A 125,153-nucleotide genomic window follows, 5' to 3' on the forward strand; every position below is an offset into this window, starting at 1 on the left:
TGCTTAAACTCCACACAGAACTTAATCTGCTCACAGATCAAATGAGCAAAGTGCAGCACCCTCTATGGGTTATCATATAGATCAAGGTCTTGATTATTCATCAAATACTCTCTGCACTTGCTTTAACTCCACACACAGCTTATTCAGGTCAGAGACAGCCTACTGGTTGCAAAACTGATCAATTAACAGGAACGATACTAAGATAAATAAATTGTATCTTTGTATGTGTATCAATAGTGACCTCCTTCATGTATAGTGATGGTCTCACACATTATAACTAACAGCACCATATAACGTGCCTAACGGGTATGCCCAGGAATTTCTATAGCTTTCATCCTGGTACCCATGGTACCCATGTGCCAGATCGCGTGTCCTGTTGATTCAGCTACATTGTATCAGTAGCTCTCACTCGCTACAATTGGGAGTATGGTAAATACATACACAAGACAGGACAGATGACTACCTCAAATGTGATGAATATGCACACATATGTGATCATTCTTCCTGTAATTATACAGGTTAATAAGAATTTTAACCCAGGGAGTGTTAGGACCTGCTACGGTCATGCCTTGAAAGTGGCAGCAGGCTTAAGACACTTTGGCCAAAGGGTTAAACTAAATGACCCTTTTTTCAAGAGAATATATAGGTATTGCACTGTGAATTTTTGTCACATTGGAAGTAGCTTTGGGCATCTTTGTCTGTTTATTGTTGAATATGCACACATGCCAGAAAAACCTCCTCAATATTGAAAGAGATTTATACAATCAGTTCTAGGCGTCTTTGATTCTACCGGCATTCATCTCCCGTGGCTGACGTCATCCTTGAGGACGCCGCCGGAACCCGACGATCGTTTCGCTCAAAACACGGGCACTTCTTCAAGACCGAAATAAGCTGTGTGTGGAGTTTAAGCAAGTGCAGAGAGTATTTGATGAATAATCAAGACCTTGATCTATATGATAACCCATAGAGGGTGCTGCACTTTGCTAATTTGATCTGAAACCACACAGCTTCACTATGGTAACTGTGTAATTAGTGCACGTATAAGAACCACATTTGTGACACCTTCACAATTACCAAATCGGCATTCTATCGTGAGGTATTTTAACCATTTATTATTTTCATTCACATTATATGCACTTAGATGAGTTTATTAATAAAATGTTATTGTTTTTTGGATTTTACCCCTCTAGAAATAAATCCTGAATACTCAGCATTTGTTTGGACTATCCATGTTCATTATCATTATTATAGGCAGAGTGCAAGCATTTGGGGATTCTTTTCATGATCTCTCTTTAATATGTTTATATGTTAAGGATATGTGGATGAATTAGATACAAGGTAACCTTTAGGATCTAAACAGTCAAAGTGCTGTATATGCTGAGAAACATCCTACTGCCATCTAGTGGCTATGGTTGAATATGAACAACAAATGTTATCTTAAGATGTCCTGTCTCAGACCATCATTTCTACTATTAATTTGAGACCAACATGTTTGGAGAAAAAAATCTAATTTGAGATATCCAAATAATTATTACTATATACCCAATATTATATTGGAATGGAGGATATAGCAATTGAGAGAATTTATGAAAGATTCCTTAGCTTTATATGTGGACATTTAGAGTGTGTAACAGAGATACATATACATACACACACACAGAGCTGTAAAAGGATGGGTGTTTATGTCAAATGCTACATTGTGGAAAGTGGTGTATAGGAATAGATTTAGACAAATATCAAATATTCGCTTATAAAGGATTTTCAAACATTGGTAGTTCATTGATTAACACCTCACTGGAGACAAAAATATAGAAAACAGTATATAGGAATAAATAATTCCAATAATTACTTATGAATGTTTCAAATTGTGATGGTTTGTTGACGAACACCTCACTGGAGACAAGAGTGTATTCAAAGAAAGGATATTAGGTCGAAATCAATATTGTGTCCCAGAGGGGTCGATGTTGTTTTGAGTGAGTAAATCCAATAGGATTCACGTTGGGAATTGAAAAAAATAAAATCTCCCCCCCCCCCTCCAATTTGGTTTTACCAACTCAATGCCACAACAAGTTATATTATCTGGTTTGCAATGGTGTTTCTCTTTGTAGTGTTTAGAGACACTGTGTGTCTCTACACACTGCTCGATATTGCGAATATGTTCGCTGATGCGTACTTTTAGGGTTCTTTTTGTACGACCCACATACTGGGTTCCGCATTCGCATGATAGGAGGTATATGACAACTTTGCTGTTACAAGATATGGTTTCTTTTATGGTAAGCCCTTTGGCCCAGGTCACCTCGTGTTCCAAGAGGTTAAGGTTGCCGACTGCCAGTGGCAGCTTCCGGGTGGTGCTGAAGGCCATCCATTCATTGACCATGTCTTCTTCACCCAGACTGTGGGCAGCGCAGAGCTCTACCACTGGAAAGAGAGAGAGAAAGAGGTCATGCATCTCCCAAGTGAACCCAGGCTACCTATGACCCCTGACCGCGGCTCAACCTGCTTCTGACATATTTTAGCCCTACTAGCTACAACCCTGTGACCCCTGACACCTGTCCCATCCCTTGACCTCATGACTTCTCAGTCCCATCCCATGACCTACAGCTTGCCCTAAGCACACAACCGTTGCTCCCTTAGCCACATCACTATCCCCCTGTGACCTCTCTCCGACAACTCCTCATTCCTCACGTTTTTCAGGTACGTTCTCATCTTCAAACCCAACGCCGAAGACCATTAGCTCCTCAATGCTCTTCAGCGACACTGGCATAGCGCCACCAGAACAGACCCACAGAACCAGGGAACCCGACTCGCAGCACCAGGGACCAGAACTAAAGCCGAACCCCAGGACCAGAACCGAGTCACAGAACCAGAAACAAAAAGTGGGGCCGACCCACAGAACCAGGGACCTAAACAGATGCTAACGCAAAGAAACCGAAATGACTCATAGAACTAGGTCCAGAATTGAGACCGATCCCAGGACCTGAAAAAACTCCAACAGAACCAAGGACCCAAACCAGGCCACTTACTGAGAGAATTGCAACAAGACCAGGAGCGGCTGTCTGATCAGGAGCGAGAACCAACAGCATCTGTCAGAATTCTGCCAGGTCCTAAACTGTGTCAAAACCGGGCCCTGCCGTGAGGGTGCGATCTGAGGCCGCATCGCTCCCAGGGGACCCACCTGTGCGTCTTACCGTAATGAGAAGCTACTAAAAACAACACCCAAAAAATACACAGCTACATTAGCGGAATAACCAGAACCCATAATCATGCCTCCTCCAAAAGCTAAAAAACCGGACATCCCAGATATCTTTAAAAACAAACGAGTAGCCGCAAGAGCACAAATGGGTGAGGACCCCGTATCTGCACAACCGCAGTCACACCAGGAAGAAGACCTGGACCCAAGAATTTGCACCAAAAAAAAGACATACGGCAACTATGTGTGAACTTGACAAATGCTTTCCAAGCTGAGGTCCAAAAAGTTGAGAAAGAGCTGGAAGGAGATGTTGCAAGACTTGAGGAGCGTACCAATGATATGGAGACACACATGGTGGAGGCAGCAGCCGCACATGAGGACCTCGCCCAGGAACTGCTCCGAGCTAAGGAGAAGGTCGAGGAATTAACAGAACAGCAAGAAGATCAAGATAACAGGTCACGCAGGAATAATTTACGCTTGCGAGGAATACCAGAAACAATAACAGATCTCACAGAGTATGTGACCCGACTCTAGCTCCTATTGTGTCCTGATACCCCGCAAACCGCGGCTGCTTTGTGACAGGGTACACAGAGCCATACGTCCGAGACAGCACAACCCTGATGTCCCACGGGATGTAATCCTCAGACTGCATTATGTTGATGTCAATGAAGTCATCATGACAGCAGCCAGAAACAGAGAAGCAATAGAAATGGAGGAAAGCAGGATCCAAATCTTTACAGATTTAATCGCCAGCAACACTACAGAGACGCAGAAACCTCGAAGCAGTCACGGAAACCTTGCGTGAACACAAGGTCAAATACAAATGGGGTTTTCCTTTTCGTCTTATTGTGTCTCAAAAATGGTCAACAGCATGACATAAAAGAAATGGGGGAGGCAGACAAGCTGAAGAAGCTGGATATCCAGACTACAACATTTCAACGACCCTCTGACGAATCTGCGGAAGTGCCCTGGACAACAGCAGGCCCAAGAAATATAACAACAAGATCGGACGCTCGCCCAGAGTAAACATAACTTTGAGGTTGCTGTAATGAACAGAACTATCACGCTAGATGCAGTAACAGATATAATCACCGGAGATGATCCGGAACGTTGCTCAAAATACAGTATATGAGACTTCTAGATATATGGACCGTTGTGAGGTTAAGCGGGATTACAGTTTTTTCCGGGTTTAATGCTTAGTAGTCTATGCCTAGAGTGTAAGGTAATGTTTTGGGTAGATAAGAAAATAACCGGTGCGGATGAATGTGGAAACAACATAGCAAGCATACAGCAAACTAAACTAGACTGGATGGCTCTGCACCATAGGTATATAAGTTAATAAGAGGAATGTATATTTGGTGGGCCCCCATGGCAGCGGGAGTATCGTGCTGCTGAGTTGCCCCCCCCCCCCCTCCCGCATTTTGATTAAGTTTGTATAGCACGTTGCTATATCGATATATGCTACTGCTGCTGGACCACAGATATGGTGCCAGCAGACCCAGGCCCTCACGGATTTCCGGGTGCCCCCGGGGTGGTTAACGTATGTTATATTTCTTGTTATATGTTCTGTTTTTTCCCCATGTGTTCCCTCACCCAGTCCGCTATGAAGTACATCTCGGCGTCTGCTTGTGTTCCAGGTAGGGTTGCCAGGTGTCCGGTAGTGAACCGGGCAGGTATTTGGTTCCCCTGTCCGGTAAAATATGAGAGATAATACCGGACATGGGATAGAGCAGGGCTGCTGCTGCTAGGGGGCTGGGCAGCTTCTGATAGGCTGAATTACACAGCAGCAACTGCCACAGGAGGTGGGGCCAAAGAGCAGAGGAAAAGCATGCAGCAGAGAGGTGAGGCTGTGTGTGTGTCTCAGTGTCCTGCCTGTGCGTGCGTGTGTGTGTCTCAGTGTGTGTGTGTGTATGTCTCAGTGTGTGTGTGTATGTGTGTGTCTCAGTGTGTGGGTCTGTCTTTCTGTCTGTGTCCTGTGTCGTGCCTGTATGTGGTGTGTGAATGTCTCAGTGTTTGTGTGTATCTCAGTGTGAGTGTGTGTATGTCTCAGTGTGTGTATATGTCTCAGTGTGTGTGTGTATATGTCTCAGTCTATGTGTGTGTATATCTCTGTGTGTGTGTGTGTGTGTGTGTGTGTGTGTGTGTGTGTGTGTGTGTGTGTGTGTGTGTGTGTGTGTGTGTGTGTGTGTGTGTGTGTGTGGACAGACAGTACATACAGTACTAGCAACTTTGTTTAATTGCTCACTCCCCCTTACTTTTCTTTTACCATACTAATAGTCTACCCATTTTCAAGGCCTATTAAAAATAACCACCATTGTAAATTCTAACAGAGGCTCCATAACTCAGCTCTCATCACAGCAGCATTGCAATCTCTGCAGCACCCTTACTTACAGATCATCACAGCAGCATTGCAATCTCTGCAGCACCCTTACTTACAGATCATCACAGCAGCATTGCAATCTCTGCAGCACCCTTAGGCCTCGGTCCCGCTGCGCTCGTTGGCGCGGGCGGCCATGTCGCGAGTTCCCCACCAGCAGGGGAATCCTCGCGAGCCGGTCCCGGTCCCCCCTGGCGGCACAGCTGACTACACGCTGTGGCGCGTCAGCCGCTAGGAGACACAAGAGAATGGTGTTTCCTAGCGTTGACGCGTCACGTGGTGTGGCTGTGAGCCAATGGGGAGGGGAGGCTTCGGGAGGAGGAGAGGCTTCGGGGAGCGGGGAGGAGTGTGGAGTGAAAGCAGGTGAGTGCCTGTCTGTGTGTGTGTCTGAGTGCGTGCGTGCCTGTCTGAAAGTTTCTGAATGTCCCTCTGTTATCTCATCCTGGAAGGCCCTCTTTTGCCTTAAACTTAACATGGCAAAAACAGAGTTCCTCATACTGACCCTATTATCTCCTTCCACATTACTCTTGAATCTTCCATCCAGTAGCTCAAGCACGCTGCTTAGGGGTCATTCCCTCAAGTCCTCTCTCATATTCTCCTCTTTCATTCAAAACATTTCTATAACTGTCGCTTTTTCCTCCACAATATCACAAAGATACACCTGTTCCTCTGTTGCTCAACTGTTAAAAACTCTGATTCAGACCCTCATTCTCTCCCATCTTGATAACTGTAATCCCCTGCTATCCCAGCTTCCTGACTTTCACCTGTCTTCCCTACTATCTCTCCCAAATGCTGCTGCCAGAATCACTCTATTCTTTAAACTCTGATTCTGCGTTTCCCCTCCTGAAATTCCTCTCCTGGCTTCTAATCAAATCCTACTGTTTCTGTACACTTTCCCTACCTACCAATTAGATTGTAAGCTCCTCAGAGCAGGGACTTCTCTTCCTTAATGTTACTTTTATGTCTGGATCACTTATTCCATGACCTCTTACCTTTACCCTTTGCTACCTATATGATTACGACGTGCACCACTTCTGTGAAGCGCTGTGCATATTACTGGCGTTGTTTACATAAAAACATACAATACAATATATACTTCAAACAATGCTTATGAGCTTTTAACCCGCATTTTTAAACACAAAATATTCCCAAACATCTTAATCCTCTAGAAATAAAATTGAAATGTGTTTTTACTCGTTAAACACAATACAGAACACACACAATACAAAAAACTTCTCTCACACACAGCCACACAACATCACAAAAATAACAAACAAATAAAAGAAAAACATTTCTCCCCTATTACCCCACAATTTCACCCTGCAACTATATTAAAAATTCCCTTCTCTTTCTTTACTCTCATAAATAACCTGAATTTAAAACTACTCTGATGCTCCAGAGCTTTTTGAGTTAACTTTCGTATCTTAGCACATTCCTCGCGCTGGAGAAAAAGTGGGGGCACGCTCTGTGCTGCTGCGATTTTGATTCTCTTTCTTACAGACATTTGATTTCATTGTGAGCAAAAAATATTCATGTTTTCGTACGTACTTGCAAGTTTTTGGATGGTGATTTGTGCACACAGGTGATACTTAGCATGGTTTATCTTTCACACAGGTAATCATTCAGGAAAAATTCATTAGGGTATCAAATCCATCTAACCACTCTCCATTAAGGGCGCAACAATTTTACTTGCCGGCACCGAAACTTGAGTTTATATCAGGAAATGATTTATAACCACTTATTGCATGTGGGGAAATGGAAGGAAAAGCTTATACGTTCATAATTGATTTGTGCGGCGTCCGCCAGCCGGGCCTGCCATGCTTGACTTTTGCCACAAAAACCTCATAAAATCCAAAGATTTATACTACCACAGACACACAGGGATTACTGAAAGTTAAAAGGTTCCACTATGAGCCCTTGCGTTCGCATTCTTACGAATAAGAAAACCGGTGCGGCTGCTCATAGGTTCACACTTCCTTCTATAGTAATTTATTGCAAACAAACTCTTTTCATTGGGGTGGCATGTTTTTCACTGGGACTTGCATGTGTATTTTCATTGGCCAACAAAACATATTTATATTGTCGTCTCTTGTTCTCTGTATCCATTCCTTATTATTTTTGTCTGCAGACACACAACCTCTAACGGCAAATTTTTTGAACTTTGGTTTCCCATTATTCTCCTGTTACAGTAATCACATTTAATTGACCTGTACAATACACCTGATACAATAATCAGCGCAAGCTGATTACGTACAACTCTTTTGGCATGTTATTGTTCTGATTTTTTCACCATAACTATACCTAAGAAAACACTTGAATTACTTCAGCGGGTCCAACCCAGTCCTGATAAACCTTATACTTTTATAACATGGATACAGATAAGACCTTCTAAACAGATATCCATAAATAAACTCACATGGTATGTTAATGACAAGACAGAGCAAATGTACAATCAGGGACCCTTCCTGCTCAGACAACAAAAATATTTATCACAACCCAGGACAGTCTGAAAAACAATCCCTTAAGCATACAAACACTCACCTTCATCACCAAAACACCAAAAATTTTAACGGGACTCTCACCTTAATCCCAATAAAATTTAACATCTATAACACTTTAAAATGGATACAGGAACAGACAAATAAACTTATTTGACACTGCTAGGTTAACCCGTCAACACAGATTGAGACACCCTTCAAAACACATCTCTCTACACATCACTCAAAACAACTTTTTAAACTCAGGCTTTCCTCAAAAGGTGCCTTTTACCTTAATTCTTACGAGCGCTCAGATTTGAGTGACCGAGGAGTGGTTTTTCCAGGTGCTCAGCTTCCGGTATTTCTGGGTCCCTATTCGGGCGCCATCTGTTAAAGTGTGAATAAAAACACAAGTGTGAGGTTATATTTTGCAGAATGGCAAATAAGTTTATTGCTTGTGCGGTGCACACGCAGAGGAGAGTTTCAAAATAAAACCCTCCCAAAGACATGGTAGCATACAGGCATTATTTATACACAAAATACTAAACCCACGCCCCCTCTACAAGGTTGCGTGTCGTCACTACGTAAGCGTAAAAGGTAAACAAACTATGCACACGAACACATCGAGTTAATAATATTATTATGGGATGCATATTAGAAATGAAATGATTCAGCTATATTCCTTATACAAGCCGGTGACTTTTACTCTACATACAGAACACATTGCCCCCCCCCCCCTCGGACAGTGCCTATCTGTCTCGTATTTTAATAACATTGGCACTTAGCCCTCATTCTCAAGGTTTTGTCAGTTAGCTGCTTGGTTTATTCTCACTTGAAAGTTGAAAGCAAAAACCTCATTCAAAAACATCCATCTCATAACCCGTTCACTCAGACAAAACCTAAGATAGATGCTGACTTAAAATGGTTGCATAGATCCCAGTGCTGTTATGTCAGACCCCCCCTTACGTCATATTCTCACTTTGTCACCATGTACTATTTGTCATCTTAACTCTATGCCCAGGACATACTTGAAAACGAGAGGTAACTCTCAATGTACAGGCATACCCCGCTTTAAGGACACTCACTTTAAGTACACTCGCGAGTAAGTACATATCGCCCAATAGGCAAACGGCAGCTCACGCATGCGCCTGTCAGCATGTCCTGAACAGCAAAACCGGCTCCCTACTTGTACCAAAGCTGTGCGCAAGCGGGGAGACTATAGAGCCTGTTACAAATGCGTTATTTACATCAGTTATGCACGTATATGACGATTGCAGTACAGTACATGCATCAATAAGTGGAGAAAAGTTCATGCTTCACTTTAAGTACATTTTCGCTTTACATACATGCTCCGGTCCCATTGCGTACGTTAATGCGGGGTATGCCTGTATTACTTCCTGGTAAAATATTTTATAAATAAAATAATTAAATGCTGTGCAACTGGGTTCCAGCACTGTCAAAATTCTGAGTATTTTGTCTGGCCCACTCTCAGCCTGGAGGAAACGGGCCAGAACAGAACCAGAGTGTAAAAAACGGGAACCCGAGCGTAGAACACAGCAAGAAGACCAGAGATGAATGAACCCGGTACCGGACCTAACGAAACCGGCTCAAAGGCTTAACACCGCTGTGCGCGCGTACACTAAATAATACGGTAATTTCGGGGATTCGGTTCCGTCCGAATGAAATTTCCTGCGTTCTAACTGTCGCCAAATGCAGAGCTGCAGTGCGAGCAGTCGCAAGGACTCAACGGACCGCCAGGCAGCCAATAAGCGAGCGGTTGCTAAGGGATTCTGGGCGTGGCCAAGAAGGTTGGGCACCATCCCGACTCTTGCGTTCTGCTCAAGGATGTCTTCTCTCTACCCCCTTTGTATCTAAAGCCCTCTCCCGCCTTAAACCTTTCTCACTTACTGCCCCACACCTCTGGAATGCCCTTCCCCTCAATACCCGACTAGCACCCTCTCTATCCACCTTTAAGACCCACCTTAAGACACACATGCTTAAGGAAGCATATGAGTAGCTCGATTGCTGATAATTAACACCTCATACATAAAACTTGGCCCCTTGCAGACGCACTTACCAGAACACCCTCCTACTGCCTCTGCACGTTCTTCCTACCTACCAATTAGATTGTAAGCTCTTCGAAGCAGGGACTCCTTTTCCTAAATGTTACTTTTAAGTCTGAAGCACTTCTTCCCTTTGTGTTATTTATATCTTATTATTTATATGATTGTAACTATTACTACTGTGAAGCGCTATGTGCATTATTGGCGCTGTACAAATAAAGACATACATACATACATGTGGGTGGGTACAAAAGACGGGAGCTCAGTTGGCGCCTGAGCGCGGTGGGAGGAGGTGGCTGTGTTGCTGTGTCTTCCTCATGTAATGCGCTGTGTTACCGCGAGGGGGTTAAAAGGTTCATAAATATGTTAAAAGAAAAAATAGTTGTAATGATTGCACAGCGAAAATCACAGACTGTAGCGGCATCATTTAATACATCAGTTATTAAACGCGTTGGTTCATGAACTGTGGTCACAAGCAGCACGGGATAAGAGATTTATACAATATGCTATGACTCAAATACACTCACACAAACAGCTCTGCGGGGCAGGGAGTCACTGAGCGCTGTATACTAATTAGATTGTAAGCTCTGCGGGGCAGGGAGTCACTGAGCGCTGTATAGTAATTACATTGTAAACTCTGCGGAGCAGGGAATTATTGGGTGCCGTATACTAATTACATTGTAAGATCTGCAGGTCAAAGAATAACTGAGCGCTGTATACCTATTAGATTGTAAGCTCTGCAGGACAGGGAGTTAGGCTAAGGCCATACAGCCTTTGCCCGCGCAGAGATGTGCAAAGGCTGTGACGTCACCCGCGTGAAGCGGGAGTGTTATGTGTCCATGTTGGACGTGCCGTGAGGCGTGTGCCTAAGGGCATCACGGAGTTGGTTCGCCCTCATTGGGCGAACCGCACATGTTACCTGCCTGTCGCACCAAGAAATCAGTTTCAACTGATTTCTGAGCAACGCACACCCCCTCCTATGGCCGCCCGTGCGCGGTCTATGGGCGCGATCAATGCCTTTAGGCAATATGATCGCGCTCCGCATGGTCTGCGGCAGTATGGACCTGCCCGTACTGGGCGCTGTATATACCTATTAGATCATACGCTCTGCAGGGCAGGGAGTCATTGAGTGCTGTATACCTATTAGATTGTAAGTTCTGCAGGGCAGGGAATCACTGAGCACTCTATACCTATTACATTGTAAGCTCGGCAGGACAGGGAGTCACTGAGCGCTGTATACCTATTACATTGTAAGCTCGGCAGGACAGGGAGTCACTGAGCGCTGTATATACCTATTAGATTGCAAGCTCTGCAGGGCAGGGAGCCACTGAGCGCTGTATATAACTTTTAGATCATACGCTCTGCAGGGCAGGGAGTCACTGAGCACTGTATACCTATTAGATTGTAAGCTCTGCAGGGCAGGACGTCACTGAGCACTTTATACTTATTAGATTGTAAGCTCTGCAGGTCAGGGAGTCACTGAGGGCTGTATACCTATTAGATTGTAAGCTCTGCAGGGCAGGAAGTCACTGAGCGCTTTATACCTATTAGATTGTAAGCTCTCCGGGTCAGTGAGTCACTGAGTGCTGTATACCTATTAGATTGTAAGCTTTGCAGAGCAGGGAGTTACTGAGTTCTGTATATACCTATTAGATTGTAAGCTCTGCGAGTCAGGGAGTCACTGAATGCTGTATACCTACCTGTTAGATGGTAAGCTCTGCAGGGCAGGCAGTCACTGAGTGCTGTATATTCCTATTACTGTGTAAGCTTTGTAGGGCAGAGAGTTACTGTAGTTTTGTTGTGATAACTTGTTCTGCTTGGTGCACACTGGTAGTGTTATATTAAATGACATAATAAGAAATCCTTTGGCCTTTTCCCTACATGTGTAATCTCCCCGGACCGGGCCAAATGGTGATGTTTTAACCAGAACTGAAATTAAAGATTAGAGAGCGTGTGAGCAAATAGGATAAAAGGGAGTTTGTATGAGAAATCTGCCAATTCAAGACTTTGTACACTGTGCCAGCCTCACCCTCACGTATTGCCACACCTGCCATTTAGAAACAGCAGCACACACGCTGCCATACCTAACATTTTCATACATCACAAGTACAGTGTAGGCAGCAGCAGCTCTAGACCCTTCCTTCTTGTACCCACGTACATGGCCAAACTTAATATCTATGCATAGCCAAGTATGGCCACCTCGATCACTCAGCCACTGAACTAACTCCTGCCAACCTTTTCTGGACCAACAAGTCCGAAATTCCCAAATCATCCTGCCATGGGTTTCAATGACCTCCTGCAGAGTATTGGAGGCCTTGGCTGTTTCCAGGTACTCCATACCTCTATGCTGCTGCTGCCTATGTGCTTTATGGCCTGTCATAACTTCCTCCAAAACTTCACAGCTGCCATTCCCGCCCATCGCTGCCGACTGCCCTGGTTATACAACCAAACCATGACGTATGACCGAGGCCTTCTGCTGGCCTCCGTGCCTCTGGATGGGAATCAGAAGCCCGAGAGCTGCCAGCGTTATACAGAGGCTCAGTCTGCTGTCTGGTCTCTTAACAGCACATTATATAACAACACAGAGCCTTGTAAGGACGGCTGGGTCTATGATAAGAGTGTCTTCTCTTCCACCATTGTCACGGAGGTAAGGTACAGGGTGTATGGATTTGCAGAAAGCTCCATTGTTTTGCATTTTTTTTTTGAAAATCGTAAACTTTGGGAATGAAGTTTGGTTGCAAATCCCAACCCCAGCAAACGTAAAACAAGTGTGAAAAATCACAGACTTTCTCATCATCTGTGCTAGAAGGAAATTGGTAGGAGTTAAAAAAAAAAAAAGCAAAATGGGTTTATTAACAGTGAATTTTTTTTTCTTTTTTGGATTTGGTGCTATGTTTTTCACTAGTATTTCACTAGTAAAGCTGTGAGGCTGGGAAGAAAATTATCTTTCCTCCTCCGGTAATTTTGCCCCAAAAAGGCTGTCAGGAATTATCCTCCCTCCCCCCAATCATTTTGTAAAAACTTGTTGTCAAAGCGCATATACAATGCTAATTTCTAATTAAAACGAATGTAATCTCCCTTTCTTTCTCCGTTTCGCTCCTGTTTTCTTGCAGTGGGATCTGGTCTGTGACCTTCACAGAATGAGGCAGATGGCTCAGTCCATTTACATGGCGGGGTTGTTAGTGGGAGCGTTGCTGCTTGGAGGTCTGTCTGACAGGTACCACAAGTCTACTCAATCAAAGAGATATATACATAGGCGGGTGCGTGTTAGAAATTCCATTTATTATATTAAAATGTATGAATGAGGACTTGTATCAAGACAATTGCATGAAAATAAGTTCCATGACTTTGAATTTTTATGTAACAAAGGGAACTGAATCCTAAGTGAGGTTGGATGCATAGAAGATGTTGGGGGTTGGCTTGAGTATAGTCCTGGTAGGAAATTTGAGCCTGAAGTAGTTTAAAAGTTCTTTGTCCAAAGCACCACGAGGCAGAAAGGGGGCAAAGTTAGTGATCTATAACTACAGTTGCTCTCAGCAAGTTTTCCTCTTTGCTTTAACCCTCCTCAAGGACATACACTGGGTATATCATCTAAGTGGCAGAATGTGAGAGACAGGTTCCCTTGTTCCAATATTACAAACAGAAGCATAACTTTTCATCATTAACTAAACTTTCATCTATAAGTAACATTGTAAGAGTAAATTTACTTTCTCTGCTGAAAACCATCTTCTGAAGTATTGAATGTTTTGAACAATAAATAATAATAAGTGGAATATTATAATTTAACAGTACACTCCGAGAAATAGCAAGAGATACACTTAAAGGATAATAATTGATGAGATCTCTTCTATAGTCCTGTTTCTAGGACATTCAAGAAAGGTACAGGAGAAGAAAGAGAGAATCAAAAAAGACTACTCAGCATAGAAAGGAAGAGACATTAAAGATAGTAAGAGACAGGTATTGAGAACAATGCTTTTAAGCAAGCAAACACAGAAAAGAGAAACTAAGAGAGAGACGTTAAGGAAAGGATACTAATTGAGATCAGCTCAGGAGTTGAACCACAGAGAAAGATGCAAAAAAAAGGAAGAGACGGATAGAAAAGTTCAGAGGAGGAAACAGAAAAAGAGAGTGGAAGATATGCTCTCGGACATGTTGGGATACTCCAAACAGATTGAGGAGGCCTCTGTCTCTCACTTCTATTCCTCCACACAGATTTGGCAGAAGGGCTCTCCTGATTGGCTCGTACCTTGTGATGGCCGTGGCTGGTACCTGTGCTGCTTTCCTTCCTAGCTTCATGACTTACTGCTTCTTCCGTAGTCTCTGTGGGATGGCCTTTTCTGGGATTGTTCTGAACACCATCTCTCTAAGTATGTCTCTGCCCCAGTCCTAAAGCTTACAACTTCTGTATGTTTGCCGTAACCATTTTCTGTCAAGACCTGAATGCCAGGCTCTGTTTCCATTTACTCATGCACAGAGCCATGCAACCATAGAGATTCCAGCCTATGTATCCCTACACTCTGAGTGCCAGGCTCCAAATCTCGGTGTCTCTCCACAAATCCATCCATCCCTAGAATTGCCAGGCTCCATATTCCTATCCAACCAGCCCTAAAGATAACAAGCTCTGTATCTCTGCCCAACCATCTCAACTTGCAACCGACCCTTCGTAGAAGTGTCAGCATCCCTATACTTCTCCTGTAGTTCTGGAATGGACCCCGCCCAATGGACGAACCCTAGCTGGCACGCTCTTTGCTTACAGCTTTACCTTTGGGCAGCTGCTGCTAGCAGGACTGGCATATGGGATCCGGGACTGGCGCTGGCTGCAATTCACTGTCTCTGCCCCATACTACCTCTTCTTCCTGTACTCATGGTAAGGAGGAGGGAGTGAGAGGTATGTGTCCTTGATATTTTAGTGTGAGTGTTTGAGGGAGAGGGGTTACTGGCAAATACCTGTTCACTCTCTACCAATCAGGTTTGTCCCAGAGTCTGCCCGTTGGCTGATACTGAGAGGTAGGTCCCGCGAGGCTCTGAAATACCTGCAGAGAGTGGCCAGAATAAACGGGAAGAGAGAGGTGGGAGTGAAACTGTCTGAGGAGGTGAGATCCCAATATATACATTTTCCTTTGTCTGCCCATTCAACAGCTCCATGAGATCTCTTGCTATACTGTGCATTATTTTACTTACATGCCATACATACCTAAATCCCTCTCTGCCCAGGTGCTGATCTCCCACATGCAGTCAGAGATGAAGCATGTTAAAAGTTCCCAGTCTCCAGTGGAACTCTTCCGCACCCCGGGGATGCGCCGGGTGACTATTTGCCTTTTGCTGGTGTGGTAAGCAACTGCCACCTACTCTACCTTGCAAGGCAAAAAGAATTAAGGGGGGGAAATCAAACCCATCACTATACCCTCCCTGTCGGTGTTATTCTGTGACGAGTTACCCAGGGCTGGGAAAATAGCACTAAGATTCACCAGTCAAGGAAAAAGGGAACTCGTCCACCACAAGTTATACATTAATTAGTGGCGTCAACTTAAATAAGCAAAACCTCATTATCTCCATAATAAACAGTATATATCTAATGCAAACGACCAATAAAGATACAACTTACATTACAGGTAATACGTCTTTGATTTTTGGAACATCTGGATTTTTTGAAGGAAGGTTAAAAAAAGAACAAACTAATTATAGTAGCTGTAGTATCAAACCCTCATATGACCACACATATCCCATTTGTATAAACCACACAGAACCCACTCCCTCATATTACCCACACAGATGCCCCTTTATCCCCATCATATCCACACAGACCCCTCAAACCCACCCCAAATGTTAAAGACCCATGCCCTTACCTCTATCAATTGGGCGTGAATGGTCAAACTCAACTAACCTGCTTAAAGACACCAAACTGCAGGACATGTGCATGTTGCTTGACTGTCCCTCACTGCCGGAGCCTCCAATCTAGCACCCCACAATGCCTTGCATCGTTGGTCCGTGCAATTAAAGGTGGCATACTGCAGCGGCAGATGCAAGGCATGGTGGGGTACTAGTTTGATGGCTCCGGCAGGGAGTGTACCTGCGCGTGCCCTGCAGTTTGTCGCCTTTAAGTGCACAGTCCACTGACGACTCTGAAATCAGACAAACCTGAAAAACATAGAAAAGGAAGCCCTGAATTTCCACATGTCCCGCACAAGTGGACGAGTAGATTTTCCAGCCCTAATGCCAGTGTGTTATTGACAGCTGTTTATTCTTTATGTGTACCATGTAGTGTTGGTGAGACACTGTGGTCACTGAAGTTGTATATTCCTATGATTCCATTACAGGTTCTCCACCAGTTTTGGATTTTATGGAGTTGGTATGGACCTTCAAAAATTCAAATCCAGTATTTTTCTGCTACAGTTCTTCTTTGGAGCCATTGATATTCCTGCAAAGCTGATCTCTGCAATGTCAATGAGCTACATTGGACGCCGGGTGACACAGTCTGCATCACTGATATTGTCTGGGTTGACATTATTGGCTAATATGTTTGTCCCTCAAGGTGAGCTTATTACAGTCTCCTCACTCACGGAGATAAGGCTTAGATCTATATAGTGTCACCATTTCTGAATACTCTCATAGTATATAGCTTCAGACACCAAGCTTTGAGCTCATAGTTGTATAGTCTCACAGGAACACGCTTCTCACATCACAGTTTGCGCTCCCCCAGTGTTAAATACCTACAGAATCCCACTTCCAACACCATGTTCTGAGCTGAATATTATAGTTGTGTAGACTTTTTGTTGATAATTATTACTTATTAGCCCACTTAATCTCAATCTTGAACATACAGATTACCTAAAGCCAGAAACTGCATCAGGCATTTTAATTATGTAGGTATTGATTATCATAATTAATTTGCACCCTCGTCCACCTCCAGACATGATAATACTGCGTATAGCTCTTGCTGCTCTTGGGAAAGGATGTCTCGCATCTTCATTTGCCTGTGCCTACCTGTACTCAGGAGAACTCTTCCCAACTGTGGTCAGGTGTGTTCAGGGATACAAAACGTGGCTCCTCTATGGCTGGGGGCAATAGGCAGTGTGATGCAGAATCTGGTATATCAAGGGCTGCATGGCTCAGGGGATGGACACACAAATACAAAGACTGGCACATCTCCCCTTGTGTAATTTTCTCTTCCTCTCATACAGACAGACCGGGATGGGGGTTGTCACTATGAATGCCCGTGTGGGCTCCATGGTTGCCCCATTGGTGCTGATGCTGTGGGAGGTCTCGACAATCCTGCCCCCTGTGATTTATGGGTTGTCAGGCATACTATCTGGAAGTGCTGCCTTATTCCTGACTGAAACCCGCAACCGTCAGCTGCCCGATACTGTGGGACAGGTGGAAACCAGGTAATAGCTCGGTTCCCTCTGTGTGTCACTGTCTCATCCAGCGGTGGGAGGGTGAGACTGACTGATCATTATGTGTGTCCTTATATACTGAATGTATATGTGTGTCTGTGTATCCGAGTGTGAGACTGCCAGTTCACTCCTCTTCTTTTTTGCAGGTCTAAAAGTAAAGGATTTCCAAGGAACACCCCAAACGAGGAAGTGGCTCTTACCAAGCGTGAACCCACCTCTCCACAAAATCACCTGTTAGACACATTGTAACATTGAGGACGTTTCCTATAAATGACTTTAAGCCTCTCATTGCCTGTGTATGGCATGTGACACACTGCAGAGAGGGCAGGGCCGAATTAAGACCTTCAGAGGCCCTAAGCACTTAACTTTTATGGGGGGGCACCAACATTTTTTATCTCCAAAATTCTCGCCAAGGCCTTTAAAAACCTCCAAATTTGGAGAAACCCCCCCATCTGTGAACCCTGTACTGAGCGCCGCTGCACTCACTGTCAGTGGACGACTGAACGGGACAGCCGACATGACCAAGACAAGAACGATCATGTGAGCCTCGGGGGACCGTGTGGCAGTGTACCAGTTACCAGATTCTAATTTTGTTGTATTCCCAAGATTAATGTATATCATTAACCTCTATTATTACTATTTTATTATTATTTTTATTATTGTGTATATATATATATATATCATTTTTTCATTTATTGTGGGAGACCCTTTTTGTGGAACCTGGTTCAGCTGCACCATTTGCAGTTTTGCACCATATGGTCCATGGAAAATCCGGCAATGGAACATTTCTGTGGTACCCCCTTCCCTTAATGCCCTAAGCACGTGCTTATTTTGCTTAATGGTTAATCCAGCCCTGAGAAAGGGTAACCCCATGAGGATCCCTGGAATGACACAGACCCTCATTCAAGAAGAGGCTGTATCAATGTAAAAAGGAATATTTTTCTGGGACACTTAGAAGTTTAATTTCTAAAGTCTCTGGTAAAAAAGAAGAAATTGAAAAAAGAAATAAACAAAAACTGCTAAATGCTCTTTTGATTTCTTATTTAGGAGGGGTTTGCCAGTATAATTTTATTCCTACAAAGTTCTAACTACTAGGATTGCTCATATAATCTTGCCCTGTATCCCCTTCTTTTTCTCAATATAACCACTCCCCACAACTCCTCCTATACCTCCATATAAACTGCTCCACATACCTTATTTTATTGTTCCATATAACTGCACCTTGTAACACATCTAATCTCTCTATATAACTTCTCCATATAACTCCTCCATATAGTTCCATATAATCGTTCCCTATAACTGCTTGCCAACACCCCTCCTATTGCCTATATAACTGCTCTCTATATCTCCTATTGCTCCATATAACTCCTCATATTACTCTTTATAATTTCTCCCCATAACTCCTCCTAGTACTCCATATAACCGCTCCCTGTAACTCTTGCTATTGATCCATATAACCCCTCCATATAACTCCTCCTATTACCCCATATAACCCCTCCATATAACTCCTCCTATTGCCCCATATAACCGCTCCCTATAACTTCTCCTATTGCCCCATATAACCTCTCCCTATATCTTCTCCTATTGCCCCATATAATTGCTCCCTATAATTTCTCCTCTTGCCCTCTATAACTCCTATTACCCCATATAAGCCCTCCCTATATCTCCTCCCATTGCACCAAACAACAAGATGCATCCATTTGCAAAACACTCATTTGGGCTGCGTCTGGTACTGGATCGGCACTCCAGTTCTGAGATATGCCTCTACCTCACCCTGCAGACTTTTGTTGATGTCATCAATTGAAATCCTCACACCTTTTGTCATGCATAATCTCCAAAGAACCTCACACGTCCTTGTTAAGTTTTGCATCATTGTCACATAGTTACTGCAGTCGGGTCAGTTTTCTCCCGTATCATGCTGATTTTTACTGCTTGATTTAATGCTCACATTGGGTTCATGCTATCAGTTATTCAGCGGTAAAGCACTAACCGCCAGCACATGTTTTGCCTCCCAGACACGGATGCTTCTTCCAGCTCTCACAGAAAACATCCATACTTAATTTCTTCATTAAGCCTAACACATAGATCCCCCTGGCCTCCCCTGTAAGAGTAACCTAACCAGGTCCTCCTTCTTAAACCCTAAATGAACCTTTTCCAAACCCACACAGCACAATTCCCTCACAGAACCTCTGGGAAACAGATTAAAGTACCTCACTACACTACTTGTTTTAGCATTGTTCAATATATCATTTTTATGTCCCATACTTCTTCTCAACCCCCTTTTGGACCAGCTTGACCACTATTGTTAAATTAAGAACTATTTTTGTAAGGTTAATTTTCCACTGCTTATGTTAATGCTTTGAATTGGGCAGGATGGCTTTCAGAGTGGATGACATGGAAAAAGATTTAAGCATGGCTTTTAGTGGCTCGTCTGAGGGATTTCAAAATCAAAATGAAGGTTCCAACATGGCGTCTCTCTTTAAGAAGTTGTTAAATAATAATATTCCACTTATTATTTCTTGTTCAGACAGATTCCAATACAAGATGGTTTTCCACCAAAGTAAATTTATTATTACAGTGATACTTACAAATGAGAGTTCAATCAATGATGGCAAGCATGTGCTTCTCATGGTAATCATAGACCAAAGGAACCCTTTGTCTCTCACATGCTGCCACTTAGATGGCACATGCAGTGTGTGTGCTTGAAGAGTAGGGTGACCAGATTTTCAAAATGAAAAACCGTGACACAATAAAAAAAAATTATTTATAAAACAAATTACATCACGTGATGCACCCCGTTGCCATGACAACGAGACACTGACGTCAGGCGGTGACATGTTGCCATTACAATGTGGCATCACGTGATGCCTCGGCACCATAATGCGTCCCGTTGGTGGGGGCTGCAGTTTGTGTCTGTGTGTATAGGAGGTGGGCCCTGCAGTGTATTTATATAAATAATGAAGACATTAATTAAAATGAAAATAATTAACAAATTAAAATTAAATAAATAATTAATTGACAAATTAAAATGAAATAAAAAAAATTTAGGCACTAATTAAAATTTTAAAAAAAACGGCGCCTCCAAAATATAAAGATAAAATCTGACCAAATATAAAGTCCAACACGAATGGAGAGGAGTCCTGGGAGGAATCTTCAATGAAGTCTCAATGAGGATAAACAAACATGTAAGACAAAAACAGAAAAGACAAAAGAAAAAAGATCATAGTGTAAATCAAAGACAAACAAAAAGCACTGAAAAGATTGGCAAGAAAATAATTACAAATTTAATGCAAGTTTAAAATATAAATAAAACAACATACACATGTACTGTAAGTGGGCTAAAGACGCTAATGAAGCTGTAACATTCATTAGGAGTAAAATTGGAATCCTACTTACAGCAATGCTGAATGGTATAAGTTTTTATACCACAGAGCTCTCCTATACAGCTGCTATGCAGATGGACTTCCACCCCTCTTCCTAAAGGAAAACTTTCCCTTTTTCTTTGAAGCATATATACAGCAAAATCCACAGTAAAGAAAATGAGACGTGATATCGCCCGGGCTAGCTGAATAATTCAATGGGACGATCTTTCAAACAAGATTACTCCCCACTCACTCCAAAGGCCTGTGTGTGGCTCAGCAGTGGTCGCTCCGGCAGTGTGGATCCCTGGAGGATGCTGTTTCCTATCTCTGCAGAGGCTCCGGTCTGAATCTAAAGACAGTTGCTCTACGGGCTTATAGCATTCAGCATTGCTGTAAGTAGGATTCCAATTTTACTCCTGCTGGATGCTACAGCTTCATTAGCGTTAGAGGGGGGGGGGAAGAAATGGGTGAGAGTGGGGGGTAAGGAATGGGTGACTGGAGAGTGTGAGGTGGGGTGAGAGTGAGGTGTGTGAGAAGGGGGGGTTCTCGCAAGGCCGCCGAAACGTGGGTAGAGGGCCCCAGTAAAAACGTTCTTCCTGGGCCCCAGGAAAGCTGTCTGCAGCCCTGCATGGCAGTGATGTCACTGACTGCCACGAGGAGAGCAAGAGACCCTATTTTGCAAAGTGTAAGGTCAGGAAGGTCACATTTTTAAAAGTCTTAATTTTAATTAGTTAAAGAGGAAGAGCAGTGAAATCAGCGCTAATGTGGTGAATGTGAATAGTGACACAATATAGGTGACAATAGTATATACAATGCACTTTACACTTAAAGTGGGGGCTGCCTAAGTAAAAAGGTTAACACAAACCAATACAAATGATACAAAGAAATGTAATCTCCCACTCAGGGGAACTTGCTTGCTTGCAGTATGATTGTGACAAATCTAATACAGAGTGCTTTTCCTGGTAATGTACAGGTTAATAAAAGCTTCAATCGGACTTAGAACTATGCAACTAATTTTGACAGATTTATTATAAATCATTCTTCCTGGTAATGCACAGGTTATTAAGAATTTATATTAGTGTTAGGGACCCTTGAGATGTGGTCTGCCGTGTAGTGGCTCAGGGACTTACAACACTTTGGCCAAAATGTTAAACTAAAAGACCATTTTATTTCATAGATATCTATACATATATATTTAGGCACTGTACAAGTTTCACTGGATGTGCACTGAACTGTGTCTGTGTTTCATATTCTGTCTCTGGTTTTAAATATAAATCTCTTTCTACCAACTTCTCAATGGTAGTAATGTATGGTTCCCTTAAAACATTAGGACAAAAAGTCAACTTCTTCCTGAAATTGGTATGTTTATGACTAAAAAAATTTGGACAGAGGATCATCAGATGAGTCTGAGTCATAATTTTGTTCAGTCAAAAGGCCTTATATATCTGACAACGCACAATGTTCTCTAAAGGTCAGAGTGGAAACTCGTGGACAAGTCTCCACGTCCGCGTCACCCACAAAAAGTGGTGACAGCAAAGTAGGATCCGAAACCCTGTTATCTCTCATATGATCCTTATCTGCAAAGAATTTCTTTAGACATAATTTACGTGTAAAGCATTGTAAATCAATAATAGTGTCGAGGAGTTTGAAGTCACTTTGTGGAGTGAAATTTAAACCGTTATGAAGAAGGGATAATTGTCCTGGTGTCAAAATGTTATCAGAAATGTTAATGACATTATCTCCTGAAACATCTAGGAGTATTTTTTTATTTTCATTGCTCCTCTCGATTCCCCGTTCTTCCTCGATCTCCTCATCCTGCCGAGTTTTTTGACTCATAGTCCTTTTGTGACTGAAACCAATGACCCGATTGGCCCGATTGTCCAAGGGTTGTTGGTCCCTCTGATTATTCCTCGAATAACTTCTTGTCCTCCGTGTATCATCCACATTGTCAAAGCACACTGAGGTATTACGACTCGCTCCGTATGAAAGATCTGATTCAGAATTGGAAGTGTCTGTGAACCTTGTTTTAAGAATCTATTTTTTTGGGGGGGGTTCTATATGGACCTTCACCATCCCTCCGTGGAAAAAAATGGTTGTTTGGATCTACCCCTATTCATGTTGGGAATTGACCTTTTTTTTCCAAACATATATTTGGTTTTTGTCATAATCTTGTTTGTCCCATTCAAACTTATTCTGTTTTTTACTCATTATCTCTTTCTCCATAAGTTCTATATTTTTAGATAATACTTGATCATTGTTATAGAAATGTTCCATATCCTCAAAAGTGTTGAGCTTCGTTTGTAATATCTTGATGTCCTTTTCTAATAACAATTTATCTTTAGTTTTCTGCTGGATAATGATTTCAATAAGTTTAAATGAACAATCATCTAATGTCTTTAATCACCTGACTTGCAGGTGTGAGTTGGCGTGATTTTACCTCTGCACAGAGATGGCTATATAAATGGAGACTTTTAGAACATTGGTCACTCTTTGATAAAGCGCCGTTCAGGCGAGAAACGCGTCAGAGGATCCTTGCTGTTGATTTTTTTGCTATTTTGTACAAAAAATAGTTTTATTTTATCTGCCTCCAGCCCTACTTTTCTCTGCTGTGCTCAGAACTTTTTCCGACATGTTTTCTTTTATTATTGTACTTTGTGTAGCTTTATTATGTATTGTTTTTCAATTACTTGTATTATGTATTACAAAAAGAATGTATAGGCAGATAGATAAAAAAGTAACTAAAGGGGAAAAAATATTGGAAGAAGTGGTAAGAAGAAAATGACACTTGCCAAACAAGAATTCTTATCTTTAGAAGTTTTTTTCAACCATTGTCTTTATAAGGTTTGAATGTGATACAAATGATGTATGATTGTTTTAGAGTTTAAATATAATTCAGAGGGGATGTTAGAAATCCATTCATTATATTAAAATGTATGAAAGAGAACTTATATCAAGACAATTGCATGAGAATATGTTGAATGATTTAGAATTTCTTATTATCCAAAATGGAGCTGAATTCTAGTGAGGCTTTACTGCATAGCAGATGTTAGGGATTGGTTTAAGTATTGAAATTCATGACCTTACAGGAAATCTGAGCCTGAAGTACAGTAGTTTGGAGAGATTCTTTGTCTCTCAGCCATGAGGAAACAGGGGACGGAGTTAGTGATCTATAACTATGGTCCCTTCCCCATTTTCTTTCTCTTTGCTGGATCACTCTTCAAGCACACACACTGCATGTACCATCTAAGCGGCAGCATTTGAGAGACAAAGGGTTCCTTTGGTCTTTTATTACCATCAGAAGCACATGTTTGCTATCATTGATTGAACTCTCATTTGTAAGTATCACTGTAATAATAAATTTACTTTGTCTGCTGGAAAACCATGTTCTGAAGTATGCTTAAATATTTTTCCATTTCATCCACTCTGAAAGCCATCCTGCCCAATTCAAAGCATTAACATAAGCAGTGGAAAATTAACCTTACAGAAATAGTTCTTAATTTAACAATAGTGGTCAAGCTGGTCCAAAAGGGGGTTGAGAAGAAGTATGGGACATAAAAATTATATATTGAACAATGCTGAAACGGGTAGTGTATTGAGGTACTTTAATCTGGTTCCCAGAGGTTATTTTATGGAATTGTACTGTGTGGGTTTGGAAAAAGTTAATTTAGTGTCTAAGAAGGAGGACCTGGAGGAGTTATGGGGAGAAATTATAAAGAGTAATACGAGGAGTTATAAGGAGTGGTTATATGGAGCAATAGGAGGGGTGCTGGCCAGCAGTTATAGGGAACGATTATATTGAGCAATAGGAGGAGTTATATGGAGAAGTTATATAGAGAGATTGGATGTGTTACAAGGTGCAGTTATATGGAGCAATAAAAGAATGTATGTGGAGCACTTATATGGAGCGATAGGAAGCAGTTTATATGGAGGAATAGGAGGAGTTATAGAGAGCAGTTTATATGGAGGAATAGGAGGAGTTATGGGGAGTGGTTATATTGAGAAAAAGAAGGGGATACAGGACAAGATATGAGCAATCCTAGTAGTTAGTACTTTATAGGAATAAAATTATACCGGCAAACCACTCCTAAATAAGAAATCAAAAGAGCATTTAGGAGTTTTTGTTTATTTCTTTTTTCAATTTCTTCTTTTTAACCAGAGACTTTAGAAATTAAACTTTTAAGTGTCCCAGAAAAATATTCCTTTTTACATTGATACAGCCTCTTCTTGAATGAGAGTCTGTGTCATTCCAGGGATCCTCATGGGGTTACCCTCTCTCAGGGCTGGATTAACCATTAAGCAAAATAAGCATGTGCTTAGGGCATCAAGGGAAGGGGGTACCACAGAAATGTTCCATTGCCAGATTTACCATGGACCATATGGTGCAAAACTGCAAATGGTCCAGCTGAACCAGGTTCCACAAAAAGGGGCTCCCATAATAAATGAAAAAATGACATATATATATATATATGCACAATAATTAAAATAATAATAAAATAGTAATAATAGAGGTTAATGATATACATTAATCTTGGGAATACAACAAAATTAATATCTGGTAACTGGTACACTGCCACACGGTCCCCCGAGGCTCATGTGATCGTTCTTGTCTTGGTCATGTCGGCTGTCCCGTTCAGTGGTCCACTGACAGTGAGTGCAGCGGCGCTCAGTACAGGGTTCACAGATGGGGGGTTTCTCCAAATTTGGAGGTTTTTAAAGGCCTTAGCGAGAATTTTGGAGATAAAAAATGTTGGTGCCCCCCCCCCCCATTAAAAGTTAAGTGCTTAGGGCCTCTAAAGGTCTTAATTCGGCTCTGCCCTCTCTGCAGTGTGTCACATGCCGTACACAGGCAATGAGAGGCTTAAAGTCCTTTATAGGAAAAGTCCTCAATGTTACAATGTGTCTATCAGGTGATTTTGTGGAGAGGTGGGTTCACGCTTGGTAAGAGCCACTTCCTCTTTTGGGGTGTTCCTCGGAAATCCTTTACTTTTAGACCTGCAAAAAGGAAGAGGAGTGAACTGGCAGTCTCACACTCGGATACACAGACACACACATATACATACAGTATATAAGGACACACACAATGACCAGTCAGTCTCCCCCTCCCACCGCTGGATGAGACAGTGACACACAGAGGGAACCGAGCTATTACCTGGTCTCCACCTGTCCCACAGTATCGGGCAGCTGACGGTTGCGGGTTTCAGTCAGGAATAAGGCAGCACTCCCAGATAGTATGCCTGACAACCCATAAATCACAGGGGGCAGGATTGTCGAGACCTCCCACAGCATCAGCACCAATGGGGCAACCATGGATCCCACACGGCCATTCATAGTGACAACACCCATCCCGGTCTGTCTGTATGAGAGGAAGAGAAAATTACACAAGGGGAGATGTGCCAGCCTTTGTATTTGTGTGTCTATTCCCTGAGCCATGCAGTCCTTGATATACCAGATTCTGCATCACACTGCCTATTGCCCCCAGCCATAGAGGAGCCACGTTTTGTATCCCTGAACACACCTGACCACAGTTGGGAAGAGTTCTCCTGAGTACAGGTAGGCACAGGAAAATGAAGCTGCGAGACATCCTTTCCCAAGAGCAGCAAGAGCTATACGCAGGATAATCATGTCTGGAGGTGGACGAGGGTGCAAATGAATTATGATAATTAAAACCTACATAATTAAAATGTCTGCTGCAGTTTCTGGCTTTAGGTAATCTGTATGTTCAAGATTGAGATCAAGTGGGGTAATAAGTATCAGCAAAAAATCTACACAACTATAATATTCAGTTCAGAACATGGTGTTAAAAGTGGGATTCTGTAGGTATTTAACACTGGGGGAGCGCAAACTGTGATGTGAGAAGCGGGTTCCTGTGAGAATATACAACTATGAGCTCAAAGCTTGGTGTCTGAAGCTATATACTATGAGAGTATTCAGAAATGGTGACACTATATAGAGTAAGCCTTATCTCTGTGAGTGAGGAGACTGGAATAAGCTCACCTTGAGGGATAAACATATTAGCCAATAATGTCAATCCAGACAATATCAGTGATGCAGACAGTGTCACCCGGCGCCCAATGTAGCTCATTGACATTGCAGAGATCAGATGTGCAGGAATGTCAATGGCTCCAAAGAAGAACTGTAGCAGAAAAATGTTGGATTTGAATTTCTGAAGGTCCATACCAACTCCATAAAATCCCAAACTGGCGGAGAACCTGTAATGGAAGCATAGGAATATACAACTACAGTGACCACAGTGTGTCACCAACACTGCATGGTACACAAAGTATAAACAGCTGTCAATAACACACTAGCATTAGGGCTAGAAAAGCTACTCGTCCACTTGTGCGGGACATGTGGAAATTCAGGGCTTCCTTTTCTATGTTTTTCAGGTTTGCGTGATTTCAGATTCGTCAGTGGACTGTGCACTTAAAGGCGACAAACTGCAGGGCACGCGCAGGTACACTCCCTGCCGGAGCCATCAAACTAGTACCCCACCATGCCTTGCATCTGCCGCTGCAGTATGCCACCTTTAATTGCACGGACCAACGATGCAAGGCATTGTGGGGTGCTAGATTGGAGGCTCCGGCAGTGAGGGACAGTCAAGCAACCTGCACATGTCCTGCAGTTTGGGTTCTTTAAGCAGGTTAGTTGAGTTTGACCATTCACGCCCAATTGATAGAGGTAAGGGCATGGGTCTTTAACATTTGGAGTGGTTTGGAGGGGTCTGTGTGGATATGATGGGGATAAGGGGATCTGTGTGGGTAATATGAGGGAGTGGGTTCTGTGTGGGTTATACAAATGGGGTATGTGTGGTCATATGAGGGTTTGATACTACAGCTACTATAATTAGTTTGTTCTTTTTTTAACCTTCCTTCAAAAAATCCAGATGTTCCAAAAATCAAAGACGTATTACCTGTAATGTAAGTTGTATCTTTATTGGTCATTTGCATTAGATATATACTGTTTATTATGGAGATAATGAGGTTTTGCTTATTTAAGTTGACGCCACTAATTAATGTATAAGTTGTAGTGGACGAGTTCCCTTTTTCCTTGACTGGTGAATCTTAGTGCTATTTTCCCAGCCCTGGGTAACTCGTCACAGAATAACACCGACAGGGAGGGTATAGTGATGGGTTTGATTTCCCCCCCTTAATTCTTTTTGCCTTGCAAGGTAGAGTAGGTGGAAGTTGCTTACCACACCAGCAAAAGGCAAATAGTCACCCGGCGCATCCCCGGGGTGCGGAAGAGTTCCACTGGAGACTGGGAACTTTTAACATGCTTCATCTCTGACTGCATGTGGGAGATCAGCACCTGGGCAGAGAGGGATTTAGGTATGTATGGCATGTAAGTACAATAATGCACAGTATAGCAAGAGATCTCATGGAGCTGTTGAATGAGCAGACAAAGGAAAATGTATATATTGGGATCTCACCTCTTCAGACAGTTTCACTCCCACCTCTCTCTTCCCGTTTATTCTGGCCACTCTCTGCAGGTATTTCAGAGCCTCACGGGACCTACCTCTCAGTATCAGCCAACGGGCAGACTCTGGGACAAACCTGATTGGTAGAGAGTGAACAGGTAATTGCCATTAACCCCGCTCCCTCAAACATTCATACTAAAATATCAGGGACACATACCTCTCACTCCCTCCTCCTTACCATGAGTACAGGAAGAAGAGGTAGTATGGGGCAGAGACAGTGAATTGCAGCCAGCGCCAGTCCCGGATCCCATATGCCAGTCCTGCTAGCAGCAGCTGCCCAAAGGTAAAACTGTAAGCAAAGAGCGTGCCAGCCATGGTTCGTCCATTGGGCGGAGTCCATTCCAGAACTGCAGGAGAAGTATAGGGATGCTGGCACTTATCGGATGGGACGGTTGCAAGTTGAGATGGTTGGGCAGAGATACAGAGCTTGTTATCTTTAGGGCTGGTTGCATAGGAATATGGAGTCTGGCAATTCTAGGGATGGATCGATTTGTGGAGAGACACCGAGATTTGGAGCCTGGCACTCAGAGTGTAGGGATACAGAGGCTGGAATCGCTATGGTTGCATGGCTCTGTGCATGAGTAAATGGAAACAGAGCCTGGTATTCAGGACTTGACAGAAAATGGTTACGTCAAACATACAGAAGTTGTAAGCTTTAGGACTGGGGCAGAGACATACTTAGAGAGATGGTGTTCAGAGCAATCCCAGAAAAGGCCATCCCACAGAGACTTCGGAAGAAGCAGTAAGTCATGAAGCTAGGAAGGAAAGCAGCGCAGGTACCAGCCACGGCCATCACAAGGTACGAGCTAATCAGGAGAGCCCTTCTGCCAAATCTGTGTGGAGGAATAGAAGTGAGAGACAGAGGCCTCCTCAATCTGTTTGGAGTATCCCAACATGTCCGAGAGCATATCTTCCAGTCTCTTTTTCTGTTTCCTCCTCTGAACTTTTCTATCCGTCTCTTCCTTTTTTTTGCATCTTTCTCTGTGGTTCAACTCCTGAACTGGTCTCAATGAGTATCCTTTCCTTAACGTCTCTCTCTTTCGTTTCTCTTTTCTGCGTTTGCTTGCTTTAAAGCATTGTTCTCAATACCTGTGTCTCTTACTATCTTTAATGTCTCTTCATTTCTATGGTGAGTTGTCTTTCTTGATTCTCTCTTTCTTCTCCTGAGCCTTTCTACCTTTCTTGAATGTCCTAGACACAGGACTATAGAAGAGATCTCATCAATTATTATCCCTTAGGCCGAGCTCAGACTGGCTGCTACGTGCGCGCTTGCATGCGTGCCTCCTCCCACGCTCCTGCAGTCCAGCGATCTGTGCTCAAACTTCAGGAGTTGGGTCGCAGCGTTTGGGGCCGTGGCAGGGGCATGACAAACACATCACGCAGCTGGTTCGCCTTTATTGGCTGAACCAGCCCACGTGACGCGACTGCAGCCCAAATTTCAATTTGGGTTGTGGCGGCAAAATGACGCAGCATCAACGCTATAGTTTGCCGCCACAAGCAGTTTCTAGTGTGACAAATGTCATCCACTAGCCTTAAAGAGTGACGAACGTGCACACGCTAGTTCCTGTCTGACCTGGGCCTTAAGTGTATATCGTGCTATTTCTCGGAGCGTACTGTGAAATAATAATAATATTCCACTTATTATTATTTCTTGTTCAGAAAGATTCAATACTTCAGAAGATGGTTTTCCAGCAGACAAAGTCAATTTATTCTTACAATGTTACTTATAGAGGAAAGTTTAGTTAATGATGAAAATTGTGCTTCTGCTGGTAATTATGGAACAAGGGAACCTGTCTCTCACATTCTGCCGCTTAGATGATATACGCAGTGTGTGTCCTTGAGGACGGTCCAGGCAAAGAGGAAAACTTGCTGAGAGCAACTGTAGTTATAGGTCACTAACTCTGCCCCCTTTCTGCCTCGTGGTGCTTTGGACAAAGAACTTCTAAACTACTTCAGGCTCAAATTTCCTACCAGGACTATACTCAAGCCAACCCCCAACGTCTGCTATGCATCCAACCTCACTTAGGATTCAGTTCCCTTTGTTACATAAAAATTCAAAATCATAGAACATATTCTCATGCAATTGTCTTGATACAAGTCCTCATTCATACATTTTAATATAATAAATGGAATTTCTAACACGCTCCCGCCTATGTATATATCTCTTTGATTGAGTAGACTTGTGGTACCTGTCAGACAGACCTCCAAGCAGCAACGCTCCCACTAACAACCCCGCCATGTATACGGACTGAGCCATCTGCCTCATTCTGTGAAGGTCACAGACCAGATCCCACTGCAAGAAAACAGGAGCGAAACGGAGAAAGAAAGGGAGATTACATTCGTTTTAATTAGAAACTAGCATTGTATATGCGCTTTGACAACAAGTTTTTACAAAATGATTGGGGGGAGGGAGGATAATTCCTGACAGCCTTTTTGGGGCAACTTTATCGGAGGAGGAAAGATAATTTTCTTCCCAGCCTTACTAGTGAAATACTAGTGAAAAACATAGCACCAAATCCAAAAAAGAAAAACAAAACATATTTCACTGTTAATAAACCCATTTTGCTTCCAGGGACCTGTTTTTTTTTTTTTTTTTTTTAACTCCTACCAATTTCCTTCTAGCACAGATGATGAGAAAGTCTGTGATTTTTCACACTTGTTTTACGTTTGCTGGGGTTGGGATTTGCAACCAAACTTCATTCCCAAAGTTTCCGATTTTCAAAGGAGATTCAAAACAATGGAGCTTTCTGCAAATCCGTACACCCTGTACCTTACCTCCGTGACAATGGTGGAAGAGAAGACGCTCTTATCATAGACCCAGCCGTCCTTACAAGGCTCTGTGTTGTTATATAATGTGCTGTTAAGAGACCAGACAGCAGACTGAGCCTCTGTATAACGCTGGCAGCTCTCGGGCTTCTGATTCCCATCCAGAGGCACGGAGGCCAGCAGAAGGCCTCGGTCATACGTCATGGTTTGGTTGTCTAACCAGGGCAGTCGGCAGCGATGGGCGGGAATGGCAGCTGTGAAGTTTTGGAGGAAGTTATGACAGGCCATAAAGCACATAGGCAGCAGCAGCATAGAGGTATGGAGTACCTGGAAACAGCCAAGGCCTCCAATACTCTGCAGGAGGTCATTGAAACCCATGGCAGGATGATTTGGGAATTTCGGACTTGTTGGTCCAGAAAAGGTTGGCAGGAGTTAGTTCAGTGGCTGAGTGATCGAGGTGGCCATACTTGGCTATGCATAGATATTAAGTTTGGCCACGTACGTGGGTACAAGAAGGAAGGGACTGCTGCTGCCTACACTGTACTTGTGATGTATGAAAATGTTAGGTATGGCTGTGTGTGTGTTGCTGTTTCTAAATTTTCAGGTGTGGCAGTACGTGAGGGTGAGGCTGGAACTGTGTACAAAGTCTTGGATTGGCAGATTTCTCACACAAACTCCCTTTTATCCTATTTGCTCACACGCTCTCTAATCTTTAATTTCAGTTCTGGTTAAAACATCACAAGTTGGTCTGGGGAGATTGCACATGTAGGGAAAATGCCAAAGGATTTCTTATTATGTCATTTAATATAACACTACCAGTGTGCACCAAGCAGAACAAGTTAGTTATCCAATAAAACTACAGTGACTCCCTGCTCTGCATAGCGTAGAATCTAATAGGTATACAGTGCTCAGTGACTCCCTGCCCTGCAGAACTTACAATCTAATAGGTATACAGCGCTCAGTGACTCCCTGTCCTGCAGAGCTTACAATCTAATAGAGAAAAGAAAGCACAAGGCGCACCAAGGGTGAAATAATTGTAATAAACAATACAAATAAATGCAAATATCAACTTACATAATAAAAGTCTGTTGTCCAAAACATCCAATAAAGGTATATATATATATATATATATATATATATATATATATCTTTGTTGCCCTGCTCTGTGGGTGTCTGGCTCGGCGGTAGCTTGCTGAGACCTGCGTCCCCGCGCGCTGGGAACAGCGGAAACCTCACGTCTCACGTCTCACTGCCTCTCACAGCCACGTCCAGGTTCGCGCAAAGCAGCGTAGCCCGTATGTGGTGGCTAGATGTGCTGGCTCTAGCAAAGCCAGTAATCCAGCGACCCGCACTAAGCACTCACTGGCAGAATAACCCAACCGGCAAAGCACATGAGGTGCAACATGGGGCAGCAACAAGGAGAATAGAATAGCTCCACCACTACGCGTTTCGGTCACGCGTGACCTTCATCAGGTGGTAATAAGTAACCTCTACATCAGTCATAAATACCCTCTTAGTAGCAAAGGGGTGGAGATAAATTACTCATTAGCAATAGCAATGAATTAACCCTCTACAACATATATATCATAAAGTTAAAATGACAAGTGAAGTACATATTGGAATCTAGGGATAATAAGAATCCAATATAACTGCAGCATACACATAAATTAAAATTAGCAAACTGTGTTGCTTATCATAATAAAAGAGGGGGTATCCAAGATGTCTGATGTATTAAATACAGAAGTGTCCATTTAAAAGATAAAATACATAACAATACATAATTCCAGAGAACAAGTCCAAAAAGTGTTAAAACATAAGAAACAAAACAAGGAGGGGGGTTAGAAAAGAGAGGAAAAGGAGAGAAGTAATAAAAGAGGGAAAAGGGGTGAGGGGGAAATAAAGGGAGGGAAAGGGGAGGGAGGGGGGGAAAGGGTGAGGGAGGGTGGGAAAGGGTGAGGGAGGGGGGGGAAAGAGGGATGGGGGAAAGGGGGAGGGGGGAAGGGGGAGGGGGAAAGGGGGAGGGGGAAAGGGGGGGGGGCAAAGGGGGAGGAGGGGGGGGCAAAGGGGGAGGGGGGGGGCAAAGGGGGAGGAGGGGGGGGCAAAGGGGGAGAAGGGGGGGGCAAAGGGGGAGAAGGGGGGGGCAAAGGGGGAGGAGGGGGGGGGCAAAGGGGGAGGAGGGGGGGGCAAAGGGGGAGGAGGGGGGGGGGCAAAGGGGGAGGAGGGGGGGGGGGCAAAGGGGGAGGAGGGGGGGGGAGGAGGGGGGGGCAAAGGGGGAGGAGGGGGGGGGGGCAAAGGGGGAGGAGGGGGGGGGGCAAAGGGGGAGGAGGGGGGGGGGCAAAGGGGGAGGAGGGGGGGGCAAAGGGGGAGGAGGGGGGGGGCAAAGGGGGAGGAGGGGGGGGGCAAAGGGGAGGAGGGGAGGAGGGGGGGCAAAGGGGGAGGAGGGGGGGGGCAAAGGGGGAGGAGGGGGGGCAAAGGGGGAGGAGGGGGGGGCAAAGGGGGAGGAGGGGGGGGGCAAAGGGGGAGGAGGGGGGAGGAGGGGGGGGCAAAGGGGGAGGAGGGGGGGGCAAAGGGGGAGGAGGGGGGGGGGCAAAGTGGGAGGGGGGCAAAGGGGGAGGGGGGGCAAAGTGGGAGGGGGGGCAAAGGGGGAGGGGGGGCAAAGGGGGAGGAGGGGGGGGGCAAAGGGGGAGGAGGGGGGGGGGCAAAGGGGGAGGAGGGGGGGGGGGCAAAGGGGGAGGGGGGGCAAACGGGGAGGGAGGGGGAGAGTGGCACCAGTTCAAACAGAGAATAATCCCATTGCTATTTTAAGAATGAGCTCTATATAGTCATACAATCTAATAGGTATACAGCGCTCAGTGACTCCCTGCCCTGCAGAGCTTACAATCTAATAGGTATACAGCGCTCAGTGACTCCCTGCCCTGCAGAGCTTACAATCTAATAGGTATATACAGTGCTCAGTGACTCCCTGCCCTGCAGAGCTTACAATCTAATAGGTATATACAGCGCTCAGTGACTCCCTGCCCAGCTTACAATCTAATAGGTATACAGCGCTCAGTGACTCCTTTCCCTGCAGAGCGTATGATCTAATAGGTATACAGCATTCAGTGACTCCTTTCCCTGCAGAGCTTACAATCTAATAGGTATATACAGCGCTCAGTGACTCCCTGCCCTGCAGAGCTTACAATCTAATAGGTATATACAGCGCTCAGTGACTCCCTGCCCTGCAGAGTTTACAATCTAATAGGTATACAGCATTCAGTGACTCCTTTTCCTGCAGAGTTTACAATCTAATAGGTATACAGCGCTCAGAGACTCCCTGCCCTGCAGAGCTTACAATCTAATAGGTATACAGCGCTCAGTGACTCCCTGCCCTGCAGAGTTTACAATCTATTAGGTATATACAGCGCTCAGTGACTCCCTGCCCTGCAGAGCTTACAATCTAATAGGTATACAGCGCTCAGTGACTCCCTGCCCTGCAGAGCTTACTATCTAATAGGTATACAGCGCTCAGTGACTCCCTGCCCTGCAAAGCTTACAATCTAATAGGTATACAGCGCTCAGTGACTCCCTGTCCTGCAGAGCTTACAATCTAATAGGTATACAGCGCTCAGTGATTCCCTGTCCTGCAGAGCTTACAATCTAATAGGTATACAGCGTTCAGTGGCTCCCTGCCCTGCAGAGCTTGCAATCTAATAGGTATACAGCGTTCAGTGGCTCCCTGCCGTGCAGAGCTTGCAATCTAATAGGTATATACAGCGCTCAGTGACTCCCTGCCCTGCAGAGCGTATGATCTAATAGGTATACAGCGCTCAGTGGCTCCCTGCCCTGCAGAGCTTGCAATCTAATAGGTATAGAGCGTTCAGTGGCTCCCTGCCGTGCAGAGCTTGCAATCTAATAGGTATATACAGTAATCAGTGACTCCCTGCCCTGCAGAGCTTACAATCTAATAGGTATACAGCGCTCAGTGACTCCCTGCCCTGCAGAGCTTACAATCTAATAGGTATACAGCGCTCAGAGACTCCCGCAGAGTTTACAATCTAATAGGTATACAGCACTCAGTGACTCCCTGCCCTGCAGAGCTTACAATCTAATAGGTATACAGCGCTCAGAGACTCCAGCAGAGTTTACAATCTAATAGGTATACAGCGCTCAGTGACTCCCTGCCCTGCAGCGCTTCCAATCTAATAGGTATATACAGCGCTCAGAGACTCCCTGCCCTGCAGAGCTTACAATCTAATAGGTATATACAGTGCTCAGTGACTCCCTGCCGTGCAGCGCTTCCAATCTAATAGGTATATACAGCGCTCAGTGACTCCCTGCCCTGCAGAGCTTACAATCTAATAGGTATATACAGTGCTCAGTGACTCCCTGCCCTGCAGAGCTTACGATCTAATAGGTATACAGTGCTCAGTGACTCCCTGCCCTGCAGAGCTTACAATCTAATAGGTATACAGCATTCAGTGACTCCCTGCCCTGCAGATCTTACAATGTAATTACTATACAGCGCTCAGTGACTCCCTGCCCCGCAGAGCTTACGATCTAATAGGTATATACAGTGCTCAGTGACTCCCTGCCCTGCAGAGCTTACGATCTAATAGGTATACAGTGCTCAGTGACTCCCTGCCCCGCAGAGCTTACGATCTAATAGGTATACAGCGCTCAGTGACTCCCTGCCCCGCAGAGCTTACGATCTAATAGGTATATAATGCTCAGTGACTCCCTGCCCTGCAGCGCTTCCAATCTAATAGGTATATACAGTGCTCAGTGACTCCCTGCCCTGCAGAGCTTACGATCTAATAGGTATACAGTGCTCAGTGACTCTCTGCCCTGCAGATCTTACAATGTAATTACTATACAGCGCTCAGTGACTCCCTGCCCTGCAGAGCTTACGATCTAATAGGTATACAGCGCTCAGTGACTCCCTGCCCCGCAGAGCTTACGATCTAATAGGTATACAGTGCTCAGTGACTCCCTGCCCTGCAGAGCTTACGATCTAATAGGTATATACAGCATTCAGTGACTCCCTGCCCTGCAGATCTTACAATGTAATTACTATACAGCGCTCAGTGACTCCCTGCCCCGCAGAGCTTACGATCTAATAGGTATACAGCGCTCAGTGACTCCCTGCCCTGCAGATCTTACAATGTAATTACTATACAGCGCTCAGTGACTCCCTGCCCCGCAGAGCTGTTTGTGTGAGTGTATTTGAGTCATAGCATATTGTATAAATCTCTTATCCCGTGCTGCTTGTGACCACAGTTCATGAACCAACGCGTTTAATAACTGATGTATTAAATGATGCTGCTACAGTTTGTGATTTTCGCTGTGCAATCATTACAACTATTTTTTCTTTTAACATGTTTATGAAGCTTTTAACCCCCTCGCGGTAACACAGCGCATTACATGAGGAAGGCGCAGCAACACAGCCACTTCCTCCCACCGCGCTCAGGCGCCAACTGAGCTCCCGTCTTTTGTACCCACCCACATCCCTCTTGGCCACGCCCAGAATCCCTTAGCAACCGCTCGCTGATTGGCTGCCTGGCGTGTCTTTGAGCCTCGCGCCTGTTGACGCTGCAGCTCTGCACTTGGCGACAGTTAGAACGCGTGAAATTTCATTCGGACGGAACCGACTCCCCGTAATTACCGTATTATTTAGTGTACGCGCGCACAGCGGTGTTAAGCCTTTGAGCCGGTTTCGTTAGGTCCGGTACCGGGTTCATTCGTCTCTGGTCGTCTTGCTGTGCTCTACGCTCGGGTTCTAGTTTTTTACACGCTGGTTCTGTTCTGATCCGTTTCCTCGAGAGTGGGCCAGACAAAATACTCAGAATTGTGTCAGTGCTGGAACCCAGTTGCTCAGCATTGGTACCAGGCAGCTGTTCAGTTAGTGTTGGTAGTATATACTAGTTGTTGGGCCTTGGTTCTGGTTCAGGGCCCGGTTTTGACCTAGTTTAGGACCTGGCAGAATTCTGACAGATGCTGTTGGTTCTCGCTCCTGATCAGACAGCTGCTCCTGGTCTTGTTGCAATTCTGTCAGTAAGTGGCCTGGTTTGGGTCCTTGGTTCTGTTGGAGTTTTTTCAGGTCCCGGGGATCCGTCTCAATTCTGGACTGTAGTTCTGTGGGTCGTTTCGGTTTCTTTTCGTTAGTGTCAGTTTTGGTCCCCTGTCCTGTGAGTCGGCCCAACTTCTTGTTTCTGGTTCTGGTCCTGGGGTTTGGTTTTAGTTTTGGTCCCCTGTCCTGTGAGTCGGCCCCACTTCTTGTTTCTGGTCCTGGGGTTTGGTTTTAGTTCTGGTCCCTGGTGCTGCGAGTCGGGTTCCCCGGTTCTGGTGGCGCTATGCCAGTGTCGCTGAAGAGCATTGAGGAGAAGCTGATGGTCTTCGGCGTTGGGTTTGAAGATGAGGACGTACCTGAAAAAGGTGAGGAATGAGGAGCGGTCGGAGAGAGGTCACAGGGGGTCAGCGGTGTGGCTAAGGGAGCAAAGGTTGTGCGCTTAGGGCAAGCTGTAGGTCATGGGATGGGACTGAGAAGTCATGAGGTCAAGGGATGGGACAGGTGTCAGTGGTCACAGGGTTGTAGCTAGTAGGGCTAAAATATGTCAGAAGCAGGTTGAGCCGCGGTCAGGGGTCATAGGTAGCCTGGGTTCACTTGGGAGACGCATGACCTCTTTCTCTCTCACTTTCCAGTGGTAGAGCTCTGCGCTGCCCACAGTCTGAGTGAAGAAGACATGGTCAATGAATGGATGGCCTTCAGCACCACCCGGAAGCTGCCACTGGCAGTCGGCAACCTTAACCTCCTGGAACACGAGGTGAGTTGGGCCCAAGGGCTTACAATCTAATCTGTACTCCACACTCTGTGACCCTGCCATTAGTCCTACCTGGGACTGACCCTTTACCCATTAAACCATCCTGGTCATCTGACCACTTTGATCCTACGTGTACAATTTGAGATATATATATATACAGGCAGGCCTCGTTTTACAACGCTTCGCTTTACAACGAATGGCTTATCCAACACTATGCAATGCATACCTATGTTCATTTTTACAACGCCAAAATGGCTTATCCAACGCTCTTACGATGCTTTGCAACGTTGTGTATGTGTGTGTATATATACACATTCACATAAACAACGTAGCAAAGCGTCGTAAGAGCATATATATATATATATAATATTATACTATATAATATTATATTATACTATATAATATATGATTTATTATGTTATATTATATATATAATACAGTATATACACTATATAATTTATGTGTGTGCTGCATATCTTATTGTCTGCATAAAATATTTGGTGTATTTTAGTGTTAAAAATGCCTTCAGGAACGGAACCTTTCATTTAAACAGTGTTCCTATGGGAAAGCGTGTTTCGCTTTACAACGTTTCGCTTTACAACGCCATTTTGAGTAACGCATTGTGTCGGAAAACCGAGGACTGCCTGTATTTATATTAAAAGTGCACGCTCCATGGTGTAATAACAATTAAAAAGTTATTTAATGCATCCAAAGTGATGAGATATGCAATTACACAGAAATGTAGATAGAAAGCATTGGAGAGAAGAATAGCAGTTACCAACCAGAAACCACACAATAGGATATCCCAGAAAAGAGAGTCCACATGGGTCAATTGCCAAACTAGGCCGGCCTTAACGAAAGGGTAATGTGCAATTATCAGAACTTTATTTCCTGGCCGGAGGAGCAGGGCACGGTGGAACGCCCAATCTAAAAGTTATTCGCCCACTCGGTGAAACTCCGCTCAACTCCTTCCTATTCAGATGACGTCACTGGCGTTAAGTCACGTCTCTACCCTACGCGTTTCGTCGCTTCACAGAGCCACTTCCTCAGGGGGTTTGTTAATCCACTGAGTTTCACTGAGTGGGTGAATAACTTTTAGATTGGGCGTTCCACCTTGCCCTGTGAGGCCCTGCTTCTCCGGCCCGGAACAAACTTTCTGATAATTGCACATTACCCTTTTAAAAAGGAGCAGTCCAAGTTAAGTTTTTTTTTTTTTTTTATTTATTCATTTTTTTCCCATTTAATATGTGCATCAATAACAATCCACATAATGATAAATAATTAGCTAAGTGGCTGATCGATCCGTTCTCCTGTGATCGTTCAGCGATGATTCAGCTTGGGGGTTCACTAAATGGCTGTCAGTGCAGCAGAAGAGAAACAAAGATGCGAAGTTCTGTGTGGAAGATCATGTGACCAGGCAGTCACTAGATAGGGCATGGCTCAAAAAGGGGTGTGCCAGAGCCTGTTTCAGAAGAGATGGGGGGGGTGACTTTGTAAATGATTGCTATAGCAACAAAAAATGCTTGTTAAATTATAATACTTTAAAAATCTCATTCAGAGTTGTTTAAAAAATTGCTACAAGTATTTTCTCACAGTAGAAAACGGATTTATTAAAAAAAAAAAACCACGTATAGTATATTGCTTGGTCTGCAGCTTTAAGGCCGTCCTAGTGTGGCGATTGGCCCATGCAAGCTCTCTTTTCTGGGATATTCTATCGTGTGGTTCCTGGTTGGTAACTGTTATTCTTCCCTCCAATGCTTTCTATCTACCTTTCTATGTAAGTGCATATCTCACCACTTCGGGTGCATTAAATAACTTTTTAAACGTTATTACACCATGGAGCGTGCACTCTAATTTTCTGTAGATCTATTTGTGGATGTGGTACATTAAGGAAAAAGCTGCCAGAAGTCTCCACAAAGTATTCCATCTCTTCGTTACTTTGAAAATGGGACTTTTTTGATTTCTAAAGAGCCTGCATCTTCATCCACATACTCGCATATACTGTATATTCAATTTTTTATGGGTTTAGTAATATTTTATACTGGTTACACCTTTGTATAAGATGGAAGTGTGAATTGCACTTATTGTCATATTTCCATGACAATTCGGTTTTGCGGCATTATCCTCCTTTTTTCACTTGTCACATTTAGATTCGCGTGTCTATCGGGCACTGTGTGTGTGTGTGTGTGTGTGTGTGTGTGTGTGTGTGTGTGTGTGTGTGTCTGTCTCTGTCTCTGTCTGCAGGAAAAATTAATAAGTGATTAATACAGAGCCAGGCTAAAGAATAATACATTGAACGGCACCGTGACATTTCCCACTCAATCCCTCTAACCTAAAGCAAACAAAAACCAGGAGTTTAAATTCATCAGAGTTAATTTAAAATCTGAGAAATTCCATAAATTGCTATCTTAACAGAGAAACACGGATACAACCACCACGAAATAGATAGATTTATTTATTTATACACTTGCTGCTATATAAAACGAAAAGAAAAAAAGGGCGCAAAACTCATAGTGTATTATGTAAAGCTTAATGCTAAAAAATAACGGTTAAAAACACTTACAAAATGTAAGTAGATAAGAGGAACATCTGTGGTAGTTCATCCGCAAAGATGGTGCAGGTCCGGACCCGAAATGCTCCGTCTAGCTGGAAGATCTTGCACAAATACACTTTTATCAATTATTTAACGGAGTCCTCACAAGCGATATTGCAGCTTTCTTGACACAGCTGATAGTTATTTGCTTTGGCGAACATTTTATTAAACTGTTCCTATTGACTGCAAAAGTATTCTTAAACTCACGAGCAGCCCCTCAACGTGACCTGACGAAGCACGTAGTGCGAAACGCGTAGAGGTCACGAGGGGTTGCGACGTGAGCACTCATTGGTTGCCTAACTTATCCGGCATTAAGGTGGATCTTCCAGCTAGACGGAGCATTCCGGGTCTGGACCATCTGCACCATCTTTTGCGCCCGGCTGACATCCAGACCTCCCCGGTTAAACTCGCCATATAGAATAGCTGTAAGTTTATTGTTCTTGTCATGTATTTTAAATGTTTCTTTAGCCCTATTGTGGGTTCATTTTATTAAATCATACTGCTTCTCAGTGTGCCCCTTCCGCTTTTCTCTTTTCTGTGAACTCCCATTTGGGAGCTCACTATTTTCAGGAGTTTGTGGAGTTCTCCTAAGCGGGCGGCAGCAAGAGTGAAAGCACCCGTTTTTTCAATTAATTTTGTGTTGAGAAAAAATATATATATTTATTTATTTATTTACCAGATGGGCGTCCAGTAATGATGTCCATCTGGTAACTATCTCTACTTTATGCATATGGGATAAGCATCTGCTTTTTGCCTGGATATTTGTGTGCCAGCTGCTTCTCTTTGTGTGTGTGTATATTAATATAATGTAAAAGAAAAAGCAAATTGATTTTGTTAACTTGTATTCAAGTTAGATCAATCCCCGAGATTTACTGCAGCTCTATAAAAACAAAGGGAGCGGCTCAATATCACAATATTTTGCCCGTTCGATCACGTTTAGAATAATGGTCTGTGACGGTATTGTACAGATCTATCCGTGTCCCGTGCATTTGCTCGGGATGTAACTTTACTGACACACCTGCCATACAGGTGTGTAAAAGGGGGGAACATTAGGCAAATGTATTGGTACCCGGCAATTTTTCTGGGAAGTCCCCAATGTACAGTGGGACTGGGTGGAAATCAAATTGTAGGGCACCCAGCGCATGCCGGACAGACACTTGTTAATCACATACATCGGTATGAATGATTTTTATTTGAATTGTGTTTTTTGCATCTTTTGATTTCTAGGTGCTGAATAAAAAAGCCGCCCGATCTTTGCAGAGTTCAAAGAAAGATAAACATTATGGGGCCAGAGATTCCAACTCCATCAAAGAGCTGTATCTTTCTGATATCATAAACCCCAGTCCTGTTAGGGGGAGCACCCGCCCCTGTGGCACCTTTCCTTACATTACTTCCTACAATATGAAATATTCCAGGGGAGGCTTTGATTAGCGCACATACCACGCGCGCATGCAGCACACGCTGCTTTCATTCAAGGCTCGAGCTGTTCTTGGGGGCGACAAAGGAGTTTGGAAGGTCACAATGAGGAAGATGGAGGTTTGAAAGCGTGTCTTGCAGATATGGAGGCCATTTTTAAACTCTCCCAAAATGATCTTTCCATTTGTCTGAATAGGGAAATACAGCAGGATATCAAAATAAGGAGTGGAGGTTTGTGACAAAATACGGGAATCACCGTGGTGGGTGTATCATTCATTGAGAAATAGCCACAATTATATTTAAAGGAGCAATCCAAGCTGCCATTTTTTTTTCTTTTTAACATCGATTTGAAGTGGGGGGGTCTCCGGAGCTGAACCCCATTCATTTCAGCGCCAGGGACCCCCTGCTTCCCGAGACACAGACCTCCGAAGGGGGCGCCAGTATCTCCTGCAAGTTTACAGCTCTCGTGTCACGTGGGCCAATAAGAAGCGGCACTGGATGACATCACAGCTTCCTATTGGCCCACAGGGTGCGGGAGCTTTGAAAAGCAGCCATTACATGAACCCAGCTAGCTAGTAGAGCAGCTACTGGCACCCCCTACGGAGGGAAGTATCTTGGGAAGAAGGAGGACCCCGGAGCTGAAATTAACAGGGTCCAGCTCTGGGGACCCCCTGCTGGAAACATGAAGAGAGAAAACAGCCGCTTTGATTGCCGCTTTAAGATCAAGTGCAGATTTTAGTTACAAATCTTCGTTAGTATTTCATCACTCCAATACAAGGTGCCCAAAGCTAGATAATGTAACAGAGGGCTGCACTGGGATGAGATGTTTACAATAGAGCTTTGTGCAACATTATTACGAACTATAACAGGTACATTCGCCACATCGGTTCCACTGAGGTAACAGCCAGCGGATACTTTGTAACTAATTGTTGGAATAAAATAAACTAGCTAGTTCAGTGTCTGGGATATTTGGCTGCCTTTTGTGTAGGACTTTTTCTTTCACTGTATTATAATCGCACATGCAGCCTACAGGTTGGTTTTGTTCCCCTTTTTTTATTCTCCATATAGAGAGATAACAAATATTATTTGGTAAAATGGTTATCTACGTTCAACCTCAAGAAGTGACTTCTTTCCCACCCCTGATTTATGTGGGGTTTTGTATACAAAGAAATAATGCTAACATTGACATGGGGTCAGTGTGCATTTAATTACGGGGTCTCTCTTCCTCTATCTTGGTTTACCTACTACTTTTATTGTTCTGTGCATCAGCAATAACATTCTAATTCTCCCCCAAAAAGTGACCAAAACCGTGAATCTAAAACCCCCAGTGTATCTGCCCTTGGTAATGTCCCCAAATGCAAGATACAGAGAGCGCGGATCTCGTATAGACAGGCCCCAAATGCAAGATACAGAGAGCGCGGATCTCGTATAGACAGGCCCCAGAATGCAAGATTCAGAGAGCGCGGATCTCGTATAGACAGGCCCCAGAATGCAAGATACAGAGAGCGCGGATCTCGTATAGACAGGCCCCAGAATGCAAGATACAGAGAGCGCGGATCTCGTATAGACAGGCCCCAGAATGCAAGATACAGAGAGCGCGGATCTCGTATAGACAGGCCCCAGAATGCAAGATACAGAGAGCGCGGATCTCGTATAGACAGGCCCCAGAATGCAAGATACAGAGAGCGCGGATCTCGTATAGACAGGCCCCAGAATGCAAGATACAGAGAGTGCGGATCGCGATAGGTCCCAAAATGAAAGATACAGAGAGTGCAGATCTCTTATAGACAGGCCCCAGAATGCAAGATACAGAGAGTGCAGATTTCTTATAGCCAGGCCCCAGAATGCAAGATACAGAGAGCGCGGATCTCGTATAGACAGGCCCCAGAATGCAAGATACAGAGAGCGCGGATCTCGTATAGACAGGCCCCAGAATGCAAGATACAGAGAGCGTGGATCTCTTATAGACAGGCCCCAGAATGCAAGATACAGAGAGCGCGGATCTCGTATAGACAGGCCCCAGAATGCAAGATACAGAGAGCGTGGATCTCTTATAGACAGGCCTCAAATGCAAGACACAGAGAGAGCAGGATCACGATAGACAGATAAGCTGAAAGTAGTTGTAACCCGCAGAACCTGAGGTTTTGCGATTTCTTCCTGTGGTGCGTGTTGAAGGTTTCGTTTTTTCCGTGACTCCCTCTCTAAGCATCGAGGTGGAGACTGAAGAAGAGAATCTCCTGGATTCCTACACAACCCCTGCCAAAGTGAGTAAGGGATGGAGAGGAAGGCCAGCGGCTTAACGCATTACAGGCAGAACCGTGTGTGTGTGTAACGCTCATTATCAATAGATATGTTCAAATGAAGCTTTCTTTTCTATATCTGTTCAAATTAAACCTTTTTTTTCTATATTTATTGAGGTTTGCCCATTGAATACGTGAGTGCAGCTGTTCTATATGCTCTCTCTTTCTCTCACTCTCTTTCTCTCTCTTTTTCTCTCTCTCTCTCTTTTTTTCTCTCTCTCTTTTTTTTTCTCTCTCTCTCTACAAAACACTGACAATAGAAATAGGTTATATTGTAAGCTTTGCAGTCTGCTTGGTGTTAAAAGCCCAACAGAGAACAGACAGACTTGGGACAGACCTTGTATTTTTGCGCACACAGGGTTCACAGAAACGTAATTTGTCCACGCCGGAGAATCCTCAATCCAAACGCATCTCGTCTATAAATCGGAGCCCCCATGTCCTCTTCTCTCCCGCCAGCTTCTCACCCAGGTAACGGCCTTCACAGATCCCAAGCAACTTTTAGGGTTAAAGGGCATTTTTTTAAATGTGGCATTTCAATCGGAGCATGTTACATAGTCAAAGGCGCTTTAATAAACCTCATGTTTCATAACTGCAGAGTTTTACAATTGAAAGGCTGTTGTGACGATCATATTTCTGAGAATCCGTTCACTAGCAGAACGACTACACGTTTTTATGACTGTTACTGTAAGGGTCTCAAATGAAAGCACTTATTAAATACAAGATACCTTTACTGTAAAGTGTTTGGGGATTGAAACTCTCTTTATAAACATGATTAGTTGACATGTTTATAAAGCCAAAATGCTTCCCAATTCTAATTCTAATGAATCGGAAGTACTTCACAGACGGGTGGGTTTGTGGAATAGAGGTAGGGGGGTGGAATAAATGCTTGGGATAGGTATAGAGTTATCCTAAATATGAACGAAAGCCCAAGATTAAGTGGGGCCTGAGGTTCCTCGGCAGACAGGAGAACGGGCCAAGAATTCTATGTTTCTGTGTTTTATAAAGCAAATTTTAATTGGGAACCGCATTGGAATTTGCTTTATAAATCTGATGTATTAGAATTGCGAAACGCATTGGAATTTGCTTTAGAAATCTGATTTGCGATAACGAATAGCGTTGAGAAAATGAATACCCAATAAAATAATTTGCCCAACGCTATTCGTTACCATCGCAAAGCGTTTTGGAACAGGATTTCCTTTTAGAAACGTAAGATCTGCCCATTCTAATAACCGTGATCACAATGATTCATGTTCTAATGGAGAAGCGTCTCTTCCCCACCAGTGCCACTCCGTCCCAGAAGTACAGCTCCCGCGGGAACCGGGGCGAGGTGGTGACGTCGCACGGAGAGACGCAGGGGACGGCGTGGAGTGGGGGCGGCGGGAAAAGTGTCAGCGTCGGGCTCCACACCTCCCCCGAGGAATCTTTGACCAAAAGTTATAAGTTCATGTTCCAAAAGCTAACTGACGTCAGGGAAGGTGCGAGTCCGAGGGCGTCGCCATCTTGCAACTGCGATGTCACTGCCAATGTGGGAAGGCGGCCAGAGAGGCTGCAGCAGACAGTGCTGCGTAGATTCCTTACTAATATCAGGTTCCACTGTATCTGTGTAGGGGAGAAAATATATATTGAAATATTTTGTATATTTCTCATCATATCAAAATTCCATTGCACAGATATTATATAAATGTAATAACACACACAGGAAGAGCTTAAGGAAGCAGCCATCTTTAATATTCCCCCGATTTCCCCCCCTGCTGGCGTTCTGCATACACAGCAGGGACCTCCCCGCTCAGCGACTCCTCACTCCCATCTCTCCGTCCCCCTAGTGGTGAGCAGTAAGATTGAGGAGCTCGGTTACTCCCTGAAGAATCACTTCCACATCGATGAGTTTACAGCCGTCTCTTTTCCAGCCCAGGTAAGCCTGGCGGCCGGCACTGCCTGATACTCCCAGCAAGCCGTGCGCTATACAACCGCTACGTATACTGCAATATGGAAATGCAAGACATTGCTCCAAGGCAGAGGCGGACAACTCCAGTCATCAAGGGCCACCAACAGGTAAATAGGGCTATCAATGCTTCAGCACAGGTGGCGCAGCCATTCTGATTGAGCCATCTGTGCTGAAGCAGGGATAGCCTGAAAACCTGACCTGTTGGTGGCCCTTGAGGACTGGAGTTGGCCGCTCCTGCTCTAAGGTGTCGTAGAAAAGCACAGCTATCTCTTAAAAAAGAAATTCAATCTCTGTTGCTTGATCTTTTAGTTCCACTTTATCTTCCTTTTATAGAGCTCTGTCAAGTCTTACAGTTTGCACGGGTGTTGTGCAATCGGGCTCTGTCTTACAATCTCAGACAGTCCTAAACCCTGCCCCCTCGCATTGTAACACTCCCCCCCCCCCCCCCGCAGACCCTTTATTCCCTGCTCCCGGGCGCAAGAGGATCCCATGTGTGATGTCACTTCCTGTTTTTTGTTGTTGTGTTTACAACTGAGGTGGCCAACTTCAGTCCTCACAGGCCACCAACAGGCCAGGTTATAGGGATATCCCTGCTTCAGCACAGGTAGGTCTGTCAAAGATTGTTGGGACAGGGCAAGAGTGGCCAACTCCAGTCTTCAAGAGCCACTTTGACTGAGCCACTGATTAAGCCACCTGTGCTGAAGCAGGGATATCCTGAAAACCTGACCTGTTGGTGGTCCTTGATGACTGTAGTTAACCGCCCCTGGTGTACAACGTGTAATATACATCAAAAAAGCATGCAGTATATCCCACCTTAGATAATGATGGTTGTGGTCATTGCCCCCTCTCAGGAGACGGTGACCGTGCTGGGACAGATTGGCTGTGACAGTAACGGAAGATTAAACGCCAAATCTGCCATCCTGGAAGGTGACAGAGAGCACTCCGCGGGCATGCAAGTTCCCATCGACTTGTCAGAACTAAAGGAATATTCACTATTCCCCGGGCAGGTAACCGATCGCCCCTTTAAAGTAGGCTTAAAAATGTATATACTTTATTGTTTTAATAAATGCAGCATTTGATTACCTTTTAATGACCTAAGCTGCCGATCAGTGAATGTCCTGCTCTTGGGGCTAACGAAATGGCTGCCGCTGACTCCATGAAATGCAAGAGCTACTATTAATCTTCTTCTATTACGAAGGGTAACATTGTTCATTGTTACAGCTTTCACCTCAGATCCAGTCTCCTGCTGGGAACACTGCAACTCTTTGCTGTTTGTGATCATTTGTTGCAAAAGCTCTTTCCCTGCCGGGGAGAGGGCAGGGCTCGAAAAGAGAGAGCTTGCTATAGTAACCAAAGGAAAGGATGTTTTTATTTATTTTTTATTACCGGTTTGAAGCAAGGGGTCTCCAGGGTTTTAATTTCCGCTCCGGGGAACCCCTGCTTCTAGAGATACCTACCTAAGTAGCGGTATCTCGGCAGCCAGAGAAACGGTGTGCCTAACATAATGGCGGCTTTAAATGTCCTGCAGGCCAATAGGAAGCCGTGACGTCACCCGTTGCGGCTTCCCATTGGCCAGCGTCACCGGGACATTTAAACTTCACAGGGATACCGTCGCCCCCTACGGGAGGTCTGTTTCTCGGGAAGCAGGGGGTCCCCGGAGCTGAAATTAACACAGTTCAGCTCCGGAGGCCCCCTGCTTCAAGCCTGTAATTAAAATAAAGAAATAATCATTTTAAACGCAATGCAGCCTGTTCTTTTGCTTTAAAAAAAACCTAATTAAAAACGGCATTAAGAGCTGGAAAACAAACAACAAACGATAGTAAGTATTATTTACTATTATTATTATTATTATTTATTATATACTACAGAACTGATTTGTCAAAAGTACACGTGCTCTTTTTAGGGTCAGTCCCTCCTAGGACTGAAGTGTACTGATGGCAGTCACCGGTTCAGGAACACGGGTCCTAGTAAGGACTGGCCACTTAACCATGTCACTGCCATTAGCGCACTTTGATCGGAGGAGAGACTGTCCGTTTAGTTAAAGCGACAGATGTCCTCGCCCATCATACCACGGGCCGCCCTGCGTGCTCACACGTCTGTCCTGTGTTTTTCCTCCTAGGTGGTGGTCCTGGAAGGGACTAACAGCACAGGAAGGAAGCTCGTGGCGACCAAACTTTACGAGGTGAGACTTCGAGAGAAATGTCAAACCGCAGTCTGATATAAATCAAAGGATGTAGTCAAAAAGGCGGGCAAAACCGGGGCCAGAGGGAGCAAATAACAGCGCTGCACTTTCATTTCTTCCTTCAGTGATTCTTTTTATCTCGCTCAAATCCTCCAGTGGTTCCTGATTTCACGCAGGGGCGGCCAACTCCAATCCTCAAGGGCCACCAACAGGCCAGGTAATAGTGGTATCCCTGCTTCAGCACAAGTGGCTCAATCAGTTCCTGCTTCTGCACAGGCGGCTCAGTCTTTGATTGAGCCGCCTGTGGTAAAGCTGGGATATCCTGAAAACCCGGCCTGTTGGTGGCCCTTGAGGACTGGAGCCGAGAACCACTGATATAGTATATTCTGTAACGGCCATTTTCAAATCTTGCAACAATTAATAATAAAGTGGTTACATGGCAGATATATTCTCTCTCTCTCTCTCTCTCTCTTTAGGGCCTGGCACTTCCGTTTTACCAGCCAACTGAGGAAATTGAAGGCAAGTTATCCTATTTACATTGAATCGTACAGTACCGTAATTAGTACATATCACAGTACAAAATAACCCGACACTTTTACACCCCTGAGATGGCTGCACAATGTATAATGGTAATGGGCGCTGAAACCTGAAGGGCATTTCATGAAAACAAGATATTAATCCGTATTCCACCTCGGAGCGTGGCTGCACGTTGTATAAAAGTGCAGTGTCAATACAAGATATATTTCACGATTCCACCCCAGAGGTGGCTGCACGTTACATATTGTAACTGAGCGATGCTGAGTAATTGCAAGGTATTTCTGAGGATTCTACCCCTGAGGTGGCTGCATGCTGTATAACTGTAATAGAGAGGCACTGTATAAATACAATATATTACTCAAGATCCCACCCCAGAAGAGCTGTAAAAAATTTTTTTTTAAGGCTGTTATTCCAGATCCCACCCCAGAGGTGGTGGCGCAGTAAATTGAAATGCACAACATAAATCCAGGAAAGACCTATGAATGCTTCCGGTGCGTGACACGGCCGGCATGTCGCTGCTCACGTCTGCATTTGAATCTGGTCGTCGGTAAACGTTGCCTCCCGTGTTCCCGCAGACCGTCCGCAGCAGATGGTACTGACCGCATGCGGCCCCTTCACCACGTCGGACACCATCGCCTACGATGCCTTGAAGGATCTCATCGACGTCGTTAACCGAGACCGGCCGGACGTCTGCATCCTGGTTAGAAACCGCCAAACACATTAAAAACTGCGGTGCGCTTTGCCATGCGTTCCCTTATTCGTTCCCTCGCTTTTTCAGCTCGGACCCTTTCTGGATGCGAAGCACGAGCAGGTGGAGGTGAGTGAGGCTGTGTGTAAATTATAGCACGCGTGTTTTATTTTCAGTACATTCACTTATCACTATGCACTAATTATATTTGGCATCCAACACACAGCCCCTCCCCCTTGTAGATATGTTGGCTGGGATCCCGTGAATGCCGTATGCAGAGGAAGTAAGCAGACTCACAGGTCTTGTTCCAGGCCATTGTTACTTTATGTAAACATATCGCCGTTCACATACAAACCTTTGTCACGGAAGAACAGCACAGGTCCTGAGTGACCGGTAACGTCGATATGTTGATGATAATCACATGGAGCAAGATCCGTGACTGCCTGCTTACTCCAGAGAGCGGGAAATGAGACCTTTATCTGACACGTTGATCTCACGCTAATAAATTCATCCCACTGTTTAAAATTGAAATCGAGTGTGCCTAACTCCGTGTGTGTGTGTGTGTGTGTGTGTGTGTGTGTGTGTGTGTGTGTGTGTGTGTGTATCTCGATAAATTGTAAAAAGTGTCGCTCGCCAGAAGAAGAAAAAAAAGACATTTGCCCCCCGCCCCTCCCCCCAATGTAACCCGCTCCCGCTAAATGTAACCCCCTCCCGCTGTGCAGTGCTTACCGGTGGCGTGGTACGGCGTCTCCCAGCATTCTCCTGCAAGTCCTGTGTCTCCCTCTGTAAATCCTATGAACATGGCTGCGCGGCACCAAATTGTACACAGAATTGTGTGTGTATATATAAATAATCAAAAAATAAATAGATGATACCGTTCTGTGGCTAACGAAATGCTTTCGAGATACACTGATCTCTTCTTCCGGCGATGTTACAATGAATGAAGCAAGCAAAAGGTATACTTAACAACAGTGTCTATTGGAATGTTATCTGTGCTGGTCCTTCCCCCGGTGTGGGTGTGTTTTATGGCTGGAGGTGTCAAAAGGTTCCTGAAAGCAAGTGATGTAAGAGTGTGTATGTGTATCAGTGTGAATAAAAATGAATGGAGAGCCCACAGTATATACAGTGCTTTACAAAAGGTGTGTGTGGAGTGGGAGTGGATATAAATGGTGTGGGTGGGTGTGGAAATGTGAGAGTAAGTAGCACAACTAAAAGTGTGTGTAGATACTATGTGGTCCCTATTGGTATAAAGGGATGGAAAAACAAGGAGTATAAGTATGTGTGAGAGACAGCTGTGTGTGCACACTCCTTGTGTATACTCCTTGTTTTTCCATCCCTATACACCAATAGGGACCACATAGTATCCACACACACTTTTAGTTGTGCTACTTTCTCTCACATTTCCACACCCACCCACACCATTTATATCCACTCCCACTCCACACACACCTTTTGTAAAGCACTGTATATACTGTGGGCTCCATTCATTTTTATTCACACTGATACACATACACACTCTTTCATCACTTGCTTTCAGGAACCTTTTGACACCTCCAGCCATAAAACACATCCACACCGGGGGAAGGACCAGCACAGATAACATTCCAATAGACACTGTTTATAGTATACCCTTTGCTTGCTTCATTCATTGTAACATCGCCGGAAGAAGAGATCAGTGTATCTCGGAAGCTCGCACAAATAAAAGCATTTCGTTAGCCACAGAACGGTATCGTCTATTTATTTTTTGATTATTGAAGCTCGGCTAACACGGTACTGATACCTCTACATGTATATATATATATATAATCACACACACACAATTGTGTGTAAAATTTGGCGCTGCGCAGCCTGTTCATAGGATTTGCAGAGGAAGACACTATACAAGGAATTGTTAGTACTATTATTAAAGTGCATTTTAAACGTATGTAGAATATGTGCAAAGTAGCTGAAAGTGCACAAGTAGGTTGTAATCTGCCCAGGCCAGTGTTGCACAGATCCTACAATTCTTTTTCTTCCTTGCAGAACTTTCAGCTCACGGTGACATTTGAAGAAGTTTTTAAGTGCTGTTTAAAAATGATTATTGAAGGCACCCGTTCGTAAGTAAAGGAGAGGCGTGACCCAATGACAGGGGCGTGTTAAATGGGTTAAAGGGTCAGTCCCACGTAGGAGTAAAGTGACTTACTGAAAGTGACTGACTGGGTTAAAGCACCGATGGTCACAGGGACGGCCCGGCTAGCATTTTGCATTCAAGTTTTAATTGTAAAATGAATTGCATGCAGTATAAAAATACATAATTGGTGTCACAGACTGAGGGGGGCTATACCGTCCATCGCAGGGTGACACAGACTGAAGGGGGACATCCTGTCCATCGCAGGGTGTCACAGACTGAAGGGGGACATCCTGTCCATCGCAGGGTGACACAGACAGAAGGGGGACATCCTGTCCATCGCAGGGTTACACAGACTGAAGGGGGACATTCCGTCCATCGCAGGGTCACACAGACTGAAGGGGGACATTCTGTCCATCGCAGGGTCACACAGACTGAAGGGGGACATCCCGTCCATCGCAGGGTGACACAGACTGAAGGGGGACATCCCGTCCATCGCAGGGTCACACAGACTGAAGGGGGACATCCCGTCCATCGCAGGGTGACACAGACTGAAGGGGGACATCCTGTCCATCACAGGGTGACACAGACAGAAGGGGGACATCCTGTCCATCGCAGGGTGACACAGACTGAAGGGGGACATCCTGTCCATCGCAGGGTTACACAGACTGAAGGGGGACATTCCGTCCATCGCAGGGTCACACAGACTGAAGGGGGACATCCCGTCCATCGCAGGGTCACACAGACTGAAGGGGGACATCCCGTCCATCGCAGGGTCACACAGACTGAAGGGGGACATCCTGTCCATCGCAGGGTGACACAGACTGAAGGGGGACATCCCGTCCATCGCAGGGTCACACAGACTGAAGGGGGACATCCTGTCCATCGCAGGGTGTCACAGACTGAAGGGGGACATCCTGTCCATCGCAGGGTGACACAGACAGAAGGGGGACATCCTGTCCATCGCAGGGTTACACAGACTGAAGGGGGACATCCCGTCCATCGCAGGGTCACACAGACTGAAGGGGGACATCCTGTCCATCGCAGGGTCACACAGACTGAAGGGGGACATCCTGTCCATCGCAGGGTCACACAGACTGAAGGGGGACATCCTGTCCATCGCAGGGTGACACAGACAGAAGGGGGACATCCTGTCCATCGTAGGGTTACACAGACTGAAGGGGGACATTCCGTCCATCGCAGGGTCACACAGACTGAAGGGGGACATTCCGTCCATCGCAGGGTGACACAGACTGAAGGGGGACATCCCGTCCATCGCAGGGTCACACAGACTGAAGGGGGACATCCTGTCCATCGCAGGGTGACACAGACAGAAGGGGGACATCCCGTCCGTCGCAGGGTAACACAGACTGAAGGGAGACATCCTGTCCATCGCAGGGTTACACAGACTGAAGGGGGACATCCCGTCCATCGCAGGGTCACACAGACTGAAGGGGGACATCCCGTCCATCGCAGGGTGACACAGACTGATGGGGGACATCCCGTCCATCGCAGGGTCACACAGACTGAAGGGGGACATGGGGTCTGTGGCTCCCATCGCAGGGTGACAGTGACCCCTCTCCTTTCCTTTCCAGCTCGGGATCCCACCTGGTTTTCGTCCCCTCCCTCAGAGATGTTCATCATGAGCCCGTCTACCCCCAACCTCCCTTCTCCTGCTACCAACCTCCGAAAGAAGACAAGCAGGTAAACTCTTCTGTTACAAACCCACACACAGCGTCACGCAGCGCGCCACGTCCCACAGTCACATAATACACCGCACCACGTCCCGCACAGTCACATAACACAGCGCCACGACATAGGAAGCAGCGCCACGTCCCGCAGTCACATAACACAGCGCCACATCCCGCACAGTCACATAACACAGCGCCACGTCATAGCAAGCAGCGCCACGTCCCACAGTCACGTAACACAGCACAACATCACACACAGTCACATAACACAGCACCACGTCATAGCACACAGTGCCACGTCCCGCAGTCATAACACACAGCGACACATCCCACACAGTCACGTAACACAGCGCCACGTCATAACACACAGTGCCAGGTCCCGCAGTCATAACACACAGCGAAACAATGGAAAAAAAAACCTGGCGCTTACCTTAAGTTTAATATAAAGGGTGTGCTTACAGTGTGGCAGTCAGTTAAACCGCGGCTCTCTGACAGATGTTTTGAGCCAGCTTAAAATTCCCTTCTGCTTCAACCCCAGAAAAGGGTTAATCCAGAGCCCTTCCAAAGATACAGAAACAGACAAGCAATGGGGGAGCGTGGGATTAGAGAAGCATAAAAGAACAACAAAAGAACAATACAATTACAAAATTACTGTGGTTACAACAATGATGCTGGGGGTTTGCTAAAATTGCTAATGCACTTACACGGCCATGTGTAAGCGGACACGGTATATGGTATCTTTCTTTATACAATTCCAGTCACTCCCAACATCAGGTAAATGGTGATTGAAAGGGTTGTGGAATAAATATATAAATATATCTGTACTCACACGGCCAAGTGTGAGTCCTTGCAGAGAGTTGGTAACTTTGGGGTTAAATTAACCCATCTGCATCTCCCCCCGATGTGAGCTGTTCTTCAATGGGAATCAGCATAGAGTTCTAACCCCGGTCTTTGGCATCAGATAGGGACTCTCCCCAGTGGTTGTGATAGGGCGGGGGGTAGTTGGAGGAAAAGTGAGGCACGATGTCAGTGGGGTTTGAAAAACATTTAATAATTAATAAACAAATGATGAACAACAGGACTCACATACATACATAGAGGTTGGACCCCTGGCCTCCTCATGCAGTCCAGGATACAGTTTAAGCAGCCGTTTGTGCCGATCACGCGTCCGTGAGGCAGGAGAAAGAGAAAAAACCTTTACTCCTTGGCTGCAATGGCTGCTTGGTTGATCCGGCTACGGGAGCCACGTTGGGTCAAATTCAGCTGGGACTTGGAGCTACGCGTTTCGCCGAGTCATCGGCTTCCTCAGGCTCTTATGCTCACAGTTATGACACACAGTGCCACGTCCCGCAGTCATAACACACAGCGACACATATTGCAGTCACGTAACTTGCAGCGCCACGTCCTACTTAGTCGCGTATCCCAGCAGATTAGACTTTAAAATGATCCTATATTTAGTGATCTATTTATACCTAAAATTATAATATATTATTTCAATGATTTACTTTCTGTTTCTCATCCAATTACGGTCTTGGGGCCTTTTAAATATGGCCGCCGTGATGAATTTCCTGAGATGCACCTCAGCCCTGTATAAAGCAATGTTGGAATCTCTGCAGCCTCCTTAGTTCATTTAAATCTGAACCTTTAAGACCGGGGGGCTCAACTCCAGCCCTCAGGTTTCCTCGATATCCCTGCTTCAGTACCGGTGGCTCAATCTGTCCCTGCTTCAGCACAGGTGGCTCAATCCATCCCTGTTTCAGCACAGTTGGCTCAATCCGTCCCTGCTTCAGCAAAGGTGGCTCAATCAGGAGCCTCTGATTGAGCCACCTGTGCTGAAGTTGGGATATCCTGAGAACCGGACCTGTTGAGGTGCTTGAGGACTGAAGTTGGGCCCCCTGCTTTAAGGTGTGAGCCCTGTTAGTTTGAGAACAAGGCTATTGTTTAAGTAAATATCATCAGGCTTATACCCTGAACTAGAGTGCTGTGTTCAGTTCCGGAGACCATATCTCCGGAAAGACATAAATACATTGGAGATTGTGCAAAGACGGGTTACTGAGATGGTGCATGATCTATAGCATGAGCCTTTTCAGGATAATTGACAGCACCCTAATATGAGCAGTTATGGGGAGAGACTGAAGAGGGGGGTATGATCGAAACTTTCACATACATAAAGGGTTTCAACAAAGTACAGGAGGGAAGCATATTGCAGAGAGAGGAGAGCTAGAACAGGAGGGAAGCATATTGCAGAGAGAGAGAGGAGCTAGAACAGGAGGGAAGCATATTGCAGAGAGGAGAGCTAGAACAGGAGGGACGCATATTGCAGAGAGAGGCGAGCTAGAACAGGAGAGAAGCATATTGCAGAGAGAGGAGAGCTAGAACAGGAGGGAAGCATATTGCAGAGAGAGGAGCTAGAACAGGAGGGAAGCATATTGCAGAGAGAGGAGAGCTAGAACAGGAGGGAAGCATATTGCAGAGAGAGAGGAGCGCTAGAACAGGAGGGAAGCATATTGCAGAGAGAGGAGAGCTAGAACAGGAGATACGCATATTGCAGAGAGAGAGGAGAGCTAGAACAGGAGGGAAGCATATTGCAGAGAGAGAGGAGAGCTAGAACAGGAGGGAAGCATATTGCAGAGAGAGGAGAGCTAGAACAGGAGGGAAGCATATTGCAGAGAGAGAGGAGAGCTAGAACAGGAGGGAAGCATATTGCAGAGAGAGAGGAGCTAGAACAGGAGGGAAGCATATTGCAGAGAGAGGAGCTAGAACAGGAGGGAAGCATATTGCAGAGAGAGAGAGGAGAGCTAGAACAGGAGGGAAGCATATTGCCGAGAGAGAGGAGAGCTAGAACAGGAGAGAAGCATATTGCAGAGAGAGGAGAGCTAGAACAGGATAGAAGCATATTGCAGAGAGGAGCGCTAGAACAGGAGGGAAGCATATTGCAGAGAGAGGAGAGCTAGAACAGGAGGGAAGCATATTGCAGAGAGAGAGAGGAGCTAGAACAGGAGAGAAGCATATTGCAGAGAGAGGAGAGCTAGAAGAGGAGGGAAGCATATTGCAGAGAGAGAGGAGAGCTAGAACAGGAGGGAAGCATATTGCAGAGAGAGAGAGGAGCTAGAACAGGAGAGAAGCATATTGCAGAGAGGAGAGCTAGGACAGGAGGGAAGCATATTGCAGAGAGAGAGGGGAGCATATTGCAGAGAGGAGCTAGAACAGGATAGAAGCATATTGCAGAGAGGAGAGCTAGAACAGGAGGGAAGCATATTGCAGAGAGAGGAGAGCTAGAACAGGAGGGAAGCATATTGCAGAGAGAGGAGAGCTAGAACAGGAGGGACGCATATTGCAGAGAGAGAGAGGAGCTAGAACAGGAGGGAAGCATATTGCAGAGAGAGGAGAGCTAGAACAGGAGGGAAGCATATTGCAGAGAGAGGAGAGCTAGAACAGGAGGGAAGCATATTGCAGAGAGAGAGAGGAGCTAGAACAGGAGAGAAGCATATTGCAGAGAGAGGAGAGCTAGAAGAGGAGGGAAGCATATTGCAGAGAGAGAGGAGAGCTAGAACAGGAGGGAAGCATATTGCAGAGAGAGAGAGGAGCTAGAACAGGAGAGAAGCATATTGCAGAGAGGAGAGCTAGGACAGGAGGGAAGCATATTGCAGAGAGAGAGGAGAGCTAGAACAGGAGGGGAGCATATTGCAGAGAGGAGCTAGAACAGGATAGAAGCATATTGCAGAGAGGAGAGCTAGAACAGGAGGGAAGCATATTGCAGAGAGAGGAGAGCTAGAACAGGAGGGAAGCATATTGCAGAGAGAGGAGAGCTAGAACAGGAGGGACGCATATTGCAGAGAGAGAGAGGAGCTAGAACAGGAGGGAAGCATATTGCAGAGAGAGGAGAGCTAGAACAGGAGGGAAGCATATTGCAGAGAGAGGAGAGCTAGAACAGGAGGGAAGCATATTGCAGAGAGGGGAGCGCTAGAACAGGAGGGAAGCATATTGCAGAGAGAGGAGAGCTAGAACAGGAGGGAAGCATATTGCAGAGAGGAGAGCTAGAACAGGAGGGAAGCATATTGCAGAGAGGGGAGCGCTAGAACAGGAGGGACGCATATTGCAGAGAGAGGAGAGCTAGAACAGGAGGGAAGCATATTGCAGAGAGGAGAGCTAGAACAGGAGGGAAGCATATTGCAGAGAGAGGAGAGCTAGAACAGGAGAGACGCATATTGCAGAGAGGAGAGCTAGAACAGGAGGGAAGCATATTGCAGAGAGAGAGGAGAGCTAGAACAGGAGATAAGCATATTGCAGAGAGAGGAGAGCTAGAACAGGAGATAAGCATATTGCAGAGAGAGGAGCGCTAGAACAGGAGATAAGCATATTGCAGAGAGAGGAGAGCTAGAAGAGGAGGGAAGCATATTGCAGAGAGAGGAGAGCTAGAACAGGAGGGAAGCATATTGCAGAGAGAGGAGCTAGAACAGGAGGGAAGCATATTGCAGAGAGAGGAGAGCTAGAACAGGAGGGAAGCATATTGCAGAGAGAGGAGAGCTAGAACAGGAGGGAAGCATATTGCAGAGAGAGGAGAGCTAGAACAGGAGGGAAGCATATTGCAGAGAGAGGAGAGCTAGAACAGGAGGGAAGCATATTGCAGAGAGAGGAGAGCTAGAACAGGGGGGAAGCATATTGCAGAGAGGGAGGAGCTAGAACAGGAGGGAAGCATATTGCAGAGAGAGAGGAGCTAGAACAGGAGGGAAGCATATTGCAGAGAGAGAGGAGCTAGAACAGTAGGGAAGCATATTGCAGAGAGAGGAGAGCTAGAACAGGAGATACGCATATTGCAGAGAGGAGAGCTAGAACAGGAGGGAAGCATATTGCAGAGAGCGGAGAGCTAGAACAGGAGGGAAGCATATTGCAGAGAGCGGAGAGCTAGAACAGGAGGGAAGCATATTGCAGAGAGAGGAGCTAGAACAGGAGGGAAGCATATTGCAGAGAGAGGAGCGCTAGAACAGGAGAGACGCATATTGCAGAGAGGAGAGCTACAACAGGAGGGAAGCATATTGCAGAGAGAGGAGAGCTAGAACAGGAGGGAAGCATATTGCAGAGAGAGAGAGGAGAGCTAGAACAGGAGGGAAGCATATTGCAGAGAGGAGAGCTAGAACAGGAGGGAAGCATATTGCAGAGAGAGGAGAGCTAGAACAGGAGGGGAGCATATTGCAGAGAGAGAGGAGAGCTAGAACAGGAGGGAAGCATATTGCAGAGAGAGGAGAGCTAGAACAGGAGATACGCATATTGCAGAGAGAGAGGAGAGCTAGAACAGGAGGGAAGCATATTGCAGAGAGAGAGGAGAGCTAGAACAGGAGGGAAGCATATTGCAGAGAGAGGAGAGCTAGAACAGGAGGGAAGCATATTGCAGAGAGAGAGGAGAGCTAGAACAGGAGGGAAGCATATTGCAGAGAGAGAGGAGCTAGAACAGGAGGGAAGCATATTGCAGAGAGAGGAGCTAGAACAGGAGGGAAGCATATTGCAGAGAGAGAGAGGAGAGCTAGAACAGGAGGGGAGCATATTGCAGAGAGAGAGGAGAGCTAGAACAGGAGAGAAGCATATTGCAGAGAGAGGAGAGCTAGAACAGGATAGAAGCATATTGCAGAGAGGAGCGCTAGAACAGGAGGGAAGCATATTGCAGAGAGAGGAGAGCTAGAACAGGAGGGAAGCATATTGCAGAGAGAGAGAGGAGCTAGAACAGGAGAGAAGCATATTGCAGAGAGAGGAGAGCTAGAAGAGGAGGGAAGCATATTGCAGAGAGAGGAGAGCTAGAACAGGAGGGAAGCATATTGCAGAGAGAGAGGAGCTAGAACAGGAGAGAAGCATATTGCAGAGAGGAGAGCTAGGACAGGAGGGAAGCATATTGCAGAGAGAGAGGAGAGCTAGAACAGGAGGGGAGCTAGAACAGGATAGAAGCATATTGCAGAGAGGAGAGCTAGAACAGGAGGGAAGCATATTGCAGAGAGAGGAGAGCTAGAACAGGAGGGAAGCATATTGCAGAGAGAGGAGAGCTAGAACAGGAGGGAAGCATATTGCAGAGAGAGAGAGGAGCTAGAACAGGAGGGAAGCATATTGCAGAGAGAGGAGAGCTAGAACAGGAGGGAAGCATATTGCAGAGAGAGGAGAGCTAGAACAGGAGGGAAGCATATTGCAGAGAGGGGAGCGCTAGAACAGGAGGGAAGCATATTGCAGAGAGAGGAGAGCTAGAACAGGAGGGAAGCATATTGCAGAGAGGAGAGCTAGAACAGGAGGGAAGCATATTGCAGAGAGGGGAGCGCTAGAACAGGAGGGACGCATATTGCAGAGAGAGGAGAGCTAGAACAGGAGGGAAGCATATTGCAGAGAGGAGAGCTAGAACAGGAGGGAAGCATATTGCAGAGAGAGGAGAGCTAGAACAGGAGAGACGCATATTGCAGAGAGGAGAGCTAGAACAGGAGGGAAGCATATTGCAGAGAGAGAGGAGAGCTAGAACAGGAGATAAGCATATTGCAGAGAGAGGAGAGCTAGAACAGGAGATAAGCATATTGCAGAGAGAGGAGCGCTAGAACAGGAGATAAGCATATTGCAGAGAGAGGAGAGCTAGAAGAGGAGGGAAGCATATTGCAGAGAGAGGAGAGCTAGAACAGGAGGGAAGCATATTGCAGAGAGAGGAGCTAGAACAGGAGGGAAGCATATTGCAGAGAGAGGAGAGCTAGAACAGGAGGGAAGCATATTGCAGAGAGAGGAAAGCTAGAACAGGAGGGAAGCATATTGCAGAGAGAGGAGAGCTAGAACAGGAGGGAAGCATATTGCAGAGAGAGGAGAGCTAGAACAGGAGGGAAGCATATTGCAGAGAGAGAGGAGCTAGAACAGGAGGGAAGCATATTGCAGAGAGAGAGGAGCTAGAACAGGAGGGAAGCATATTGCAGAGAGAGAGGAGCTAGAACAGGAGGGAAGCATATTGCAGAGAGAGGAGAGCTAGAACAGGAGATACGCATATTGCAGAGAGGAGAGCTAGAACAGGAGGGAAGCATATTGCAGAGAGAGGAGAGCTAGAACAGGAGGGAAGCATATTGCAGAGAGAGGAGAGCTAGAACAGGAGGGAAGCATATTGCAGAGAGAGGAGAGCTAGAACAGGAGGGAAGCATATTGCAGAGAGAGGAGAGCTAGAACAGGAGGGAAGCATATTGCAGAGAGAGGAGAGCTAGAACAGGGGGGAAGCATATTGCAGAGAGGGAGGAGCTAGAACAGGAGGGAAGCATATTGCAGAGAGAGAGGAGCTAGAACAGGAGGGAAGCATATTGCAGAGAGAGAGGAGCTAGAACAGTAGGGAAGCATATTGCAGAGAGAGGAGAGCTAGAACAGGAGATACGCATATTGCAGAGAGGAGAGCTAGAACAGGAGGGAAGCATATTGCAGAGAGCGGAGAGCTAGAACAGGAGGGAAGCATATTGCAGAGAGAGGAGCTAGAACAGGAGGGAAGCATATTGCAGAGAGAGGAGCGCTAGAACAGGAGAGACGCATATTGCAGAGAGGAGAGCTACAACAGGAGGGAAGCATATTGCAGAGAGAGGAGAGCTAGAACAGGAGGGAAGCATATTGCAGAGAGAGAGGAGAGCTAGAACAGGAGGGAAGCATATTGCAGAGAGGAGAGCTAGAACAGGAGGGAAGCATATTGCAGAGAGAGGAGAGCTAGAACAGGAGGGGAGCATATTGCAGAGAGAGAGGAGAGCTAGAACAGGAGGGAAGCATATTGCAGAGAGAGGAGAGCTAGAACAGGAGATACGCATATTGCAGAGAGAGAGGAGAGCTAGAACAGGAGGGAAGCATATTGCAGAGAGAGAGGAGAGCTAGAACAGGAGGGAAGCATATTGCAGAGAGAGGAGAGCTAGAACAGGAGGGAAGCATATTGCAGAGAGAGAGGAGAGCTAGAACAGGAGGGAAGCATATTGCAGAGAGAGAGGAGCTAGAACAGGAGGGAAGCATATTGCAGAGAGAGGAGCTAGAACAGGAGGGAAGCATATTGCAGAGAGAGAGAGGAGAGCTAGAACAGGAGGGAAGCATATTGCAGAGAGAGAGGAGAGCTAGAACAGGAGAGAAGCATATTGCAGAGAGAGGAGAGCTAGAACAGGATAGAAGCATATTGCAGAGAGGAGCGCTAGAACAGGAGGGAAGCATATTGCAGAGAGAGGAGAGCTAGAACAGGAGGGAAGCATATTGCAGAGAGAGAGGAGCTAGAACAGGAGAGAAGCATATTGCAGAGAGAGGAGAGCTAGAAGAGGAGGGAAGCATATTGCAGAGAGAGGAGAGCTAGAACAGGAGGGAAGCATATTGCAGAGAGAGAGGAGCTAGAACAGGAGAGAAGCATATTGCAGAGAGGAGAGCTAGGACAGGAGGGAAGCATATTGCAGAGAGAGAGGAGAGCTAGAACAGGAGGGGAGCTAGAACAGGATAGAAGCATATTGCAGAGAGGAGAGCTAGAACAGGAGGGAAGCATATTGCAGAGAGAGGAGAGCTAGAACAGGAGGGAAGCATATTGCAGAGAGAGGAGAGCTAGAACAGGAGGGAAGCATATTGCAGAGAGAGAGAGGAGCTAGAACAGGAGGGAAGCATATTGCAGAGAGAGGAGAGCTAGAACAGGAGGGAAGCATATTGCAGAGAGAGGAGAGCTAGAACAGGAGGGAAGCATATTGCAGAGAGGGGAGCGCTAGAACAGGAGGGAAGCATATTGCAGAGAGAGGAGAGCTAGAACAGGAGGGAAGCATATTGCAGAGAGGAGAGCTAGAACAGGAGGGAAGCATATTGCAGAGAGGGGAGCGCTAGAACAGGAGGGACGCATATTGCAGAGAGAGGAGAGCTAGAACAGGAGGGAAGCATATTGCAGAGAGGAGAGCTAGAACAGGAGGGAAGCATATTGCAGAGAGAGGAGAGCTAGAACAGGAGAGACGCATATTGCAGAGAGGAGAGCTAGAACAGGAGGGAAGCATATTGCAGAGAGAGAGGAGAGCTAGAACAGGAGATAAGCATATTGCAGAGAGAGGAGAGCTAGAACAGGAGATAAGCATATTGCAGAGAGAGGAGCGCTAGAACAGGAGATAAGCATATTGCAGAGAGAGGAGAGCTAGAAGAGGAGGGAAGCATATTGCAGAGAGAGGAGAGCTAGAACAGGAGGGAAGCATATTGCAGAGAGAGGAGCTAGAACAGGAGGGAAGCATATTGCAGAGAGAGGAGAGCTAGAACAGGAGGGAAGCATATTGCAGAGAGAGGAAAGCTAGAACAGGAGGGAAGCATATTGCAGAGAGAGGAGAGCTAGAACAGGAGGGAAGCATATTGCAGAGAGGAGAGCTAGAACAGGGGGAAGCATATTGCAGAGAGAGAGGAGCTAGAACAGGAGGGAAGCATATTGCAGAGAGAGAGGAGCTAGAACAGGAGGGAAGCATATTGCAGAGAGAGAGGAGCTAGAACAGGAGGGAAGCATATTGCAGAGAGAGGAGAGCTAGAACAGGAGATACGCATATTGCAGAGAGGAGAGCTAGAACAGGAGGGAAGCATATTGCAGAGAGAGGAGAGCTAGAACAGGAGGGAAGCATATTGCAGAGAGAGGAGCTAGAACAGGAGGGAAGCATATTGCAGAGAGAGGAGCGCTAGAACAGGAGAGACGCATATTGCAGAGAGGAGAGCTACAACAGGAGGGAAGCATATTGCAGAGAGAGGAGAGCTAGAACAGGAGGGAAGCATATTGCAGAGAGAGAGGAGAGCTAGAACAGGAGGTAAGCATATTGCAGAGAGGAGAGCTAGAACAGGAGGGAAGCATATTGCAGAGAGAGGAGAGCTAGAACAGGAGGGGAGCATATTGCAGAGAGAGAGGAGAGCTAGAACAGGAGGGAAGCATATTGCAGAGAGAGGAGAGCTAGAACAGGAGGGAAGCATATTGCAGAGAGGAGAGCTAGAAGAGGAGGGAAGCATATCGCAGAGAGAGGAGAGCTAGAACAGGAGGGAAGCATATTGCAGAGAGAGAGGAGAGCTAGAACAGGAGGGAAGCATATTGCAGAGAGAGAGGAGAGCTAGAACAGGAGGGAAGCATATTGCAGAGAGAGGAGAGCTAGAACAGGAGGGAAGCATATTGCAGAGAGAGGAGCGCTAGAACAGGAGAGACGCATATTGCAGAGAGGAGAGCTAGAACAGGAGATAAGCATATTGCAGAGAGAGAGGAGAGCTAGAACAGGAGGGAAGCATATTGCAGAGAGAGGAGAGTTAGAACAGGAGGGAAGCATATTGCAGAGAGAGGAGAGCTAGAACAGGAGGGAAGCATATTGCAGAGAGAGGAGAGCTAGAACAGGAGGGAAGCATATTGCAGAGAGGAGAGCTAGAACAGGAGGGAAGCATATTGCAGAGAGAGGAGCGCTAGAACAGGAGGGAAGCATATTGCAGAGAGAGGAGAGCTAGAACAGGAGGGAAGCATATTGCAGAGAGGAGAGCTAGAACAGGAGGGAAGCAAATTGCAGAGAGAGGAGCGCTAGAACAGGAGAGACGCATATTGCAGAGAGGAGAGCTAGAACAGGAGATAAGCATATTGCAGAGAGAGGAGAGCTAGAACAGGAGGGAAGCATATTGCAGAGAGAGGAGAGTTAGAACAGGAGGGAAGCATATTGCAGAGAGAGGAGAGCTAGAACAGGAGGGAAGCATATTGCAGAGAGAGGAGAGCTAGAACAGGAGGGAAGCATATTGCAGAGAGAGGAGAGCTAGAACAGAAGGGAAGCATATTGCAGAGAGGAGAGCTAGAAGAGGAGGGAAGCATATCGCAGAGAGAGGAGAGCTAGAACAGGAGGGAAGCATATTGCAGAGAGAGGAGAGCTAGAACAGGAGGGAAGCATATTGCAGAGAGAGGAGAGCTAGAACAGGAGGGAAGCATATTGCAGAGAGGAGAGCTAGAAGAGGAGGGAAGCATATCGCAGAGAGAGGAGAGCTAGAACAGGAGGGAAGCATATTGCAGAGAGAGGAGAGCTAGAACAGGAGGGAAGCATATTGCAGAGAGAGAGGAGAGATAGAACAGGAGGGGAGCATATTGCAGAGAGAGGAGAGCTAGAACAGGGGGAAGCATATTGCAGAGAGAGGAGCGCTAGAACAGGAGGGAAGCATATTGCAAAGAGAGGAGCGCTAGAACAGGAGAGACGCATATGGCAGAGAGGAGAGCTAGAACATGAGATAAGCATATTGCAGAGAGAGAGGAGAGCTAGAACAGAAGGGAAGCATATTGCAGAGAGAGGAGAGCTAGAACAGGAGGGAAGCATATTGCAGAGAGAGGAGAGCTAGAACAGGAGGGAAGCATATTGCAGAGAGAGGAGAGCTAGAACAGGAGAGAAGCATATTGCAGAGAGAGGAGCGCTAGAACAGGAGGGAAGCATATTGCAGAGAGAGGAGAGCTAGAACAGGAGGGAAGCATATTGCAGAGAGAGAGGAGAGATAGAACAGGAGGGGAGCATATTGCAGAGAGAGGAGAGCTAGAACAGGGGGGAAGCATATTGCAGAGAGAGGAGCGCTAGAACAGGAGGGAAGCATATTGCAGAGAGAGGAGCGCTAGAACAGGAGAGACGCATATGGCAGAGAGGAGAGCTAGAACATGAGATAAGCATATTGCAGAGAGAGAGGAGAGCTAGAACAGGAGGGAAGCATATTGCAGAGAGAGGAGAGCTAGAACAGGAGGGAAGCATATTGCAGAGAGAGGAGAGCTAGAACAGGAGGGAAGCATATTGCAGAGAGAGGAGAGCTAGAACAGGAGAGAAGCATATTGCAGAGAGAGGAGCGCTAGAACAGGAGGGAAGCATATTGCAGAGAGAGGAGAGCTAGAACAGGAGGGAAGCATATTGCAGAGAGAGGAGCGCTAGAACAGGAGGGAAGCATATTGCAGAGAGGAGAGCTAGAACAGGAGGGACGCATATTGCAGAGAGGAGAGCTAGAACAGGAGAGACGCATATTGCAGAGAGGAGAGCTAGAACAGGAGAGAAGCATATTGCAGAGAGAGAGGAGAGCTAGAACAGGAGAGACGCATATTGCAGAGAGGAGAGCTAGAACAGGAGAGAAGCATATTGCAGAGAGAGGAGCGCTAGAACAGGAGGGAAGCATATTGCAGAGAGAGAGGAGAGCTAGAACAGGAGAGAAGCATATTGCAGAGAGAGGAGAGCTAGAACAGGAGGGAAGCATATTGCAGAGAGGAGAGCTAGAACAGGAGAGAAGCATATTGCAGAGGGGAGAGCTAGAACAGGAGAGACGCATATTGCAGAGAGGAGAGCTAGAACAGGAGAGAAGCATATTGCAGAGAGAGGAGCGCTAGAACAGGAGGGAAGCATATTGCAGAGAGAGGAGCGCTAGAACAGGAGGGAAGCATATTGCAGAGAGAGGAGAGCTAGAACAGGAGGGAAGCATATTGCAGAGAGGAGAGCTAGAACAGGAGGGAAGCATATTGCAGAGAGAGGAGAGCTAGAACAGGAGGGAAGCATATTGCAGAGAGAGAGGAGCTAGAACAGGAGGGAAGCATATTGCAGAGAGGAGAGCTAGAACAGGAGAGAAGCATATTGCAGAGAGGAGAGCTAGAAGAGGAGGGAAGCATATCGCAGAGAGAGGAGAGCTAGAACAGGAGGGAAGCATATTGCAGAGAGAGGAGAGCTAGAACAGGAGGGACGCATATTGCAGAGAGAGGAGAGCTAGAACAGGAGAGAAGCATATTGCAGAGAGGAGAGCTAGAACAGGAGGGAAGCGTATTGCAGAGAGAGGAGAGATAGAACAGGAGGGAAGCATATTGCAGAGAGAGGAGAGCTAGAACAGGAGGGAAGCATATTGCAGAGAGAGGAGAGCTAGAACAGGAGGGAAGCATATTGCAGAGAGAGGAGAGCTAGAACAGGAGGGAAGCATATTGCAGAGAGAGGAGAGCTAGAACAGGAGGGAAGCATATTGCAGAGAGAGGAGAGCTAGAACAGGAGGGAAGCATATTGCAGAGAGGAGAGCTAGAACAGGAGGGAAGCATATTGCAGAGAGAGGAGAGCTAGAACAGGAGATAAGCATATTGCAGAGAGAGGAGCGCTAGAACAGGAGGGAAGCATATTGCAGAGAGAGGAGAGCTAGAACAGGAGGGAAGCATATTGCAGAGAGAGAGGAGAGCTAGAACAGGGGGGGAAGCATATTGCAGAGAGAGGAGAGCTAGAACAGGAGGGAAGCATATTGCAGAGAGAGGAGAGCTAGAACAGGAGGGAAGCATATTGCAGAGAGAGAGGAGAGCTAGAACAGGAGGGAAGCATATTGCAGAGAGAGGAGCTAGAACAGGGGGGGAAGCATACTGCAGAGAGAGGAGAGCTAGAACAGGAGGGAAGCATATTGCAGAGAGAGGAGAGCTAGAACAGGAGGGAAGCATATTGCAGAGAGAGGAGAGCTAGAACAGGAGGGAAGCATATTGCAGAGAGAGGAGAGCTAGAACAGGAGAGAAGCATATTGCAGAGAGAGGAGAGCTAGAACAGGAGGGAAGCATATTGCAGAGAGAGGAGAGCTAGAACAGGAGGGACGCATATTGCAGAGAGTGGAGAGCTAGAACAGGAGAGAAGCATATTGCAGAGAGAGAGGAGAGCTAGAACAGGAGGGAAGCGTATTGCAGAGAGAGGAGAGATAGAACAGGAGGGAAGCATATTGCAGAGAGAGGAGAGCTAGAACAGGAGGGAAGCGTATTGCAGAGAGAGGAGAGCTAGAACAGGAGGGAAGCATATTGCAGAGAGAGGAGAGCTAGAACAGGAGGGAAGCATATTGCAGAGAGGAGAGCTAGAACAGGAGGGAAGCATATTGCAGAGAGAGGAGAGCTAGAACAGGAGATAAGCATATTGCAGAGAGAGGAGCGCTAGAACAGGAGGGAAGCATATTGCAGAGAGAGGAGAGCTAGAACAGGAGGGAAGCATATTGCAGAGAGAGAGGAGAGCTAGAACAGGGGGGGAAGCATATTGCAGAGAGAGGAGAGCTAGAACAGGAGGGAAGCATATTGCAGAGAGAGGAGAGCTAGAACAGGAGGGAAGCATATTGCAGAGAGAGAGGAGAGCTAGAACAGGAGGGAAGCATATTGCAGAGAGAGGAGCTAGAACAGGGGGGAAGCATACTGCAGAGAGAGGAGAGCTAGAACAGGAGGGAAGCATATTGCAGAGAGAGGAGAGCTAGAACAGGAGGGAAGCATATTGCAGAGAGAGGAGAGCTAGAACAGGAGGGAAGCATATTGCAGAGAGAGGAGAGCTAGAACAGGAGAGAAGCATATTGCAGAGAGAGGAGAGCTAGAACAGGAGGGAAGCATATTGCAGAGAGAGGAGAGCTAGAACAGGAGGGACGCATATTGCAGAGAGTGGAGAGCTAGAACAGGAGAGAAGCATATTGCAGAGAGAGAGGAGAGCTAGAACAGGAGGGAAGCGTATTGCAGAGAGAGGAGAGATAGAACAGGAGGGAAGCATATTGCAGAGAGAGGAGAGCTAGAACAGGAGGGAAGCATATTGCAGAGAGAGAGGAGCTAGAACAGGAGGGAAGCATATTGCAGAGAGAGGAGAGCTAGAACAGGAGGGAAGCATATTGCAGAGAGAGGAGAGCTAGAACAGGAGGGAAGCGTATTGCAGAGAGAGGAGAGCTAGAACAGGAGGGAAGCATATTGCAGAGAGAGGAGAGCTAGAACAGGAGGGAAGCATATTGCAGAGAGGAGAGCTAGAACAGGAGGGAAGCATATTGCAGAGAGAGGAGAGCTAGAACAGGAGATAAGCATATTGCAGAGAGAGGAGCGCTAGAACAGGAGGGAAGCATATTGCAGAGAGAGGAGAGCTAGAACAGGAGGGAAGCATATTGCAGAGAGAGAGGAGAGCTAGAACAGGGGGGGAAGCATATTGCAGAGAGAGGAGAGTTAGAACAGGAGGGAAGCATATTGCAGAGAGAGGAGAGCTAGAACAGGAGGGAAGCATATTGCAGAGAGGAGCTAGAACAGGGGGGGAAGCATACTGCAGAGAGAGGAGAGCTAGAACAGGAGGGAAGCATATTGCAGAGAGAGGAGAGCTAGAACAGGAGGGAAGCATATTGCAGAGAGAGGAGAGCTAGAACAGGAGGGAAGCATATTGCAGAGAGGAGAGAGCTAGAACAGGAGAGAAGCATATTGCAGAGAGAGGAGAGCTAGAACAGGAGGGAAGCATATTGCAGAGAGAGGAGAGCTAGAACAGGAGGGACGCATATTGCAGAGAGTGGAGAGCTAGAACAGGAGAGAAGCATATTGCAGAGAGAGAGGAGAGCTAGAACAGGAGGGAAGCGTATTGCAGAGAGAGGAGAGATAGAACAGGAGGGAAGCATATTGCAGAGAGAGGAGAGCTAGAACAGGAGGGAAGCATATTGCAGAGAGAGAGGAGCTAGAACAGGAGGGAAGCATATTGCAGAGAGAGGAGAGCTAGAACAGGAGGGAAGCATATTGCAGAGAGAGGAGAGCTAGAACAGGAGGGAAGCATATTGCAGAGAGAGGAGAGCTAGAACAGGAGAGAATCATATTGCAGAGAGAGGAGAGCTAGAACAGGAGGGAAGCATATTGCAGAGAGAGGAGAGCTAGAACAGGAGGGACGCATATTGCAGAGAGTGGAGAGCTAGAACAGGAGAGAAGCATATTGCAGAGAGAGAGGAGAGCTAGAACAGGAGGGAAGCGTATTGCAGAGAGAGGAGAGATAGAACAGGAGGGAAGCATATTGCAGAGAGAGGAGAGCTAGAACAGGAGGGAAGCATATTGCAGAGAGGAGAGCTAGAACAGGAGGGAAGCATATTGCAGAGAGAGGAGAGCTAGAACAGGAGATAAGCATATTGCAGAGAGAGGAGCGCTAGAACAGGAGGGAAGCATATTGCAGAGAGAGGAGAGCTAGAACAGGAGGGAAGCATATTGCAGAGAGAGAGGGGAGCTAGAACAGGGGGGGAAGCATATTGCAGAGAGAGGAGAGCTAGAACAGGAGGGAAGCATATTGCAGAGAGAGGAGAGCTAGAACAGGAGGGAAGCATATTGCAGAGAGAGAGGAGAGCTAGAACAGGAGGGAAGCATATTGCAGAGAGAGGAGCTAGAACAGGGGGGGAAGCATACTGCAGAGAGAGGAGAGCTAGAACAGGAGGGAAGCATATTGCAGAGAGAGGAGAGCTAGAACAGGAGGGAAGCATATTGCAGAGAGAGGAGAGCTAGAACAGGAGGGAAGCATATTGCAGAGAGAGGAGAGCTAGAACAGGAGAGAAGCATATTGCAGAGAGAGGAGAGCTAGAACAGGAGGGAAGCATATTGCAGAGAGAGGAGAGCTAGAACAGGAGGGACGCATATTGCAGAGAGAGGAGAGCTAGAACAGGAGAGAAGCATATTGCAGAGAGAGGAGAGCTAGAACAGGAGGGAAGCATATTGCAGAGAGAGGAGAGCTAGAACAGGAGGGAAGCATATTGCAGAGAGTGGAGAGCTAGAACAGGAGAGAAGCATATTGCAGAGAGAGAGGAGAGCTAGAACAGGAGGGAAGCGTATTGCAGAGAGAGGAGAGATAGAACAGGAGGGAAGCATATTGCAGAGAGAGGAGAGCTAGAACAGGAGGGAAGCATATTGCAGAGAGAGAGGAGCTAGAACAGGAGGGAAGCATATTGCAGAGAGAGGAGAGGTAGAACAGGAGGGAAGCATATTGCAGAGAGAGGAGAGCTAGAACAGGAGGGAAGCATATTGCAGAGAGGAGAGAGCTAGAACAGGAGATAAGCATATTGCAGAGAGAGGAGAGCTAGAACAGGAGGGAAGCATATTGCAGAGAGAGGAGCTAGAACAGGAGGGAAGCATATTGCAGAGAGAGGAGAGCTAGAAGAGGAGGGAAGCATATTGCAGAGAGAGGAGCTAGAACAGGAGGGAAGCATATTGCAGAGAGAGGAGAGCTAGAACAGGAGGGAAGCATATTGCAGAGAGAGGAGAGCTAGAACAGGAGGGAAGCATATTGCAGAGAGGAGAGCTAGAACAGGAGGGAAGCATATTGCAGAGAGAGAGAGGAGAGCTAGAACAGGAGGGAAGCATATTGCAGAGAGAGAGGAGAGCTAGAACAGGAGGGAAGCATATTGCAGAGAGAGGAGAGCTAGAACAGGAGGGAAGCATATTGCAGAGAGAGAGGAGAGCTAGAACAGGAGGGAAGCATATTGCAGAGAGAGGAGAGCTAGAACAGGAGGGAAGCATATTGCAGAGAGAGGAGAGCTAGAACAGGAGGGAAGCATATTGCAGAGAGAGAGGAGAGCTAGAACAGGAGGGAAGCATATTGCAGAGAGGAGCTAGAACAGGGGGGAAGCATATTGCAGAGAGAGGAGAGCTAGAACAGGAGGGAAGCATATTGCAGAGAGAGGAGAGCTAGAACAGGAGGGAAGCATATTGCAGAGAGAGGAGAGCTAGAACAGGAGGGAAGCATATTGCAGAGAGAGGAGAGCTAGAACAGGAGGGAAGCATATTGCAGAGAGAGGAGAGCTAGAACAGGAGGGACGCATATTGCAGAGAGAGGAGAGCTAGAACAGGAGGGAAGCATATTGCAGAGAGAGGAGAGCTAGAACAGGAGGGAAGCATATTGCAGAGAGAGGAGAGCTAGAACAGGAGAGAAGCATATTGCAGAGAGAGGAGAGCTAGAACAGGAGGGAAGCATATTGCAGAGAGAGGAGAGCTAGAACAGGAGGGAAGCATATTGCAGAGAGAGGAGAGCTAGAAGAGGAGGGAAGCATATTGCAGAGAGAGAGGAGAGCTAGAACAGGAGGGAAGCATATTGCAGAGAGAGAGAGGAGCTAGAACAGGAGAGAAGCATATTGCAGAGAGGAGAGCTAGGACAGGAGGGAAGCATATTGCAGAGAGAGAGGGGAGCATATTGCAGAGAGGAGCTAGAACAGGATAGAAGCATATTGCAGAGAGGAGAGCTAGAACAGGAGGGAAGCATATTGCAGAGAGAGGAGAGCTAGAACAGGAGGGAAGCATATTGCAGAGAGAGGAGAGCTAGAACAGGAGGGACGCATATTGCAGAGAGAGAGAGGAGCTAGAACAGGAGGGAAGCATATTGCAGAGAGAGGAGAGCTAGAACAGGAGGGAAGCATATTGCAGAGAGAGGAGAGCTAGAACAGGAGGGAAGCATATTGCAGAGAGAGAGAGGAGCTAGAACAGGAGAGAAGCATATTGCAGAGAGAGGAGAGCTAGAAGAGGAGGGAAGCATATTGCAGAGAGAGAGGAGAGCTAGAACAGGAGGGAAGCATATTGCAGAGAGAGAGAGGAGCTAGAACAGGAGAGAAGCATATTGCAGAGAGGAGAGCTAGGACAGGAGGGAAGCATATTGCAGAGAGAGAGAGGAGAGCTAGAACAGGAGGGGAGCATATTGCAGAGAGGAGCTAGAACAGGATAGAAGCATATTGCAGAGAGGAGAGCTAGAACAGGAGGGAAGCATATTGCAGAGAGAGGAGAGCTAGAACAGGAGGGAAGCATATTGCAGAGAGAGGAGAGCTAGAACAGGAGGGACGCATATTGCAGAGAGAGAGAGGAGCTAGAACAGGAGGGAAGCATATTGCAGAGAGAGGAGAGCTAGAACAGGAGGGAAGCATATTGCAGAGAGAGGAGAGCTAGAACAGGAGGGAAGCATATTGCAGAGAGGGGAGCGCTAGAACAGGAGGGAAGCATATTGCAGAGAGAGGAGAGCTAGAACAGGAGGGAAGCATATTGCAGAGAGGAGAGCTAGAACAGGAGGGAAGCATATTGCAGAGAGGGGAGCGCTAGAACAGGAGGGACGCATATTGCAGAGAGAGGAGAGCTAGAACAGGAGGGAAGCATATTGCAGAGAGGAGAGCTAGAACAGGAGGGAAGCATATTGCAGAGAGAGGAGAGCTAGAACAGGAGAGACGCATATTGCAGAGAGGAGAGCTAGAACAGGAGGGAAGCATATTGCAGAGAGAGAGGAGAGCTAGAACAGGAGATAAGCATATTGCAGAGAGAGGAGAGCTAGAACAGGAGATAAGCATATTGCAGAGAGAGGAGCGCTAGAACAGGAGATAAGCATATTGCAGAGAGAGGAGAGCTAGAAGAGGAGGGAAGCATATTGCAGAGAGAGGAGAGCTAGAACAGGAGGGAAGCATATTGCAGAGAGAGGAGCTAGAACAGGAGGGAAGCATATTGCAGAGAGAGGAGAGCTAGAACAGGAGGGAAGCATATTGCAGAGAGAGGAGAGCTAGAACAGGAGGGAAGCATATTGCAGAGAGAGGAGAGCTAGAACAGGAGGGAAGCATATTGCAGAGAGAGGAGAGCTAGAACAGGAGGGAAGCATATTGCAGAGAGAGGAGAGCTAGAACAGGGGGGAAGCATATTGCAGAGAGGGAGGAGCTAGAACAGGAGGGAAGCATATTGAAGAGAGAGAGGAGCTAGAACAGGAGGGAAGCATATTGCAGAGAGAGAGGAGCTAGAACAGTAGGGAAGCATATTGCAGAGAGAGGAGAGCTAGAACAGGAGATACGCATATTGCAGAGAGGAGAGCTAGAACAGGAGGGAAGCATATTGCAGAGAGCGGAGAGCTAGAACAGGAGGGAAGCATATTGCAGAGAGAGGAGCTAGAACAGGAGGGAAGCATATTGCAGAGAGAGGAGAGCTAGAACAGGAGGGACGCATATTGCAGAGAGAGAGAGGAGCTAGAACAGGAGGGAAGCATATTGCAGAGAGAGGAGAGCTAGAACAGGAGGGAAGCATATTGCAGAGAGAGGAGAGCTAGAACAGGAGGGAAGCATATTGCAGAGAGGGGAGCGCTAGAACAGGAGGGAAGCATATTGCAGAGAGAGGAGAGCTAGAACAGGAGGGAAGCATATTGCAGAGAGGAGAGCTAGAACAGGAGGGAAGCATATTGCAGAGAGGGGAGCGCTAGAACAGGAGGGACGCATATTGCAGAGAGAGGAGAGCTAGAACAGGAGGGAAGCATATTGCAGAGAGGAGAGCTAGAACAGGAGGGAAGCATATTGCAGAGAGAGGAGAGCTAGAACAGGAGAGACGCATATTGCAGAGAGGAGAGCTAGAACAGGAGGGAAGCATATTGCAGAGAGAGAGGAGAGCTAGAACAGGAGATAAGCATATTGCAGAGAGAGGAGAGCTAGAACAGGAGATAAGCATATTGCAGAGAGAGGAGCGCTAGAACAGGAGATAAGCATATTGCAGAGAGAGGAGAGCTAGAAGAGGAGGGAAGCATATTGCAGAGAGAGGAGAGCTAGAACAGGAGGGAAGCATATTGCAGAGAGAGGAGCTAGAACAGGAGGGAAGCATATTGCAGAGAGAGGAGAGCTAGAACAGGAGGGAAGCATATTGCAGAGAGAGGAGAGCTAGAACAGGAGGGAAGCATATTGCAGAGAGAGGAGAGCTAGAACAGGAGGGAAGCATATTGCAGAGAGAGGAGAGCTAGAACAGGAGGGAAGCATATTGCAGAGAGAGGAGAGCTAGAACAGGGGGGAAGCATATTGCAGAGAGGGAGGAGCTAGAACAGGAGGGAAGCATATTGAAGAGAGAGAGGAGCTAGAACAGGAGGGAAGCATATTGCAGAGAGAGAGGAGCTAGAACAGTAGGGAAGCATATTGCAGAGAGAGGAGAGCTAGAACAGGAGATACGCATATTGCAGAGAGGAGAGCTAGAACAGGAGGGAAGCATATTGCAGAGAGCGGAGAGCTAGAACAGGAGGGAAGCATATTGCAGAGAGAGGAGCTAGAACAGGAGGGAAGCATATTGCAGAGAGAGGAGCGCTAGAACAGGAGAGACGCATATTGCAGAGAGGAGAGCTACAACAGGAGGGAAGCATATTGCAGAGAGAGGAGAGCTAGAACAGGAGGGAAGCATATTGCAGAGAGAGAGGAGAGCTAGAACAGGAGGGAAGCATATTGCAGAGAGGAGAGCTAGAACAGGAGGGAAGCATATTGCAGAGAGAGGAGAGCTAGAACAGGAGGGAAGCATATTGCAGAGAGAGGAGAGCTAGAACAGGAGAGAAGCATATTGCAGAGAGAGGAGAGCTAGAACAGGAGGGAAGCATATTGCAGAGAGAGGAGAGCTAGAACAGGAGGGACGCATATTGCAGAGAGTGGAGAGCTAGAACAGGAGAGAAGCATATTGCAGAGAGAGAGGAGAGCTAGAACAGGAGGGAAGCGTATTGCAGAGAGAGGAGAGATAGAACAGGAGGGAAGCATATTGCAGAGAGAGGAGAGCTAGAACAGGAGGGAAGCGTATTGCAGAGAGAGGAGAGCTAGAACAGGAGGGAAGCATATTGCAGAGAGAGGAGAGCTAGAACAGGAGGGAAGCATATTGCAGAGAGGAGAGCTAGAACAGGAGGGAAGCATATTGCAGAGAGAGGAGAGCTAGAACAGGAGATAAGCATATTGCAGAGAGAGGAGCGCTAGAACAGGAGGGAAGCATATTGCAGAGAGAGGAGAGCTAGAACAGGAGGGAAGCATATTGCAGAGAGAGAGGAGAGCTAGAACAGGGGGGGAAGCATATTGCAGAGAGAGGAGAGCTAGAACAGGAGGGAAGCATATTGCAGAGAGAGGAGAGCTAGAACAGGAGGGAAGCATATTGCAGAGAGAGAGGAGAGCTAGAACAGGAGGGAAGCATATTGCAGAGAGAGGAGCTAGAACAGGGGGGGAAGCATACTGCAGAGAGAGGAGAGCTAGAACAGGAGGGAAGCATATTGCAGAGAGAGGAGAGCTAGAACAGGAGGGAAGCATATTGCAGAGAGAGGAGAGCTAGAACAGGAGGGAAGCATATTGCAGAGAGAGGAGAGCTAGAACAGGAGAGAAGCATATTGCAGAGAGAGGAGAGCTAGAACAGGAGGGAAGCATATTGCAGAGAGAGGAGAGCTAGAACAGGAGGGACGCATATTGCAGAGAGTGGAGAGCTAGAACAGGAGAGAAGCATATTGCAGAGAGAGAGGAGAGCTAGAACAGGAGGGAAGCGTATTGCAGAGAGAGGAGAGATAGAACAGGAGGGAAGCATATTGCAGAGAGAGGAGAGCTAGAACAGGAGGGAAGCATATTGCAGAGAGAGAGGAGCTAGAACAGGAGGGAAGCATATTGCAGAGAGAGGAGAGCTAGAACAGGAGGGAAGCATATTGCAGAGAGAGGAGAGCTAGAACAGGAGGGAAGCGTATTGCAGAGAGAGGAGAGCTAGAACAGGAGGGAAGCATATTGCAGAGAGAGGAGAGCTAGAACAGGAGGGAAGCATATTGCAGAGAGGAGAGCTAGAACAGGAGGGAAGCATATTGCAGAGAGAGGAGAGCTAGAACAGGAGATAAGCATATTGCAGAGAGAGGAGCGCTAGAACAGGAGGGAAGCATATTGCAGAGAGAGGAGAGCTAGAACAGGAGGGAAGCATATTGCAGAGAGAGAGGAGAGCTAGAACAGGGGGGGAAGCATATTGCAGAGAGAGGAGAGCTAGAACAGGAGGGAAGCATATTGCAGAGAGAGGAGAGCTAGAACAGGAGGGAAGCATATTGCAGAGAGGAGCTAGAACAGGGGGGGAAGCATACTGCAGAGAGAGGAGAGCTAGAACAGGAGGGAAGCATATTGCAGAGAGAGGAGAGCTAGAACAGGAGGGAAGCATATTGCAGAGAGAGGAGAGCTAGAACAGGAGGGAAGCATATTGCAGAGAGGAGAGAGCTAGAACAGGAGAGAAGCATATTGCAGAGAGAGGAGAGCTAGAACAGGAGGGAAGCATATTGCAGAGAGAGGAGAGCTAGAACAGGAGGGACGCATATTGCAGAGAGTGGAGAGCTAGAACAGGAGAGAAGCATATTGCAGAGAGAGAGGAGAGCTAGAACAGGAGGGAAGCGTATTGCAGAGAGAGGAGAGATAGAACAGGAGGGAAGCATATTGCAGAGAGAGGAGAGCTAGAACAGGAGGGAAGCATATTGCAGAGAGAGAGGAGCTAGAACAGGAGGGAAGCATATTGCAGAGAGAGGAGAGCTAGAACAGGAGGGAAGCATATTGCAGAGAGAGGAGAGCTAGAACAGGAGGGAAGCATATTGCAGAGAGAGGAGAGCTAGAACAGGAGAGAATCATATTGCAGAGAGAGGAGAGCTAGAACAGGAGGGAAGCATATTGCAGAGAGAGGAGAGCTAGAACAGGAGGGACGCATATTGCAGAGAGTGGAGAGCTAGAACAGGAGAGAAGCAAATTGCAGAGAGAGAGGAGAGCTAGAACAGGAGGGAAGCGTATTGCAGAGAGAGGAGAGATAGAACAGGAGGGAAGCATATTGCAGAGAGAGGAGAGCTAGAACAGGAGGGAAGCATATTGCAGAGAGGAGAGCTAGAACAGGAGGGAAGCATATTGCAGAGAGAGGAGAGCTAGAACAGGAGATAAGCATATTGCAGAGAGAGGAGCGCTAGAACAGGAGGGAAGCATATTGCAGAGAGAGGAGAGCTAGAACAGGAGGGAAGCATATTGCAGAGAGAGAGGAGAGCTAGAACAGGGGGGAAGCATATTGCAGAGAGAGGAGAGCTAGAACAGGAGGGAAGCATATTGCAGAGAGAGGAGAGCTAGAACAGGAGGGAAGCATATTGCAGAGAGAGAGGAGAGCTAGAACAGGAGGGAAGCATATTGCAGAGAGAGGAGCTAGAACAGGGGGGGAAGCATACTGCAGAGAGAGGAGAGCTAGAACAGGAGGGAAGCATATTGCAGAGAGAGGAGAGCTAGAACAGGAGGGAAGCATATTGCAGAGAGAGGAGAGCTAGAACAGGAGGGAAGCATATTGCAGAGAGAGGAGAGCTAGAACAGGAGAGAAGCATATTGCAGAGAGAGGAGAGCTAGAACAGGAGGGAAGCATATTGCAGAGAGAGGAGAGCTAGAACAGGAGGGACGCATATTGCAGAGAGAGGAGAGCTAGAACAGGAGAGAAGCATATTGCAGAGAGAGGAGAGCTAGAACAGGAGGGAAGCATATTGCAGAGAGAGGAGAGCTAGAACAGGAGGGACGCATATTGCAGAGAGTGGAGAGCTAGAACAGGAGAGAAGCATATTGCAGAGAGAGAGGAGAGCTAGAACAGGAGGGAAGCGTATTGCAGAGAGAGGAGAGATAGAACAGGAGGGAAGCATATTGCAGAGAGAGGAGAGCTAGAACAGGAGGGAAGCATATTGCAGAGAGAGAGGAGCTAGAACAGGAGGGAAGCATATTGCAGAGAGAGGAGAGGTAGAACAGGAGGGAAGCATATTGCAGAGAGAGGAGAGCTAGAACAGGAGGGAAGCATATTGCAGAGAGGAGAGAGCTAGAACAGGAGATAAGCATATTGCAGAGAGAGGAGAGCTAGAACAGGAGGGAAGCATATTGCAGAGAGAGGAGCTAGAACAGGAGGGAAGCATATTGCAGAGAGAGGAGAGCTAGAAGAGGAGGGAAGCATATTGCAGAGAGAGGAGCTAGAACAGGAGGGAAGCATATTGCAGAGAGAGGAGAGCTAGAACAGGAGGGAAGCATATTGCAGAGAGAGGAGAGCTAGAACAGGAGGGAAGCATATTGCAGAGAGGAGAGCTAGAACAGGAGGGAAGCATATTGCAGAGAGAGAGAGGAGAGCTAGAACAGGAGGGAAGCATATTGCAGAGAGAGAGGAGAGCTAGAACAGGAGGGAAGCATATTGCAGAGAGAGGAGAGCTAGAACAGGAGGGAAGCATATTGCAGAGAGAGAGGAGAGCTAGAACAGGAGGGAAGCATATTGCAGAGAGAGGAGAGCTAGAACAGGAGGGAAGCATATTGCAGAGAGAGGAGAGCTAGAACAGGAGGGAAGCATATTGCAGAGAGAGAGGAGAGCTAGAACAGGAGGGAAGCATATTGCAGAGAGGAGCTAGAACAGGGGGGAAGCATATTGCAGAGAGAGGAGAGCTAGAACAGGAGGGAAGCATATTGCAGAGAGAGGAGAGCTAGAACAGGAGGGAAGCATATTGCAGAGAGAGGAGAGCTAGAACAGGAGGGAAGCATATTGCAGAGAGAGGAGAGCTAGAACAGGAGGGAAGCATATTGCAGAGAGAGGAGAGCTAGAACAGGAGGGACGCATATTGCAGAGAGAGGAGAGCTAGAACAGGAGGGAAGCATATTGCAGAGAGAGGAGAGCTAGAACAGGAGGGAAGCATATTGCAGAGAGAGGAGAGCTAGAACAGGAGAGAAGCATATTGCAGAGAGAGGAGAGCTAGAACAGGAGGGAAGCATATTGCAGAGAGAGGAGAGCTAGAACAGGAGGGAAGCATATTGCAGAGAGAGGAGAGCTAGAAGAGGAGGGAAGCATATTGCAGAGAGAGAGGAGAGCTAGAACAGGAGGGAAGCATATTGCAGAGAGAGAGAGGAGCTAGAACAGGAGAGAAGCATATTGCAGAGAGGAGAGCTAGGACAGGAGGGAAGCATATTGCAGAGAGAGAGGGGAGCATATTGCAGAGAGGAGCTAGAACAGGATAGAAGCATATTGCAGAGAGGAGAGCTAGAACAGGAGGGAAGCATATTGCAGAGAGAGGAGAGCTAGAACAGGAGGGAAGCATATTGCAGAGAGAGGAGAGCTAGAACAGGAGGGACGCATATTGCAGAGAGAGAGAGGAGCTAGAACAGGAGGGAAGCATATTGCAGAGAGAGGAGAGCTAGAACAGGAGGGAAGCATATTGCAGAGAGAGGAGAGCTAGAACAGGAGGGAAGCATATTGCAGAGAGAGAGAGGAGCTAGAACAGGAGAGAAGCATATTGCAGAGAGAGGAGAGCTAGAAGAGGAGGGAAGCATATTGCAGAGAGAGAGGAGAGCTAGAACAGGAGGGAAGCATATTGCAGAGAGAGAGAGGAGCTAGAACAGGAGAGAAGCATATTGCAGAGAGGAGAGCTAGGACAGGAGGGAAGCATATTGCAGAGAGAGAGAGGAGAGCTAGAACAGGAGGGGAGCATATTGCAGAGAGGAGCTAGAACAGGATAGAAGCATATTGCAGAGAGGAGAGCTAGAACAGGAGGGAAGCATATTGCAGAGAGAGGAGAGCTAGAACAGGAGGGAAGCATATTGCAGAGAGAGGAGAGCTAGAACAGGAGGGACGCATATTGCAGAGAGAGAGAGGAGCTAGAACAGGAGGGAAGCATATTGCAGAGAGAGGAGAGCTAGAACAGGAGGGAAGCATATTGCAGAGAGAGGAGAGCTAGAACAGGAGGGAAGCATATTGCAGAGAGGGGAGCGCTAGAACAGGAGGGAAGCATATTGCAGAGAGAGGAGAGCTAGAACAGGAGGGAAGCATATTGCAGAGAGGAGAGCTAGAACAGGAGGGAAGCATATTGCAGAGAGGGGAGCGCTAGAACAGGAGGGACGCATATTGCAGAGAGAGGAGAGCTAGAACAGGAGGGAAGCATATTGCAGAGAGGAGAGCTAGAACAGGAGGGAAGCATATTGCAGAGAGAGGAGAGCTAGAACAGGAGAGACGCATATTGCAGAGAGGAGAGCTAGAACAGGAGGGAAGCATATTGCAGAGAGAGAGGAGAGCTAGAACAGGAGATAAGCATATTGCAGAGAGAGGAGAGCTAGAACAGGAGAGAAGCATATTGCAGAGAGAGGAGCGCTAGAACAGGAGATAAGCATATTGCAGAGAGAGGAGAGCTAGAAGAGGAGGGAAGCATATTGCAGAGAGAGGAGAGCTAGAACAGGAGGGAAGCATATTGCAGAGAGAGGAGCTAGAACAGGAGGGAAGCATATTGCAGAGAGAGGAGAGCTAGAACAGGAGGGAAGCATATTGCAGAGAGAGGAGAGCTAGAACAGGAGGGAAGCATATTGCAGAGAGAGGAGAGCTAGAACAGGAGGGAAGCATATTGCAGAGAGAGGAGAGCTAGAACAGGAGGGAAGCATATTGCAGAGAGAGGAGAGCTAGAACAGGGGGGAAGCATATTGCAGAGAGGGAGGAGCTAGAACAGGAGGGAAGCATATTGCAGAGAGAGAGGAGCTAGAACAGGAGGGAAGCATATTGCAGAGAGAGAGGAGCTAGAACAGTAGGGAAGCATATTGCAGAGAGAGGAGAGCTAGAACAGGAGATACGCATATTGCAGAGAGGAGAGCTAGAACAGGAGGGAAGCATATTGCAGAGAGCGGAGAGCTAGAACAGGAGGGAAGCATATTGCAGAGAGAGGAGCTAGAACAGGAGGGAAGCATATTGCAGAGAGAGGAGCGCTAGAACAGGAGAGACGCATATTGCAGAGAGGAGAGCTACAACAGGAGGGAAGCATATTGCAGAGAGAGGAGAGCTAGAACAGGAGGGAAGCATATTGCAGAGAGAGAGGAGAGCTAGAACAGGAGGGAAGCATATTGCAGAGAGGAGAGCTAGAACAGGAGGGAAGCATATTGCAGAGAGAGGAGAGCTAGAACAGGAGGGGAGCATATTGCAGAGAGAGAGGAGAGCTAGAACAGGAGGGAAGCATATTGCAGAGAGAGGAGAGCTAGAACAGGAGATACGCATATTGCAGAGAGAGAGGAGAGCTAGAACAGGAGGGAAGCATATTGCAGAGAGAGAGGAGAGCTAGAACAGGAGGGAAGCATATTGCAGAGAGAGGAGAGCTAGAACAGGAGGGAAGCATATTGCAGAGAGAGAGGAGAGCTAGAACAGGAGGGAAGCATATTGCAGAGAGAGAGGAGCTAGAACAGGAGGGAAGCATATTGCAGAGAGAGGAGCTAGAACAGGAGGGAAGCATATTGCAGAGAGAGAGAGGAGAGCTAGAACAGGAGGGAAGCATATTGCAGAGAGAGAGGAGAGCTAGAACAGGAGAGAAGCATATTGCAGAGAGAGGAGAGCTAGAACAGGATAGAAGCATATTGCAGAGAGGAGCGCTAGAACAGGAGGGAAGCATATTGCAGAGAGAGGAGAGCTAGAACAGGAGGGAAGCATATTGCAGAGAGAGAGAGGAGCTAGAACAGGAGAGAAGCATATTGCAGAGAGAGGAGAGCTAGAAGAGGAGGGAAGCATATTGCAGAGAGAGGAGAGCTAGAACAGGAGGGAAGCATATTGCAGAGAGAGAGGAGCTAGAACAGGAGAGAAGCATATTGCAGAGAGGAGAGCTAGGACAGGAGGGAAGCATATTGCAGAGAGAGAGGAGAGCTAGAACAGGAGGGGAGCTAGAACAGGATAGAAGCATATTGCAGAGAGGAGAGCTAGAACAGGAGGGAAGCATATTGCAGAGAGAGGAGAGCTAGAACAGGAGGGAAGCATATTGCAGAGAGAGGAGAGCTAGAACAGGAGGGAAGCATATTGCAGAGAGAGAGAGGAGCTAGAACAGGAGGGAAGCATATTGCAGAGAGAGGAGAGCTAGAACAGGAGGGAAGCATATTGCAGAGAGAGGAGAGCTAGAACAGGAGGGAAGCATATTGCAGAGAGGGGAGCGCTAGAACAGGAGGGAAGCATATTGCAGAGAGAGGAGAGCTAGAACAGGAGGGAAGCATATTGCAGAGAGGAGAGCTAGAACAGGAGGGAAGCATATTGCAGAGAGGGGAGCGCTAGAACAGGAGGGACGCATATTGCAGAGAGAGGAGAGCTAGAACAGGAGGGAAGCATATTGCAGAGAGGAGAGCTAGAACAGGAGGGAAGCATATTGCAGAGAGAGGAGAGCTAGAACAGGAGAGACGCATATTGCAGAGAGGAGAGCTAGAACAGGAGGGAAGCATATTGCAGAGAGAGAGGAGAGCTAGAACAGGAGATAAGCATATTGCAGAGAGAGGAGAGCTAGAACAGGAGATAAGCATATTGCAGAGAGAGGAGCGCTAGAACAGGAGATAAGCATATTGCAGAGAGAGGAGAGCTAGAAGAGGAGGGAAGCATATTGCAGAGAGAGGAGAGCTAGAACAGGAGGGAAGCATATTGCAGAGAGAGGAGCTAGAACAGGAGGGAAGCATATTGCAGAGAGAGGAGAGCTAGAACAGGAGGGAAGCATATTGCAGAGAGAGGAAAGCTAGAACAGGAGGGAAGCATATTGCAGAGAGAGGAGAGCTAGAACAGGAGGGAAGCATATTGCAGAGAGGAGAGCTAGAACAGGGGGAAGCATATTGCAGAGAGAGAGGAGCTAGAACAGGAGGGAAGCATATTGCAGAGAGAGAGGAGCTAGAACAGGAGGGAAGCATATTGCAGAGAGAGAGGAGCTAGAACAGGAGGGAAGCATATTGCAGAGAGAGGAGAGCTAGAACAGGAGATACGCATATTGCAGAGAGGAGAGCTAGAACAGGAGGGAAGCATATTGCAGAGAGAGGAGAGCTAGAACAGGAGGGAAGCATATTGCAGAGAGAGGAGCTAGAACAGGAGGGAAGAATATTGCAGAGAGAGGAGCGCTAGAACAGGAGAGACGCATATTGCAGAGAGGAGAGCTACAACAGGAGGGAAGCATATTGCAGAGAGAGGGGAGCTAGAACAGGAGGGAAGCATATTGCAGAGAGAGAGGAGAGCTAGAACAGGAGGGAAGCATATTGCAGAGAGGAGAGCTAGAACAGGAGGGAAGCATATTGCAGAGAGAGGAGAGCTAGAACAGGAGGGGAGCATATTGCAGAGAGAGAGGAGAGCTAGAACAGGAGGGAAGCATATTGCAGAGAGAGGAGAGCTAGAACAGGAGGGAAGCATATTGCAGAGAGGAGAGCTAGAAGAGGAGGGAAGCATATCGCAGAGAGAGGAGAGCTAGAACAGGAGGGAAGCATATTGCAGAGAGAGAGGAGAGCTAGAACAGGAGGGAAGCATATTGCAGAGAGAGAGGAGAGCTAGAACAGGAGGGAAGCATATTGCAGAGAGAGGAGAGCTAGAACAGGAGGGAAGCATATTGCAGAGAGAGGAGCGCTAGAACAGGAGAGACGCATATTGCAGAGAGGAGAGCTAGAACAGGAGATAAGCATATTGCAGAGAGAGAGGAGAGCTAGAACAGGAGGGAAGCATATTGCAGAGAGAGGAGAGTTAGAACAGGAGGGAAGCATATTGCAGAGAGAGGAGAGCTAGAACAGGAGGGAAGCATATTGCAGAGAGAGGAGAGCTAGAACAGGAGGGAAGCATATTGCAGAGAGGAGAGCTAGAACAGGAGGGAAGCATATTGCAGAGAGAGGAGCGCTAGAACAGGAGGGAAGCATATTGCAGAGAGAGGAGAGCTAGAACAGGAGGGAAGCATATTGCAGAGAGGAGAGCTAGAACAGGAGGGAAGCAAATTGCAGAGAGAGGAGCGCTAGAACAGGAGAGACGCATATTGCAGAGAGGAGAGCTAGAACAGGAGATAAGCATATTGCAGAGAGAGGAGAGCTAGAACAGGAGGGAAGCATATTGCAGAGAGAGGAGAGTTAGAACAGGAGGGAAGCATATTGCAGAGAGAGGAGAGCTAGAACAGGAGGGAAGCATATTGCAGAGAGAGGAGAGCTAGAACAGGAGGGAAGCATATTGCAGAGAGAGGAGAGCTAGAACAGAAGGGAAGCATATTGCAGAGAGGAGAGCTAGAAGAGGAGGGAAGCATATCGCAGAGAGAGGAGAGCTAGAACAGGAGGGAAGCATATTGCAGAGAGAGGAGAGCTAGAACAGGAGGGAAGCATATTGCAGAGAGAGGAGAGCTAGAACAGGAGGGAAGCATATTGCAGAGAGGAGAGCTAGAAGAGGAGGGAAGCATATCGCAGAGAGAGGAGAGCTAGAACAGGAGGGAAGCATATTGCAGAGAGAGGAGAGCTAGAACAGGAGGGAAGCATATTGCAGAGAGAGAGGAGAGATAGAACAGGAGGGGAGCATATTGCAGAGAGAGGAGAGCTAGAACAGGGGGGAAGCATATTGCAGAGAGAGGAGCGCTAGAACAGGAGGGAAGCATATTGCAAAGAGAGGAGCGCTAGAACAGGAGAGACGCATATGGCAGAGAGGAGAGCTAGAACATGAGATAAGCATATTGCAGAGAGAGAGGAGAGCTAGAACAGAAGGGAAGCATATTGCAGAGAGAGGAGAGCTAGAACAGGAGGGAAGCATATTGCAGAGAGAGGAGAGCTAGAACAGGAGGGAAGCATATTGCAGAGAGAGGAGAGCTAGAACAGGAGAGAAGCATATTGCAGAGAGAGGAGCGCTAGAACAGGAGGGAAGCATATTGCAGAGAGAGGAGAGCTAGAACAGGAGGGAAGCATATTGCAGAGAGAGAGGAGAGATAGAACAGGAGGGGAGCATATTGCAGAGAGAGGAGAGCTAGAACAGGGGGGAAGCATATTGCAGAGAGAGGAGCGCTAGAACAGGAGGGAAGCATATTGCAGAGAGAGGAGCGCTAGAACAGGAGAGACGCATATGGCAGAGAGGAGAGCTAGAACATGAGATAAGCATATTGCAGAGAGAGAGGAGAGCTAGAACAGGAGGGAAGCATATTGCAGAGAGAGGAGAGCTAGAACAGGAGGGAAGCATATTGCAGAGAGAGGAGAGCTAGAACAGGAGGGAAGCATATTGCAGAGAGAGGAGAGCTAGAACAGGAGAGAAGCATATTGCAGAGAGAGGAGCGCTAGAACAGGAGGGAAGCATATTGCAGAGAGAGGAGAGCTAGAACAGGAGGGAAGCATATTGCAGAGAGAGGAGCGCTAGAACAGGAGGGAAGCATATTGCAGAGAGGAGAGCTAGAACAGGAGGGACGCATATTGCAGAGAGGAGAGCTAGAACAGGAGAGACGCATATTGCAGAGAGGAGAGCTAGAACAGGAGAGAAGCATATTGCAGAGAGAGAGGAGAGCTAGAACAGGAGAGACGCATATTGCAGAGAGGAGAGCTAGAACAGGAGAGAAGCATATTGCAGAGAGAGGAGCGCTAGAACAGGAGGGAAGCATATTGCAGAGAGAGAGGAGAGCTAGAACAGGAGAGAAGCATATTGCAGAGAGAGGAGAGCTAGAACAGGAGGGAAGCATATTGCAGAGAGGAGAGCTAGAACAGGAGAGAAGCATATTGCAGAGGGGAGAGCTAGAACAGGAGAGACGCATATTGCAGAGAGGAGAGCTAGAACAGGAGAGAAGCATATTGCAGAGAGAGGAGCGCTAGAACAGGAGGGAAGCATATTGCAGAGAGAGGAGCGCTAGAACAGGAGGGAAGCATATTGCAGAGAGAGGAGAGCTAGAACAGGAGGGAAGCATATTGCAGAGAGGAGAGCTAGAACAGGAGGGAAGCATATTGCAGAGAGAGGAGAGCTAGAACAGGAGGGAAGCATATTGCAGAGAGAGAGGAGCTAGAACAGGAGGGAAGCATATTGCAGAGAGGAGAGCTAGAACAGGAGAGAAGCATATTGCAGAGAGGAGAGCTAGAAGAGGAGGGAAGCATATCGCAGAGAGAGGAGAGCTAGAACAGGAGGGAAGCATATTGCAGAGAGAGGAGAGCTAGAACAGGAGGGACGCATATTGCAGAGAGAGGAGAGCTAGAACAGGAGAGAAGCATATTGCAGAGAGGAGAGCTAGAACAGGAGGGAAGCGTATTGCAGAGAGAGGAGAGATAGAACAGGAGGGAAGCATATTGCAGAGAGAGGAGAGCTAGAACAGGAGGGAAGCATATTGCAGAGAGAGGAGAGCTAGAACAGGAGGGAAGCATATTGCAGAGAGAGGAGAGCTAGAACAGGAGGGAAGCATATTGCAGAGAGAGGAGAGCTAGAACAGGAGGGAAGCATATTGCAGAGAGAGGAGAGCTAGAACAGGAGGGAAGCATATTGCAGAGAGAGGAGAGCTAGAACAGGAGGGAAGCATATTGCAGAGAGGAGAGCTAGAACAGGAGGGAAGCATATTGCAGAGAGAGGAGAGCTAGAACAGGAGATAAGCATATTGCAGAGAGAGGAGCGCTAGAACAGGAGGGAAGCATATTGCAGAGAGAGGAGAGCTAGAACAGGAGGGAAGCATATTGCAGAGAGAGAGGAGAGCTAGAACAGGGGGGGAAGCATATTGCAGAGAGAGGAGAGCTAGAACAGGAGGGAAGCATATTGCAGAGAGAGGAGAGCTAGAACAGGAGGGAAGCATATTGCAGAGAGAGAGGAGAGCTAGAACAGGAGGGAAGCATATTGCAGAGAGAGGAGCTAGAACAGGGGGGGAAGCATACTGCAGAGAGAGGAGAGCTAGAACAGGAGGGAAGCATATTGCAGAGAGAGGAGAGCTAGAACAGGAGGGAAGCATATTGCAGAGAGAGGAGAGCTAGAACAGGAGGGAAGCATATTGCAGAGAGAGGAGAGCTAGAACAGGAGAGAAGCATATTGCAGAGAGAGGAGAGCTAGAACAGGAGGGAAGCATATTGCAGAGAGAGGAGAGCTAGAACAGGAGGGACGCATATTGCAGAGAGTGGAGAGCTAGAACAGGAGAGAAGCATATTGCAGAGAGAGAGGAGAGCTAGAACAGGAGGGAAGCGTATTGCAGAGAGAGGAGAGATAGAACAGGAGGGAAGCATATTGCAGAGAGAGGAGAGCTAGAACAGGAGGGAAGCGTATTGCAGAGAGAGGAGAGCTAGAACAGGAGGGAAGCATATTGCAGAGAGAGGAGAGCTAGAACAGGAGGGAAGCATATTGCAGAGAGGAGAGCTAGAACAGGAGGGAAGCATATTGCAGAGAGAGGAGAGCTAGAACAGGAGATAAGCATATTGCAGAGAGAGGAGCGCTAGAACAGGAGGGAAGCATATTGCAGAGAGAGGAGAGCTAGAACAGGAGGGAAGCATATTGCAGAGAGAGAGGAGAGCTAGAACAGGGGGGGAAGCATATTGCAGAGAGAGGAGAGCTAGAACAGGAGGGAAGCATATTGCAGAGAGAGGAGAGCTAGAACAGGAGGGAAGCATATTGCAGAGAGAGAGGAGAGCTAGAACAGGAGGGAAGCATATTGCAGAGAGAGGAGCTAGAACAGGGGGGAAGCATACTGCAGAGAGAGGAGAGCTAGAACAGGAGGGAAGCATATTGCAGAGAGAGGAGAGCTAGAACAGGAGGGAAGCATATTGCAGAGAGAGGAGAGCTAGAACAGGAGGGAAGCATATTGCAGAGAGAGGAGAGCTAGAACAGGAGAGAAGCATATTGCAGAGAGAGGAGAGCTAGAACAGGAGGGAAGCATATTGCAGAGAGAGGAGAGCTAGAACAGGAGGGACGCATATTGCAGAGAGTGGAGAGCTAGAACAGGAGAGAAGCATATTGCAGAGAGAGAGGAGAGCTAGAACAGGAGGGAAGCGTATTGCAGAGAGAGGAGAGATAGAACAGGAGGGAAGCATATTGCAGAGAGAGGAGAGCTAGAACAGGAGGGAAGCATATTGCAGAGAGAGAGGAGCTAGAACAGGAGGGAAGCATATTGCAGAGAGAGGAGAGCTAGAACAGGAGGGAAGCATATTGCAGAGAGAGGAGAGCTAGAACAGGAGGGAAGCGTATTGCAGAGAGAGGAGAGCTAGAACAGGAGGGAAGCATATTGCAGAGAGAGGAGAGCTAGAACAGGAGGGAAGCATATTGCAGAGAGGAGAGCTAGAACAGGAGGGAAGCATATTGCAGAGAGAGGAGAGCTAGAACAGGAGATAAGCATATTGCAGAGAGAGGAGCGCTAGAACAGGAGGGAAGCATATTGCAGAGAGAGGAGAGCTAGAACAGGAGGGAAGCATATTGCAGAGAGAGAGGAGAGCTAGAACGGGGGGGAAGCATATTGCAGAGAGAGGAGAGCTAGAACAGGAGGGAAGCGTATTGCAGAGAGAGGAGAGATAGAACAGGAGGGAAGCATATTGCAGAGAGAGGAGAGCTAGAACAGGAGGGAAGCATATTGCAGAGAGAGAGGAGCTAGAACAGGAGGGAAGCATATTGCAGAGAGAGGAGAGCTAGAACAGGAGGGAAGCATATTGCAGAGAGAGGAGAGCTAGAACAGGAGGGAAGCATATTGCAGAGAGAGGAGAGCTAGAACAGGAGAGAAGCATATTGCAGAGAGAGGAGAGCTAGAACAGGAGGGAAGCATATTGCAGAGAGAGGAGAGCTAGAACAGGAGGGACGCATATTGCAGAGAGTGGAGAGCTAGAACAGGAGAGAAGCATATTGCAGAGAGAGAGGATAGCTAGAACAGGAGGGAAGCGTATTGCAGAGAGAGGAGAGATAGAACAGGAGGGAAGCATATTGCAGAGAGAGGAGAGCTAGAACAGGAGGGAAGCATATTGCAGAGAGGAGAGCTAGAACAGGAGGGAAGCATATTGCAGAGAGAGGAGAGCTAGAACAGGAGATAAGCATATTGCAGAGAGAGGAGCGCTAGAACAGGAGGGAAGCATATTGCAGAGAGAGGAGAGCTAGAACAGGAGGGAAGCATATTGCAGAGAGAGAGGAGAGCTAGAACAGGGGGGGAAGCATATTGCAGAGAGAGGAGAGCTAGAACAGGAGGGAAGCATATTGCAGAGAGAGGAGAGCTAGAACAGGAGGGAAGCATATTGCAGAGAGAGAGGAGAGCTAGAACAGGAGGGAAGCATATTGCAGAGAGAGGAGCTAGAACAGGGGGGAAGCATACTGCAGAGAGAGGAGAGCTAGAACAGGAGGGAAGCATATTGCAGAGAGAGGAGAGCTAGAACAGGAGGGAAGCATATTGCAGAGAGAGGAGAGCTAGAACAGGAGGGAAGCATATTGCAGAGAGAGGAGAGCTAGAACAGGAGAGAAGCATATTGCAGAGAGAGGAGAGCTAGAACAGGAGGGAAGCATATTGCAGAGAGAGGAGAGCTAGAACAGGAGGGACGCATATTGCAGAGAGAGGAGAGCTAGAACAGGAGAGAAGCATATTGCAGAGAGAGGAGAGCTAGAACAGGAGGGAAGCATATTGCAGAGAGAGGAGAGCTAGAACAGGAGGGACGCATATTGCAGAGAGTGGAGAGCTAGAACAGGAGAGAAGCATATTGCAGAGAGAGAGGAGAGCTAGAACAGGAGGGAAGCGTATTGCAGAGAGAGGAGAGATAGAACAGGAGGGAAGCATATTGCAGAGAGAGGAGAGCTAGAACAGGAGGGAAGCATATTGCAGAGAGAGAGGAGCTAGAACAGGAGGGAAGCATATTGCAGAGAGAGGAGAGGTAGAACAGGAGGGAAGCATATTGCAGAGAGAGGAGAGCTAGAACAGGAGGGAAGCATATTGCAGAGAGGAGAGAGCTAGAACAGGAGATAAGCATATTGCAGAGAGAGGAGAGCTAGAACAGGAGGGAAGCATATTGCAGAGAGAGGAGCTAGAACAGGAGGGAAGCATATTGCAGAGAGAGGAGAGCTAGAAGAGGAGGGAAGCATATTGCAGAGAGAGGAGCTAGAACAGGAGGGAAGCATATTGCAGAGAGAGGAGAGCTAGAACAGGAGGGAAGCATATTGCAGAGAGAGGAGAGCTAGAACAGGAGGGAAGCATATTGCAGAGAGGAGAGCTAGAACAGGAGGGAAGCATATTGCAGAGAGAGAGAGGAGAGCTAGAACAGGAGGGAAGCATATTGCAGAGAGAGAGGAGAGCTAGAACAGGAGGGAAGCATATTGCAGAGAGAGGAGAGCTAGAACAGGAGGGAAGCATATTGCAGAGAGAGAGGAGAGCTAGAACAGGAGGGAAGCATATTGCAGAGAGAGGAGAGCTAGAACAGGAGGGAAGCATATTGCAGAGAGAGGAGAGCTAGAACAGGAGGGAAGCATATTGCAGAGAGAGAGGAGAGCTAGAACAGGAGGGAAGCATATTGCAGAGAGGAGCTAGAACAGGGGGGAAGCATATTGCAGAGAGAGGAGAGCTAGAACAGGAGGGAAGCATATTGCAGAGAGAGGAGAGCTAGAACAGGAGGGAAGCATATTGCAGAGAGAGGAGAGCTAGAACAGGAGGGAAGCATATTGCAGAGAGAGGAGAGCTAGAACAGGAGGGAAGCATATTGCAGAGAGAGGAGAGCTAGAACAGGAGGGACGCATATTGCAGAGAGAGGAGAGCTAGAACAGGAGGGAAGCATATTGCAGAGAGAGGAGAGCTAGAACAGGAGGGAAGCATATTGCAGAGAGAGGAGAGCTAGAACAGGAGAGAAGCATATTGCAGAGAGAGGAGAGCTAGAACAGGAGGGAAGCATATTGCAGAGAGAGGAGAGCTAGAACAGGAGGGAAGCATATTGCAGAGAGAGAGGAGAGCTAGAACAGGAGGGAAGCATATTGCAGAGAGGAGCTAGAACAGGGGGGAAGCATATTGCAGAGAGAGGAGAGCTAGAACAGGAGGGAAGCATATTGCAGAGAGGAGAGCTAGAACAGGAGGGAAGCATATTGCAGAGAGAGGAGAGCTAGAACAGGAGATAAGCATATTGCAGAGAGAGGAGCGCTAGAACAGGAGGGAAGCATATTGCAGAGAGAGGAGAGCTAGAACAGGAGGGAAGCATATTGCAGAGAGAGAGGAGAGCTAGAACAGGGGGGAAGCATATTGCAGAGAGAGGAGAGCTAGAACAGGAGGGAAGCATATTGCAGAGAGAGGAGAGCTAGAACAGGAGGGAAGCATATTGCAGAGAGAGAGGAGAGCTAGAACAGGAGGGAAGCATATTGCAGAGAGAGGAGCTAGAACAGGGGGGGAAGCATACTGCAGAGAGAGGAGAGCTAGAACAGGAGGGAAGCATATTGCAGAGAGAGGAGAGCTAGAACAGGAGGGAAGCATATTGCAGAGAGAGGAGAGCTAGAACAGGAGGGAAGCATATTGCAGAGAGAGGAGAGCTAGAACAGGAGAGAAGCATATTGCAGAGAGAGGAGAGCTAGAACAGGAGGGAAGCATATTGCAGAGAGAGGAGAGCTAGAACAGGAGGGACGCATATTGCAGAGAGTGGAGAGCTAGAACAGGAGAGAAGCATATTGCAGAGAGAGAGGAGAGCTAGAACAGGAGGGAAGCGTATTGCAGAGAGAGGAGAGATAGAACAGGAGGGAAGCATATTGCAGAGAGAGGAGAGCTAGAACAGGAGGGAAGCATATTGCAGAGAGAGAGGAGCTAGAACAGGAGGGAAGCATATTGCAGAGAGAGGAGAGCTAGAACAGGAGGGAAGCATATTGCAGAGAGAGGAGAGCTAGAACAGGAGGGAAGCGTATTGCAGAGAGAGGAGAGCTAGAACAGGAGGGAAGCATATTGCAGAGAGAGGAGAGCTAGAACAGGAGGGAAGCATATTGCAGAGAGGAGAGCTAGAACAGGAGGGAAGCATATTGCAGAGAGAGGAGAGCTAGAACAGGAGATAAGCATATTGCAGAGAGAGGAGCGCTAGAACAGGAGGGAAGCATATTGCAGAGAGAGGAGAGCTAGAACAGGAGGGAAGCATATTGCAGAGAGAGAGGAGAGCTAGAACAGGGGGGGAAGCATATTGCAGAGAGAGGAGAGCTAGAACAGGAGGGAAGCATATTGCAGAGAGAGGAGAGCTAGAACAGGAGGGAAGCATATTGCAGAGAGAGAGGAGAGCTAGAACAGGAGGGAAGCATATTGCAGAGAGAGGAGCTAGAACAGGGGGGGAAGCATACTGCAGAGAGAGGAGAGCTAGAACAGGAGGGAAGCATATTGCAGAGAGAGGAGAGCTAGAACAGGAGGGAAGCATATTGCAGAGAGAGGAGAGCTAGAACAGGAGGGAAGCATATTGCAGAGAGAGGAGAGCTAGAACAGGAGAGAAGCATATTGCAGAGAGAGGAGAGCTAGAACAGGAGGGAAGCATATTGCAGAGAGAGGAGAGCTAGAACAGGAGGGACGCATATTGCAGAGAGTGGAGAGCTAGAACAGGAGAGAAGCATATTGCAGAGAGAGAGGAGAGCTAGAACAGGAGGGAAGCGTATTGCAGAGAGAGGAGAGATAGAACAGGAGGGAAGCATATTGCAGAGAGAGGAGAGCTAGAACAGGAGGGAAGCATATTGCAGAGAGAGAGGAGCTAGAACAGGAGGGAAGCATATTGCAGAGAGAGGAGAGCTAGAACAGGAGGGAAGCATATTGCAGAGAGAGGAGAGCTAGAACAGGAGGGAAGCATATTGCAGAGAGAGGAGAGCTAGAACAGGAGAGAAGCATATTGCAGAGAGAGGAGAGCTAGAACAGGAGGGAAGCATATTGCAGAGAGAGGAGAGCTAGAACAGGAGGGACGCATATTGCAGAGAGTGGAGAGCTAGAACAGGAGAGAAGCATATTGCAGAGAGAGAGGAGAGCTAGAACAGGAGGGAAGCGTATTGCAGAGAGAGGAGAGATAGAACAGGAGGGAAGCATATTGCAGAGAGAGGAGAGCTAGAACAGGAGGGAAGCATATTGCAGAGAGGAGAGCTAGAACAAGAGGGAAGCATATTGCAGAGAGAGGAGAGCTAGAACAGGAGATAAGCATATTGCAGAGAGAGGAGCGCTAGAACAGGAGGGAAGCATATTGCAGAGAGAGGAGAGCTAGAACAGGAGGGAAGCATATTGCAGAGAGAGAGGAGAGCTAGAACAGGGGGGGAAGCATATTGCAGAGAGAGGAGAGCTAGAACAGGAGGGAAGCATATTGCAGAGAGAGGAGAGCTAGAACAGGAGGGAAGCATATTGCAGAGAGAGAGGAGAGCTAGAACAGGAGGGAAGCATATTGCAGAGAGAGGAGCTAGAACAGGGGGGAAGCATACTGCAGAGAGAGGAGAGCTAGAACAGGAGGGAAGCATATTGCAGAGAGAGGAGAGCTAGAACAGGAGGGAAGCATATTGCAGAGAGAGGAGAGCTAGAACAGGAGGGAAGCATATTGCAGAGAGAGGAGAGCTAGAACAGGAGAGAAGCATATTGCAGAGAGAGGAGAGCTAGAACAGGAGGGAAGCATATTGCAGAGAGAGGAGAGCTAGAACAGGAGGGACGCATATTGCAGAGAGAGGAGAGCTAGAACAGGAGAGAAGCATATTGCAGAGAGAGGAGAGCTAGAACAGGAGGGAAGCATATTGCAGAGAGAGGAGAGCTAGAACAGGAGGGACGCATATTGCAGAGAGTGGAGAGCTAGAACAGGAGAGAAGCATATTGCAGAGAGAGAGGAGAGCTAGAACAGGAGGGAAGCGTATTGCAGAGAGAGGAGAGATAGAACAGGAGGGAAGCATATTGCAGAGAGAGGAGAGCTAGAACAGGAGGGAAGCATATTGCAGAGAGAGAGGAGCTAGAACAGGAGGGAAGCATATTGCAGAGAGAGGAGAGGTAGAACAGGAGGGAAGCATATTGCAGAGAGAGGAGAGCTAGAACAGGAGGGAAGCATATTGCAGAGAGGAGAGAGCTAGAACAGGAGATAAGCATATTGCAGAGAGAGGAGAGCTAGAACAGGAGGGAAGCATATTGCAGAGAGAGGAGCTAGAACAGGAGGGAAGCATATTGCAGAGAGAGGAGAGCTAGAAGAGGAGGGAAGCATATTGCAGAGAGAGGAGCTAGAACAGGAGGGAAGCATATTGCAGAGAGAGGAGAGCTAGAACAGGAGGGAAGCATATTGCAGAGAGAGGAGAGCTAGAACAGGAGAGAAGCATATTGCAGAGAGGAGAGCTAGAACAGGAGGGAAGCATATTGCAGAGAGAGAGAGGAGAGCTAGAACAGGAGGGAAGCATATTGCAGAGAGAGAGGAGAGCTAGAACAGGAGGGAAGCATATTGCAGAGAGAGGAGAGCTAGAACAGGAGGGAAGCATATTGCAGAGAGAGAGGAGAGCTAGAACAGGAGGGAAGCATATTGCAGAGAGAGGAGAGCTAGAACAGGAGGGAAGCATATTGCAGAGAGAGGAGAGCTAGAACAGGAGGGAAGCATATTGCAGAGAGAGAGGAGAGCTAGAACAGGAGGGAAGCATATTGCAGAGAGGAGCTAGAACAGGGGGGAAGCATATTGCAGAGATAGGAGAGCTAGAACAGGAGGGAAGCATATTGCAGAGAGAGGAGAGCTAGAACAGGAGGGAAGCATATTGCAGAGAGAGGAGAGCTAGAACAGGAGGGAAGCATATTGCAGAGAGAGGAGAGCTAGAACAGGAGGGAAGCATATTGCAGAGAGAGGAGAGCTAGAACAGGAGGGACGCATATTGCAGAGAGAGGAGAGCTAGAACAGGAGAGAAGCATATTGCAGAGAGAGAGGAGAGCTAGAACAGGAGGGAAGCATATTGCAGAGAGGAGCTAGAACAGGAGGGAAGCATATTGCAGAGAGAGAGGAGAGCTAGAACAGGAGGGAAGCATATTGCAGAGAGGAGCGCTAGAACAAAAGAGAAGCATATTGCAGAGAGAGGAGAGCTAGAACAGGAGGGAAGCATATTGCAGAGAGAGGAGAGCTAGAACAGGAGGGAAGCATATTGCAGAGAGGAGCTAGAACAGGAGAGAAGCATTGCAGAGAGAGGAGAGCGAGAACAGGAGGGGAGCATATTGCAGAGAGAGGAGAGCTAGAACAGGAGAGAAGCATATTGCAGAGAGAGAGGAGAGCTAGAACAGGAGGGAAGCATATTGCAGAGAGAGAGGAGAGCTAGAACAGGAGGGAAGCATATTGCAGAGAGAGAGGAGAGCTAGAACAGGAGAGAAGCATATTGCAGAGAGAGAGGAGAGCTAGAACAGGGGGGAAGCATATTGCAGAGAGGAGAGCTAGAACAGGAGGGAAGCATATTGCAGAGAGAGGAGAGCTAGAACAGGGGGGAAGCATATTGCAGAGAGGAGAGAGCTAGAACGGGAGGGAAGCATATTGCAGAGAGGAGAGAGCTAGAACGGGAGGGAAGCATATTGCAGAGAGGAGAGCTAGAACAGGAGGGAAGCATATTGCAGAGAGGAGAGCTAGAACAGGGGGGAAGCATATTGCAGAGAGGAGAGAGCTAGAACTGGGGTGAAGCATATTGCAGAGAGAGGGGAGCTAGAACGGGAGGGAAGCATATTGCAGAGAGGAGAGCTAGAACTGGGGTGAAGCATACTGGAGGGAGAGGGGGGGGAAAGAGACTAGAACACAAGGTCGTTCTCTGAAGCTGGAGGGGGCGGGATAAGGGGAGATGTGAGTTCACGTAAAGGGTGGTGGATTTGTGGAATAGCCGCCCAGCAGAGGTGGTACGGGTAATACAGTAAGGGCATTGAGATATGCGTGGGATAGACATCCGGCTGTGCTAAATGCGAAAGGAAGCCAAGGATGGATGAGTCTCAGATCATCTTTGCTGGGTCTTGGTGAACTTTGTAACTTTGCCAAGAGCCACCGTATAAGGCTACGATTCTACCAGGTGCCGCTGGGCGGCAGCGTGATCTGGTGACGTCATCCTCTCGCTACTACCGAGCGGCATCTGAACGAGGAGACAGGGCGGCGTGGCCGTGGGCGGTTCGCCCTCATTGGCTGAACCGCTCACGTGCCGCGCCCGTCGCCTCCCAAAAACAAATTCTCATGTCTCCTCTCCAGCCTGCCGCCCGGCGCGCACGTCGCGTGTCTTATGTTTACTTGAATTTCAGCAGTTTGTTTTTGAGCCGCGCGACGCCGCCGGCGTTTTTTTGGTATAATCACGGCCTAACCTAGCACCAATCCCTGCAACGGATCAAGTTAAACTTCTGTTCAAATGTAGAAAGTGCCACGGAAGACCACGTTTCATGCCGACGTGATTCCAGGGCTGGGAATGGTATGCGCGTTTTCTGATGCTGCACTCTGGGAACGCCGCATACAACCACCCAAAATGCCACTTATTCTCCATCTTCTTATCTCCCTTGCTTTCCATCTCCAGCGAGTCCACTTTGTCACGGACCCCTGCACCTTGTCTGTCTGCGGCGTGATTCTTGGGTTGACCTCCACAGACCTGCTCTTTCACATGGGGGCAGAGGAAATCAGCAGGTACCCATTAACCAAATCACCGTCACTAGGTCACTTTGTTTCTACGTGGGACTGACCCTTTAACCCATTAACCACGGTACTGTCATTGGGTCACTATGGAGAGACCGATATGGGGCATCGCACTGAGCTTACCAAGGTCCTATTTTGAGAGGGGAACTAAATGTGTAAATGTAGCCTGATTTTATTGTTCTCCCCCTCCCCTTCGTTTGAGATGAATCTGTTATTTCACTTGTTACCTTTGGAATTTCACAGTGGCTCTGCGGGGTCCCCAGATCGATTTAGCCGGATCCTCCGACACATACTGACACAGCGGAGGTGAGTGAAATCAGATCCTGGGCAGGGATAAAGACTAAACGGTTGCCTCTGCAGGTAGTGGGACGTAACTGACCTGACCTGTTGGTAGCTCTTGACGAATGGAGTTTGCGACCTCCTGGTCTAGAATTCCCTTTCCCTCTGCAGTACCGTAAACAGGGAGTTGTCGGGAATGGAGATGTGTGTATACAACACAGGCTAATATTCTCTCTGCCGTTCTCTGTGCAGCTAGTAGGAGGGAACAGAGATGAGGTGACAACCAACAGGCCCTCTGCAGTTTGCTTTGCAGGTAGTGGGATTGAGCAAAGGAGTGTTCTCTTGTCAGTTTCCAGGGATGAGAGTGTGAGGGACAGTTAAAGGGACTAAGGTACTAATTAGCATTCTTTCTGCAGCTTCCTGTGCAGGTAGTGGGAGGCAATACTATATTAGCATAGATGCCCCCCATATTCCTCCCTGGCACTCTAACAGTGTTTCCCCTTTCTCTCACCCATAGTTACTACCCTCTGTACCCACCCAGCGAGGAGATAAACATTGACTATGAGAGCTTCTATAACTATGCAGTTATGAACGTCACGCCGGACATCTTTATAGTACCTTCTGAGCTACGATATTTCATTAAGGTAAGCCTCATCATCCCACCACAATGGCCAGCCCTTGTGTGCAGCGCTGTAGATTAGAGGTGTGATGCTAGCCAATTGGAATGCTCCGTTCTGCCAGAGCTGGCTCTGATTTGGCTGCGGCCCAAGCATGCACCAATTTGCACTGTCATATTCTATTTACTAAAAAAAAATCCTTGGAAGAGCGCTCCCTCCCCAGATTTTTTACGAAACAGAATATAAAGTGGTGCAAATTGGTGAAAACTTTGGAAAAAATTACGTAACAGTCAGGTTATTTATAAATAACATTCTTCCCCACGACTATTCTCGCGGGCGTCGCACCTTTCACCATTGTGTCCAGTATTTTTGGACAAGCCACCTGGTAACCCTGTGTGAGGGGAAATATTGATATTCTCTCTGCAGCTTCCTGCGCGGGGAATGAGAGGGAAAAGACTCATATTCTTCCTTCGCTGAGACTGGGAAGGGATTGGTGTTGCAAGGACAGACTTAACCCTCCAGGTTATTGTGCAGGGAGTAAGAGGGAATAGACTCTCTACATTTCTCTGTGTTGGGAGTGTGAGTGATAGGACGAAATCCACTTTGTTTTGTTTCCCCCCCAGGATGTCCTCGGCTGCATCTGTATTAACCCCGGCAGGCTAACCAAGGGGCAAGTGGGGGGCACGTACGCCCGCTTCCTAATCAAGAGAAGAGCCCACAGCCTTGAGAAAAGGGAGTCCCCCTGCGTCTCTGCTCAGATAGTGCGAATTTAACGGAAAGAGTTGGAATATGCAGTTGGACAAACGTTGAAATGGAGCGTGGGACAGAAGTCGCAGGATTTGGATTGTATAGGGGGGCTGAGCGCTGCACTGATATCAAATACTCCCCCCTTCTACACTGCGAGAGACATTAAAGACCAAGTTCTTAACCCTTTCCTTGCCAGAGAGGCAGCAAAGGGGTTACATGATTTGGTAATCAAGGAACACAAATAGAAATAAAATACATTTTCCATGTGCTTTACGGACCTTTATACAGAATAACCTGGCTGTGTAATATGTCGCTTTGTCAATAAAGCATCACAGTAAAATATTTTTGAAAAAAAAAACCGCTTGGTTACTCGAGTGCCCGCCCTCTTCTGTGCGCTATTGCGATTGGTTGGTATGATGGCCGGGCGCGGTGCGGATTGGCTGGCTCAGTTCCCGAGCGGGTCTTACCTCCCCTCTCCTTACCGCCCTAGTCGGGCTGTGGCCGCGGGGATACGCGGTCTGCGCTGGGTGCGGGGATTTACACCCTGAGAACCGGAAGCACCGGCCACTCCCACATACCTGTACACCGATCCCGGCGGCCTGAGCAGGGAGAGCGGCATGCTGCGTGAGTGTCCCCCGCCCGCCGAGTGCGCCTGTACATTGTCACACTGTGTATCTGCAGGCCCATGTATATGCTACAATACCTTATCTATATGTAATAGTGTGGCAATAATATCTATACAAACTATCTGGTGGGCATTTTTCCTATTGATCATATACCAAGTGATGCAGTACATAACTATACAATATTTAATTGTGTGTGCGTGTATATATAGATATATAGTTTACAGTATGTGGATGATATAGAATATATATATATATATATATATATATATATATATATATATATACACACACACACACACACACACCCCGTTGTTTTGTAGATAGTGTGTGTACACACGGTAAGAGGCGATCCCTGTCCTGTTGAACTTACACTCGAATGGTGACCTGTTATGTGCAGTAACCTAGCTTCTGTGGTCATCTCCAGTATCTGCCGGTGTATATCGGGCAGGGGTAACTGCCGGTGTATATCGGGCAGGGGTAACTGCCGGTGTATATCGGGCAGGGGTAACTGCCGGTGTATATCGGGCAGGGGTAACTGCCGGTGTATATCGGGCAGGGGTAACTGCCGGTGTATATCGGGCAGGGGTAACTGCCGGTGTATATCGGGCAGGGGTAACTGCATTTGGTTTTTCAGTTGCGTGCCCCCGAGCGGTTTAGGATTAAAGGTTTAATGAGGTCCCACACCCTGAGCTGTCATAATAAGGCCCTATACACACGCGTGTCGATCCCCGTGTTACACACGTGTGCTGAGAGAGGTGCTATCCCACTACTGCCTCTTGTAATTACTAGTGTGTGTGTGTGTGTGTGTGTGTGTGTGTGTGTGTGTGTGTACACACTCCATATGGTACAAGTAAATTCGATTGTTGAGGCGAGGGCTGCGGATTCGTGTGTGTGTGTGTGTGTGTGTGTGTGTGTGTGTGTGTGTGACACACGCACTTTCTCTCTGACACTTTAATTCATTACATACTGCACTGTCTGTCATTAGGTCACTCTGCTCCTGAGCCTTTCCGCACTGTCCTGATTTATTTAAAAAAATGTTTTACCAGGAAGTAATACATTGAGAGTTACCTCTCGTTTTCAAGTATGTCCTGGGCACAGTAGAGAGATTGTTTGGCAGTGGACCAGCAAAATAATGTTTTGTTTTTCTGTTTTTTTACATTGCGTTGTGGCATTAAAGGGAGCCTGGTGGGGAGGGAGTAAAGGGGTCATGCTATGGTTCTGTGGTGGTTACACGTACATATGGAATGCAGCCCGGGGGGGAAGGTACATTCTGACCTTTGACCACTGGGTTAAATTCTTAAGACTGACCAGTACTACCTGTAGGAAGTGGGTGTGTTTCAGCTTGTAGGATAGAGCCTCCTATGTATATATTAGAATTATACTATAGAGATTTTATTTTAATAAGTATGTATGTATCTCTTTCAAAACGTAAAGGCAAGGGCCTCCGTTGTAAATCAAGATAAATCTATATGCGCACAACAAATATATAACTGCTCACCGCTGATCAAGCTGTAAATGTGCAAAGTATGGAAACGGACCAAGTTGCGCTCCAGGATTAGGCTGCGGCCCCGCTAGCGCTGAGCGCGCTCAAAGCATGCGTGGTGGGTGTCCTGCGTCTGCTCGCGCGCGAGGGGAGGGGGGGGTGGGGCGGCGGCATTGCCGAATATTGAGCGAGCGGGAAAGTATAAAATGTTTATTTACCTAAGCGCATCGCGAGTGGGGACTTACACACACATATATGTGTGTGTGTGTGTGTGTATATTTATGTATATATGTATGCACACATACATATATATATGTATATATATGTATATATATGTATATATATGTATATATATGTATATATATATATATATATATGTATATATATATATATATATATATATATATATATATATATATATATATATATATATATATATATATATATGTAGACACACACACACACACACACACACACACACACACACACACACCATTACCATTCTCTTTTCCGGTAAAGAAAGACTGCACTCGGTTCAGTAATCATGAAAAACTGTATTGGGCATCTGAATAGAAATATATATATATATGTCACCTCGCCTAGCACCGCCCGCTCAGCGCTAGCGGGGCCGCAGCCTAATGCCTCGTCCATGTTGCATGCTTGCTTGCGGAAGCGTGCTGACGCGCGCTCCCGCTCAGCACTGAGCCCCTACAGCCGCAATTAGAGCGGCTTTAGTAGGGGCTCACCTGCGCTTCCGCGCGCTTGCGGAAGCGCAGGTCTTAGGGGAATTTAAAATTCCCCCGCTTGCCGGCGAGACAGGCCGGTCACGTGAGCGGTTCGCCCAATGAGGGCGAACCAGCTCCGTGACGTCACTGGCCCGCCCCCGGCCAGTGACGCGCCCGCCCCCGGACGGCCTGCTGAGAGCGCGTGCGATTTGCAACCGCAAGGCCAGGGAAAGCACCCGCTTTCCCTGAGCCTCAGCGCGGCTCAGCACGCCAGCGGTAAGCGTGTCCGAGGCCTTACTGTCACAGATTGTAGGTGGGTTTATAAGGCTCCGGCCAGGCAGGGAACTGGCGCTCGTGCGCTGCGCCCTGCTCGGCCGGGCGATCCGTGGCCGGCTTGCGCTTTCCGGGGGGCGCGGTCACGGAGGGGGAACCACTCACATGACGCGCTTGCAAGCAGCAAAATCACATTTGCTTGCACTAAGCACCGAGCAGGCGCTCGCTCTCACTGGCCACACACATTGCGGCAATGTGCTTCATCATGGCCAGCGTGAGCGCGCCCAGCCGCTCAGCGCCACCCTGGACTAGTCCTTACTCGATCGTCCAACGTTTCATCCCATGACCCCCTTCATCTAGGTAAAACACAGTATTTATATGTAGAAAACATACCGAGCTGAGCTGCAAACCCCCACCGCGTCTCGTCATGGGGGGACTCAACTGCAGTCCTTAAGGCCCCCCCCCCCCAACAGGTCAGGTTTTCAGGGTATCCCTGCTTCAGCACAGGGGTTCGTTCTTTGACTGAGTCACCTGTGCTAAAGCTGGGATATCCTGAACCTGACCTGTTGGAGGGGGGTAGAGGGCTTGAGGACTGGAGTTGAGCCCCCTGCTCTAATACACAGTTTATCATATAAATGACATGCATTGGTTTTGTGGTACAAAGCAGGTCATTCATGTTGTGTAAAAGGGGTTTTTTTTTGTCTTTTTTTTTTTTTCGTTTGAAATTAGAGGGAATGACCGTGTCGGGGGTGCAGCTTGATATGGTTTTATTTTATTGTATATAACCCTGACGATGGTGTGTCATGGGGGCTGAAACGGAAGATAAAGTAAAACACCCACCTATAATCTGTGACGGTAACCCTGTTTGTTTTGATACTTCCTACTTTGTATATCCCATTATTTAAATAATGGGACTTCCTTGTTTTTTTAATACTTGAACTTTTCCAAGCTGCCTGTCAGTGGCATGTTCAGAGCTGTGCATCCTATTTCTCTTTGCTGAATCTCTGAACCTTCAGTGTCACAGAGCCTCCGTACTGTGCCTGTAACAAGCTATAAATATGGTGCAGACCTGCGTGTAACTGTCACAGGAGATTTATCAGCAGTCTGAGCAGTTCTTTGTCAGTTTTTTGTCTCTTCCCGGAAAACCACAAATATTTGTTGGTGCCAAGAGGTGGGTCCAGCCAGTTGAAATAGAACATGCAAAGGCAGCGGCTCTAGAGACAACTGTCCCAGAATCCTTTTCTTTTGGCTGCATAACAAAGGTCCCAGCTTTAACTGAATCTCTGAATCAGCAGTTTGTGTGTGTGACTGTGAGACAGGGAAGCCATGATGTATAGATACTCCTCATCGTTATACATACCTTTGTCTCTGTCTCTCTCTCGGTCTCTCTCTCGGTCTCTCTCTCGATCTCTCTCTCGGTCTCTCTCTCTTTCTCTCTCTCTCTTTCTCTCTCTCTCTTTCTCTCTCTCTTTCTCTCTCTCTTTCTCTCTCTTTCTCTCTCTTTCTCTCTCTTTCTCTCTCTTTCTCTCTCTTTTCTCTCTCTTCTTCTCTCTCTTTCTCTCTCTTTCTCTCTCTTTCTCTCTCTCTCTTCTCTCTCTCTCTCTTTCTCTCTCTCTCTTTCTCTCTCTCTCTTTCTCTCTCTCTCTCTCTCTTTCTCTCTCTCTTTCTCTCTCTCTTTCTCTCTCTCTCCATTTTTGCATTCCCAAAGCTTTTACATCACTCGGTTATCGATTGATCATTAATTTTATTTAAAATATGTTTTACCAGGAAGTAATACATTGAGAGTTACCTCTCGTTTTCACGTATGTCCTGGGCACAGAGTTAAGATGACAAATAATACATGGTTACAGTTGCATAAGTGAGCAGGGTATACATTATATACAAGACGCTGCATGCACAGTTAAAGATAATATATATTATAATATATTTCACACCCTCTTGTCAATTACCAACCTCCTATTTTCATGGGATACCCTTCTCACCGGAGTAGTAACATTTTCTCGACGCAGGGACGACCCACAACATACACTTTTTTTTTCTTTTTAATCTTGAGCAGCTTACGACGATTTAAAGACCGAAGTTATTTATCATTTATTCCCCCCCCCCCCCCGCAGGTGCCATGGGAGCCGGACACACGACATTTAGGGGTGTGAGTTCCGTGGGGAGGGAGAGAGACGTAGAGATGTCAACCAAAGCCCCCATCTACCTGAAGAGGGGCACTCGGAAGGGCAAGCTGAGAGACGTCCTGTCCTCTGACATGATAAGCCCCCCACTTGGAGATTTCAGACACACCATTCACATCGGCAGTGGGGAGGGCGATATTTTCGGCGACGTGTCCTTCCTGCAGGGCAAGTTCCACCTCCTGCCTCGGTCCCACCCCGGATCCACCTTCCCTCAAGCGTCTGCGCTCCCGACCCACCCGGAGGTCCTGTCCCCCGTGCTAAAGAATGCCATCTCGCTCCCTGCCATCGGGGGGCCGCAGGCGCTCTCCCTCCCGCAGGCTCCACCGAAACCCCCCCGGCTTCACCTCGAGGAGAAGAGCAACGCCCCCGTCGGGCAGGGGGGCGCAGCCTGGCTGCAGGAAGTGGCCACGGGGAATGGCGTCATGGCGGAGGAGAGGGAAGAGCGGATACTCGCCCAAGCTGGGTCCCTCCTCTCTCTCCACCTAGATCTGGGGCCCTCCATCATGGATGACGTGTTGCAGATAATGGACAGAGACTAACTTGCCACATGGAGGTGGCTCTCGCATAGGAAGGGCCGAATATCGGAGTTAATCCTTAAAGGGTGTTTTTTATATATATTTTAGCAAAAAAAATGTTTTTTTATATATATATATATATTTTATTGTTAAAACACTATGAACATTAATCGTAAACAGAGGAACAGCGGTGGGGAGAGAGAACGGCAACACACTGCATTATATGATGATGCTGAGTCTCTATACACTGCTAATGGACATGCCGCTCTGTATAGGGATGAGTATCTTACTATGCCGATTAATGAACAAGCTGCTCCGTATAATGATGCGGAATGTCTTTTTGTTGTACCCCCCACTGATAATGAATAGGCTGCAGTGCATAATGGTACCGAGTATACGTACTGAAGAAACTTTCATAGGAAAAAAATCACATTTGTCTCTAGGTAGCTGTGCAATCTCTCGCCTGTATCGTGGATAAAGGGGTGAGATTCAGCGCGGCCGCAGGGTGCCTTATTGCCGGGAAGCATTAAATACGACACTTTAATTTTTTTTTTGTTTTACCTTTTTTATGACCAAAATGTGTAAATTGTTCATGTGACCAAATACAGGAGAGAAACGACTTTTATTTTCAAATTGTTTTTGGCTTCCTGTGTGTTTAATGGGTGAGTGAGCCTTGTAGCGCTGTCTGGCAACGGTCGGAGGGTGCGACAACGAAAAAGGCGAAATCCTGCGTCCGAGTCACCAAAATCCAACGGCAGAGAACAGGAGTAATGAGACGTTTGTATTGTGCAAATCCAAAGTGCATGGAAACCGGTTCCGGCGAGGAGGAGAATCCTGCGTGTGCAGCCAACACATCACAGGCAAACCATTTCTTCCCAGTGCAGGTCTCCTCTAGGACAGAGGTACCAAGCAGAGCTCTGCGCACACGTTCATAATGAGGTTCTCCATTTAATGAGACCGCCAAGAACGGGAATAACAATGTTACAGGTCCCATAGGGACCTCATTGTTTTGAGGAGACCCGCACTTTGAAGAAATTGTTTGACTTTTATATTGTGAGCTACTCTAGAGGAAAGGGACCTGGGAGACATTATTTCTGCTGGCATAAAAGTAGGCAGCAACAGGGAATTCCAGCAGGCTGTATAGGGAGAAGTGTTGGGGTGTACAGGGAGAGGTATTGGCAGTGGGAGGTTGGGGTGTATAGGGAGAGGTATTGGCAGTGGGAGGTTGGGGTGGATAAGGAGAGGTATTGGCGGTTGGGGTGGATAAGGAGAGGTATTGGCAGTGGGGTGTATAGGGTTAATTGGCCGTCCAGTTGTACTTGGGGCACTACAAATGAGCTGACCGTTCTAAACTAAAAGGGAATACTACAGAAAGACCTATACTGTACTAGACCAATTTAGCTGTTGTGAAGAGGCAGCTCCGATATATTCCCACAGGGATTATATGAAGCGAATATGGGATTCACACTCGAGCAGTATTCCTCAAGATGAAAGCCCCATGTGAAACTCCAACCTTGTTTATCCCCAAAACCACTTTGACCTACGGGCCTGTAAGGGCGTGTCGTGACCTGCCCCTTTCCCCAGGGGTCACTGCTGCCTGGAGGAAGAGAATAATTTCCTTTCCAATTGAATCTGAGTATAAAATCCTTAATAACTCCCCCAGAAGTTAACCGGTTTATTTCACCCTCTTTATAATCGGGGGATCCTCCCTGACGTATACATACTGTATTAAATGTAACGGATTCCTTTGCAACCTTGAGGGTGAAATAGATATTATTTTTTTAACTTTTTGTCAGTGAAATTGTACACTTTGTTTTGCTTATGACTACTACATGCAGTGATAGTTTACACACCTATATATGTATACCATTCTTTTAATCCATGCAAGCCTTTAATGCTAAAGAATATGCTGTCCTTTCAACCACCTTTGAAGGTCCGATCTCCGTGAGATTATATGACTGATCTTTGACGTTTGCAGGGCATCTGACGGCATCTTCCCTAGTAGCACCGCTGAGTCCCTGAGGCCTATCCTGGCATTTTAATATTCACAGTTAGGGGAAGTTGGTTCCTGGACAAACACAATGCATTTCCTTCATTGTTTGATTGCTAGTAACTTTAACTTCAAACCAGACATACTAAACCACGATACAATGTTAACCCTCTTCTCTGCAGGAGGAGGGAAGGGCAAGGTGTTCTGTTAACCGCTTGGCTGCCATACTGCCCACAAAAGTCTATATGTATATGGCTATATCATAACAGCTTATTAAAAGGTGCGATAAGAGAATTAGTTAACAAACTAGTTTCCAGCGCAGCTGAACACTTCCTGCTATGGTAGGTTCCCTCTGGTCATCCCTTTGGGGTTATGTGTTGTGACTTGCCTATGTGTAGGAATGTGTGTGTCAGTATCAGGCCTGTGTAGCACACACATCTGTATAGCTCTGTGCTGCCTGACAATCTGACACGTCTGTTCCCTGTGTAGCCGCCGAGTCTGTGTTCCAGTCGTCATACCTACTAATGGCTTGTACTCGTAAAAGCCTTAACTGGCAGCAGAGAGCTGCTGGAAGCACATGACATTCGTTCCTAACAGGGGAGCCAGATAGGTTGCCATAAAATAAAGAAAACCACATAGTGCAATACAGAAATACAAATAAAATAACACAAGTGAATAAAGTAATCTATAGGTGTTCTACTCACAAGTGGAGCAGAATATCAGAGCGAAATCCAACACCGTGGCAGATGACCCTCAGGTGGTAAGTGATGCATAAGATCCCGAGATCAAAGACAAAAGGAGAGAACCATAGTGCAGACAATAACATTTTATCAACACAAAAGAGATAAGTGGAAGCTTACATGGTGTCAGAAAAATCAGGCATTGGATACGCATAGAGACACGGCCTGCAGTTCGTCGCGACCTCGCTGCAGATGTTCCCTGCGTCCACGGCTCCGATGACGTCACTTTCTGCTCCGGAATTTGGTACGCACGTCGACACACACGTTGATTTCCTGGTTCTCTCTCCTCTCTCTTCCTCTACGGCTCACTGAATGGTCCAAAACTCAACACGTTTCGCTGCGCTTGATTGGCATCTTCATCAGGAGAGGCCATCAAATGCGTCACTCATGGGTTATATACCCAAGTTCATAGCCCAGATATAATCTAATTGGCTGAGCTCAATAAAGTCTTATAACTACTTATAAATACACAGAAAAACCTAAATAGTGACTTATACATAATTACACATACAAGTTATACATAGGAAATAAAATGAATACATAATAAAAAAAGTAAGCTGACAAGACCCTGTTTCCCAAATTACAGAGACTTGCCAGAGAACTGATAAAAGCACTAAATATGTACTGATAAATATATCAGCTGCATAAGGCGATTGAAGTAAATGTTGCTTCCTAAATGGAACCATGGGGTATTATGCAAGAGAATAAAAATAAGTGCAATTAGTGTATTCACATACATTTTATAAACGGAACACATTAAGAAATTGTGCACAATAAGGCCTCAAAATATGACTCAAGAGGCACGCATTTAAATAAGATGAAGGCATGCAAGATAGGGGGAAAAATAATAACACATCAGGGGAAGACCCCTAGATCTATGTCTATGTTCATTCCTTTGGTTACCAGGGTTTTAAGTTTGTGAATCCAAAATGATTCATGTTTAGTTAGTTCTATGTCCCTGTCCCCCCCTCCCCAATGTGGTAATACATGTTCTATAACCACAAACTTAAGTCCTGAAGGGTCTCCCCGGTGGTGTGTAATAAAGTGTGAAAGAAAATGTGTTGTTACTTTTCTCCTTATATTACCCACGTGTTCTAAAATCCTTAGTTTTACGGACCTAGATGTTTTTCCCACATATTGTAACTTGCACGGACATTCAATTAAATAAATAATATCATCTGTCCGGCAAGTTATATGAGAGGAAATGTGAAACTCCCTTTACGTAACGTGATACAAAGTTTAATTTATCTTTTGCTCTAAAGCTACAGGCCTTACAGGTTGCGCAACCATAACAGCCTTTAACTTGTGGAAGCCAAATGTTGTTGGCTTTCTTTGTTTTTGGCAGTGCACTTGGTGCCAACCTATTTTTTAAAATGTTGGCCCTTTTAAAAATAATTTTTGGAGTTTCTGGCACTATTTCTCCCAAGATGGCATCACTTTTTACAATGTGCCAATGCTTCTTTACTATATTTGCTGTTTGGTTGGCCTGTCTATTACTGCTGCGGCTCATTTTATTCTAACACATCGCCGGTTTTTCCCTGGCTTTTTCCTGGAATGCGACGCACTTCACCTGGCGCATGCCCCATTCATTTTGCGTTCCCAGCCGCGGGTCATGCGCGGTTGACGCGCGGTTGATGCGTTTATTGAGAATGGTTCGGATTTAATAGGTTGCAATTCTTCGCGTGTCCGCTAGATGGCAGATATTCATGAATTGTAATGCGCATGCGCTTCAGTAATGTGTCAACTTGCAGGTGTTTCGTTTAAAAAAGATACCACAGTGTGCTATTGTAACTTGGCCTTGAGACTGAAGGAAGAGGTTGCAAAAATGTATCAATTTAGGCTTTTCATATTAAAGAAAGACAAAGACCAGTTTCGGTTACAGTATTCTCCAGAGACCCGCCCGCCATGAGTGTTCAAGTGCAGCCCGTTTTCCAAAAACCCGACAGAAGTTACGCGTATTTGATATGGGCCGCGATTAATGCAACAGATGATAAGATGGCAACAGTTGTTCAAACTTATCAGTATTTTATCGAAAACTATGACTTTTACAAATTTTCGCCATCTCCTCATACGTGGAAGCGGGCAGTAAGGAAAAGGTTATGTAGCGATCCCTGTTTTTATCGTATTGAGCCACAATTTGTTGGAGGGTATTGGTGTGTATCACCGGCTTTTTCCTGTATCTATGATCATGCAGACGGCAAAAGGTGAAGGGTCATGTTAAAACCAACTAAAAAACGACAGTCGCTGCCAAGCAATGCACCGGCTTCCATAACGGTCCCACCGTCAGTGACAACGCTTGCTGTCAGTCCAGCAAGCCTGAGCCGGATTTCGCGTGCAGTTTCGATCAAGCTTGCATGTACCTAAGCAATTTCCAGCCTCATCAGCTGACTACAGGAGTACTAGTCCCGCTGCAAACTATCGACGTGGATGATCTGGTAACCACAGGATGCAGCAATGCAGAGCCCAGCGGAACAACAGGACTCCACAGGACAGTAGCGGTGAAATAAAAAGATTCTTTATTGACACGTCATGGTGCAGACAGGTATGGGTGCAAAGTCTCCTCCTCTTACGCGTTTCACGCCTGTGCGGTGCTTCGTCAGAGAGTGAGTGTAGGTGTGCTGTGTTCCCCCTCTTATGCTGAACTAATTACCTGGAATAACGTTCAGCCGCCATGACCGGAAACCGGAAGTGACGCGGCTTAGTCCAGAATACCGGAAGTGACGTAACGCAGTGTATGCGATATGGGTGAGTTGTTTACAAACCATCCATGTAGTCATGGTGATTTCTATGTCTTCTCCTCTAGTAGAGAAAGGGGAAAGGATAGTCTAAAGGGGAGAAACACAGCACAGATACCTTGCAAAGATGTGTTTGAAGGAAAATTATGCAAGGTATTGCAATAAAAACAAATGTTTGGTGTAAGCTATATACAGAGAACATCTACAGACACACATATATTTAAATACATCTCCATGATTTAAATAGTCATTGGATGAGTATATATTTGAACAAACAAGTTGGTATTTATAAAGGAATATGCATGCCTAGGATAAATGCATAATGAAACACAACGCACCCAAATGTACCATGACACTACTTTTCTTAGGTGTAATATAAGGGTGTGAGAGAGACACACATGTAGGACAATTGGTTAAAATTAAACCTTATAAATACAAAATGTACATTGGCAAATTGAGTTAACAACTCCAAAGGAAGACATGAAATGTATATATATACATGTATCATAACCTGTAATTAATAGTATAACATAATAATTATGCCAAAAAATGCTTGCGTTCCCAGTCGGTATTTATACCCCCGGGTGACAATGACCCGAGGGTATAAATCCAAAACATTTCCCTTTTGTTGAGATTACCTTCCCTATTTCCTCCCCTAGTATGTTTAGGGATGTATTCCAGGGCATTGAATGTGAACGTATCGATTGAGCCATAAGGGCAATCATGAAAATGTTTAGAAACAGGTAGGTTTAAGTCGTTCTTTTTAATTGAACGAAGATGTTCTGAGATTCTGATTTTTAATGGGCGAATCGTCCTACCAATGTACATCTTGCCACACGCACAGTTCAATCTATATACTGCATAATTAGTTTTGCACGTCATAAAGTGATTGATTTTGTATTTTTTGCCTGTGACTTTGCTAGTAATATCTGTCAGGGGAATGGCGAATTTGCAATATGTACAATTCCCACATTTGTAGAACCCTTTAGGAAGTTTCTTAGTTTTTAATTCAGATATAAATAAACTCGGTGATTATGCAAGGTATTGCAATAAAAACAAATGTTTGGTGTAAGCTATATACAGAAAACATCTACAGACACACATGTATTTAAATACATCTACATGATTTAAATAGTCATTGGATGAGTATATATTTGAACAAACAAGTTGGTATTTATAAAGGAATATGCATGCCTAGGATAAATGCATAATGAAACACAACGCACCCAAATGTACCATGACACTACTTTTCTTAGGTGTAATATAAGGGTGTGAGAGAGACACACATGTAGGACAATTGGTTAAAATTAAACCTTATAAATACAAAATGTACATTGGCAAATTGAGTTAACAACTCCAAAGGAAGACATGAAATGTATATATATACATGTATCATAACCTGTAATTAATAGTATAACATAATAATTATGTCAAAAAATGCTTGCGTTCCCAGTCGGTATTTATACCCCCGGGTGACAATGACCCGAGGGTATAAATCCAAAACATTTCCCTTTTGTTGAGATTACCTTCCCTATTTCCTCCCCTAGTATGTTTAGGGATGTATTCCAGGGCATTGAATGTGAACGTATCAATTGAGCCATAAGGGCAATTTATTTATGGGATTTTGGGAAAACACTCACATTTTTGGTGACACTAACCCATTCCGTCATAATATTATTTTCTACCGTCGATATATTGACGATCTCATTCTGATATGGAGGGGAGACTACTCTACACTAAGGGAGTTTATTAATTATCTTAATAAAAATACTTTTAATTTAAAATTCACGTCATTGATACATATTAATCATATGAATTTTGTAGATATTAATTTGTACATAGATATTGACTGTAAAATTCAAACGAACATATATCGTAAACCTAATGCACGCAATTCTCTCCTTAGGGCCAACAGCAGCCATCCAAAATCGTTACTGCGTGGCATTCCCACAGGGCAATATCTCAGATTGTGAAGAATCTGTTCTACAGAAGAATCCTTCCTACAAGAGTCAGAGATATTAAATGACAGATTCAGAAAAAGAGGTTATTCTGAGCATGTCATTCAATCAGCCTTTAATAATGCCATTAGCACAGAACGTAAAGAACTGTTAAAGACCCCATCATATAAGAAAAAATCCAAACAAAAGAACTTTTCTGATCAGAATTCAGACACTCCTCTTTTTATTACCACTTACAACAATCAGACTAATCATATTAAAAAAATTATAGAAAAGCACTGGAGGATATTACAGTTAGATAAAGATTTGACTGCTGTTGTGTCAAACTTTCCGAAATTTGTATACAAAAAAGCTAAAACTATTGGTTATCATGTATCACCGGGTTTATTTATATCTGAATTAAAAACTAAGAAACTTCCTAAAGGGTTCTACAAATGTGGGAATTGTACATATTGCAAATTCGCCATTCCCCTGACAGATATTACTAGCAAAGTCACAGGCAAAAAATACAAAATCAATCACTTTATGACGTGCAAAACTAATTATGCAGTATATAGATTGAACTGTGCGTGTGGCAAGATGTACATTGGTAGGACGATTCGCCCATTAAAATCAGAATTTCAGAACATCTTCGTTCAATTAAAAAGAACGACTTAAACCTACCTGTTTCTAAACATTTTCATGATTGCCCTTATGGCTCAATCGATACGTTCACATTCAATGCCCTGGAATACATCCCTAAACATACTAGAGGAGGAAATAGGGAAGGTAATCTCAACAAAAGGGAAATGTTTTGGATTTATACCCTCGGGTCATTGTCACCCGGGGGTATAAATACCGACTGGGAACGCAAGCATTTTTTGGCATAATTATTATGTTATACTATTAATTACAGGTTATGATACATGTATATATATACATTTCATGTCTTCCTTTGGAGTTGTTAACTCAATTTACCAATGTACATTTTGTATTTATAAGGTTTAATTTTAACCAATTGTCCTACATATGTGTCTCTCTCACACCCTTATATTACACCTAAGAAAAGTAGTGTCATGGTACATTTGGGTGCGTTGTGTTTCATTATGCATTTATCCTAGGCATGCATATTCCTTTATAAATACCAACTTGTTTGTTCAAATATATACTCATCCAATGACTATTTAAATCATGGAGATGTATTTAATATACATGTGTGTCTGTAGATGTTCTCTGTATATAGCTTACACCAAACATTTGTTTTTATTGCAATACCTTGCATAATTTTCCTTCAAACACATCTTTGCAAGGTATCTGTGCTGTGTTTCTCCCCTTTAGACTATCCTTTCCCCTTTCTCTACTAGAGGAGAAGACATAGAAATCACCATGACTACATGGATGGTTTGTAAACAACTCACCCATATCGCATACACTGCGTTACGTCACTTCCGGTATTCTGGACTAAGCCGCGTCACTTCCGGTTTCCGGTCATGGCGGCTGAACGTTATTCCAGGTAATTAGTTCAGCATAAGATGGGGAACACAGCACACCTACACTCACTCTCTGACGAAGCACCGCACAGGCGTGAAACGCGTAAGAGGAGGAGACTTTGCACCCATACCTGTCTGCACCATGACGTGTCAATAAAGAATCTTTTTATTTCACCGCTGCTGTCCTGTGGAGTCCTGTTGTTCCGCTGGGCTCTGCATTGCTGCATCCTGTGGTTACCAGATCGTCTACTCAACCCAGCAGAAGCACGCACATTCAGAGGAAAACGGGCATGGTTCACGTGAGTCTTTGCATTGCAGCAATCACTGGGAGGTACACTACAGGTGTTCTTAGGCGGTTATAGACTTTGTCCTCATTGGGAGTGATGTGGTGGGGCTTATATATACCTCTGCTTACAGCACTCACCAGGACCATATACATGTCTTCAATGTATGCCCACCTGCATACCCCAGCACTCACTTGTGTATAATACCTACCGTTTATTATTCTTCTTCAATCAAGATTATTTATATCTTCATCATCCTTGGTCATTAGTAGCACTATTATAGAACATTGTTCTTCTACCCTGTATCGACGTGGATGATCAAGAACACTGGACTGGCAGTGGCCCGGCGCCAGCCGAATGGGAAATTCTATGGTGAGTATTGTTGCCATATTATTTTCTGTGTTTTTTTTATTTTGACAATACAGTATCAATATCGGTGCGATTCAAAAGTCAAGCGATTCTGCTGTGAGCAATATTATTGGCTGAGCGGCTTCTACAGTACTGTGCTGCGGATACTGAACAATTGGTGGAACGCTAGGCGCATGCGCATTGGAACCTTCTTGAAACGCATATGCGTGTCATTACATCGACGGTAGGCACATGCGCATGTGAACAGGAGACGCCCCCTGAGAAAATTATTGGTTGGACTGGCTGGGAACTTCTTTAGGGGGCTGACCATTACAGTAAAACTTTTCTTTTTGTTTTTCCTCAGAAAAGAAAACGGCTAATGGAGGGATTTCGATGGATAATATCGCTTTGTGTAACAATGCCTGCACATTGCTGAATCGGATTTAAAAACCCACGTACCGGAGTCTACAGTTTAGTGGCCGTTGTTATTGATTATGATAGAATACTGTACCTGAAACAGTATGCTGATGTTTTCTGGCCGTACAGTATTCAATCTTTTTTATATACAGTATACTGTGTAATAAACCCGAAAAAATAAAAACTATATATTTATTCTACATGTATCACAGTACTGTACATACATTATGTGTCTTCTACAGTATACAGTGCCAGTACATACAGTACAGTACAGTATGTGTCTTCTATTTATTTTTAATACTCTTATACTGAGCATGCCTACAGTATACAGTGCAGTGCAGTATGCATGGACATTCTAGAAACACTGTATTTTGTTACAGTAGCAAAGGAGCCAATGGAACAATGTAAAACAAATCAACATGTTCTTTTATTGGTGGAGTAAGTACAAAAACATTTATTTACAAATACTGTACAATGTAGAAACATTTTAGGTGCACAGCAATTCAAAACATCAACAGGTGTATGGTTTATGCATAGAAAGTAAAAACATTTACAGTCAGTCCGTATGGTTTACAGTCACATGTTATAAAAACAATTCTTTATTCATAAAATATACAAAACGCAACATCTCCTTTATTAAAGAAACATACAGTATACAGTACAGTGGGATGGTGTGCAAAACAGTCAGGCCTGCACCAGTACAGTCCACGATGGCAGCAAACAGGCCCGGTTTTCAGGACAACCTTGAAAAACGTGCCTGTTTGCAGCCCTCAGGGACTGGAATTGTGCAGGTCCTGTGTGTGTGTGTGTGTACAGCAAGTTAAAACAGTAAGTTAAATACAGTACAGCCGGTCAAAACATGTACAGTACCATACAACAGTATGGTCTTACCTGTGATTCCAAAAAATATCTTTATTCATACAGTAAAATACAGGTTACAAAACGCAACATCTCCTTTATTAAAGAAACATACAGTATACAGTACAGTGATTAAACCAGAAAGTCCACCACATTGTCCGTCCATGGCCGATGCCTTGCAGGCCGCAAAACGCCATTAATGCAGTCTCGAACGCCTTTCATTACAGGATCTGTAATTGGATAAAAGCGCCGCATTTCATCCAGAATGGACTTTCTTAAATTGGCAGGAAGCGCCCTTTTTACGCGATTTCCTTCGTAGTTCACTTTGAAGGCCCAGTCGCAGTACAACGAGTAGGGAACATTGTGCTTAAAAAGTAACAAGGCATACTTGTGGGGTGCACCAGCACTCATCACCCTATACTTCTCCCTGAGGGCCGGTGGCAGATTGCACATGGTGATGTCGGGCACCGTATCGATGCGAGCGAATGTAGGTCTTCTGGGAGCGGGTGTGCTTGGTGATGGAAGGGGGTCGAAGGTCCATTCATCACATCCATGTCACCCTCCCGCTCTGGCGTCGGGGAAACAGGGGCATTAACACCGAGCAAATGATGTATACCCGCTATGTCAGCCTCTATCTTCTCCATCCGTCGATCCATATGTTGCATCCGTTGATCCATATCTAGCATCCGTTGATCCATATGTAGCATCCGTTGATCCATATCTAGCATCCGTTGCTCCACATTTAGCATGGTCTCCAGAAGCAAATCTATCTTTGCCAGCACAATAGAGTTCCCGGGGAGATCCACACTTATCCCGTTCAGCATCCGGTCTAACGAGCTGCTTCTTGTGCATGGCGTGTGGACATCTGGGTGGATGGGTGCAACAGAGGATGAGATGGGGGTTCCATGGAGAGAAGCGGCAGCGTCGTCGAACAAGGGTGGAGGAGGTGGCCTGTGGATATCCGGTAGAGAAGAAGCGGCAGCGTCGTCGAAGAGGGATGGAGAAAGTGACCTTTGGATTTCCGGGCGAGAAGCAGAGTCTTCTAAGAGCAAAGGAGAAAGTGACCCGTGGATTTCAGAGGCACCAGCGGCAGCGTCGTCGGATAGAACTGGAGAAGATGGCCTGTGGGTTTCCGGGAGGGCGGCGGCAGCGTCGAGGATGAGGGATGGAGAAGACGGGCTGAAGATTTCCGGGACAGCAGCGGCAGAGTCGTCGAAGCGTATGTGAGGAAGTGGTCTGCGGATTCGATGGGTTGGCTGCCATTCGTTTTGTGTCGAGAGTACATCACCGTATATCTTCTTGACATAATAAGGCTGACGTCTATGAAAACCCTTAGCCTTTGGGGTCAGCAGAAGGTTTTCTTTATTGGCCTTAGCCTGTCGCTTTTGCCTTGGCATGGAAACGGCAACCGCCTTTCGCTTTTTCTGCATGACAGGCACGGCAGAGGTGAGTTGGTTCCTGCGTCCGTAGAATCGGGGTTGATCCATGGAAGCAGATAGCACAATGCAGTATCTGGACAAGGGCAAGTTCAGATACAGATCATCAAGTGGGAGGCTATGCAAAGTGTGTAACCTTTTATGCATGGCGACGAGGTACAGGTGTTGAAAGTGGGCGTACTCTAATGTGAGTCATTACCGTATAAATACACCATCCATTTTGTGGATTCACTGCACATTGAATACACATCGACTAAACATCGAATATACATTCTTGTGTTTGTATTTCTTTCTACTCGCAGCAATGCCTGTTAAAAAGATTTCCAAGGATCTCAGCATGCGAATTAAGGAGATGTACACGAGCGGACACCGAATTGCTGCTATCCAACGCTGGTTAGCTACTTCTGGCCTCATTGTGCCAGCAACCACCGTGAGCTATTATGCACATGGAAAAAACAGAGAACGCAAAAGGGCACCAAGGGTAACTAACGCGTAAGTATATTTATAAAACTTTAAAAAAAAATTATATCAAAAAATGTACTGTACATCTACAGTACTATATGTAATATTTTTGTTATTTCTGTTGATTTATATATATTTATATTACAACAGTATATATATTTTGTATATTTATATTACAACAGTATATATATTTTGTATATTTATATTTATATTGCAACAGTATATATATTTTTTTATTTATATTTATATTACAACAGTATATATATATTTTGTATATTTATATTACAACAGTATATATATTTTGTATATTTATATTACAACAGTATATATATTTTGTATATTTATATTTACATTACAACAGTATATATATTTTGTATATTTATATTTATATTACAACAGTATATATATTTTTTATATTTATATTACAACAGTATATATATTTTTTATATTGCTGCATATTAATAGAACAATATACTGTATCCTGTTGATCTACTGTCTCTAATATTTTTACTTACCGGATTGTTTTTCTTTACATTGTAGGGAGACAACTCTTCTGGTGGACAAAATAAGTGAGGAGAATGATGAGAAGAGTGCATTAAGGGTCAAATACACTCTGCAGGAAAAACACAATCTCACTGTATCCGAGACCAGCATAAAGAAGATGAGACGCAGCATTGGATGGAAATATGGACGTGTGAGGTTAGTACTGGACAGTACAGGAGATAAAAGTGTTGTTTAGGAAACTGTACTGTACCGCTAAAATTATTTATTCCTTGTCATTACAGAGCGTACCCCATGATAAGGGACGCAAACAAAATCAAAAGAGTGGCCCAGGCCTAGGCATGGATCGACAGTGGGGAAACTTTCCAGGATTGCATCTTCACTGACGAGTCTACTGTGTCGCTGGAGAGATTTGCAAGCTTTGCATTCCACAAAAAAGGCCGCATATCTTTGAAGCCGCGGCCAAAACACCCCATGAAGCTGCATGTGTGGGATGCCATCTCTAGGCGTGGACCAGGATGCATTGTCATCTTTGAAGGTAAAATATATCAAATATAATGTAGCCTTATGCACTGTACTTTACTAGTGTAGCCTTACTGTATGCACTGTACTGTACTACTGTATTGTGCAGTTTTTTGAGCACTTTTCCTTTCTTGCTATAGGAATTATGAATAAACCTTTCTTCCAAGACAACATTGTCCCTGAGATAGTGCAATACATCACACGCGAGTTCCCGGATGGTCACCGTTTCTACCAGGACAACGATCCGAAGCACACCGCGTCAACAGCGCATATCCTTGAGCGCGGTATCAACTGGGTGAAGACGCCAGCAGAGTAAGTGCGGTAACCGTGTCTCATTTTTTTCCCCACTGGTTTTACTGTGTACTGTATCTCTTAAACTAATTGTCCTTTTTTTCCAATGACAGATCGCCAGACTTCAATCCGATCGAAATGGTCTGGCATCAGCTGAAGGACCATATCCGGAAAGTGGTGAAACCCTCCAAAAAGGACGAGTTGTTGAAAGGCATAATGAGTTTTTGGAACGATGTACTCACCGTTGAAAGCTGCAATAAATATATAGACCATATTGCGACTGTGTTGCCCATTGTGATCGCGCGTAATGGGCAAGCATCAGCAAAGTAGTACTGTGCTGTAGTATTGTAAGTACAGTATGATACAGGTAAGTATGGCACAGATTTTTTCTTTCCCAATAGTCAGAGTATACAGTAGTTACAGTTTTTTCTTTACAGAGAGAGCAGCACCAGCCATCAGGTTACAATACATAGTATTTAACAGTAGTCAGAGTATACCGTACAGTAGTTCCAGTATAGACTAGTTTGACAGTACTACAGTAACTGCCTACTAACTGCTCAATTTTTTTCTTTCCAGAGAAAGCAGCACCAGCCATGTACAGTAGTACTACACATCACACAATGCCATAATACAGTACGCACATAACTGCACTAATTTTTTGTTTTCTTGTCGTTTCAGGAAAAAATGGTGGCCTGGGGGGGAGGTGGGGTGTTGTGTCCCGTCTAATCTGTTTGTACAGTCAAATGTACAGTATATAAACAGCAGTAATGATGTACACAAAACCTCTCCTCTCTCAATGAACTACTGTACTGTACACAGAATGAGGAACAAGATAAAGACGGAAAAAATAATATTACTATATATATATATTATACATTACAGCAGGGCTGCACAACATACGGCCTGCGGGCCGCATGCGGCCCATCTGGCCTCTCTGTGCGGCCCGGCCCGTGATGATTCTGGCCGGCCGCCAGTTAATAAAATAAATTAAATTAAAAAAAAAAAAAGTTTAAAAAAAATGGCAGCGATTCATCTCTCCTCCCAGCCCCCTCCCTCTCCCTCCCAGCCCCCTCCCTCTCCCTCCCAGCCCCCTCCCTCTTCCTCCCAGCCCCCTCTCTCTCCCTCCCCCCCTCCCTCTCCCTCCCAGCCCCCTCCCTCTCCCTCCCAGCCCCCTCCCTCTCCCTCCCAGCCCCCTCCCTCTCCCTCCCAGCCCCCAGGTTTTGCGGTGCGCGGGGGCAGCAGCAGCCGTGTGTTTTATTTTATTCAATAGCAGGCTGCTGCCGGGGAGGTCAGAGCATGCAGGGGGCGGGGCTTAGTACCGGGGAGAGGATGTGCTGAGCTGATCTAAGAGAGAGGTGAGAGGTGTGTGTGTGTGTGTGTGTGTGTGTGTGTGTGTGTGTGTGTGTGTGTGTGTGTGTGAGAGAGAGAAAAACGGGCTGGTGGGGGGTGGGTGGTCGTGAAAAACAGGCTGGTGGGGGGGTGGGCTGCTGACAAGTGAGGGGGGGCTGGGCTGCTGACAAGTGAGGGGGGGCTGGGCTGCTGACATGTGAGGGGCAGTGGGGGGAGAGAGTGATGTGAGGTGCAGGGGGGGAGAGAGTGATGTGAGGTGCAGGGGGGGAGAGAGTGATGTAAGGTGCAGGGGGGGAGAGAGTGATGTGAGGTGCAGGGGGGGGAGAGAGAGTGATGTGAGGTGCAGGGGGGAGAGAGAGTGATGTGAGGTGCAGGGGGGAGAGAGAGTGATGTGAGGTGCAGGGGGGATACTGATGTGAGTTGCAGGGGGAGGGTGAGAGTGATGTGAGTTGCAGGGGGAGGGTGTGATGTGAGTTGCAGGGGGGGGGAGATACTGATGTGTGTTGCAGGGGGAGGGTGAGAGTGATGTGAGTTGCAGGGGGAGGGTGTGATGTGAGTTGCAGGGGGGGAGAGAGTGTCATATTGAGGGGAGGGGGAAAGAGTGTCACATTGAGGGGAGGGGGAGAGTGTCACATTGAGGGGAGGGGGAGAGTGTCACATTGAGGGGAGGGGGAGAGTGCCACATTGAGGGGAGGGGGAGAGTCATATTGAGGGGAGGGGGAGAGAGTGTCATTACGGGGAGGGGGAGGGAGTGTCATATTGAGGGAAGAGAGACATGGGGGGATGCTGACTTGTGGGGGGGGGGATGCTGACATGGAATGGGCTGGGGGGATGTGGAGGGGGGTATTGTATGTTTGATGTGGAGGGGGGTATTGTGTGTTTGATGTGGAGGGGGGTATTGTGTGTTTGATGTTGAGGGGGGTATTGTGTGGGTGAGGGGGAGAGATGGGGGTATGAGAGATAGATGGGGAGTATCGTAAAGATTGATAGTGAGGGGTTCTGGGGGAGATATGAGGATGATGATGATGATGAGGAGAGATGATGATGATGATGATTTAACCCGTGCGGCCCAAATTTTTTTCCCTTGGAGCAGTTCGGCCCTTCTCGCTTTACTAGTTGGGCAGGCCTGCATTACAGTATATATTATTAAATAATATTCTTATATATGTGCATTATTCATGTTTCTCCATGTTTTACAAATGTTTTCTAAATGTTTATCCAATTTCAATCTGCCAGAAGAACTTAATTAAGACTGCATTATGTATTATTCATGATTATTTTTATATTTGTATTTTTTGGTTCCTGATAAAATAAAATAAATATTTAATTACATTCCTGCTAATCATAATCATTGACAACACCCCCCCCCCCACACCCCAGTACACCAATGAATAAGAATGAATGACAAAACAACATGAATCAGTTAATGTTTTTTTTTAACTCTCAATTCTCACAATGCTGTGCAAATCAGATTTACATTTCAAATTCGAGAAGGGATTTTCCAAAGCGTTACCGTAAACAAAGCCTCAAAGGGTTGGGGGGGGGGGTTGGGTGAGTCATGTGCAGTAATCAGCTAGCTCCCATCTCAAAGAGGATTACACGCAGGCGCAGTGAGGCGATTGACGCTCGGCTAGGGACGGATTAAAAACACAATGACTAACTTCAGAAAATTAATGACTGTGGAGGTGTCTGTCGAAAAGAGTTTGTGTGCGTGGGGGAGGGATGAAGGATTAGTTGTGCAGCAGTTCAAAGAAATTACATACTGTAGAGTAGAGAGTACAGTAATTTCAAAAGGCAGTTCATCATAATAATTTGATCCCTAAACCCCCAAATACAACCCCCAAATACAGTACATAAAAAGCACAGAAATCAACCATGTGCAGGCAAACGCACAGATTGAATATCGTAATATCAAGGTGATGCTCTGTGCAAATCAAATTCGAGAAGGGATTTCCAAAATGTTGCCGTAAACAAAGCCTCAAAGCTCCCGTCTCAAAGAGAATTACACACAGGCGCAGTGAGGCTTTGTAGCTCGGCTATGGACGGATTAAGAACACAATGGCAAAATTCAGAAAATTAACGACTCTGTGGAGAGGGGGGGGGTTGGGTGACTCATGCGCAGTAAACAGCTAGCTCCCATCTCAAAAAGGATTACACGCAGGCGCAGTGAGAGTTTGTAGCTCGGCTATGGACGGATTAAGAACACAATGGCAAGGTTCAGAAAATTAACAACTCTGTGGAGAGGGGGAGGGTTGGGTGACTCATGCGCAGTAAGCAGCTTGCTCCCATCTCAAAAAGGATTTCACGCAGGCACAGTGAGGCTTTGTAGCTCGGCTATGGACGGATTAAGAACACAATGGCAAGATTCAGAAAATTAACGACTCTGTGGAATTTCAAATCCTTGAGCTAGCCTTGTGTGTGTTCATGGGGGAGGGGGCTACAGGGTACAGCTGCATGAAGTTCAAAGCTAAAGACATACTTTAATTTTAAAAGGCAGTTCATCATAATAATACACCCCCAAATACAGCAAGTAAAAAGCACACAAATCAACCTTGTGCAGTCAAAGGCACAGGGTCGCAGTCAAAAGCACAGATTCAATATCGTTATACAGTAAGATGGTTTTTGCAGGCTTGTGGAGAAAAAAAAATTACAATATAAAAATGTTTTTTTTTTTTCACTCACTCAAGCAAGCAGTGGTGGGCGAAGTTACAGGCGCATGCGCAGTAAATTCCTGCTGTCAAGCAGGAATGTGATTGAAACCAGACACACGTTCAAAGGAATGCTGTGGGAGAGATGTACTGCATTGTAGAGAAGATAAGAAGTTGAAATACCCTGCAGTGCAGTTAATTATCCTGAGCGAGGGGGGAGTGCTGTATATGCCGAAATGTGACACTGTTACAGTAGAGAACACGCCTATGCGTTTCAACAATTTTCAAATGAGACATACTGTACTGCAGAACAGCACCGCAAATGCATGTATACTTTAAATATGCAAATTTACAATTACTGCGCGCGCACACACAGACTGTGTACTGACGTAGGTTGAACCGCGAAGGTATTAGACTTCCAAGACAACAGCTCACAAACGCACCCCTGAGTTTTAACACGGCATTGCAGTATTGCAGACAGCGAGAATAAAATGCTAATATCACAAGCGCGAAAATAACGCAGTTCACTCCGGTCGAAACCGACAAAAAAACACACCTAACCGGGATAATCTGAGAGCCGCGGATCTAGCCGACTTAGACTCAGGTCGGCCGCCAGTGTATATTGGATTAAAAATGCAAAGTTAAAATCATTAGCGGAACCTTTTTTGGTCTTGTTTGTCTCCAAAAGTTGCTTCCTATCTAGTTGGTTAACCTTTTCTTTAGCCTTTTCAACTACATCAACACTGTAGTTCCTGTCCAGAAATTTTTCATGTAGAAGAGATGCTTGTTCTTCAAAAACGTTTGGATCGCTACAGTTCCTCTTTACCCTCCTAAATTGGCCATATGGCATATTTTTCGTCCAACTTGGATGATGGCAACTGGGGGGTAAAAGATAACTGTTTCCATCGACCTTCTTGAAGAAGGTTTTGGTTTGTATCATTCCCTCTTCAATATACACTGTCAGGTCAAGAAAATCTACCGTTTGATTACTATAGTTGCAGGTAAATTTTAGATTTTTATCATTTTCGTTCATATACATGATAAACTCTTTTAGTTTTTCCTCTTCATCTTTCCAGATGAAGAATATATCATCTATGAATCTCTGCTATAGGACCAAGCCCACACCAAGCTCTGCACATGGGGAGGGGGGATGAGAGTGTGAGAGTGTGAGATGGGGAGGGGGTGCATGTGAGAGTGTGGGAGGGTGAGAGAGGGGGGTGAGAGTGTGGAGAGTGGGGGGTGAGTGTGACATGAGGGGGGGTGAGAGTGTGAGATGGGGAGGGTGGTGAAAGTGAGTGTGACAGTGTGACATGGGGAGGGGGGGTGAAAGAGCTACATGGGGAGGGTGGTGAAAGAGAGACATGGGGGGGTGAAAGAGACATGGGGAGAGGGGGTGGAAGAGAGACACGGGGATGAGAGAGACACTGGAGGGAAGGAGAGAGACACTGGCGGGAGGGAGAGACACTGGCGGGAGGGAGAGACAGACACTGGCGGGAGGGAGAAACTGGCGGGAGGGAGAGAGAGAGAGACACTGGCAGGAGGGAGAGAGACACAATGGCTGGAGGGAGAGTGTGAGAGAGACACAATGGCTGGAGGGAGAGTGTGAGAGAGACACCGGGGGGAGGGAGAGTGTGAGAGAGACACCGGGGGGAGGGAGAGACAATGGCTGGAGGGAGAGTGCAAGAGAGACACTGGGGGGAGGGAGAGACAATGACTGGAGGGAGAGTGCAAGAGAGACACTGGGGGGAGAGTGAGAGTGAAAGACACTGGGGGGAGGGGGGGACACTGGTGGGAGGAAGAGACAATGGCTGGAGGGAGAGTGTGAGAGACACTTGGGGGAGGGAGAAAGAGAGAGAGAGACACACACACTGGGAGCAGGGAAAGAGAGAGTGGGGGAGGGAGGGGAGACACTGAGGGGAGGGATAGAGAGACACTGGAGGGGGAGTGAGAAATACTGGGAGAGGGAGAGACTGGGATAGGAGTGTGAGACTGTGGAAGAGGGGAGAGAGGTCCTGAGAGGTCCTAATGTGGCGGGAAGAGAGAGATTAATAATACAGCATAAATGGGGACGCTATTAGACAAATATCATAATATTTATTTTTAAGTGATGTAATTTGTGTTCTAAATACTTTTTTTGTAGACGCGTGGCGGGGGCGTCACAAAGCTGGTTCGCCCTCATTGGCTGAACCAGCTCACATTCGCTGACGTCATGCGATTTTGATTACATCAGGCAGGGGGGCTCGAGAAATTTCATGGATGAAAAGGGGGGCTCGACATAAAAAGTTTGCTCGCCCCTGGTCTAGATTGTAAAGATCCGTGCAAAATGTAGCAAATTCTTCTGCGATCCTTGAAGGGTTGTAGGTCACTCCCCCGCTTTTTAATCTAATAGCGGAAACCGAGGCCCTCGCCCTGATTCCTCGAAATTTGTTTGCTAGTAGACGATCTGCTATATCTACCTTGTCATAGTACGTTTGACTAGTCCACTTAAGGGCCTTCTCTACGTCCTCCAATTGTAATCTCTTAAATTCCTCCCTTGCCTGGTTCAGAGTTTTGTATACTTTCCTCGATGGGTTTTTTTTATGTGAGCTTTCTAACTTTATAATTTTTTCCGTAAAATATTTTGTCTTTCCATTTTTATTCTCTTTCTGTATGATGCTATTGAAATAAGCTGTCCTCTAATCGTGGCCTTATGTGCCTCCCACAGAGTCACTGTTGATTCCACAGACCCATTGTTAGACCGAAAATAATAATTTTTAAGTGAGTTTCCAATTTGTGCGCTAATCTCTGGATAATTTAGTAAAGAGTCATTCATCCTCCAATTAAATTACTGAATCTAAGCGAATGGTGGATCACATAAACATAGTGACTGGTCACTCACCTAGTAGTGTGGGGATAAAAACTTGGTGCATAGGGAAAAATTACAATAAATAACACTTGAACAAGTGACCACCAGGGGTCACTATAAGCCCTAAAAATTGCACTCTAAGTCACCATATACTGATATGTACATAGTAAGAGAGGAAAATATGTATAGTAACTAGGACCAAAAGAGGGTCCTTAGACCCCAGGCAAAAAAAAACAAAATGTAATTAAAACCATAATAACAACATTTTATTAAATCTAACTGTGACAAACAAGGACGAATCAACATGTAGGGAAACACAAATACACAGGATATTAAAATCCTCGGTGGGAGAGACGGCTCGTGTATGTGAATAAGCTAGTATTAGGAGTACAGGTAAAAGAACAGTGTTGTGCTAGTATTAGGAGTAAACAATGCCCAGAACGGGTAGAAGGTATATGGTGATATGACAATATGTGTCCTTTAATCAACAACTAACAATTCCGTAAAGTTACCGGATGAGTTGTGATTACCATCAAAATAGGGCAAAATAAGACACGTATCGGAGTAATTTCCATGAGCCCAAAATATTTGTAACTCATAGCCACATAATTAGCAATGATAAGGAGTATTACCGTGGCTCACACATGCATATAGGTAAGGTCTCAGATGTATAGATATAACCTTCAATAGGTACATGCGTCACTATAGCTGTATACCGTTTTCCGGCGCAAACCGACACACCGGTGGCTCGACATGTCCTTAATTTCCATCAGGGTGATTCTTC

General features: G+C 46.3%; 5 protein-coding genes across 10 annotated transcripts in view; 3 read left to right on the forward strand and 2 right to left on the reverse strand.

Annotated features, from left to right (window-relative positions):
* The window catches only part of LOC142465378 (DNA polymerase alpha subunit B-like), a 12,942-nt gene extending 8,003 nt beyond the window's left edge, over positions 1–4,939 (reverse strand). Inside the window, exons 1-2 of one of the 2 annotated variants that reach the window (XM_075569351.1) lie at positions 2,686–2,846; positions 2,297–2,418 (exon numbers count right to left, since the gene is read on the reverse strand). In XM_075569351.1, the coding sequence (XP_075425466.1) occupies positions 2,297–2,418; positions 2,686–2,764 (201 nt within the window). In that variant the 5' untranslated portion in view covers positions 2,765–2,846. Of the gene's footprint in view, positions 1–1,684; positions 2,419–2,685; positions 2,847–4,783 lie in introns of those variants that run through there. The other variant, XR_012787857.1, reaches the window with a different exon arrangement.
* A 7,154-nt stretch (positions 4,940–12,093) lies between these two features.
* On the forward strand, positions 12,094–18,515 carry LOC142465720 (solute carrier family 22 member 20-like). Of its 2 annotated transcripts, XM_075569946.1 has the most exons (10): positions 12,094–12,754; positions 13,221–13,324; positions 14,320–14,474; positions 14,806–14,974; positions 15,077–15,200; positions 15,322–15,437; positions 16,425–16,639; positions 17,018–17,126; positions 17,289–17,492; positions 17,648–18,515. In XM_075569946.1, exons 1-10 carry the CDS (start codon positions 12,386–12,388, stop codon positions 17,748–17,750), a joined length of 1,668 nt encoding a protein of 555 aa, XP_075426061.1. In that variant the 5' UTR covers positions 12,094–12,385; the 3' UTR covers positions 17,751–18,515. The 2 variants fall into 2 exon arrangements, with proteins under 2 accessions (XP_075426061.1, XP_075426062.1); XM_075569947.1 differs by lacking the exons at positions 14,320–14,474; positions 14,806–14,974.
* A 6,485-nt stretch (positions 18,516–25,000) lies between these two features.
* Positions 25,001–31,633, reverse strand: LOC142465721 (solute carrier family 22 member 20-like). Of its 2 annotated transcripts, XM_075569949.1 has the most exons (10): positions 31,116–31,633; positions 30,530–30,633; positions 29,019–29,173; positions 28,519–28,687; positions 28,293–28,416; positions 28,056–28,171; positions 26,858–27,072; positions 26,379–26,487; positions 26,013–26,216; positions 25,003–25,855 (listed from the first exon to the last, which is right to left on the reverse strand). In XM_075569949.1, the coding sequence occupies exons 1-10, from the start codon at positions 31,482–31,484 to the stop codon at positions 25,753–25,755; spliced, it is 1,668 nt and encodes a 555-aa protein (XP_075426064.1). In that variant the 5' UTR covers positions 31,485–31,633; the 3' UTR covers positions 25,003–25,752. The 2 variants fall into 2 exon arrangements, with proteins under 2 accessions (XP_075426065.1, XP_075426064.1); XM_075569950.1 differs by lacking the exons at positions 28,519–28,687; positions 29,019–29,173 and having other exon boundaries at positions 25,001–25,855.
* A 5,006-nt stretch (positions 31,634–36,639) lies between these two features.
* Positions 36,640–98,052, forward strand: LOC142465722 (DNA polymerase alpha subunit B-like). Of its 3 annotated transcripts, none has more exons than XM_075569951.1 (18): positions 36,641–37,517; positions 37,785–37,906; positions 41,724–41,812; positions 44,119–44,176; positions 44,571–44,680; positions 45,494–45,687; positions 46,036–46,124; positions 47,009–47,164; positions 48,277–48,339; positions 48,816–48,858; positions 49,452–49,576; positions 49,655–49,693; positions 51,587–51,660; positions 53,267–53,375; positions 95,952–96,058; positions 96,311–96,373; positions 96,864–96,990; positions 97,587–98,052. In XM_075569951.1, the coding sequence occupies exons 1-18, from the start codon at positions 37,436–37,438 to the stop codon at positions 97,734–97,736; spliced, it is 1,800 nt and encodes a 599-aa protein (XP_075426066.1). In that variant the 5' UTR covers positions 36,641–37,435; the 3' UTR covers positions 97,737–98,052. The 3 variants fall into 3 exon arrangements, with proteins under 3 accessions (XP_075426068.1, XP_075426066.1, XP_075426067.1); XM_075569952.1 differs by having other exon boundaries at positions 36,660–36,739; XM_075569953.1 differs by lacking the exons at positions 95,952–96,058; positions 97,587–98,052 and having other exon boundaries at positions 36,640–37,517.
* Positions 98,053–98,165: 113 nt separating this feature from the next.
* Positions 98,166–104,148, forward strand: LOC142465723 (cdc42 effector protein 2-like). Its single transcript, XM_075569954.1, has 2 exons — positions 98,166–98,334; positions 102,932–104,148. The coding sequence occupies exons 1-2, from the start codon at positions 98,328–98,330 to the stop codon at positions 103,537–103,539; spliced, it is 615 nt and encodes a 204-aa protein (XP_075426069.1). The 5' UTR covers positions 98,166–98,327; the 3' UTR covers positions 103,540–104,148.
* Positions 104,149–125,153: the final 21,005 nt, after the last annotated feature.

The sequence above is a fragment of the Ascaphus truei genome, chromosome 14 (assembly GCF_040206685.1).
Source record: "Ascaphus truei isolate aAscTru1 chromosome 14, aAscTru1.hap1, whole genome shotgun sequence".
Lineage (NCBI taxonomy): Eukaryota > Metazoa > Chordata > Amphibia > Anura > Ascaphidae > Ascaphus > Ascaphus truei.

What these genes read in the sequence shown, in the direction of transcription:
- LOC142465722 (XM_075569951.1), top strand. Translation starts at nt 37,436, where the DNA reads ATGCCAGTGTCGCTGAAGAGCATTGAGGAGAAGCTGATGGTCTTCGGC. An exon ending in CCTACACAACCCCTGCCAAA is followed by an intron (nt 44,177 to 44,570) that starts GTGAGTAAGGGA and finishes TTGCGCACACAG; the next exon opens with GGTTCACAGAAACGTAATTT. An exon ending in CACATACTGACACAGCGGAG is followed by an intron (nt 96,374 to 96,863) that starts GTGAGTGAAATC and finishes TCTCACCCATAG; the next exon opens with TTACTACCCTCTGTACCCAC.
- LOC142465720 (XM_075569946.1), top strand. Translation starts at nt 12,386, where the DNA reads ATGGGTTTCAATGACCTCCTGCAGAGTATTGGAGGCCTTGGCTGTTTC. An exon ending in TAATATGTTTGTCCCTCAAG is followed by an intron (nt 16,640 to 17,017) that starts GTGAGCTTATTA and finishes GTCCACCTCCAG; the next exon opens with ACATGATAATACTGCGTATA. An exon ending in CTCTTCCCAACTGTGGTCAG is followed by an intron (nt 17,127 to 17,288) that starts GTGTGTTCAGGG and finishes CCTCTCATACAG; the next exon opens with ACAGACCGGGATGGGGGTTG.
- LOC142465721 (XM_075569949.1), bottom strand. Translation starts at nt 31,484, where the DNA reads ATGGGTTTCAATGACCTCCTGCAGAGTATTGGAGGCCTTGGCTGTTTC. An exon ending in CTTCCACCATTGTCACGGAG is followed by an intron (nt 30,634 to 31,115) that starts GTAAGGTACAGG and finishes GTTTTCTTGCAG; the next exon opens with TGGGATCTGGTCTGTGACCT. An exon ending in CTCTTCTTCCTGTACTCATG is followed by an intron (nt 28,417 to 28,518) that starts GTAAGGAGGAGG and finishes TCTACCAATCAG; the next exon opens with GTTTGTCCCAGAGTCTGCCC.